The sequence below is a fragment of the Podarcis melisellensis genome (genome assembly GCF_964234715.1).
Source record: "Podarcis melisellensis genome assembly, chromosome: 13".
Taxonomy (NCBI): domain Eukaryota; kingdom Metazoa; phylum Chordata; class Lepidosauria; order Squamata; family Lacertidae; genus Podarcis; species Podarcis melisellensis.
The window spans coordinates 27,555,433-27,688,230 of NC_138545.1; the positions used below are offsets into that span (position 1 = coordinate 27,555,433).

The 132,798-nt window shown below is 44.6% G+C and overlaps 12 protein-coding genes and 1 long non-coding RNA gene across 17 annotated transcripts; 4 read left to right on the forward strand and 9 right to left on the reverse strand.

Moving 5' to 3' along the window:
- Positions 1 to 6,527: 6,527 nt before the first annotated feature.
- Positions 6,528 to 13,121, reverse strand: ZBTB45 (zinc finger and BTB domain containing 45). Of its 2 annotated transcripts, none has more exons than XM_081886273.1 (3): positions 13,029 to 13,121; positions 9,320 to 10,980; positions 6,528 to 7,615 (listed from the first exon to the last, which is right to left on the reverse strand). In XM_081886273.1, the coding sequence occupies exons 2-3, from the start codon at positions 10,884 to 10,886 to the stop codon at positions 7,053 to 7,055; spliced, it is 2,130 nt and encodes a 709-aa protein (XP_081742399.1). In that variant the 5' UTR covers positions 10,887 to 10,980; positions 13,029 to 13,121; the 3' UTR covers positions 6,528 to 7,052. The 2 variants fall into 2 exon arrangements, with proteins under 2 accessions (XP_081742399.1, XP_081742400.1); XM_081886274.1 differs by lacking the exon at positions 13,029 to 13,121 and adding an exon at positions 12,685 to 12,913.
- Positions 13,122 to 20,112: 6,991 nt separating this feature from the next.
- LOC309355440 (long-chain fatty acid transport protein 2-like) lies at positions 20,113 to 50,366 on the forward strand. 2 transcript variants are annotated; one of them, XM_081886295.1, is made up of 10 exons: positions 20,116 to 20,708; positions 28,022 to 28,231; positions 29,894 to 30,052; positions 33,121 to 33,245; positions 34,738 to 34,932; positions 39,586 to 39,676; positions 41,027 to 41,225; positions 42,257 to 42,354; positions 48,186 to 48,316; positions 49,220 to 50,366. In XM_081886295.1, exons 1-10 carry the CDS (start codon positions 20,231 to 20,233, stop codon positions 49,394 to 49,396), a joined length of 1,863 nt encoding a protein of 620 aa, XP_081742421.1. In that variant the 5' UTR covers positions 20,116 to 20,230; the 3' UTR covers positions 49,397 to 50,366. The 2 variants fall into 2 exon arrangements, with proteins under 2 accessions (XP_081742422.1, XP_081742421.1); XM_081886296.1 differs by lacking the exon at positions 28,022 to 28,231 and having other exon boundaries at positions 20,113 to 20,708.
- On the reverse strand, positions 33,100 to 33,694 carry LOC309355624. Its single transcript, XR_014162573.1, has 2 exons — positions 33,567 to 33,694; positions 33,100 to 33,311 (listed from the first exon to the last, which is right to left on the reverse strand). It is a non-coding gene; the product is annotated as an uncharacterized lncRNA (long non-coding RNA).
- Positions 50,367 to 52,648: 2,282 nt separating the features above from the next.
- LOC309355439 (long-chain fatty acid transport protein 2-like) lies at positions 52,649 to 83,303 on the forward strand. Its single transcript, XM_081886294.1, has 11 exons — positions 52,649 to 53,230; positions 55,033 to 55,242; positions 55,893 to 56,051; positions 56,793 to 56,917; positions 58,430 to 58,624; positions 63,223 to 63,313; positions 64,784 to 64,982; positions 65,315 to 65,412; positions 66,489 to 66,619; positions 67,749 to 70,070; positions 83,009 to 83,303. Exons 1-10 carry the CDS (start codon positions 52,753 to 52,755, stop codon positions 67,923 to 67,925), a joined length of 1,863 nt encoding a protein of 620 aa, XP_081742420.1. The 5' UTR covers positions 52,649 to 52,752; the 3' UTR covers positions 67,926 to 70,070; positions 83,009 to 83,303.
- LOC309355491 (olfactory receptor 6N2-like) lies at positions 74,328 to 81,725 on the reverse strand. 2 transcript variants are annotated; one of them, XM_081886425.1, is made up of 2 exons: positions 81,168 to 81,725; positions 74,328 to 75,392 (listed from the first exon to the last, which is right to left on the reverse strand). In XM_081886425.1, the coding sequence occupies exon 2, from the start codon at positions 75,378 to 75,380 to the stop codon at positions 74,430 to 74,432; it is 951 nt and encodes a 316-aa protein (XP_081742551.1). In that variant the 5' UTR covers positions 75,381 to 75,392; positions 81,168 to 81,725; the 3' UTR covers positions 74,328 to 74,429. The 2 variants fall into 2 exon arrangements, with proteins under 2 accessions (XP_081742551.1, XP_081742550.1); XM_081886424.1 differs by having other exon boundaries at positions 80,968 to 81,725.
- A 321-nt stretch (positions 83,304 to 83,624) lies between the features above and the next one.
- LOC309355509 (olfactory receptor 6N1-like) lies at positions 83,625 to 85,033 on the reverse strand. The gene has a single exon (XM_081886446.1). The coding sequence runs from the start codon at positions 85,003 to 85,005 to the stop codon at positions 84,046 to 84,048; it is 960 nt and encodes a 319-aa protein (XP_081742572.1). The 5' UTR covers positions 85,006 to 85,033; the 3' UTR covers positions 83,625 to 84,045.
- Positions 85,034 to 88,798: 3,765 nt separating this feature from the next.
- Positions 88,799 to 94,908, forward strand: LOC309355474 (uncharacterized protein). Of its 2 annotated transcripts, XM_081886389.1 has the most exons (3): positions 88,799 to 88,863; positions 91,777 to 92,522; positions 94,136 to 94,908. In XM_081886389.1, the coding sequence occupies exons 2-3, from the start codon at positions 91,920 to 91,922 to the stop codon at positions 94,844 to 94,846; spliced, it is 1,314 nt and encodes a 437-aa protein (XP_081742515.1). In that variant the 5' UTR covers positions 88,799 to 88,863; positions 91,777 to 91,919; the 3' UTR covers positions 94,847 to 94,908. The 2 variants fall into 2 exon arrangements, with proteins under 2 accessions (XP_081742515.1, XP_081742514.1); XM_081886388.1 differs by lacking the exon at positions 88,799 to 88,863 and having other exon boundaries at positions 91,620 to 92,522.
- A 1,925-nt stretch (positions 94,909 to 96,833) lies between these two features.
- Positions 96,834 to 97,769, reverse strand: LOC309354866 (olfactory receptor 5V1-like; the record flags this gene model as incomplete). The annotated part of the gene is made up of 1 exon (XM_081885130.1): positions 96,834 to 97,769. One exon carries the CDS (start codon positions 97,767 to 97,769, stop codon positions 96,834 to 96,836), a length of 936 nt encoding a protein of 311 aa, XP_081741256.1.
- A 5,725-nt stretch (positions 97,770 to 103,494) lies between these two features.
- On the reverse strand, positions 103,495 to 104,430 carry LOC309355540 (olfactory receptor 13H1-like; the record flags this gene model as incomplete). The annotated part of the gene is made up of 1 exon (XM_081886482.1): positions 103,495 to 104,430. One exon carries the CDS (start codon positions 104,428 to 104,430, stop codon positions 103,495 to 103,497), a length of 936 nt encoding a protein of 311 aa, XP_081742608.1.
- A 2,872-nt stretch (positions 104,431 to 107,302) lies between these two features.
- Positions 107,303 to 108,743, reverse strand: LOC309355536 (olfactory receptor 13H1-like; the record flags this gene model as incomplete). Its single annotated transcript, XM_081886478.1, has 1 exon — positions 107,303 to 108,743. One exon carries the CDS (start codon positions 108,741 to 108,743, stop codon positions 107,808 to 107,810), a length of 936 nt encoding a protein of 311 aa, XP_081742604.1. The 3' UTR covers positions 107,303 to 107,807.
- Positions 108,744 to 113,958: 5,215 nt separating this feature from the next.
- On the reverse strand, positions 113,959 to 114,902 carry LOC309355538 (olfactory receptor 13H1-like; the record flags this gene model as incomplete). Its single annotated transcript, XM_081886480.1, has 1 exon — positions 113,959 to 114,902. The coding sequence occupies one exon, from the start codon at positions 114,900 to 114,902 to the stop codon at positions 113,967 to 113,969; it is 936 nt and encodes a 311-aa protein (XP_081742606.1). The 3' UTR covers positions 113,959 to 113,966.
- Positions 114,903 to 118,526: 3,624 nt separating this feature from the next.
- Positions 118,527 to 121,030, reverse strand: LOC309355535 (olfactory receptor 13H1-like). The gene is made up of 2 exons (XM_081886477.1): positions 120,940 to 121,030; positions 118,527 to 119,523 (listed from the first exon to the last, which is right to left on the reverse strand). Exon 2 carries the CDS (start codon positions 119,492 to 119,494, stop codon positions 118,559 to 118,561), a length of 936 nt encoding a protein of 311 aa, XP_081742603.1. The 5' UTR covers positions 119,495 to 119,523; positions 120,940 to 121,030; the 3' UTR covers positions 118,527 to 118,558.
- Positions 121,031 to 131,040: 10,010 nt separating this feature from the next.
- Positions 131,041 to 132,581, forward strand: LOC309355526 (olfactory receptor-like protein OLF3). Its single transcript, XM_081886464.1, has one exon. It carries the CDS (start codon positions 131,340 to 131,342, stop codon positions 132,282 to 132,284), a length of 945 nt encoding a protein of 314 aa, XP_081742590.1. The 5' UTR covers positions 131,041 to 131,339; the 3' UTR covers positions 132,285 to 132,581.
- The last annotated feature ends 217 nt before the right edge of the window (positions 132,582 to 132,798 follow it).

The window sequence follows — 132,798 nt, forward strand, 5'->3', positions numbered from 1 at the left end:
ACTGATTGCATTACCTGGTCGGTCTGGGCTAGTCTTTGGAGATGGTAAATTCCTTAGTTCTCGAATCCATGCCCCAGGCCTACCCTATTCATACACAAAATAAGCCTTTAAGGCAGGTTTTTGTAGGATTTATGATTGGCGCTGCAGACCTCCTGGGGTCCGTAGACCACCAATTGGGAAGAGAGCGTCAGTGCCATGATGGCAGTTGTGAGCAGGTGTCTCATAGTTTCTGAGTTATGAATCGGGATGTTCCTGGGTCCTCTCAAGCCACCCACAGATTCACTCAGTGGCTTTATGACAAAGCACTATCTGCCCCACCTCTGATGCTTGGGTAATAATAAGACTGGCTTATCTAAAGCATTTTAAGGATTTCAAGAATGCATGTGAGTGCCTTTCTCACCCGTTCATAGAGCAATATAAAATATGCTATCTATAGTATAAGAAGATCAAATACCAGTGGGAAACTTCCTGGAACACAAGTGGAAGCCTTTTGTTTATCCTCCAATTTGTTGCCCATTCCTTCTTCCACAATACTTTTGCAGATCTCTTTGCTTTTCATCATGTATCCGTGTCCAGGCATATCCTGTGTCTTGCCACCAACCATCCCTTGGGGCAGACTGGATGACATAATTTCGCTGGCTAACAGACCCCAGAGGCCTTTTCTTCTCCGCTATCTCAGTTTGTGGACCACATCTCTCCAAAGGGGAACAGGCCTGGGGGCAGAACTGTAGTTAATGAGCTTTAATTGTAGTAGCTTGCATGGGGATTGATTAAAGAGGTGTCTCCAGCCATTTCTCAGCCTAAGCATGTAAATAAACCCCAAGGGAGAGCTTTCTACATCACTCCCTCCTACCTGGGAGGCAGCTGGTTAATTAGCCCAAGTTGGGAGCTATTAAAAGTTTGTACTTTTTTGAGAAGTTATACTCCGACAGGCGCATCCCCAGAGTGTGGAGGCAGCTGGCACATCAAGGCTTTGGGCTCACTGCCAAAATATCTCCTCCGACTTGCGCTCTGTTCTGCTTTCAAATCAAAAGGCATTGTTCATTGTCGAGAACTAAGCAGATGCTGGAGGCCTGGTAGTTTGCTCCCGTGGACACAGGGCTTGTGTAACCGATTTCCTTGATGCAAGAAATGAAGGCTGGAAACAGCAAAGCTAGAACAGCAAGTGGGCAATCTATGCTCTTGGGACAAAGCAAGCAATTTATGACTGGCTTAATATGTACAACTTTCTATTTCAAATTACTGGGTGGGTGAATATTAAGACTCCCCAAGACAAAACAGGTTGCAACCATTATTCCTGGGTGTTATGTATTGGGTTTAACACATTTTATGTTACAAGGCTTGTTCTAACCAGTCGTATAAGCATTGGTAGACAAACATTCTAATGGCAAGTAAGCACATGCACTTTCAACTGTCAACTGTCAACAGTCAGTTCTTGCTTGGTATATTATTGTGTTGTCCAGTCAGTTCGCTTCTTGTTTTCCTATGAGTGAGCTGTTGTCACTGACAAATGTTAAATAAACATAGTTGAGGAACTTATACTGCCTTGGGCTTCTGACTTCTTCTCAACATTTAACATTGGCGACGAGGATGGGATACATGAGCTCCTGCCGGCTGCCAGAGGCCCAAGACCACAACGCAGCACCACCACCTGCCGCCACGCTGGACTTGGCAAATAGTCCCGGAAACGAGACTGCACCTGCTGCATCTTCACAACTACCCACAATCACACAAGCAACTGCTCCAGGTCCGAGGAAGGCCACCAGTCATAGTTGGCCCCCACCGGACTTCAATATGAGCCATCCTGCAGAATGGCTGCAGTGGCTCCACCGAATAAGGAGCTACGTCTGACTACAAGGCTTCATTAGGGAGGCAGACAAGGTGGATGTGCTAGTGACGGTGCTGGGAAGTTCTGCCATCACTCTACTGGAAGGTCTGATGGCTTCCAGGGACAAAGAGGCATGCACTTTCAATGAGCTGATACAGGCTATGACAAGACACCTCGCACCTCAGCCAACTAAGAACCACCACCGCTTTGACTTTGCGCACAGAGAGCAACAAGCGCAAGAGTCAGCGAGTGAATACATCACAGCGCTCCGGGCGATTGCGATGTATTGCCAATTCACTGACACTGAGGAACGACTTCTTGAAAGGTTCATCAGTGGCATGTGAGACAGCTGTCTCTGCCGCAAGCTGCTGGCAAAAGACAACATCACGATGATGGAAGCTATGAATATGGCCACGGCCTTTGAGAAGGATAACGCCGATGAAGCGGTCCACAGCCCACATACCGAAAGGAGAACTCACTGCATCCAGTGAGACCAGTTGTCTTCCGTAGAGTCCCACAATGAGGATGTCCACCAAGCTTCGGACCGATCTGACCGATACCACTACTCCCAAGCTATGAGCGCATCATCGAACCAGCGATCATCTGACGCACCTCAAGGGACCTGGGCCAGCTGCGGAGAAAACCATGAGTGTCGGACATGCAGGTTTCGGGATACCACATGTAGCCGATGTGGGAAGACTGGGCACATTGGTCGAGTCTGCCGCTCCAAGACCTCCGGAGCATGACCCAAGCAACATGTCCATGAGGCCTACATAGAGGAGGAGTCCATCTCTCCAGCCAGGGTACTTCAACTTCTGTCCCCAGGGCCCAATAAGCTTAGGGTACAACTCAAGATAGAGGGAACCCCGTGCACTATGGAGTTGGATACCAGCTCATCCTACTTCATAATATCTGCTAAGACTCTGAAAGAGCTTTGCCCTAATGGTGGTCCTCCTCTCCACCAAGCCCCCGTCCAATGGGACTTCCAGAGAAAAAGAATCCAGCTAAAGGGGATGGGCACCTTTCAAGGTCCAGTTTAAGAAGTACACCAAGAATTTGAACCTCATCATAACTGAAGGCCCATTCACTAGCCTTCTAAGCCTAGTATGGTTCGCACCCTTAGGCTTAGGTATTTCAGGGCTTACTCAGATTTCCCTAGGGGCAGGTTTCGAATTGATCTGCTAGGAGTTTCCATCAGTCTTCGATGCAACCCTGGGCCTGTACAACAGACCCCCAATTTCCCTACGGCTCAACCCCACAGTGCAACCCAGTTGGGTCAAGGCCTGTAGAGTCCCGTTTGTGCTTAAACCCAAGATGGATGAGGAGCTTGATCACTTAGTTGCCCAAGGGGTCTTAGAGCCAGTAGCTTCGGGAACCTGGGAAACTCCAATTGTCACACTGGTTAAGCCGGATGGCTCAGTCCGTATCTGTGGCAATTACAAATGCGCCCTGAACAGGGCCTTACAGAACCATGCATACCTGGTTCCGGTGGTGAACCACGTGTTAGCAAGCCTGGCTGGAGCCAAGATCTCTGGAAAGCTGGATTTAGCACAAGCTTATCAGCAGCTAACTGTTGACAAGGCCAACGCAGCCGCCCAGACAATCGTGACTCATAGGGGGTCTTTCAGGGTCAAACGCCTACAGTTTGGAGTTAGTGTGGCCCAGGGTTATTTCAGAGCCTAATGGACCGTTTCCTTAAGGGCATCCCCCGAGTCACGCCATTTTTCGACAATGTGCTGATCGCTGCCAGATTACGGATAGTGCTCAAACGCTTCCAGGCGGCAGGACTTAAAAAGTGCCTGTTGTGAGTGAGCAGTGTGGATTTCCTGGGGTTCTGGGTTGATGCGGACGGCCTCCATCCAGTAGAGGACAAAGTGTGTGCCATTTGCGATGCCCCAGACCCAAAGAGCAAGGCAGAGTTACAAGCCTTCTCGGCACTTCAGCAGTGTGACTTCAGGCCGGAATCCTCAGTAGCTCCATTGGCAGTGACCCCTTCAGAGCCTGCCTCCCTGACCGCCCCACTCAGACTGTGGGTACTGGAGGAACCTCCTGGGTCACCCACCTGGGCACAGGAACCACGACGGTCCCAGCAGGAGCAGAAAAGGTCAGCACACCTTGATGACTGTTTGTTCCTTTTGTTATGATGTTCAGGGGAGGAGTGTTATGTAATGAGTTTAACACATTTTATGTTACAAGGCACGTTCTAACCAATCGTATAAGCATTGGTAGACGAACGTTCTAATGGCAAGTAAGTGCATGCACTTTCAACTGTCAACGGTCAGTTCTTGCTTGGTATTTATTGTGTTGTCCAGGCAGTTCAGTTCTTGTTTTCCTATGAGTGAGCTGTTGTCACTGACAAGTGTTAAATAAACGTAGCTGAGGAACTTATACAGTGGTACCTCGGGTTACATACGCTTCAGGTTACAGACTCCACTAAGCCATAAATAGTACCTTGGGTTAAGAACCTTGCTTCAGGATAAAAACAGAAATTGTGCAGCTGCAGCAGGAGGCCCCATTAGCTAAAGTGGTGCTTCAGGTTAAGAACAGACCTCCAGAATGAATTAAGTTCTTAACCCGAGGTACCACTGTACTGCCTTGGGCTTCTGACTTCTTCCGAACATTTAACACTGGGCAACCATACTTGCAATAGACAGAGGAAACATGGTGCTGAGATAGGCAGATCTCATTCCCACCAAGGGAGATATGGCCCATTTTTTGTGCTTTTATAAAGCAGGTATGAATCATATAATAATAATAATAATAATACCCTGCCCATCTGGCTTATACCAAGAGCATCTACTAAATTTCTATGGACATTTTCAAGGAACCGGTGCTAGCTCTGTTACCTTCAGCTGTTGAATAGCCTGATCTTTTAGATACAAGGCCCTGCAATGTATGGCAAGCACTGGTACCAATCATGGTTCTGCCCTGAGCTCACTAGGCAATGTTAAGCAAGCTACTATTCTCAGTGGTGGCAAATTTTGCAAAGGCAAGGAAGGAGAAACCCACCTCATACAAACAGACCCATCCTGGTGTCCAAAGGAATAGCAGACAGCAGCTTCCCTCCAGTAGATACTGTATGTCCTCCAGGGAAATAAAAGTAGTAGTATACATTCACTCTGGAACAGCTTTTAGATAACTGGGGTTTAATTTGCATAGGCTAAGCAAATAACTGGAGGACCAGACTAAGGATCGGGCAAGAACTACTCCAACCTTGTAAATAAGCCCACAAAAGTTACCAGTCCGGAAAAGAGAAATAACTACATTGCAGAGAGTTGTCCAGAGGAGTGGCAGAGCTCTCTTCTAGCATCCGACTACATTTCGATGCAGGGCAGGGCGGTGGCAGTCCTTTTTCTGGAATCCTGCTTGATTTCTATACTAAGTGCAGAGGAGGGAGGTCTTCTCTATCTTCCAGCCCACCCACTCGCCTGCAATGCAATCCCTTGTCACCTGTGGCTACCAGGAAAACACTTAAATCCAGAGGTGTGACACCTGTGGCCTTCCAAATATATATTTTTTTCCTTGGACTGTAGCTGCTATCATCCTTGATCATGGACTACGAAGGCTGTAGTTGACGCAATAGCCTGTACCACTAGGCTATAGCCTGTACCACTAGCTGTAAGTAAGAAGGCAGGCACATGGGAGCTGGCGGAGGCTGGTGGGGCAGTGCCCTGTTTGCCCGAATGAACCAGCCTCCACTGAGAATGAGGCTGTGATTCTATGGACACAGAAAACTGCCTGACCCCAGCTCAGACTCTTTGTCCACCATGCCCAATGTGGTCTACTCTGGCTATCCAGGGTCTCAGACAGAGATAGGACTTTCCCATCACTTATTATCTGATTCCCGCCTCCTGCCTCCACAGAGATGCCAGGGGCTGAACCAGGAATCATCTGCAGCCACTGAGCTAGGCTCCCTCTTCAACCATCTCATCCGAAGTTCTACCGCCTTGAGAAATATACACACACACACACACACACTGCTTTATTTCCTATAAAGGAGAGAAACAGCTTGGATAAGTTGATCCATTACAAATAAAACAGCCCCAGAACCCAACTGCTTTGGAAATGCAAGACAGTAAGAGTATAAGCTGTAAGCATGGCATAACCAAACAAAAATAAAAATAAAAAATGTGTTTCTCATTTATTGTGGCTGATCTTTTTATAAGAACAGCCAAGTTGGATCAGGCCAGTGATCCATCTAGCATCTACCTTTCTGCTGTCACCAGCCAAATGCCTCTGGGATGCTCACAAGCAAGGCTTCTTTTGCTGGTATTCCCTGGCATCCTGCCTTTGACCACAGGCATTTAGTTATTGGGGCTAAATATCGAGCTGTTAAGCCAGTGTGGTGTAGTGTTTAAGAGCAGTGGACTCATAATCTGGTGAACTAGGTTCGCTTCCCTGCTCCTCCACATGCAGCTGCTGGGTGACCTTGGGCTAGTCACACTTCTCTGAAGTCTCTCAGCCTCACTCACCTCACAGAGTGTTTCTTGTGGGGGAGGAAGGGAAAGGAGAATGTTAGCTGCTTTGAGACTCCTTAGGGTAGTGATAAAGCAGGATATCAAATCCAAACTCCTCCTCCTCCTCCTCTTCTTAAGCGGCCTTGCAGTAAATCACATCACCGGCCCAATGAGCCCAGTACAATATACCCCAGGGACAGGGAACCTGTGGCACTCCAAATGTGTTGCGGGACTCCCAACACATCTGCCCATAATAGCAAAATTTATTCTCCCACCTCTCATCATCCCTGACCAAAGGACATCCTGGCTGGGACTGTCAGTCACTGCGAGTTCCAACACCTGGAGGACCACAGGTTTTCCCATCCCTGGTCTACTCATTGGCAAAGGTCTTTCCCAGTTCTGCTCTTTGTGGCTGGAGTTGCCAGCAATTGGAGCTCTGCCCTTCCTTTCATGCTAAGGATGGGCTCTGCCACTGAGCTACGGGCCAGGAATGGCATGGACAGCATCAGTGCAAATTCAGCCATGTTCCTGCCACCAGCAACCTTTACAGGCGGTCGACGCTGCGGCCTAATGACGCGACGACAACGCTGAGACTCTCCCCTTGAAAATTCACAGCCTGGCTCATGCACATGGCTGCCCCTGTCAGTAGGAGAAAGCTACATCTTATGTTGGACAGCCTTTTTAGTTCTCAAGATGCTGGAGCCACAGTCAACAGCAACTGCTGGACAAAAGAAAAATTCATAAATGGAGCCTGGGGAGAAAAAGCCTTAGGCTGTGTGAGGCTGCATGGCTGCCTCTGAAGCCGGGTCCCCTTTCCAGGCCGCAGCCGGTCCTTCGCCAGACACTTCCCCTTTCCAGGCCCCCATACTGCCTTCCCCAGGGACCGGATCCCCCGCTTTCCACACAGCAATGGCCGTCTCAGCGGACGGTTCCCCCGCTTTCCACGCCGCGGCGGTGACGGCAATAGTCCCCTCGGCGGCAGAGGAGGCGGCGGTGGCGATGCTCGGCTTCTCTTTCCAGTCAGTGGCAGCCGCGGCCACCCCAATGACTCCAGGGGCGTCGGTCTGCCCGCCCTTCCAGGCGGTGTGGGTGGTCATGTGGCGCTCCAGCAGCGTGCGGTGGGAGAAGTACTTGTTGCAGATGCAGCACTGGAAGCGCTCTGGGCGGTGTGTGCGCATGTGGACGTTGAGCGAGCTCTTCTGGGTGAAGCGCTTGCAGCAGATGGAGCACTGGAAGGCCCGGACCCCCGTGTGCGTCACCATGTGCTTAAGCAGGTAGTCCCGCAGGGAGAAGGAGCGCCAGCAGATGCTGCACTGGTGGGGCTTCTCGCCTGTCGCAGGGAGGGAAAAGCACAGCGGGTCAGCCGAGAGGACACAGAACCCCCAATGCTGGAACCCAGAAACTGCCCCGTGGCGCTGGACCGAGGGGGACATCCCTCCTTAAGGGATGATGCCCTAAACGGCTTTGGTCCTGATATACCTGAAGGAGTGTCTCCACCCCCATCGCTCAGCCAGGACCCTGAGGTCCAGCATCGAGAGCCTTTGGCAGTTCCCTCATTGCAAGAAGTGAAGTTACAGGGAACCAGGAGGGCCTTCTCGACGGTGGCATGCCCTGTGGAATGCCCTCCGGTTAAATGTCAAGGAAATGAACAACTATCTGACTTAGAAGACATCTGAAGGCAGCCCAGTGCTGGATTTACATATAAGCTAAACAAGCTATAGCTTAGGGCCCCACTCTCTTGGGGCCCCCAAAAAAATTTAAAGGAAAAAACACCTGGATGTACATTTCAAAAATATGATAAAATAACGAATAATACCTACATACAGCAACAGTGGCAAATGGCTTTAGATAACTACTAGGTCCATAAATTAAAGGTAAAGGTAAAGGTACCCCTGCCCGTACGGGCCAGTCTTGACAGACTCTAGGGTTGTGCGCTCATCTCACTGTATAGGCCGGGAGCCAGCGCTGTCCGCAGACACTTCCGGGTCACGTGGCCAGCGTGACAAGCTGCATCTGGCGAGCCAGCGCAGCACACGGAACGCCGTTTACCTTCCCGCTGGTAAGCGGTCCCTATTTATCTACTTGCACCCGGAGGTGCTTTCGAACTGCTAGGTTGGCAGGCGCTGGGACCGAACGACGGGAGTGCACCCCGCCACAGGGATTCGAACCGCTGACCATCCGATCGGCAAGTCCTAGGCGCTGAGGTTTTACTCACAGCGCCACCCGCGTCCCACGGTCCATAAATTACCATATAGCAAATATTCAACACAAAAAACAGTGACAATTTGTTGTTGATCCTAAATCCAGCCGTGCCTGTATCTGGAAGATTTTAATATGTGATGTTCTATTGTGTATCTTATGTATTATGTTGGAATCCTCCCAGAGTGGCTGGGACAATCCATTCAGATGGGCAGGATACAATAAATAAATTATTATTATTATTATTATTAATGAATCAAATTGCCCAAACATTGTAAGATGGCCTCACTTTGAATTTATACCTGGCATCTAAGTGTAGGTCTGTATTTATCTCTCTTGGGTACATAGATATTGCAAGCCAGGCCTGCAACGAAATGTTGCAGCATGGATGGTTGCTGTTCAGGATTCCAGTGACACACCTTCCCATTTTCTACTTATCCCAGACTCCCAACAGTTAGTGTTCCGTGGCCACTGAGCCTACTCAGTCCTCTCTGAGCTTTTGGGCAGGAAGAGGCTGCCTCCCTCCTTAAGGCTGTTCCCCTGAATATTGTATTTCTGCAACCTTGGGTTTGGCATGTGTCTTTGAATCCTATTGCCTCTGGCTTGCCCTGGGTGGAGAACAGAGAGGGCCAGGTGTGTGTACAAGCTAGCCTACTGTACAAAGTGCAATTTGGATTCATGGCTCCACTCACAGTGGCCTCTGGCCCAACCAACCAACCCCTGGAAGGTTTCTCCTGGAAGGGAATACTCCCCTCTAGATGAAAAAGGGTTCCTCGCCCCCACCGTACCCCCAGCAACACCCTCCCAGGAAGCCCCACCTCATGGTGCCCATTACCAGAATGGATGAACATGTGCTTGGTGTAGTTTTTGCGGGAACTGAAGGTTTTCTGGCAGTGGCTACACTGGTAGGAGGGCTCTGAGCAGCGCGAGGGGCCAGGCTGTTGGCTCTGCTGCTCTCCAGCGCCGTGCAGGGGACCTGTGACCATGGCCCCGGGGCTGAGCTGCACCATGTTGCTGGCACCGGCGTCTTGCTGCTGCTGCTGCGGCGGCGGCTGTGCCTGGATACTGTAAAAGCCCTGAGCCACCGCAGCCGGCTGGGGCATGTGGAACTGGAAGATGCTGGTGGTGCTGGTGGCCGTGCTGGCACTGCTGACCTCCGCCTTGAGCTCCCGTTGGATGCCCAGAGAGGAGACGAAAGTCAAGCCCCCGCTGCTGCTATTGCTGCGGGGCGGGAAGGCTGCGGCGGCACCAGAGGGCCCGCCCAAGTCCTGTTTGAACTCTCCCGCCAAGCTCCTCAGGTTGGAAGCCTCCAAGCTGCAGTCCGAGTGGAACTTCTCCCTGTCCCGCGCGGCGGAAGCTGCCACCTCTTCGCCGCTTTCCTCCCCCTGCCAGGATGGGATGAAGGACTCCGAAAATACATCCTGGTTCCCAAAGAAGTCCTGGCCCTCGGCAGTGGCGTAATCCAAGTGGAGGCTCTCCTTCCTGCTGGCCCCGCCGGCACTCCCAGAATCCTTTGCTTCCGCCTCGTCACTGAAGCCGGCAGGGAAACTTCCGCTCCCGCCACACTCAGGGAAGCAGCTAAGCTTGGCCTCCCTTTCTTCCACCACCACCCCCTCCCGGCCTTCCCCACCAACACCCTCCTCCTCGTCCTTGATGATGACAGGCATCGTCTCGGACAGCTGAAGCCTCACCGGCTGGCGCTGCTTGCGGCTGTGGCAGCTGGGCGTGGCCTCGGCGGGGTGGAGGTACGGGCCCCCCGCTTCCCCATCGCTTATGCCCCCCTCGCAGGCTGCCGCCCTCGCCTCCCTGTGCTGGGAGGAGGAGAGGAGGTCGCGCAGCTTGTAGCGCACCTCTGAAGCGCAGAGCAGTTTGGGGGGCTCCAGGTGGGAAGCGTCGAGGTCCCCGGTACGCGAGACGCTGCCAAGGGCCTCCTTGGGCGGCTGTTCTTGGGGCTTTGCCGGGAGGACCCTGGGAAGGGAGAGGGGCACCGTTGGCGGGGCAGTGGGAGGCTTGGGGCTGCGGCTTTGAGAGATGATCTGAGTGCATTCGTCAATGACCGTCTTGATCTGCAGGATGGAGGCAGCCGTGAGGATCTGCAGCGCTTCTGACTGGGCCACCACCAGGGAGCCACTGTACATGAACTCCACCAGCTGGCGGACCACCTGGCTGGGGACCACAGGCGGGACCTCAATCTCCGAGTAGCCCAGCAGCAGCTTGTCGTGGAAGAAGGGGCTGCCGGCGGCCAAGACACAGCGGTGAGCACGCAGCGTGGCCTCCTGGATGTGCACTGTCACGTCGCAGAAATGCCCGCCCAGGCGCTGCCCGTTCAGCGTCTCCAGGAGGGACTTGCTGAAGTTCTGGAGGTGGATGTAATGGACGGCTTCAGCCATGCTGTCCCGCATCCCTCACCGGGGTAGCCGGAGATCGAGATCCTTCCGGGGAGCAGCGTGCATCCCACGCGGGACAGTCAAACAGCAGACTCTTCTCGTACAAAGCCTGAAACACAACATTATTATGAATTGTTGTTATTTCCTGCCCTCCCCCAGAATTAAAAAACCCCCAGTGTACACGCTTGCTGGTATTTAACCCAAAATAAATTAGCAAAAATGTATAGTTCAAATGTTTGTTGGAAGTGTAAGGAAAAGGAAGGCACTTTTTATCCTATATGGTGGAACTGCAAAGTGATAAAGGAATTCTGGGAAATGATATACAATGAATTGAAAAAAAATGTTTAAAATAACCTTTGTTAAAAAACCAGAAGCCTTTCTATTAGGAATTGTAGGTGCAGAGATACTGAAAAAACTGAAAAGACCGTTTATGTACGCTACGACAGCTGCAAGGATGGTGCTTGCCCAGAGATGGAAAGACGATAAGATACCTACTAGGGCGGACTGACAAAAGAAATTATTGGATCATGCTGAGATGGCAAGATTAACCGGGAAAATCAGAAAGACCACAGTAAACACTTGAACTTTAGCAGGCTTTAAATAACTCCTGCAATGATACATAGACTTTGGATATAATGGAGGATGGCAAATTAGATGGAATTGTTATATGCAGTTAAAAAGTTATTTAAGAACCTGTGGAGGGGAGGAGGGAAGTTTTGGGATTCAGAAGAATCTTGTGCAAAATTCTAATATTTGTAATAACGTTATTTGTGTGAATAAACTTGTAAAACCAAATTTAAAAATTATTAAAAAACAAACAGTGTAAACGTATTTAATTCAGAAGGGTGGGCCCTGAAAACACCCATCTGAGGCGTCGAAGGCCTTTGGTATTTGGTGACAGCTGTACATCGAAGAAGCCAGGCGCACCTCTGTGGGAAGGGAATTCCACAACTTGAGGGCTGCCACAGAGAATGGGGAAAGCCTGGGGCAAAATAGCAACAGCACACACTAGGACACGGAGTGCAGTGCGTATAACCCAGACTGCCCTCTAAGGAGCTCAGGGAAATGCACCCCAACCAGCAACACACCTGGGACAAGTGGAGCAAGCCATCCAAACAAGTGGTGGATTTGATAGTTTGATCAAGTAAGTCAGTGTCAATACGCAATGCAGTTTGTTTTGAAATAGCAGGTAACAAGAATGTTACAGATTCACGCACAGAGCTATTTTACAAAAGCAATGCAGTTTGTTTTGAAATAGCAGGTAACAAGAATGTTACAGATTCACGCACAGAGCTATTTTACAAAAGTGAGATGTGCCGGGGTTTTAAAGCAGCGTTTCACCAAAAAGGCAGAGCAGAAATCGTAATAGAAGGTACAGCTGGTTTCAGGTGCTGCAGAGTGGGAGAGTGGCTGACAATGCAAGACAGCCAGATTGCCTTCCAAATTTCTCTAATGGAGGAGAATCCATGGAAAAAAAATTAAAATTAAAATGACTGCACCTCTACTATTTTTTTCTCTTTTGAGAAACAGGGAGATAAACCACTTGATCCTACACAGAAAGAGAGATACAACTTGTGCATCCGACCACCAGGAGCTCCCAATGATAGGCAGGGGAATGGATCCAGGGGGTCTGGGACCCAGTTGAAAGGTCCTGACTCGACAGGAAGAAAATGCTTTTCTCTGGAAGTTGCAGCTGGGCGCTTCCACTCTCCTTTCACCGGGAATCATTTCCCAGGGCAACAAAACACCTCTGAGCCCAGGAGCTTTGACACCCGGATAGCTCCACCAGCAGCAATGAATTCTCCCCACCCACCCGAGGAAAGAAATCGGGAGCTGCTGGGCTTCAAATCCGGCCAGAACGCAGCACATGCAGAAGCCCCGCCTCCCTCCAGGTGTGCAAAGGTTAATAGGTGGCGAAATGCGCTCTGTCCATGCTCAGAGGCGCCTTCGCCTTCCTCGTGTGCCCTGAGTCCTGCCTCTCCACCTGCCCCAAAATCTGGGCTCTCCTATTCGGATCAGACCCAGGAGTCCGGGCTCCTGTCCGCTACCTGGGAGCCGAACGATGCACAGGATACTTGGGAGCGGAGGGAGGGAGGGGCGGGGCAAAGGCCAAGTGGGCGTGGCTTGCGCCCGGGTTGGAGGCGGGGCCCCTCTCACCTGCCGTCTCGGTCTCCCGCCAGGACTGGCCGTGCCGCCTCCGCTGCTTCCTGGCTTCCCTCCCCGCGGCCTCCTTCCGCGCACGTCCCTTTCCTCCCACCGCTTCTGCGCCGCCCATAGAGAGAGAAAATCTAGAGGCACACGAGCCCTGTGGCTGCGGGGAAAAGCACAGCGCTTCTGCAAGAAAGCCGATTGAACTCAATGGCTGATAACGGCGGGGTTCAATCCACCTGCATGTTCTTGCATTGCAGGGGGTTGGGCTAGAGGGCCGTAGGATTCCAACTCTGCAATCCTACGATTTGATTTTAAATATATTTTCATTAAAGATTTATTGGTTTACAAAAGCATGTGCAACGTCTCATTTTTCAGGTTGCGTTTTCTACAGACCCAAGTTTCATTTGTTGCGAGACATTAGTGTTACGTTCTGCAGTCCTACGGTTTAGAGTACCTAGGCTTGGCTGCGCTCATTCGGGGGTGCGCAAAGGGAGCGGCGGTGCTCCGCCTGGCGGAAGCCCAGCGTAGACGCAGAAAGGAAGAGAACGGAAAGCGGCGTGGCGATCTCTCTGCCCGTACTTTCCGCACTTCCATGCCCTACCCGTTGGCAATCCCCTGAAACTCGGGATAGCGCGCAGTGGGCCTGCGGTCCAGCGAAAGCGGCGCGGGGATCCCTGTCCAGGTTGGAGGGCCGGCAGCTCAGGCCACCGCTGACCACTAAGAACAGAAGGAGAGCCCGGCTGGGTCAAGCCGGCGGCCCCTTCTCACCATGGCCGACCTGGGGGGGAACTAGTGAGTAGGATCCGCGCCCAGGGGCACTCTCTCTCCCCTCCCGTGGGTCCCAGCAGCTGGCAAGCCCTGGCCGCCTTACTTGGGGCTGATGGGGCTTAGTCCTGGTGGTGCATCATTTGGCTTGCACCGCCTTACTTTATCTCTAAATAAGGCGGCATTTCCTCTCGGCTGAAGCCCCATCTCCGCTATTAGCGCTGGATTAGTTACAGGGCCGTCGTAAAACGCCCCCCAATTTCCCCCCTCCTCCCGCGCAACCTGCCAAATTCTGCAGTGCAGGGTGATGTTGCTATAGGCGCACATAGCATACACACAATCTCGTGATAACGAGACTACACTGCAGGGTTGTTGTAAAGTCACTGTCTGCCACATTCCCTCCCCACGCAGTGAGCTGGAAACAGTGTGGGGTCTCGGATTCTGACTTATTTTACTTGCGGGCAGATCGATGCCGTTTCCGCCCCGCTAGCAAAGAGTAAAAAGGGAGTCAAAAAGTATTCCGGAAGTCCTGGTGTCAAGCAGGGGAAGTATCACTCTTCTCCTTTTTAAAAGTCTATGTGTTCGCCGGTCAAATCCGTAGCAAATAAGGGGGAGAAATATAGAGGGGCATCATTGTCTTTTAGACAATTTCCGGGTTCTCCTCGAAGACTATGTCTTCCGGAGCAGCGTTAGTGTATCCCTTCCAAGCAGGATTTTTACATTCATTAGCTCCGATTGGGCACTAGCAAGGTAGTAGTCAAGAGAAACGCTTCTGCTCTTTTTAACTCTGGACACTTAAATGTGTGGAATGCATGCATTTGGTGGCGTTTTCTAACAGTTTTAGAAATTAACCCACCAGATGCAAATTCCAAGCATCCCCATGCTATATGTTGGGGAAACTGAAGTTAGGAGAGAGGAGCTCGTGCCTGATGGCAACCTAGCCCAATGTCAGTATTGCAAGTTCCTAATCAGGTTGAGGCTAAGACACATTTACAACAACCTTGTAATGTAGTCGAGTGGTTTGGATTATTTTCCAGCCAAATACACTACGTACAAAACACTCCCCAAGTTGCAGCAAAGCCAGGATACTTAAATGGACGACTTAGACCTCCCAGCCTTCAGCTTATTTAACTTGCATGCAGTTACGTCTAAAAAACTACCCACCACCTTTAAACAATTTTACACTATGTAAAATTTACATTACAAAGAGCAGGGCATCCTGGTTTGTTTGTTTGTTTGTTTGTTTGTTTGTTTTGTTTGTAGCTGTGCTGGTCCAATCATTGTTGCCCTAAAATTCAGCTCATTTTTCAGGGCATTTATAATTATAATGGGAAAGAGGAAGAAAAAGAACAGTGGGCTGGCTTCAACTAAGTTCTACTTAGAGTAGGTTCCTTAACATTGATGGACCTAATTAGTCATCTCCATTAATTTCAATGAGCATAAACTATACAGTATAAATCACGTATTACAAATAAGATATGAGTTAGATTAATATTAATGCTACTTGCTTTCATCATACAGGGGACAGAAGTGAGAGACCTTGCTTGCTTTCTGGAATTTTAAAGTCATTTGGTACAGAGATAGGTGGTTATTGAACTGAATAAGACCTCTTCCTTTTTACAGGAAACAAGAGAAGTGGGTGCAACATGTGACACAATTTTAAGTGGCCTTTTGACTTCGCCTTTGACATCTCCTGGTTGCATTTTGTCCTATTTTACCCAGTACTAAATCTCTCCACCCTTTGATGTGTGACGTAATAAGGGCAGCCACAGTGGTGTGATAATTGCAGGCTATGTCCTGCTTTGAACCTGTTTTTCTGCTATGACCCTTGCCCATTCCTACCCCCCGCTGCTCTCCTGCAATAGCTGCTTCCATGCCCTGTTCATTCTCAGGCCTCCAGCAAACAAAAGCTGTCTGAGGCACTAATTGGGCATTGGCACTAGTTCCTTTTCTAGCCTACTTCCGCCCTCATTGCTGCCAAACTCATAGAAAGAAGACGCCTGGTTTACACACTCTGCAGATGCTGGTGTGAGAAAGAAGAAAACCCAAACGGTGCTGGCTCCAGCATTTTTTGGTGGGGAGTGGGGACTCCGGCACTATACCCTCAGGCGGCCTCCCAATCTGGAAGAGGAAAGAATCCTGTCCTCTGGTACTCTGATGGCACTCTTATCAATTAAATAACCATCACCTTTCTTGGATTCTTTATATAAAATGAGTTGGGGTGGTGGACCCTCTGCTGGTTGTGGAATCCTGACAAATACCCTGCCTTGCTATTGTTTGGAATAAGCGCTGCAAAAAAATCCAAGCATGTTTTGGGGTAAGATGGAGGCTCCTATAATAAGGGATGCCTTTGGAAAACGAGCGAGGTCCCAACTAAAGAAGAATGGCAGCTTAAACTGATGGAATATGCGCAGCTTGCAGACCTAACATATAGAATAGGAGAACAAGAAGAACATACCTCAAAAGAATATTGGAAGATGTTAATTAAATATATGGGGGGTCTAAACAAGTTTTGATGGGTGTAATAATGGAATACTGAATGGTTTAGCTTATGTAAAATATGTAGGGGTTTATAATATGCAAAATGAACCATGGAAAGAGAAGAAGGGAAGTCATTTTAAGGTTGTTTAAATGAATATTCTAAAGTGTAAAACAGAAAGTGTGTGTGTGTGTATGATGCTTTCATACTCTCTGCCACGATGCAGACAGCAGCATGCACCATGAGTGGGAGGGAAGGCAAATAAATCAGCTAGCTTAATCCCTCCTGGAGCCTTCACTTCTGCCACCAAGTGAATGCCTTTATTTTTACTGGCTGCTTCTACTGAAACAATAACTTAATCCTTGTAACTTGTAATCTTGGCTTGCCTCTGGCCTCAAAACTGAATCTGAGCACCCTTCCCCTGATATGACTGGGCTCTGTTCCCAAGCTGCCCAGAGCCAGCGCGCAAATCATTCTTGTCTTCCCAAGGTAAATGATAGAACTGCCTTTGTGCCCGGCCCCATCCCATTCAGTATGGACCGCCAGGGGAATCAAACACACAGGACTCTTTGTCTTGTATAGCACGCCTGACCTACATTCCTGAGTGAAGGCTCTTCGTTTCTACCGCGCAACAGGCTAAGAATCCAAAGGCATGAAGAAAACCTCAAGCAAAATCTCAGAGTGAAATGGAACATTAAGATCTTAATGGGGTTGTGTTTGTGGGTGATAAAGATCAGCGTTGCAGGCTTGGCTAGTTCTCCCAAACATGCTGTATCTTTTCCTTGGGCTTCTGTTATCCTCCTGGCTTTTGGCCAGTGTTCCCCCTGCCTGCCCCAAAACGCTCAAAAGTGGTTAAACCCTAAAGCATGTTCTTTGCTCTATAGCATTAGGATAAACATCCCCATGCAATTAATAAAAACGTACAAGAGAAGACAAGTTTTATATATTTACTACTGAATCAAGCCAATCAGCCTTGAAGCAACGTTCCTTCAGTCTCCTGGCTGATCATCCCAATTCTAAGGGTGGTTTGGGGCCACAATAACCGTTTTTGCTTGGGGAAAATCATTCTGGCAAGTGTTTTCATTGTGGGGATCCTTGCCAGGTTTGGGTTGTGTACACACTATGTAAAGCACACACACCTAAATACAGCTGTTTCCTGCCATTCTCATGGGTAAGTCATGGGGGGATAGAAGCCCGCATGCATGGAAAAGGTAGGGGAGTAGCAACATTTGTCCAATTATATTCATTGTTGTGTCATGTGTGTGAATGAAACAATATGCTGGCATATTCGTCAGAAAGCCACAGTTCCATAATGCAGCAGGTACTGCAATGTGAAAAGAATGTTACAGAACAGGACAGAAGCACTAGTGTTATAAACAAGGAAACTAGTGAAATATTCCCCATGCACCCTTAGTGTTATGTGTGAGCCTCACCCACAGGCCAACAATTAATGTCAATAAACCATTATCTGAAGCCCTAGTTTGTTACTGGATTGCAAACTCTGGTTTGTTTTAACTATGGCTTGGTGTTATGTGTGAGCCCAGCAGCACCCATCTTTAATCATGGCTTGTTTGGCCACCCCATCCCAGATTTTCCTACTCATATTGAAATACTGCTCCTCAATGAGGCCAAACTTAGATTCACAAAATTTTTAGGGGTATGCGTCCCCCTGTGTCGCCTCCAGAAAAAAACACCACTTCATATCAGGAAATTCAGGTTGCACAACTGCAGTTCATTGGAAGTGCTTGGTCAACAAACCAAACTTCCCTCAGAGATAGGACTTTTATGATAAGGAAAGTGGTTGAAGATACACCGGTCAATAAGTAATCACACTTATTTGGAAGCAACTTCAGCTAACCTCCCCACAAACAAATCGGGATGAATGCAGGTAAGCAGTAAGCGGGTCACCTGGAAGCTCCGCTAGCAGCAAGCATCTGTCATGCCTTTGAAACAGGGATGTCTTTCAGATGGAGACCTCTGTAAGGTCACTCACACAGTTTATGAGAGAGCAGCAAAGATTGGACTGCAGGTCCAGGTGACCAACAATTTGGTATCAAGGGTGCCATTTTAGTACAGTGGTACCTCGGGTTACAGACGCTTCAGGTTATAGACTCCGCTAATGCAGAAATAGTACCTCGGGTTAAGAACTTTGCTTCAGGATGAGAACAGAAATCGTGTGCCAGCGGCGTGGTGGCAGTGGGAGGCCCCATTAGCAAAAGCGGTACCTCAGGTTAAGAACAGTTTCAGGTTAAGAACAGACCTCCAGAACGAATTAAGATCTTAACCTGAGGTACCACTGTATTCACTTTGTGTGTGTGTGTAAATATTTTGAAGAGGGGGACAAGGTTCACACTGAGATTTAGGGACCCACTTTTGAATATGTTGAAGGTTAATTTGCAAACAAACAAAAAACGCCACCCCTTCCAGAAAACAAGCCTGCAGCAAATCTCAATTCTTTTTTGTTGCAGCTCCCTTTATAACAGTAGTCAGAGTGTAGAATCAGTGGACCAGTCAGATATACAGCATCTCCTGAGGATAAAAATCTGTGTAAGTGGGACATGCATCAGTGTGTTGTAATGCAGACTGCTGCTTCTTCAGGAAATCACTCACGTGCTTCCCATTCCTCCCTTCCACCTATTTCTCTCCCCCTACCTCTGATGACCACGTTGATTTACTTCGGGGTGAAAGTTCAGCCCCTTTATAGGTTTTTCCCCTCTTAAAAGTTTTGTGGTTGTTTTTTGCCCAAGGCAGTGGTGTAGCGTGGGTTGTTGGCTTCCAGGGCGGGGCAAGTGTTGTTCCCCCTCCCGGAGGACTGGGCAGCTGTGGGGGGGGGGCGCACTGAGCCCACACGGAGGGTGGACAGAGCCCAGGAGGCACATGGCTGCTGGCGCTGCCACTGCTGGTGGCGGTAGGAGTGCGCCTTCTTGGTTTGGCGGTTGCACTGCCCCTGGTCTCTCCCTGCCTCAGCCAGGGGTGCCAACTTGAATAAATATTTTGGGGGGGAGGCAAACCCCGCCCACATAATCACTCACATGGTGCACACATGGTGCACACATGGTGCACACATACCATTTGAATGGCAATGTCCATCAACTTGGGAGGGGCTCAAATATTTTATTGGGGTGGGGGTCCAAAGACCCCTCGGTCCCTAGGAGTTGCCGCTGCAGGGACTGCTTCTGGTGGCAGAGGTTGGAGAGGACTGCGACGATGAATTCTCAAAAACAGGAGCATGGGGAAGGACCCAAAGCTCTGTTTAGCCCTGTGAAGATTTTTGAACATCTCAGCAAAACGGCAGAAATAAGAAGTGCAATGGCTCTGTTGCACCTCAAGTTGTAACATCAGGTTTGTTCATCTGCACAGAAATGCAGAGAGATGGACACACAACTTGCTCATGCCCTGGTGGATCTGAACTCCTCTAGGCATGGAGCTGCCAAGCTTCCAAAGAACTTCCTTCTGTTCCTGTTCCTTTTCTCCTCAGCAAGGCTGCTTTTGGGGACAGCGGAAATAATCTATTCTGCAAGGCCTTTTCATTAAAAAGAAAAAGAAAAAAAAAAGCAAGCAGCTCAGGCAATTGCCAATTTCCTCCAGCGCTTTGGAAATGTGAACTTTGCCTCTCTTAGAGTGGACTGGGGTCAACTCGCGAGGAAGACTCAGAACTGTGCTTGGGACCTGCCTCCAGCTGCAAGCGAATGCCAGTGTTGCAGATAGGGGAGGGAGGCGGCAAAGGGTGGGGGCTCTCAAGAGCTATCTTGTGCAAGTCAAAGTTTTCTGTCTGAGAGCCAAGAGTTTTCTCGAATCAGCCTGCAGGGACAGATGGGAGGGGAGGGTTGGAAACCTCGTCTCATTCACTTGTTGCTCAATACGCTTTTGCCTTCCATTCAGCACGGCTCAGACGGAGGCTGTAGGAGCTAGTGTGTGCCTGCGGCTTGCAGGGCTCTGGGTCTTTTGAGGTGAGATCCCAGCCATGCTGGACTTCTACACAATTGCGATAGGGCTCCTGATCCTTCTGCTCCTCCTGGGGAATGTTTTCTTCCCCTACCTTTGGCTGGACTTGGTTTTCTTCTTCACCGCCCTTCATACAGGATACAAATGCCACAGGTGTCTCAGCCGCAAACCTCCCATCACCTTACTGGACTTCTTCTTGGCCAAAGTCCAGAAGCACCCAGAGAAGCCCCTGGTCCTCTTTGGAGACGAAACCTATTCCTACCGAGATATCGACAGGCGCAGCAGTCAGCTGGCCAGAGTGCTCCGGGACCACGTGGGGCTGGAAGAAGGGGAAACGGTGGCTGTTTTCCTCAAGAACGTCCCTGCCTATCTCTGGGTCTGGATGGGACTGGAGAAGATTGGCAGTGTCATGGCGTGTATCAACTATAACATCCGAGCCAAGTCTCTCTTGCATGCCCTCAGCTCCTGCAAGGCCAAAGTGCTACTGACAACTCCAGGTGAGTTAAAAAGGTGAAGGTAAAGGTAAAGGTACCCCTTGTGTATTTACACCCCGGGGGCAACTGAAAGCCTGTTTGTGCTGCACTTGTCAGGCCATATAGTCACAATGGAAAGAATTTTGGGGAATTCTCTTGAACTGTCTCTCCCCCCCCCCCCCGTTTTAAAAGAGGTTTGATATGTCTTTTTCCACCCCTGACAAAATAGCACAATCTCTGTGTTGTCTGAGCTCCTCTGCACCTGAGCAGTTTCAGACTTTCCAAGGGAAGAAAACAACAACTACATTTAAAGGAGGGGAGATCTGAGACAGTGATGTCAATCAGATGCCCTGACTTTAATGAGGAGACAGGCTGGCGCAAATCCACATTGTGGACAAGCGCTTGAACTTTGACTACTGATCTCCACTCAGGTGCTTTAGCAAGTCTGATCAGCAGAGTTAATGCCCAGCAGAGTTCTCAATGCAGGCACCCCTCAGAGTTTGGCTTCTCCAAGGGAAAAGAGAAGGGGGATTCTGGGTTGTACCTGACACAAATGCAAAGCTTGATTGGGAAAATGGCATATTTGTTTAAGTGGCCATTCGTTTAAGGGGATCTACTCTGAGTATGGCTTACTTTGAGATCACACCCTTTGTTGATGAATCCACTGTCTTATTAGCCAGTGGCCAGCTCTGGACACCTTCCCCTCCCCAGATCAAGGTTTTGGGGTTTAGTTACTTCCCTTTAGTTTGGAGAATGCAGGATCTTTGCCTGTTCAAGTGAGGCATTGCTCTTGATGCAAACTTTCAGTTGCTATTGGCTAATAGTTTTACCTTTCCCTGACTGTGGCATGGTTTCCATTACCTTTTTTTTATTAAAGGAAAAGCTTTACTTTAAAAGCCATTTTCTTCCTCCTTGAAGCGCTGTTGTTTGGCATTTTGGCACATGGATAACAGAACGTCCAAGTGTCCCTATTTTCCAGGGACAGTCCTGGATTTACAGAAGCCATCCTGGTTTCTGATTTGATCCTGGAATATCCCGCTTTCTCTTATGACGTTCCTATTTTCATCGGAGGAATGTTGGAGGATATGGAATAGGATGTCCCTATTTTCATCGGAAAAATGTTGGAGGGTATGGGATAATAAATCTCTTAAGTTGAAAAGAAATCAATTTTTCTCAGCTAGTACAAGTAACAATCTTTCTTTGAGCATGGGTGTATGAGAGAAATTAGGCAGAGTGCAAAGGGAAAAGAGCTGGAGAAAGCATTCCTTGAGTAAGTAGTCATTATTTCAGTTGCTTTAGCCCTAAAAGAAAGCAAAGCATCTCTGAGTCTTCACCACGCAGGGTGTGTGTTTTCCTTGTTGGACTGCCTTCAGTGTGACCTCCCAAAAACGGGTTAGTTTAGTGAAGCAGTGTTCCAAGAAGAAAATAACAGCAATAGCTGCTGATGTTTGAGGGAAAGGAAAGGAGGGAAGAGAGAACAAATATCCAGCGGGAGTAATATTACATTGTCGACTCCAATGGTTTCTGTGATGACATCAGTGTAAATGGCCAGGCAAAACTGAGGGTGCTTTGCCATTCCCACCTGAATTGCTCCTTTGCAACAACAACTAGGCAAGCTGTGTCAGTGTTATTATGGATTGATTTGATTTCTCACCTGCCTTTCCCCACTGTTACGGAAAAATCTGGGTGCGAGGCTGCTCTGCCACCCAGCTCGTCAGACTAAGTCCGTGGGTCCCTGCGGAGGAAAATGAGCTCAGCCGGAGACAGGAGCAAGTTGCAGAAGATCCAAGTTTATTGCGCAACAGGTTCAAGGCGAGATTGAACAGCGGGAAAGGGGTGACATGAGCTTTTGAAACTTCCCTCCATGTCCCATAATACAGTGCAAAATACATCATAGTTACATCATGAATACATTAAAGAGAGGTTGGGTTACACCGGATTAACATACGGAGGAGGGAGGGGGGAATATGCAGAGCTGGAGATATGCGCAGATAAGCACTTCCTGAGTACCGGTGATGAGAAGACAATAGTCCAAGTATGTAAAGTCTGCCACCTGGCATTGCCCGGAGGAAAGGCTGGACAGAGCGATTCGACCGGATTAGGGTCTTCCTGAGTACATGACACCTTGCTCAAGGGATTATGGAGGCAGGGGATGTCATGAAGTCCTGAAGAGGCTGAGTCAATCAGCACCAAAAGCGAGAAAATCGGAGTTGTGGTTGATTTTATACAAATTTTAAGGATTTTTAGTCCGTTTCAGTTCATTTTATATTGATGATTGAAGTCGGAAACAAAATAGATAAGGTACATTGATGCAAGATTTGACACTTTTATGAGTTCACGAGTTTGGGTTCCATTGTTCTCCCAGCGGGAGCCGTCAGCAGCTTGTCAAGAGGTTGAATGAGGCGTGCAGGAGCTCGCTGAGCTAGCCCTGCAAGGCGAATGCATGGTTCTGATTGGGTAGAATGCAGCCATTGTAACGAATGGAGGATACAGTTTGATATGGTCTACCCACAGTAAAGATGGAGCGAGAAAGAGGCTTAAGAGTTTGGGCTTATTTCGCCCATGTAGGAAAGGGAAAGGCACTTTATTTATGGAGCTTGGGGTAGAGTGTAGTGCTTGTGTAACGGTGTGGGGGCTGAGGGGTCAATGTAGGGCTGGGTGCCCTTGAGGTCATCGCCTCGGACCCTCTGGTGACCGGCGAAAGGGTGAAGGAAGGCACCCCCCCTTTCCGTATCACCCACAAAGGGCCAAAGCGGGTTATAATAAAATATGCCATTATGCAACAAATAAAAAAATGAAGGTTAAAAAATAAAGAAATTATGAAACATTCCATATCTAAAAAACAGTACAAACATTAAAGAACCATTTCAGGGGGGAGAGGGAACCCACAATTTAAATCGATCCAATACGGATGCAGGCTGGGATAATTTGGAAGGCTTCTAGAAAGAGGAAGGTCTTCATTTGGCACCAATAAGACAACAAAGACCTGCCTGTCTAATATGTAACAAGAAGAAAGTCCAAATGACAGGGTATCACACTTTTCCCCGGAATAAAATGGTATCTTACAAATGATGCCTGGATGTCAAGAGTGTCTGACTCTCCCCAGGTCAATGAATCTGGACCAGGTGAGATTTTAATCCATGGCACCAGAGCCAAAGTAAACACTCTTGTGTACAAACAATTGTTTCTCTGAAGCAGAGAGGAAGAGACTCTTCCCCTTTAGACCAGCACACTAATCCTGACTCAACATCAATAGCTTGATAACAAGGTCAGGGGAGGCAGGGAGAGTGCATGGGGGCGGGAAGGGGTAGCTGGTTTCCTCTGTTTTCAGGGACTCCTAGTCATGATGCCTATGTTCTCCTTCTTACTGTCGGAGGCAGTCGGCCTCTGCTAGGAATCACAAGTGAGGAGACTGCCGTTGTGTTCAGGTCCTGCTTCTTGAGCTTCAGCTGGCCACCGAGACAGCAGGACACTGGGCCAAATTGGCTATTGGCCTGACCCAATAGGACAGCCAGCATGGTGTAGTGGTTAGAGTGCTGGACTAGGGCCTGGGAAACCAGAGTTCAAGTCCCCACTCCACCATGAAGCTCACTGAGCGACCTTGAGCCAGTCACTGCCTCTCAGCCTGACCTACCTTACAGGGTTGCTTGGGGGATTAAATGAGGAAAGGGGAAGAAACCCGTACACCACCTGGAACTCTTTGGAGTAAAGGTGGGATATGAAAGCAGCAAATAAAATAAAAATAAAATGCCATGAGTTCTGAGGCATTAACAGGCTCAGAATATAATGATTGTTAGCAGCCAACAGTCCAGCAAGCACGGGGATTTGGTTATCAGTTCAATTAAACTTTATTTGCAAGCATATTCACAGAGCTGCTCTCGCACACATCCTGATCTAATCAGAATCCTCCTCCCTATTTCGCTTCCAGCAAGATCTGTACCAGAAACGCTTACGCATGCTTTACATTTATGACCTTTCTGGAGGTGTGCCCAACAGAGAGACCTCGGATTGGGAACGTCAATTGGCTCTCCATTACTGTCACTAGACAGGAAGGCTGAGAAAGTCCAGGAAGGGGAATAGGAGGGAGACATGGAGTGGGGTTATGGCTGCCATACGTCTGGATTTTCCCCCCAAAGCCCCCAAAGTTAATTTTTGGGAGGAGACATCAAACAAACAAAAAAGCTCAACAGCTTTGTCCGGATTTTCACTTTTGGGAATATGGCAACCCTAGGTGAGGCTGAGACCTGGGAACAGAGGATGGTACAGTGGTACCTTGGTTTACGAACTTAATCCATTCCGGAAGTCCATTCTTAAACCAAAACATTCTTAAACCAAGGCGTGCTTTCCCATAGCAGTGGGGGACTCAATTTACAAGCGGAACACACTCAACAGGAAGCGGAACATGTTCTTAATCCAAGACAAAGTTCACAAACCAAAACACCTGCTTCCAGGTTTGCAGCGTTCTTAGTCCAAGTTGTTCATAAACCAAGCTGTTCTTAAACCAAGATACCACTGTACTTCTGTCTCTTGGAGGTGGCTGCCCTAGCTGCAGATGCAGGACCCCATCTTTTCTCTTCCCTCCCAGGGAGCAGAACACAGCAATGGAATCCATGGAAGGTGCCAGCCCACTGCTGGGGTGGAGGAACCAGGATCCGAATGGGAGGGTTCAGCCTGTTTGCTCAGGCCCTGGAAGTGCTTCCACCACTGGGAGCTGATGCATCCTCCCTGAATCAGTCTCGCCAGGCATGAGACTCTCACAGCTATGTTTGCTTGGCCTTGTCTTTAAAGGTTTGGCAGGTAGCATCCCAATCTGTTGGGACAGCTTTTCTGAACTCCAAGCCCTGATCTTGGACTCTTGGATCTTGCTACCAGCCTGGCTAGCCTCGCTTTTGTTTTCATCTAGCCTGAGCATAGCAACCGCTCTGACTCATTCCCTGTTGCTGAGCTTGTTAGTCTTCTTGGCGTCAATAAAGAGCCCTTCCTTCCTCTCAGGAAGGAGTCTCTGTCATTGTGCTCTCAGCAGGAGCTAGAACAAGGATTCTTCTTATATTCTTATGAACTCACATCTTTGGATTTGTGCAAAAGAGCCCTAGTTCCTAAATGCAGCTGCTCCCCTGAGATGGAAATTAACTATACCATAATACAGTATAAGCTGGTCTAGGCTATTTCATTCATCGGTCTTTTTCTTTTTACGGGCAAAATTCACAGTTGTGCAGAGATATACGAATAAGCACCCCTTCCTCCCATCTTTTCATGCACTTAATCTTTCTGTTTTGAAAACAGCTGGGAGGGGGAGCGATGGTGGAGAATCTGTTTTGAGTATCCTAGGCATTATCCAATAAAAGGCAGACATTTATATTAGCAGTTGCACCCACAGTTCTGTGGGGTAGTTCCCCATTTTCCTAGGAACATCTGCAAAACCAGTTTGACCGGTGACCATGCGGTAACCTCAAATATTCTGAATTTGTACGTGCCAAAAACTACACCAAAGGTTACACAATCATAGGCGGACCTGAAAACAGGCACAACCTTGCCCATCTGTTTGATGGAAAGGCAGGATGCAAATTTAAGAAATAAATAATACATATTTTCAACAGGAGTGGGTGCAGGTTTTTCTGCTGTGCCCTAAGCACTGTTTTCCTCTTGCTTTCACTTCTCAAATGACACATGTACAGCCTTTTGAAGGTGAAAGTTGAATTACTCTTCCACTTTGCCTCACTCCTCCCTATCTGATATTACGTTTGCCTTGCCGCTCCCTCAGGTGTTAGCAAATTATATATTTGTACAGCATCCTTTTAAAAAAACACACAAACAAACATGATTTTTTAAGGGTGCCTCCAGACTGTCAATATTTTGTCAGGGGGATTCTAGCAGATACCTGGAAATTTAGGTGGATTCAGGCTGCATAAACACTATACCTTTAAAGCACATTTGACACACATCTCCCCCTTCAAAGAATTCAGGGCACTGTAGTTGGTTAAGGGTTGATGGAAATTGTAACTCTGTGAAAGGTGAACTACAGTTAGGAGAATTCTTTGGGGGCGGGTGCTTTGAATGTGCTTTAAAGATATAACGTGTACACAACCGAAAATACTCTGCCTCTCATCCCAATTAATTTCACTTTTTAAAAAGAAACACACTTTTAGTGCCTAGGAACAGGGAAATCCATTTGTTAGCTGTGCATTGGTTTCATTATTGCATTTGTGTTCATTGAATCCTTCCCTGACTAAGCAGATTTTTGTTGCTGCGGTTCCGCTGGCAGAGGTATTTCGGTGGCTGCTCCTGACAGCTGCTGCTCTGTCTCTCTCGAAATGGTTGCATTGTTCCAGGGCATCCCTGTAATAAAAGAATTAAAAGCTGACCCCCACAAGACAATTCCAGCTGGGACCACCAGTTTAAAAAATTGAGTTCCCTCTGGCAACAGAGTGTCCAAGACAGACTTTCCCCAACCTGGTGCCCTCTAGAATCCTTGGCCTATGTACACATTAGTGGTTTGAAATGCAGGAAAATCATTCCACCGCCACTACTGGTACATTTTCATGTAGCTTTTGTATGTTGCTGTTCACACACCAGAGAAGGGGGTGAGGGTGTTATCACCTGAGGCTCATTACCTGAATTGTTTCCCTGTGCTGAACTCCAGTGCATCTGCACATGCTCAATAGCTGCCTGGATGTACACACCTCAGCTTAGCCACACCTTCTAATTTCAAATCGGATGGAAGTTAGTTTGAGGGAAACTGCCTCAAACAGGGGTATTTCTCAAGAAGCTACAGGAAACCAATGGATTGTAGCCAATGTCATGTGCTCTGGGCTTCAAACACCAGTGGTGGGATTGTGTGTTGGAGCTGGAGTAAGCAGTAATGTGTACCCAGCCTTGGACTTCCATTAAACCCAGCCAGAACGGCCAAGAACGATGGGAGTCGTAGTCCAAAACATCGTGAAAGGTGGTCCAGTTCATTCTGCAAATAATAATTAACAGCAGCATCACCATCATCTGCTCTAAGGCTGCCACTGGAGAATAAAAATCGGCCCATCCCATGAAAGCATTTAAATCTGAGCAAGAACAAATGGGTACTTTTTGTTGCTGAAAAATACTGAAGTATCCTTTCATCACTCATAGCAACAAATGAAAATTAAACCAAACGGGTTCCAAAACTAATGCACACTCCTGTCCCAAATGCTACTGTCTGGTATACAACTGCAATTCTGCTTATTCATAAGCAAACAAAACCATTCTTTATTGCAGAATCTGGGCAGGCTGCCTTACTGTCTAGCAGGATTTCCAGAATCAAGGGCCAATCAAGGGCCAATCTCACCTCTTTTCATGCTCTCTTGAAGATTTCAAGGCTGCCATTGAGGATGTCCTTCCTGCTCTAAAGAAAGAAGGAGTCTGGGTTTTCTTCCTGAGCGAAGACTCCCCAACCGAGGGCGTGGAAGCTTTGCTGGGGCAGATCCAATCCAGCTCAGCCGAGCCTGTGCCCATTTCCTTCAGAGCCAAAGTGACCCCTCAGTCATCATCCCTGTATATTTACACCTCTGGGACCACAGGTGAGGAGGAGAGCGTCAAAGAGGTGGGTGAGGGAGCAAGGGGAGGGGAAACTTGGCTTGCGTGCCTGGAAATATCTTGTTTCCCATCTGCCCTCCTCCTGGGCACTTTTGAGGACGGATGGGGTTTGCCCATTCAGGAGGGGCCATAGCTCAACCATCAAGGGGATGCACATCACTTTGATCCAGCCCAAAGTGGATCTCAGTGTAGATCCCTGCCTGAGACCTCAGAGAGCCACTGCCGGGCATGTGTAAAACAACTTTAGATATACCGTATTGACCCGAATATAAGCTGCACTTATTTTTCCAAATTCTGACCGTGAAAAGTTCAAGCGCAGCTTAAATTTGCGACCTTACAAAAATGGGCTTTTACGGTATCACTGCTTAAACAGACATACAGTAAAACAGAACGGGTGTGACTGCCTGCAGAATTTTAAGGGAGTGGCTTGTATTCGGGTATTGTCTTTTCCCCCTCCCCCCCTTGAATTTTAAAGGTGTGGCTTATATTCGGGTGTGGCTTATATTTAGGCCAATATGGTATCTCTGATTCAGTCCACACAGCCTCCATTGCCATGCAAGTGTCAGGCCGTTTTGGCTGTGAGACCGTCACCAGTAGGCTGGCCAATGGCACAACATCTATAAAGAGGACAAAAGAGCACACAGAGCTGCATAAAATCCCCATAGCTCATTTATCTGTGTCAATGGAAATTTAGAAAGACTTAGCATATGCAATCCATTTCACAACAGCGGGGAAGACTGTGACTAGGGGCATTTGCAGAAGAAGGGTTCCTGGCACTCCCCCAGTCACGACACTTCTGCTATAACTTAAAGGCGGAATTGCAATAGACAGTGTACACAATCAGGGATGTTGTGCTTTATTCCTGTGGAACCACTCCGACCAGTCTCAGGTCCCGGACCAAATTTATGTTGACTCAGGATTGAGACAGCACAAGATCTCATCAGGTCACATCAGCAGTGGCGGAGCTTCATGCTCCAGCACCGGGGAGCAGAGAGCAGGCGGGGGCATGGCTGCCACACGTCTCAGGGGCATGGTGCGCATCCTGGGGGTGTGGTGTGCCGCCTGTGGGGGCGTGGCGCCCAGCGTGGGGGGGGATCCAGCCACGATGGCACACCACCGGGATCGCACTGCTGGGCGTGGTGCGCTCCCCCCACCCTCCTCTTCCGCCAGTGCACATCAGGTCCAAAGTCCGGCAGCAGTGGACTTTGATCATCTTTCATAATATGGTGCCCTGTGTGAGCCCAGAATTGACACCCCCAAATGGATCTTCTCAATTATGGATCCTCTCAATTTTGTGTGCCCCCTCTCCCCCCGCTTGGCGCCCTCTGTGTGGGAAGCGCCTGCACCACCCTAAATCCGGCACTGTACATGGAATAAAATAGACTCTGTCAAAGGGTGGGGCTGTCCAAGTCCTATTGATAGTCAAGACGAGACAACAAAATAGGCTATAGGCGGATCTAAAAGCTGGTAGAAAAAGAATTCCTTTTCTGTGTCTGCCCTTTGCTATTTTGTGGTTGAGAATGTGGATAGCGTTATATTGGGGGGACAGGGACAGATAGAAATATGACCCCTGCAAATTGTTGTTTCTCGCTTGATGGAGTCATTTCGGATAATCTTCCTTCTTTTTAATTTCTGCCTGCCTCAAGGGATGCCGAAAGCGGCTATCATCACCCAGTCGAAGCTGCTCAAAGTGTCCCATATGTTTCGCATGTGCGGGGTCACTCCTAAGGATATCATCTACCTCCCGCTGCCGATGTACCACTCAGCTGCCCTTCTTCTTGGGACAGGAGGGTGCCTGGAGGTTGGTATGTACAGAATGTTTTTCAGTGAGCTGGGATGAATGGGTGCATAAGGTTTTTTTGTGGGGCGGGGGGGGGAGGTCAGAATCTGCACTCAGATCCTCAGTCTATGAATATGGATCATATGATCCTCCGGATCCCTTCCAACTCTAGAGTCCTACGGTTCTGCAAAATCCATCATTGCACATATAGGCTCTTGCCTGATACTAATTGGTGAGAATTTCTATGCAGGCAAGTAACAGATGGGCACCCCCCTTTCCCATTCAGCATAGAAATGTAGTGGGCTGCTGCAGGAGAGATGGGCCCTTCTGCTTGGCATGCAGAAAGGAGATAGAGAAATTTTCTTATCCCTCTCTCATAATGCTAGAACTCATAGACAAGCAACGAAGCTGAATGTTGGAAGATTCAGGGCAGATAAAAGAAAGCACTTAATCGCTCAGTGCATAGTTAAGCTTTGGAATTCGCTCTCACAAGAGCCAACTTGGGTGGCTACTGTTATAAGAAAAACTTCTCCTTTTTTCCTTATGGGGTATTGAAGAGCCCATACAGAGTCTTTATTTTTATTTTTTTTAATGATATTTTATTGAGTTTTACAAAATTAACAACAATAAAATTAACTAAAATCACAAAAAACCACACATCAGAAATACAAACAAAAACACAGAATAGAAAAAATAAAAACATAAAAAGAAAATTCAACATTTAAAAACTCTGTTTCAGATTAATACCCTTCCAAATCTTATTTTCTTTGCTTCCACCCGCCTTCCTTTCATGTATTCCACTTTTTCATGTATTCCACATACAGAGTCTTTAAGTAGGTTCTCTATCGGTAGGAGAAAATAACAGAAGCCAACCAGAGAATATTGAGAAGCAAAGCAGCTAGGAAGCCTGATCTTTAATAAACTGTTGCAACAGGGTCCCCCACTCCCCCACGCAGGGAGGGAGGAGAGGAACCTAGAACATTGGTGTGCAAGCTCTTATACAGACATTTGAAATTGCCTACCCTCTAGCTCAAGACCACCCCCCAAAACATCATACATTCATCACAGAAAGAGGTGGTCCCCAGCAGAAATTAGAATGTGTTGCTTCTCTCCTGTCTGTCAGGATACCTGATAATGCCTTATCTGATTGCATTTCCTGGGTAGCCTGGCCATTCCTTTGAGATGGTAAATACATAGTTCCTGAATCTCTTACTCCTATTGACAGTGTGCTCAGCTTAACAGATACTTGCCAGACTGTATTTACAGAGAGGTGTAAGCTCCTACAGTCCAAAGACAGAAAGCTTTTCCCATTTCCTTCCTACTTGCAGATAAATATTTGAGGTCAATTTGGGAGAGTCAAAATGGCTTCAGGATTGTTCTCCTATATGAAGGGAGAGTCCTATTGTGCGCAGCTCCTTTTGTAGGTTCCCCCTTGAGACATTTGGTTGGCCACTGTGAGACCAGGATGCTGGACTAGATGGGTCACAGGCCTGATCCAGTTGCGTGTCAAAACCCCTCCCCCAGAAAGAAAGACACAGGACACGATGTTTAAGTTTAATGGGCATGAAATGGCCACAACTTTATTGATTAGAGAATTGAAGGTATTGGCTCTAGGCATTGGCTCCTATCAGCTACCCGGCATGATGACCGGGAAGGGTTAACACGAACCGTGGGAGGGCCTGTTGAAGTACGCCAACTAGGATCCCACGTGTGTCACCGCTTGGGGCGTGCCGGGGGCCCTTACCAAGCTAGGTTTCGGACAAGACAACGCCCCTCGGAGTCCTCTACCGGACTACCCCATTTCCTGGGGGAAGGTGATGGCGTTCCTTCCCCCCCCCATCCATTTGCATAACAATAGAACCCCAGCCAATGCCTAACCGCCAATACAGAGAAAGTTGTGACGTTTGCTATGAGGTAGGCGAAAAAACCAAACGGCTGAAAGATTGCCAACTTGGAAAAATTCCTACCAGGCCCCTTGCGGCGACCAACCGAAGTCCATAGCAAGGTCATGACGCCCTACGGCTGCCTAAGTATCTAAGGGTGGGTGGGATGGGAAAAAACCTCTCAGCTGGTCGGGAGTGAAGAGGGCGGACCCTGGGCGTGCCCGGCTTAAAATACGTTAAGCCACGCCTCCCCCCGGCCTGCCGATAGGCGGCCAGGGTCGCGGGCACGCCCAGGGATTCCCCCAATTCTCGCGGGGGCCAAGGACAGCCCCCGCGCCTGGGGGGGAGGGGCTAGACCGCAACCCCCTCTCCTCCCCAGGGTCGGAAATGGCTTTCTTGTGCTTGTAGAAATAGACAACGCAGCACAAATACAGGTTGCTAGGGTTGCCATGTTTCAAAAATTGAAGTTCTGGACACAAAAGTTGTTCAACTTTTTAGGAGGAAAAAAAATGAAATGAATTTTTAGGAAAATCATCCAAAACGACACTGCAGGCATGGGTTGCCATACGTATGGATTTTCCTGGACATTTTTGAGATTTTTGCCCAGACTACAGTATTCCGGCTATGTCTGGGAAATTCCGGACGAATGGAAATCTGAAATGTGAGAATCTAATTTAGCCATGACGTGTGTGCTGGGTGCAGAGATACACTATTGGCTGCAAAGCCTGCGCTCCTCTCCCACCACTCTTATTTTCTTGAAACAAATATATTGCGAAACGAAACAAAGTTTTGGCATCAGCACTGAATCTTGTACTGTTAGCTTCTGAACCACATTGTCAGAAATGTCCGAGTGGAGTGCTGAAATAGAGGAATGTGAATGCAGGGCACTGTTTTATTGCAGGTGCATTCCGCATCGTGTTCTCTACGCGATATTAGTGCACTAGCGGATTTATTCTGCTTTTTTGGTTGCTTTGGGACATTTCCCCAATGCTGCCATATTATTGCTGTCTAGGGCAGCAAACTGGGACAACCTCTCCTCTGCCCCAAATATTTGTGGTATGAAAAGTTGAAGGACTTCAGCAGGAAGTTACAATAGAAGTGCATATACTGGAACCAAAGCAGCACAACTGTCTTATAAAACTTTTGCAGGTCCAAACAGTAATGAAGGCGGAATCACTTTCTTTCTTTCTCCCCCCCCCTCCCCAAACAGGATGCACAATTGCCTTGAGGTCTAAGTTTTCTGTTACCCATTTCTGGGACGACTGCAGGCGATACGGTGTCACTGTGATCCAATATGTTGGAGAAATGATGCGCTACCTCTGTAATGCACCAAAGGTAAATGAGAGACAGGTTGGGGGCGGGGAGGGTGAATGTTGCCAAGAAGCAAAATGGGTTCTGCTGCTCAGTACAGTGGTACCTCGCAAGACGAATGCCTCGGAACACGAAAAACTCGCAAGACGAAAGAGTTTTTCGTTTTTTGAGTTGCTTCGCAAGACGATTTTCCCTATGGGCTTGCTTCGCAAGACGAAACGTCTTGCGAGTTTGTTTCCTTTTTCTTAAAACCATTAATACCAGGGTGTATCCGTGCTTCGCAAGACGAAAAATCCGCAAGACGAAGAAACTCGCAGAACAAATTAATTTCGTCTTGCGAGGCACCACTGTACTGAATCCCTTACAGCAGGTGGGTGCATGCCCACCTGCCCTACACCTGATGCTGCAGAAAGCAGGGAGTTCAATGCTTCTCGGTTTGGATGTGTCAGTCAGTTGCCATGCTTAGTTTTTGGTGAGCCAAAACCCTGCAGAAAGTGTCAGTTGATGTGATATTTGTACATTGAATTACAAGGCTATTGAGACCAAAAGGTTTCATGGACCTCCAGGTATAGGGCGGTATATAAATCTAGTAATAATAATAATAATGGAGGATGATTGTAATTTAAAGTATGTTTATTTTGGACTCTGCTATACAGCTCCAAATCTAACTTTTAAGTGCATTTTGAGTGCACTATACAAATATGACACTAGATGGCAATGGTGAGCTTATGGCAAATTCAATATATTTTTGAAAAATTTTAAAAAAGCATTTTTGCAGTTTTTTTAAATATTTGTCTAGTTTCCACCTTTGTTTTACTGTGTCTTGTGTTTCAAATTGTTGTGAATTGCCCCGAAATCATATGTGATGAGGGTGTGTGATGTAAATCAAATAATCTGAATAAGATAGGATAGACTGGAGTGGAATAGAGAAGCTCTTTAAGTACCTGCAAGATACAGCTTGGACTCATCCACTTTTGCTTGACCCATATTTTGATCATATTGTGCACCAATTTCTCCAGGTTGGATGGAGAGATTTTTTTGTTGTTCTGCAGCCGTGCTTTGCAAAAAATAATAATAATTGAATCTTATCTGGTGAATTGAAGCTCGGATAAGCAAAACCTCTCTTCAGATTTTCTGCACATCTAATGAAATTCAGTGGGTAGGATCAGATTTTCACAAGGCACCACCACGGATCAGTCCAAAAAGCTCTCTGACCCGGTACACAATATGATCAAACTACGGCTCAGTCAAAAGTGTGGTTGAGCCCTTTGTCCTATTCTCTGCAAGTTGCAGCCTCTCCGTTGTATCTTCTGAACCGGCTGAAGTTTCTGAACGGTCTTCCTAGGCAGCCCCACATTGCAGCAATCTAGTCAGAAACTTACAGGGCACAACAAGGCGTTCTTTTTGTGAAAGTTCGTTAGTGTAACCACTTGGAGCAATTCCTACTCATCGCCAGTGAAATGGCTATCCATACAGCTTATAACCACAGTGATCACCTCAGTGTGTTTCTTTGTAGACGGACCGTGACCGAGACCACTGCGTGCGACTGGCAATAGGTAATGGCATGCGTGTGGAAGTCTGGAAGGAGTTCCTGCATCGATTCAAACCTATCCAAATCCACGAATTCTATGGCGCCACAGAGGGGAATGTTGGATTTATTAACTACATCGGGAAGGTTGGAGCCATGGGAAAGACAAACTTCCTCCACAAGGTAATGAGGGCTAAGCAGGAATTTCCAGGGTGTGTTGATCACAAATGTCTAAATAAATAATGTCTTATCTTCTTCTTTGGCGATCGCTTGTAGCAGAGTAGGATTGTCTTCCATAAACACAGTTTTAACAGTGAGTCCATAAGTGACTGTGGAGGCCAATTCTGGACCCACATGTCCTTCCACAGTGTTGGGTTGGGTTTTTGGAAGACGCCTGTGCGTGAATTTGTTTTATGTGTGTAGATCTGTGCACGCTGATCAATGCACAGTCTTCGCATTAGGGCTCTGTTCCGATGGCATGAGTAGTCATGCCAGATAGGTAGATCCTATCTGCTGCAGCTTTCATCCACCTTCACAGCCGTTGTAACATACCACCTGCCTGTTCTGCTGTTGAGGACTTCTTGGGTAATTCTTTGTCTCACTCGCTGGATCATCACCTTGTGGTGGTGAGTGGGTTTGCACATTCCTATGACCCTTGTGAGCGAAGCCGTCGGGAATCTCATACTCGCAACAGGGTCACCCAAGGCGGTAAGATCAAAGGGAAGGAGCTAGACAAAGAATGTCTTATAGAATTCCAAGGTCCCAGTTAAACATCCCCAAACACTCCACTCTAATTGCACACCTCATCTTCTGGTCTCTTAAAGCTGCCTTCAGTTCTCTCTTCAATAGCCACCTTTTCTGTGTAGACTTTGGCACTATAGTCTAGGAATAACCAAAGTGGTATTCTCCAGATATTGGACTGGATTCCTGACTAGGGCAGAGTGATAGCTGGTTTTCAACATTGTTATATATCAACAGCTAAACAAATAGCGATATACCGATATATCACAATGTCCGAAATAAGGATGGAACTATGTAGAGGCATTTGCTTCATAGTTTTGCCTTCATCGTGATTTTTGCTGGCACCTGGTCTTGTGATTTGCTGCCTCCTGCATGAGGTGAGGGAGAGTTGAGTTAACAGAGTTTAATAGGGGCTGTAGGAATCAGGAGAGGCATTGGCTGGCTTCACTGTTTTGCCCACCTTGTGATTTTTGCATAGCACACACACACACAATTTGTGGTTTTTTTGGGGGGGGTGTTATTGGGTTGCTGATTTTTATTTTTATTAGGTATTTTGTTGTTTTATAACTTGATTTTATTCTGTGAACCGCCCTGACACCCCCGGGTGTAGGGTGGTATATAAATTCAATAAATAATAATAATATGTTGTCAGGTCAAAAATTACAAAGCCAATATCACAATATGGACTTCAAACCAGCTTTGGACAATATATTGATATATCACCTGGCCCTATTCCCGACCATTGGTAATGACAGCTGTGGAGGCCCCCCAATTTGTCCATACCTGCCTTATTCCCCCTTTCCTTTGACTGGTCTTAACTGTCCAGGGGTCCTTCACCATTTTCTTACCTTTATTGTTTGCAGGGATCCTGGCACCATTGGTGCCTTCTTAGTCTTAATCACCTTTTGGCTAGGGATGAGAGACTTTCTTCTGTTCCTTTCCTTTATTGTTATTCTGGTTCAAGGGCTTCAGCCCCCTCATGTGGTTTTACCCGACTGGAGTGTCCTGTATTGTACTATGATAATGCCTGCTCTTTTCATGGATGGAGGATGGAGAGATATGGGTATTTTTTAAATCGGGGGTGGGGGCTGCTTCTAGAAACCTTTGATCTTTGCCTAGCTGGAATGCAGCCTCGTGTGCAAAGGTCCCACGAGATATTCCGAGATTAGGGCCTTTGTCCTTTGAAGAGTTGTGTAGTAAACCCTGGATGTGAAGCTGTACCTGGCACGTCTGATACAGGGATGGGAAAAATTTCACCCTTGCCATGTCTGTTTGAGATGCAGGGCTTAAGTAACAGGAGTCCTATGAGAGAGAGAGAGAGAGAGAGAGAGAGAGAGAGAGAGAGAGAGAGAGAGAGAGAGAGAGGAAAATAACCATTAGGCCAAACTTGGCCCTGCATCATGATGTTGCTAAATCATGTTTTGGCACCTGAGACTTCTAAGTGCATTTTTTTTTTTTTTGATCAAGCACATTTCACAATAAAGCGTTTCAAAGTGTGCCAGAAAATATTTCCAATTAATACAGTCATACTTCATGTTATGTTTGCTTCATGACATGTTTTTTCAGGTTGCATCTTGCAGCAACTCGGGAGTACCAGAAAGGGTTACTTCCAGGTTTCGCCACTCGTGCATGTGCAGACACGCAAAACGATGTCACGTGCATGCACAGAAGTGGTGAATTGCAACCTACATGTGTGCAGACACGCCGCTGCGGATTGCGTTCTATTAATGTTGCGAATGGGCCTCCGGAACGGAACCTGTTTGCAACCAGAGGTACCACTGTATATGAATTTAGCAACAGGAAAATGCCAGCCAATTCAATATGGATGGATTGAGGGTGGGGGGAGATCATGCAAGATAGCTGCAAAGTTAGCGAACTCTTTTCTCTATTACATTATATCATGTATTGTAAATGCTGCCATCATAATTCCCTCTATTGCTGATGTTCAGGCTGCCAGTGCCATTGGTTATGTTGCTAAAATGTCACCCCCCACATAGAAGAGGGGGTCACTATCTTGAGGAAATGGAGCGCAGCAACTGGAATCCTGAACAGGGAGCAACCCGTGCTGCAACATTTTGTTGTGGATCCTACTTGTCTACACAGTCATACCTTGGTTTTCAAACAGCTTAGTTCTCGAACATTTTGGCTCCCAAACGACGCAAACCCAGAAGTGACTGTTCTGGTTTGCGAACTATTTCTGGAAGGCGAATATCCAATGGGGCTTCCACAGCTTCTGATTGGAGCTTCCTGCAGCCAATCAGAAGTCGCGCCTTGGTTTCCATTCCGGAACGGATTCTGTTCAACTTCCAAGGTACGGCTGTAGTAATAGTAAACTCAATTTTCTAAGTGTGGTTCCTTCTGAAGCCTTGTTTGTACTCACACAAACAAGGAAGATGTATCAGCAGGTACCCAGGAACTCCAAGGTTTGTAGAAGTACAAAAAAAATAGAAACATTTTTTGGGGGGAAAGAGTCCAATGAGGGCTCTGCATACACTTCAGGCAGAGAATTATGACAGGTTGTTTTTGAGAGTGGAGTGGGGAGAATCGTAAACCAACAGGGAGAGGGAATGGAATGGAATGCCCTGAAAAAGGGCATGGCTGGCTGGAGTCCTAAACTTCATGTTGCAACATTTTGCTGGAGCACCTGCTTAGATAAACTAAAATCAAAGAGCAGGTTCCAAAGTCCAGGTCAACAAAATGATAAATCTGCTGACACCCACAAGCTTTACACAACTGTGTAAAGTTAATCCATTCAGTCCTGAACTTTGAACTATTTTCAATTGAAAACCTTACAGTGATTTATTACCTCGATTGAAAAGCAAATAAATGTGCATACATAAGGTGACTTAGTTTAATAATCACCCCTCCCAAGAGGTACTCTGGGAACTGTAGTCCTGTGAGTGGTGGCATGCGACTAGGTTCCTCTTAACGAATAATCCCCAGCACTCTCACCAAACTACAATTCCTAGAATTCCTAGGGGAGGGGAGCCATGATAGCTAAAGTGACGTAGGCTTGTAGAAAGATCCAAGAGCTTTCCCAGGTGACATCTTGAGGGATGTTTTTGAGAGAAGGGCAGAAAACGCAGCTTTACCCAACACCGACCAGAGATGTTGAGCACACCTTTGCCCAGTTTAGCAGAAGCAGTTACTCTCCCTCTGGCCTCTTGGTTTCAGAAAATAATGCCAACAAACCATATTTGTGTATGACATGCCCCTGTGTATAAGACACTATTTTGGGGGACTCAAAATTAAGAAAATGGGGGAGGATTGACCAGAGTTGTGGAGATTTTTAGGGGGTGGGGATTGCAGTAAATCACTAACTCAGAAAATCGCTCGCATCACAGAAGCCTGCAAGCGTCTGCCCGCTTGCAAACAGCAGCCGGCATTCAAACGCCCAATTGCCGCAGTGGCAGCCAATCCACAGCAGCCCTTGCCACAGCAACCAATCTCCTGCCCAATTAAGGCAGCACCAGCCTATCCTAAGCAGCCCTTGCTGCAGCCACCAATCACCCACCAAATTGCCACTGACAAGCTGCAGCACGCGGCTGCAACCAATCACTCATCCCCCCTATGCACTATCGGTGTATAAGACGCACCCCGTTTTTACACCTTATTTTACAGAACGAAAAGTCTTATACATGGGAAAGTATGGTGTTTCACATCTGGCAACCAATATGCCCTTTTGGTTTCAGAAAGTTCATGGGTAGACGAGTCTAAAAAGCGCAGGACACAAACTAAGCTCTCCTACCACACCATCTGGGGGAAGTTGGTGTTGCTGGTCGAAGGAGCTTGAGGTGGCTCTGTCCGGATCTGTGCAACCCTCGCTTTCCAGGGGCAGTGCTGAGGAGAGCAGTGGTGCCAAGGAGGAGAAGCCACAGTCCAGGTGCCAAGGACCTGGCTCTGGCCTGGGGGCCACTGGTTATCTTTGCTTGAGGTCAATGATCCTAGCTGTGGTTCCAGGGCGTTGGACTCAATGACCCTTTGGGTCCCTTCCTGTAGTTCTATGGTTCTATAAAATGCTTTATGATCCTGGTGTTATAACATGCTTGCCTTGAATTTACGCCTTATCATCTCATGCTTTCCTTTCCCCTTCAGAAACTGGCAAAATTCGAACTGGTTCAATATAACGTTGACCAGGATGAGCCGGTGAGGGATGAGAAAGGATATTGCATCCCAGTGGCCACAGGTAATAAAACAAGCATACATTTACATCCACACCATAAAGCACTCTTATGCCACTTTAAAAGCCATGGCTTGCCCCCAAAGAATCGCGGGAACTGTGGTTTTGCAAGGGTGCTGAGAACTGTAGCTCTGTATGGGGTCTCCTAACATCTCTCAGCACTCTTGACTTCAGAATTTTGGTTTCTCACTTCAGTGTGTGTGTGTGTGTGTGCATGTGTGTGTGTGTGTTTGGGTCCAGCATCACATACAAGCACTAATTTTACATATGAATTGCCCAGTCCACAAAACTCTTAGGTGCATTACAGGAAGATTTTATTTTTTAAGATTGTCTATAGAATGTCTGGAATGTCTTTTTCCCAAGAGAACTCAAGGTGAATTATAAATGATTAAATATAAAATACGTGGGGATACTTTTGAAAGTGATCCGGAAACTACAATTAATCCAGAATGCAGCAGCTAGACTGGTGACAGGGAGTGGCTGCTGAGGCCATATAACACCGGTCCTGAAAGACCTACATTGGCTCCCAGTATGTTTCCGAACACAATTCAAAGTGTTGGTGCTGACTTTTAATGCCCTAAACGGCTTCAGCCCAGTATACCTGAAGGAGTGTCTCCACCCTTAGCGCTCAACCTGGACACTGAGGTCCTTCTTCAAGGGTCTTCTGGTGGTTCCCTCGCTGCGAGAAGTAAGGTTACAGGGAACCAGGCAGAGAGCCTTCTTGGTAGTGGCACCTGCCCTGTGGAATGCCCTCCCATCAGATGTCAAGGAAATAGACAACTATCTGACTTTTAAAAGAAATCTGAAGGCAGCCCTGTTTAGGGAAGTTTTCACTGTTTGATGTTTTATCGTGTTTTTAATATTCTGCTGGGAGCCGCCCAGGGTGGCTGGGGAAAACCAGCTAGATGGGTGGGGTATAAATAAATTATATATAAATTAATAATAATATTCTGAACCAACTCAGAAACAAATGAAGATTTAAAGAGTTTTGTTCTTTTTAAGGAACTATCCAGTTTATTTTAAGACCAGTAATGTTCCAAAGGGGTAAAAGCACTTTTGTGTACGCACTATACTTTTAAAGAACATTCGAAATGCATTCTTTCCCTAAAATAATTTGGGGTATTGTAGTTACTTGGGGGATGCTGGGAATGGTAGCTCCGTGAGGGGTAAACTTCAAGGGGAAGGCATGCAAAGCTACCTTTTCCATTCAGCTCCTGTACTCTAAAAACATTGTCCTTTATGAGCGAAATTGTTTAGAGTAGTCTGGTCCAGTCAATTTCACCACTCTATTGATTTGTTATGGGGCATGGGGAAATAGGACAGAATTACCAAGGTTCTCCTTCCTTCCCTTCCAAGGCGAGACAGGATTACTGGTGGCCAAGATCACTAGCCATACCCCGTTCTCTGGCTACGCAGGAGACCGACAGAAGTCGGAGAAGAAGATTCTCCGGGATGTTTTTACCAAAGGAGACTGCTACTTCAACAGTGGTGACCTCCTGATGCAAGACCATGATGGCTTTCTATATTTTCAGGACCGGGTAGGAGACACTTTCCGGTGAGTCCCACCTCTCCTGGTGGGGTGGGATCTGCTGCCTTGGTCTTGTGGAGTGAGAGGTTGCAGTTTCAGATGATATATACCGTATTTTTCCATGTATAAGATGCCCCCTTTTGGGGGGGACTCCAAATTAAGAAAACACCCCTCAGCACTACCCGTGTATGAGACGAGCCCCAATTTTAAACCTAATTTTTTGGTTAAAAAAACCTAGTCTTATACATGGTAAAAATACAGTATATCTGTTGTTGGCATTGTGGCAGGTATAGCATATAACAGTGCAAATCTATGCAAGGTATATTTAGAAGCAGGGAGAGTACTGAAATGTCTCGGGGACAGGCCCCTGACACAAGCCTGCATGAGATTTGCATTTGCTCATTTATATTCATATTATACAAATTTTCACAGCCCTCTAGCAACTATGGTGGCTTGGTTACCAGAAGTAATGTATTTAGCATTAGCAAAATACACACCAGGAGATTTAGTTTGGTCCAAATCAAATATAAACTTCCAGAGTGAACATTAAATACATCAGTTCTGGTAAATGAGCCTCCGCACCTACGAGAGGGCTGTGGAAATTTGGGTCCTGGATTTTTGACTCATCTGCCCATGTTGTATCTGAAACCAAAGGGGCACATTGGTTGCTGGATGTGAATTCCCCACCCCCATCCCAGCTCTCCTACCCCACTACCTGGTCCTATTCTTCCTCCTTCTTGCTGTTGCTGCTTGCTCTCTTGCTGACTCTGAGGTAGCAGAAGGTGTAGGAAGAAGCAGGGATGTGTGCCTGCTTTGGTTTATTCCACTGTTTTATTATGGGGCTTAAATGGACAGACATTGAGGGGCGAGCACACAGGAGTGTGCCAACTCTGCCCCCACCTGCCTGCCACCCTCCACAGATTTAAAGATTATGGCACAATATTGTACACAAAGCACTTTGAACACTCAAGAGCGGGAAAGAAATGCTGTGGTAGTTGCTCTTAACATAATAGGCATGCTCTTCTCCCCAAATGGTAACTGTTCCCCTCTCTCTGCAGCTGGAAAGGGGAGAATGTGGCCACCACGGAGGTTGAGACGACCTTGGCAACACTGGAGTCGGTTCAGGAAGCCAGTGTTTACGGAGTGCCGGTGCCAGGTGAGTCCTGAAGTGCCATTCTTAAATGCAACTTTGGGCAGCCAGAGTTAGCATCTGTGGCATCAGGAGATCGGCTCCACAGCAGCAGGCTAGGGGAAGAGGTATTGAGGATAGTCCATTGTACCCGCCATCTTTGGACACTGGCACCATTTCCAGTCATGGTTTGAAGTGCCTGTGAGTCCCACGGTCTATAGAGCACAAGGTCTCTAAACCAGAGGTGGGGAACCTGTGCCGTTCCAAATGTTGCTGGACTCCCATCTGCCCTGGATGGTATGGCCAGCAGCTCTCTCCTGCTCCTCCTCCACTGAAAAAATGTCCTTCACCCACAATGCTTCCATACTGGGCATTCATTGTGCAATAGCTGCACTTTGTTCTCTCTCCTTATGGTGGATCTGCAGAATGCGCTGAACGGAGATATAGAATCGCAGTGTTGGAGAGGACCCCAGCGGTCATCTAGTCCAGTGTTTCCCAACCTTTTTTGGGCAAAGGCACACTTGTTTCATGAAAAAAATCTCGAGGCACACCACCATTAGAAAATGTTTAAAAAATTAACTCTGTGCCTATATTGACTATATATAAAGTAACTCTCTTTAATAGGCATCAAATAAACACAAAGAAAGTACCGTATTTTTCGCCCCATAGGACGCACTTTTCCCCCTCCAAAAATAAAGGGGAAATGTGTGTGCGTCCTATGGGGCGAATGCAGGCTTTCTCTGAAGCCTGGAGAGCAAGAGGCATCGGTGCGTACCGACCCCTCTCGCTCTCCAGGCTTCAGGAAGCTGTCCGCAAGCCTTGCGCGCCCGGCAGGAGCTCCCGGCAGGCGCGCAAGGCTTGGGGCGGCAGCCTGTTGCCCGAAGCACAGGGAGCCCTCCGGAGGGTGCCCCGTGCTTCGGGCGAGTGTCTGCAAGCCTTGCACGACCGGCAGGAGCTCCCGCCAGGCGCGCAAGGCTTGGGGCGGCAGCCTGTTGCCCAAAGCACAGGGAGCCCTCCGGAGGGTGCCCCGTGCTTCGGGCGAGTGTCTGCAAGCCTTGCGCGCCCGGCAGGAGCTCCCGCCAGGCGCGCGAGGCTTGGGGCAGCAGCCTGTTGCCCGAAGCACGTGGAGCCCTCCGGAGGGTGCCCCGTGCTTCGGCGAGTGTCTGCAAGCCTTGCGCGCCCGGCAGGAGCTCCCGCCAGGCGCGCGAGGCTTGGGGTGGCATCTGTTGCCCGAAGCACAGGGAGCCCTCCGGAGGGTGCCCCGTGCTTCGGGCGAGTGTCTGCAACCCTGCGCACCCGGCAGGAGCTCCTGCCAGGCGCGCAAGGCTTGGGGCGGCAGCCTGTTGCCCGAAGCACGCGGAGCCCTCCGAAGGGCGCCCCATGCTCCGTGCTGCCAGCTGCCGCCCGCAAGCCTTGTGCTCCCGGGGGGAGATCCCCCGGTGCGCAAGACTTGCCAACACCAGCGCCGAGAGGCGATGGGATTTGGGAGGGAGCTCGCTCGCCGCCCCGCGTGTGCTCGCCGCCCCGCCTCTCGCCGCCGGACTCGCCCGCCTCCCTCCCACGGCACACCAGGCAACGGCTCGCGGCACACTAGTGTGCCGCGGAACACCGGTTGGGAAACACTGATCTAGTCCAAACCTCTGCAATGCAGGAATCACAGTTAGATCCATTAGGTCAACAGTGTTTATTTTGAAATGCTGCTTTATTTTTATATGCTGCTTCTCCCCTGAAGAGATACAAGGCAGTGAATGTAATATGCAACACTTTCACATCGATAGATTGCATCAGCTTGTAACATGAACAGAAAACCTGCCCTGGCCATAAACTATAGCACTTCTTCTTCCTTTTCCTAATGGCCCTTCTCCCTTTCTATTAGTCCCACATTAATACCGTCAGTGGCACAAAGAGTGCAAGAGAAGCTGGGAGGCATGTCTCTGGTGACATGTGTGAAATGTGTTTTGCTAGCTACAGTGGGAAGGAAAGCTGGAAAAAACACACAACTGGCAACCACTGGGCCCCTTGGGTTTCAGATAGCACATGGTAGAGAAATCTACAAAGCCTGCGACACAAATTTTCACGGCCCTCTAGCGGCTATGGTGGCTCATTTGCCAGAAGTAGTGTATTTTGCATTAACTCTGGAAGCGCAGACTCAATTCTGACCAAACTAAGCCCCCTAGAACATAATATAGATCAGAAGGCTTAGTCTGGTCAGAATTGAGTCTACTCTTCCAGAGTTAACACGAAATACCTCACTTCTGGTAAATGAGCCACCATAGCCACTAGAGGGCTGTGAAAATTTGTGTCCCGGGCTTTTTAGATTCATCTACCCCTGTAATATCTGAAACCAAAGGGGCGCATTGGTTGCCAGATATGAAATACGTTGGCACTATTTCCAGCTTTCCTAGTCCACTACTAAGAAGGGCTCCCACAACGATCAGAGCAAAGTCACAAACCAAGACATTGCGCCACTGGCAGATATGCTAGCACAAATATTTGAGATCAAGATGCCAGTTAGGTTAATCTTTCTCTCTAGTCCACACACTGCCTTGTGCTACAGGCAGACATATTCAGATGTAACCCTTTTATCTATTCTGAGTTGTACTGTGGACAATGAAAATGTTTGCGGCAGCAAAAATCCATTCACTTCTCAGGGTGCAAGATGGACTGGTCATTTCCTCTCTAATGTAGAGAATGTGGTTATTTGTGACATAGCTAAAAGCCAGAAAGACCAGAACCAACTTCTTTGCTATTTACAACATGATCTCTACTTGGTTGCCAACAAGCAATTTTTACTGTCCCACCGGCAAGCCCAGGCCAGTGGCTAATTACAAGCCTATTTAATTAATTATTTCATGGCATGTATATTGTGCTTTAAAAAAAAACATTTCTCAGGGGTGTATGTAAAGATCAGCCATACAAAGTACAATGAAAAATTCATCATAAAACCGAACATGAATCCCAAGCCTACGATGCAAACCATAACTTCCAGCCTCTCTATAAATGCAATAAAAGAAAAGCAGCCCAGAAAGCAGGCGTCTAAGCTAGCTTCTGAAATAGCAGATGGAGATGATAATAATAATTTCACAACTACAAAATCTATATGCCTAAGGGAGGGTGGAAACATGTGAAGAAGGAGAAAAGCAATCTGAAAGAGAAAACTCATTTGGCAAGAAAAAGAATGAGCCACACTGGGTTCTCCGTATAGTCTAGGAGTAGGTCAAGAAACAACTTTCACAGAATACAAGTCCAAGCACAGAAGCACAGTCCAAACAAACCAAGGTCAAGCATGAAGAGTCAGCCAGGGTCCAAGGTATAAACCAGAAGCAACATCAGGCAACAATCCAAGGCTAATAGCGCAGGGAGTTCAGGCAAGTTGCAGGAACTAGAATCAGGAGCCGGAGACCTGTGCTGTTGGGTGGCGAGTTCCCACCCCCCAAGTGGAAATAATGACACACGACACAATTATTAAGGTTAATGGGCTAAAAAAGGCCACAGATTTATTGGTTACACGTGATGAGTGGCTTAGGCATTGGTCCTAACCGACTATATCCAACTTCAGCCCATCCACTTGAAGTCCGGGAAGGGTTAACCACCAGTAGAAGGAGTCCTGCTGATGCACATAAACTGGGAACTCCCCTGGGGTCACTGATAGGGGGCGTGCCTTGGGCCCTCACCTCCCCAGGCTTCGGACAGGGCCACACACCCCGGAATCCTTTACCGGACTACCCTTCAATATGCAGGGCAGGTGATGGCATTACCTCCCCTCTTCCATCTACAGAAATATACCAATGCCTTACCGTCAATACCTGGAAAGTTATGACAATTGCTTTGAGGTAGGCGAAAACCAAGTGGCTGATGCCAATTTGCCAAGTGGAAAAATTCCTACCAGGCCCCTCAATGGCGACCAACCAAGGTCCATAGCAAGGTCAAAGAACAAAACCTTATAGGGTGGGAGGGTGGGAAAACCAAACAGCGGATGAGCGGCAAAGAGGGAGATCCCCGGCCGCGTACTGCCTTTATAGGGCAGGCCACGCCCCCTGAACCAGCCGATTGGCCTACCAGGGGGTGACGCGGCTGGCAACCCTCCCAATCGCGCGGGGGCGGGCCTCCACCCACTGCGCGCGCGGTGGGGCTGTGAAGCCCGCAACCTCACCTCCTCTGACGGGTGGAAGTGGCTTTTCCAGCAACTGAAAGGCTCAGGAGACTCTTTACTTATGAGCTGTGGTTGACTCTGAGTCTGTAGCAGAGGTGCATTTAGGGGAGCAAGACTGGTCCGCCCACACTGGGCGCTGAATCAAGAGGGTGCCTGTAGCGGCACCACAACAACGACAAACAACAGAAGTGGAGAGGTGAAGGGGTGCCGAATTTTTATGTCACACACATGCTACATCATTGCTCTTCAGCCACAGACCTGGATCTTACACACACACACACACACACACACACACACACACACACACACACAAATTTTCTGTTTTACGATTTAAAATACTCATTTATACATCCTTGACATACCAATGACTTCCCTTCTTCTCTTTCCATGGTTCGTTTTACATATCATAAATTCCTGCATATTTTACAGAAACTATACCATTCAGTATTCCATTATTACATGCATCATAACTTATTTACACTGCTGAATTTATCTTAATGCTGCCAATGTTTTCAGCTGTACACAGTTATTTCCCATATATTCAGTAAAAGTTTTCCAGTCTTCTCTATGTTCTTCTTGTTCACTTCTTCTGTATATTAAATCTGCAAGCTGCGCATATTCTGTCAACTTAAGTTGCCACTCTTCTTTAGTCGGGACTTTGCTTGTTTTCCATTTTTGGGCTAACAAAGCATGGGCCGCAGTAGTGGCCTACATAAATAACCTTTTTTGACACCTGGGAATTTCAGTCTGAATTATCCCCAACAGAAAGGACACTGGAGTTGTTGTGTTTTTTTGGGGGGGGGGGAGTTTTATTTTTCAGCTTGTTACGGATCATTTCCCAATACACTTTTACTCTTTTACAAGTCCACCAAAAATGTTCCCTAAGACCCAGATCTTTCAATGCTGGTGTTCTTGAGGACTGGGGTGGTGGTGGCTCCCACTCTTCCTTTGATACCACCAAGGTTTTTCAGCAGGCCTTCCCTGAGAAGACCCCTCAAGGGGATCCTCAGTGCTAGTTCTAAGAGACCCTGTGTGCTCCTCAAAGTCCTTGGAGTTCCCCCTCCGAGGACTCTACATTTACCAGGTCAGGGCTAGTCATGGCAGTAGAACCATTTCCTTCTCTATTGTCTATTTCCTCTCTAGGAATTAATTCTACTGCTTTAATCCTGAGATGGTGAACCTGCTACCCTCCAGATTCTATTGGACTCCAATCCACCAGCCCCAGTCAGCATGGCCAGTGATCAGGGATGACAGGAGCAGCAGCCCAACAACATATGGAGATCCACAGGGCCCCCTGCCCCTTCTTTAGCCCTCTTCTTTAACGCTGCCTTTGGATCCTTTCTTTTTCTCCCTCCGCACACAAAAATAATTGTGTGTGTGTGTGAAGGTGTGTGAAGTGCAGTGGGGGCAGGGAGAAGTAGTATTTCACCCTTTCTCACACAAAGAATGGTCCCAGTGAAAACTGTCCCCCTCCAACATTTGGGGCAGAGGAAATGAAGGCTGCACACTTGGCCACAGAGTGTTAGTTTTCTGGAAGCAGAGCTCTGCTTCCGCTTCCAGTTTAAGACAAAACAGCTGTGATGGGGATGCTACCACATTTGGAAGCCCCCCTAGAAGAAGCCCCCATTGGGGTTGTCTTTTATCCCCGTTTGTGTGCAACGTGTGGCTCTACCCTTAAAACATTCCTCTTTTTGGTTTGTTCCAGGACACGAAGGAAAGATTGGGATGGCATCCATATGCCTGAAGGATGGGCTGCCCTTTGATGGGAAGGAGGTGTATGCCCATGCCAAGGACTGCTTGCCAAACTATGCTATACCTCGCTTCATTCGCATCCGGGTAAGGTGCTGCTCTGTTGCATCACTCTTTAGTCTGTATTATTAATGTTGTTAGCTGTCAGGAGTGAGCCTTCAGTAAATCACATGGAGTATGTGAAGTTAACTCTTTGGTACAAAAAACAGGATCTGCGCAGGAGTGCCAGGCCTAATAAGTACACCAACTCTTCTTCAGTAGGTCTTGCCTCCATGAGGCAGTGGCGGAGAATGAAGGTCCCTGCCTTCCCACAGCTGTCTATGTCACCTCCTCTTCCAGCAAGCAATATGAGACTGCGCCTGCATGCCTGTCTCTGCTCCTCCCACTTCATGCCTCTCCTGGTTCTGAGATACTAGTGAGGAAAGGAACAGGTCACAGTAGGAGGGGGAGACACCTGTGCTTCTTCACCAGCCTGTCCCATCTCTGCTTCTTGGTCTCCCTCCTCTCCTGCTTCTGCTTCTGCCTCTGATTCCGGACTTCTCTCTGTCACTGCCTTTTCCTGCTCACTAAACCCTGTTACCTGTTAACTCTCAAGAAGCGGGAGAGTTAGGAGGCAGCCAGAGTGTTGCTAGGCAATCAGCGGATAAGCAGAGGACTGAGAGTGTGTCGAGTGGAAGGGGGAAGGCCAGCCTCTCAGTCCCCGTTCTGGGAGAATGTATAAGGTCAGAGGACAACGGATGGGTAAGAGGGGAAGGGCTGGAATTTAACGTCCTTCCTGCTGTGAAAGGGGCGGAGATTCAGACTGACCAACTATTGTCAATGCGAGCAGGCGAGAAGCCGTGCTCTGGATGTGTTTTTTATAAATAAACGTAACATAAAACTGCCGGAGAGTCATTACTTCTTATCAGGGCTTGCTTGTCTGCCCGAGATTATTACAGGTGGGACGTCATTCATACTTCTGTACTCACCCCAGTGCCCTTTTTCACACAGGACATGCTGGAGACCACAGGCACTTTTAAGCAGCTCAAAAGTCAACTGGTGAAGGAAGGATTTGACCCTGTCATCATCAGGGACCCTCTCTTCTTCCTAGATGACTTGGAAAAAAGTTACGTGCCAATGACTCAGCAGATCTTCAGTGCCATTGCAGAGAAGAAACTGAAGCTGTGAACGCCTCTTTAGCTGTCCTTAGTAGCACAGGAAACCCAAGAGCAACTAGAGCACTGAACACTTTGGCTTTTGTCTGGGAAGGGCATGCATGCATCTCCATGAATTCTTGAGAATCCTGCACAAGTTAGTTTGGTGGACCTTTTGGTTTTTTTTTAAAGGAGTGCCTGGTTTTTCTTTTCCCCTGTAGACTTTGTCCTTCTGTGTTCACACAACACACTTGCTCTGCAATGTATATATTGCAAACTACATACATGAGGCTGTCACCGGGGTCCTCTGCTCCCTACCCACTGGAATTTTTTTGCATGTTGTCACACATTTGCATGTAGCTGTGCACACATGTAGAAATGTGGTCCAGGGATTAATGTTAACCTGTGCAGGAAGCAATCTTCGCCAGTTGCCACTTTTGTGTTTATTGCAGGGAGATATCTGTGTCATTTGCAGAGATCTTCCAGGCAATATGTTTGCGGAGCATTCATCCCACCCTATTCGTTTTCGCAAAGTTTGTGCAGACATCACAACAAACAATTGCTATTCTGCAGTTTCCAGTGCATTTCCCTATCACTTCCCTTACCAAAAGTTCGGGATTTGCGTTTGTTTGTTTGAAGCACACTTGCTGCACAAGATAATCAAATCTGCTTTAATTGCACAACCTCAATTTGCTGGTATAGGATGGAATCCCACCCACAAAATAGCTACAGTCTGGAATTGGCCGCAATTGATGGCAACACATTTAAATGCTGCCACTTAAATTCAGGTGAACCAGCCTCAGAAAGCACAGTGTGGTCTTCATGCTTCTAGGCTGGAACCTCATGAGCCCCTCACATGGAGGAAACATCACGTTGTCTTCTCATTAGTTTGTGTTCTCCTTTTGTATTTTTATGTTGTGAACCACCTTGTGAACTTTGAATGGATTTAATAAATAATATTAATGATACGACCAGATCATTGCGCATCTGGAACAACAAAAGAACTAGGATCGGTGCTTCATTTCAGTCGGGTTCCAGACATGGCATGGTCTTGGAATGTTGTCCAAAAGTGATGGTTTTCCAGAGATGCTGGAAAAGGCCACTGTCATCTCAGAGCATTCTTCTGAGTCAGTGCACAGAGGATTTCAGCCACACCCAGTCATCGGTAGATAGAGCAAGATAGATATAGGATGGGTGTAAAAACGTAGGCTGGAGGGATTTGGGAAGATAGGGCAGGGGGATGAAGGAATATACTGAAAGGGGGACTGGATGGTTTTTTTCTGGGGGTGTACATATGACAGGAGCTGTAGCTGGGGTTGCTGCACTGAGCTGGAGCTTGCAAGGAGCAGATCAGAAGCTGCTTTATACCAAATCAGACAACTGGTCCATCTAGCTCAGTATTGCCTACCATACACTGACTGCAGGAGCTGTCCTGGGTTTCGGGCAGGTGTCTCTCACAGCCGTATATCTGGAGATTCTGGGGATTAAACCTAAGGCCTTCTGTATGTAAGGCTCTGCCACTGCACTACAGCCCTTGACCTAGCCATAACCAGATGTAAAGGTAAAGGGACCCCTGATCATTGGGTCCAGTTGTGGCCGACTCTAGGGTTGCGGCACTCATCTCACTTTATTGGCCAAGGGAGCCGGCGTACAGCTTCCAGGTCATGTGGCCAGCATGACTAAGCCGCTTCTGGAGAACCAGAGCAGTGCACAGAAACGCCGTTTACCTTTCCACTGGAGCGGTACCTATTTATCTACTTGCACTTTGACGTGCTTTCGAACTGCTAGGTTGGCAGGAGCAGGGACCGAGCAACGGGATTCGAACCGCCACCCTTCTGATCAGCAAGCCCTAGGCTCTGTGGTTTAACCCACAGCGCCACCCGCATCCCTATAACCAGATGTACCAGATGTACATATATGCAATGTTTACAGAGGGCAGCATTTGGCCTGCACATATGTCAGGATGCTGTCAGCGGCTCCTGGCTGGTTGCCCAGGAAAGTACAAAGACAAGGGAAAGTTTATTACCATTCTTTTTTTATTTCAATCTTTACAGCGGAGAGAGACTATAGAGCCCAGCCTCCTGGATAATGGCATTGTCCTGAGTGAATCTCTGCTCCCCCATCTCTCCCACTTCCTCACTCGTCATTCTCATTGTCTTCTCTATGGGTGCTGCTACGTGCCCTCTGTCTTTGAGCTCTTTGCTCTCCTACTTTTAAAGCTCACTGGATTCTGAGAGATGGAGGGTCTGGAATGCCTTCTGAGGACAACGTTTCAGCTGGGTGTTGTTCTGGCTGCCCCATGATTTCCCAGCTTTCCCCCTCATCTGCCTCTGAGCTGCTGCCTCCCTCAACCCCCTGTTTTAATTCTGAACTTCTTCTCTGGAAGAGTCAGGCTGGGGAGGCGGTCTCCACTATTCCTCCTCTGCCCAGTTCCTGACAACACCAGAGGTTCCCAGCCCCTCAGCTGCTCCTTGTGAGTGTCACCTGCTTCCCAAGCTTATTTGGAGTATAAAACGAGAGGCAGCCATCTTTGCTAACTTACTGACCTTCACGGGTACCAAGGGTGTGACAAAAAATGAAATAAATGCATAAATGTCTGTGGAGAGTCCATTTGATTTTCTCTCTATACTCTGGTTTCTCTTCAGATTTTCTCTCTATCAACCCACATTTTGGAACTCTGAGCTCTTGTAAGGATACCATACACGAGGTGCTGCAACTCCTAGGGGACAAAGCAGTTTTGCCCCCCCCATATTTTTGGGAGGGGGCCAGGTCCCTCAATCTTCAGAGGGTGCTTGGCTTCACTCCCTGGCTCCTTGAACATCATGAGGACATCACGTGACGTGCGCTTGACATTGGGACATTGTGTTGGGCCTGCTCAATTGTCTTGAGAAGATGGCGCCTCTGCCGTATCCAAACGGAAGAGTGTTTTACCATAACTGCACATGTGGGCAGCACCAATGTCCTCATCTAGTGCTATTTTAATAGAAAAAGAGGTGTCGGAACTCTCCCTCGTCCTCTTAGGATGGCAATGGAGCCCACCTGAGAGGTGCTGGAACTGAGATCCGGTGAGTTCCGGCTGAAATAAAGCCCTGCCTTCATTCGAGAGGAAATATAATCACTAACCGTAAGTCCGAGGAGCTGTGTGTGCCCTGTGCTGTGAGCCAAAGACAACTCAGTCCATGCAAATTAACTGTCTGCAGACTGACAGTCAAGTGTTCCCTCCTATCGGCTTGTGGGAACTGGTGGGAGGGGAGAGTCTAAATTCCATCTCATTTAATGTTCCTCGTTGCTTTTCTGCCTTCCATTCAGCAGCTCTCGGACAGAGCCTGCAAGAGGCAGTGGGTGCCTGCACATTCCAGGAGCTTGGGATTCTGAAGCCAGACCCCAGCCATGCTCGACGTGAACACGGTTGTGTCAGGGATCTTGATCCTTCTCTACCACCTGGGGAAATTTTACAGCCCCTATTTTTGGCAGGATGTGGTCTCTTTCTTTCGCTTCCTTCATACAGGATACAAATGCCACAGGTGTCTCAGCCGCAAACCTCCCATCACCTTACTGGACTTCTTCTTGGCCAAAGTCCAGAAGCACCCAGAGAAGCCCCTGGTCCTCTTTGGAGACGAAACCTATTCCTACCGAGATGTCGACAGGCGCAGCAGTCAGCTGGCCAGAGTGCTCCGGGACCACGTGGGGCTGGAAGAAGGGGAAACGGTGGCTGTTTTCCTCAAGAACGTCCCTGCCTATCTCTGGGTCTGGATAGGACTGGAGAAGATTGGCAGTGTCATGGCGTGTATCAACTATAACATCCGAGCCAAGTCTCTCTTGCATTCCCTCAGCTCCTGCAAGGCCAAAGTGCTACTGACAACTCCAGGTGATGGTGACTGTTGGCTAGTGGGAAATAGCTGCGCCTCAGGGGGGAAATGAAAGCATCTCTGGACTGCACAGTTAGGCCAGTTTGACCACTGCTCTCCTCTGGGCAAGGAATCCTGGTAGCAGCCCCAGACAGCTGCTTTTGAGTGTCATGAAAGGGAGTGAATAGTTAAATTTATTTAAATCGTATTTCTGCTTCCAGGGAAAGGGGTTTGTGGCCAGTTTTCGGTGGGGAGCACCATTTGCAGCTCTTCTTCTTGCAGGAACATTTCTTGGGCTGGATACGGAAGAGATTGCGACTAAGGGCTTCTCCACACTTACCTTTCCTCGGCTCTTTCCAGGCATGGTTCGTGATTTAAAGCTTCATGTCTGGGTGCCCTTCTTTTGGCTCCAGGGTTTTCTCTGTGAAAACTTGCTCTTCAGTGCTCAGTCTGAGCCAACGTCAATCCAGGGAAAATCTGAATTCAGCTTTAAAGAGGAGCAGGTTTTTGCAGGAAAATCTTGGGGTGTGTGTGTGTGTGGCTCAAACACAGAGCCTGTAAAGAGTGGGGCAAAAGGTATCTAAAGTGTATACGGCCCTTTTATCCTCTCTTTCTTCCCGCTCTCACTTTTGATGTTGCAGTCCCAGACAAAATGCATGGTCAAATTGTTCGATTTTGCAAACTCTGCAAAAAAAAAAAAAAAAGACTTGCTAACTTGGGGCTGATCCACACACTCCCATCTCCACCAAGTTCTTTAAAGCTGAATCAGAACAAGCATCAATCAGGGTTTTCTGTGGGTTGACGTTTGCTCCCATTGAGCACTAAAGAGCAGGTTTTCACAGGAAAAGCTCTAGAGCAAAATAAATAAATAAATGTGGTGGGGAGAGCTTCAAAGCACAGGCCATGGCTGGAAAGAGTGGAGGAAAGGTGAGAGTGGATAAATCTTCAGCTGATGTTTGCAGAGCTCCCTGTTTTGTGCCAGTTCACTGACTGCCCAGGTGACTAGGGATCCACAGTGGCTTCTCAGCTCCAATTAGGTACCGGTACATGGCTATACTGATGGCATGGCCACTGATAAGAGATTATGGAAGCTGTCAAGGATGTGAGGAAGGGGTAAGAGGCAAGGAGAAGCAGTTATCCTGTGGATGAACCTTAGTCCCAAGAGTCCATGCTTTCATTTTACAGTAAAAAGTAAGTTTTGAGCATTTGTAGAACCTGAGATATGAGGCCAGGCACTATACAGGCACTATTCTCATTTCTTTTGTGAGAAACTAGCGTGCCCCTGCCTTTCAATACAATTTTCCGCTGAACGGTTACAGAAGTCATTGACATTTAGGAAAGGAGACCTAGCCAAGAAGACAAAGGGCACCTCCAGTCCATCAATATCTGGGGGGAGGGATTCAAGAACATACTGGAACTTTTAAGTTTGCACAGTTAAAGTGGGTTAAAGGGCGCTGCTCGCAAAGTGCAACAAATCAACTTTTAAAAAGATTCATGCTTTTTGCAGCTTGGAAAGCGATGGAGAAAAACATTGGAAAGTGTGGAATGAATTAGGGAATGGTTAATGGGAACAAGAAAATCAGGATAAATGCAGAAGAACACCATTGAAAACACAACTGGGAAAGCCTGCAAACACCCCATTCCGCCTCTTTTGCTGACCTTTTGGGTCACGTCCGGATTTGACGCAATGTGTGTATATACGGTTGCATGCATATTGAACATGCGTAAATGGAGAGTTGCTTGTATTTGAAGATATCCGTGCCTAAGGTTAGGAAGTAAGCGTCAATAAAAAAATCTCACCTCTTTTCATGCTCTCTTGAAGATTTCAAGGATGCCATTGAGGATGTCCTTCCTGCTCTAAAGAATGAAGGAGTCCAAGTTTTCTTCCTGAGCGAAAACTCCCCAACCGAGGGCGTGGAAGCTTTGCTGGGGCAGATCCAATCCAGCTCAGCCGAGCCTGTGCCCATTTCCTTCAGAGCCAACGTAACTGCTGAATCTACATCCCTGTATATTTTCACCTCTGGGACTACAGGTGAGGAGGGAAAAGGTCACAGTGGTGGGTGAGGGGGGCAATTATGTCTGGAAATCCCATCTTCCTTCTACCTGCCCTACTTGTGTAGGGGGTCATTAAGGGAGGAGTAGTGCCTTTGATAAGGGACGTGGGTGGTGCTGTGGGTTAAACCACACAGCCTAGGACTTGCTGATCAGAAGGTCGGCAGCTCGAATCCCCGCGATGGGGTGAGCTCCCCTTGCTCGGTCTCAGCTCCTGCCAACCTAGCAGTTTGAAAACACGTCAAAGTGCAAGTAGATAAATAGGTACTGCTCCGGCGGGAAGGTAAACGGTGTTTCCGTGCGCTGCTCTGGTTCTCCAGAAGCGGCTTAGTCATGCTGGCCACATGACTCGGAAGCTGTACACCGGCTCCCTCGGCCAATAAAGTGAAATGAGCGCCGCAACCCCAGGGGTCCCTTTACCTTTTCCTTAGTGCCTTTGATGGGGAATATGTTGTGCTCCTTTGGGGTAGTTTGTCCACCTTTGGTCCCCATCTTGCACTCAGCTCTCACCTGTGGCTCCTAGAATCTGCCAACATGGGTAGGAATGTATTGGGATCCCAGCATGTTACGCTTTCCCACTGGACGGATTCATTTGTGGTTGTTAAATGAGCCCTTCTCTTTTTCCTCAAGGGCTACCAAAAGCTGCTATCCTTACCCAGAGGAAGATGCTGATAGCATCCAACCTATCAGGCCACTTTGGGGCCGGCCCCAAGGACATCGTCTACATCCCGCTGCCGCTGTACCACTCAGTTGCACTCTTAGTTGGGGTTGGAGGATGCCTGGAAGCTGGTATGTATGGAATGTCCACTCACACGCCTCCTCTGCAAGAGGGTGATAGGCAGAGATGGGTTGATAAGTGCACAGACATACACACATCCATGAGTGCAGATGTACTCTCAAGTTAGACTGAGAGACTGGCCCAAGATCACCCAGTGATATTCAGGGCGAGAAGGGACCAGAGCCCTGGTCTCCCGGGTCCTAGTCTGATGCTCTAACCACTACACAACACAACCTCTCTCTACATAGGTTCCTTCCTCACCACATATTTGCACCATATACATTGAAAACACCTGCCGCCATTTAATTCTGAACATTCTTTCATCTACCCATGGGAAGAAGCAGACCAGGAAACCTACATGTGAAAGTCAAACATATTCAGGCTGTGTACATAACATGATTTTAAAGCGCACTGCTCCCCTGCGCCAAAGAATCATGGGAACTGTAGTTCACCCTGACAGAGCTACAGTTCCCAACCTCCTTAACGAAATCCTCCAGCCCTGTTTCAGCTGCTGTCTGGCTCAAGAAGCAAGGAGGCTTTTGTCTCTGTGAGGGTTTTCTGCACGTTTAGAGCAAATCCCTTAGCTGCTGCATTTTGCCCCAGCTGAAAGTTTCCAAACACTTTCCAGACGCAGCCCAACATATGCCTTACATTGCAATAATATAATGCATGGCACTTAGAACTGCATCTGCCTATACCAGTGCTCACAACAAGGCCACACCTAAGCCACTCTCTCTCTTTATTCCCACAAGGGTCTACATGTGTCTTGAGACCTAAGTTCTCCGTTTCTGAGTTCTGGAATGACTGCAGACGATATCGCGTTTCCCTGATCCTGTATGTGGGAGAAATGATGCGCTACCTGTGTAATGTGAAAAAGGTAATCGTTGGCAAGAGAGGCCAGTTTTGTTGTTGCGGCAAAAATGTTGCCAAGAATTCAGATGGATTGTCCATTTGGATTCACAGCTGAATCCAAAAATATAGATGGGGGCTGCACCTAGAGGTCAAAGTCAAGAGTCCCACACGGCCCAGGGAGCTTGCAAATGACCACCTGGAGAACAGCCATCTTCTTTTCTCATTGTTTTTTTAAAATCCATTTTATTGCCGAGGAACAGCTGGTGAAGCAGGTACACAGTTGCAGGCACTCATTTTATTATTATTTAACTTAAAAATATATTCCTCCTTTACTAGGCAGCAGTGCCCCTAGTGAATGCCACCCATCTCAAAAAAACCCCCCAAAAAACAACAACAAAAAACCCCTCAAATGTTCCAGAAGCTGGATCAATTTCCAGGGTAGTTTATGGCCCTGTCAGTTTCTTTTGCTTGGTTTTTAAAAGAAGGCCCATGGGCCCTGGCAGCTACCTGAGAACCAGAATTGGAAACCATGGTTTGGAAACCTCTGGTGACATTGGTTGCCTTCTATCTGTGGCACAGCACGTAAATTGTGAGATTTGTTCCTGCAAGAGCCAGTGAAGGCCGCCAATTTGGGTAGGCAAATTCTGCTGTTGTGCTCTGTTGCTGCTTGTTGGCTTCCCACAGGTATCTAACAGATCAATATAATAATCATATTAATCATAATAATAATTTATTATTTATACCCCACCCATCTGGCTGGGCCTCCCCAGACACTCTGGGTTGCTTCCAACAAAATATTAAAATACAGTAATGCAGCAAACATTAAAAGCTTCCCTAAACAGGGCTGCCTTCAGATGTCTTCTAAAAGTCTGGTAGTTGTTGTTCTCTTTGACATCCGGTGGGAGGGCGTTCCACAGGGCAGGTGCCACTACCGAGAAGGCCCTCTGCCTGGTTCCCTGTAACTTGGCTTCTCACAGTGAGGGAACCGCCAGAAGGCCCTCGGCGCTGGACCACAGTGTCCGGGTAGAACGATGGGGGTGGAGACGCTCCTTCAGATATACTGGACTGAGGCCGTTTAGGTGTTGTACCAGGTGGGCCACTGCCCTGATTCAAGGCTATTCTTATGGCATACAGTTTAAATAACAGCCCCTCAGCTGCAGTCTGAACCAGGTGAAGTTTCCAAAGAGCCTTCCTAGGAAGCCATTCACAAACCTGACATGTTTGTTATCAGGAGGACAGGAAGCCGGCACTGGTCAGTGTGGCGTCATTGTTAGAGTGTTGGACTATGACCTGGGAGACGGGGGTTCGAATCCTCACTCAGCCATGAATCTAACTGGGTGACCTTGAGCCAGTCATGATCTCTTAGCCTAACTTACCTCACAGGGTTGTTGTGAAGATTAAATGGGGAGGAAGAGAACCATGTCCATCACCTTGAGATCCTTGGAAGATAAAGGTGTCATAGAAATGTATAATAATAATAAATATTAGCAAAGTTTATTTAGTTCAGCAGCGACCCCTCTGACATGCTGCTTTGCAGACAGACAGCGACCGAGACCACTGTGTGCGAATGGCAATAGGCAACGGTATGCGTGTGGAGGTCTGGAAGGAGTTCCTGCACCGATTTGGACCCATCCAAATCTGTGAGATCTATGGAGCGACAGAGGGGAACGTCGGGTTTTTTAACACCACAGGAAAAGTCGGAGCTGTGGGAAGGTCCCACTTCCTCTACAAGGTAATGAGAACTAAACTAGACTATCTCAGCAAACCCATAGCTACCTGAAACCCTGTTTAGATATATATTCTTATCTAGATATACATTCTTATCTAGATCTTATCTAACCCCTGGATGGTTAAGTCCAATCAAAGGTGACTATGAGGTGCAGCACTCACCTCGCTTTCCAGACTGAGGGAGACGCTGTTTCGGCTGTAGACAGCTTTCCGGGTCATGTGGTCAGCACGACTAAACCACTACTGGCACACAGATGAGTGCCAGTGCACAGGGAAATGCAGTTTACCCTCCCACCACAGTGGTACCTATTTATCTACTCGTACTGCTATGCTTTCAAACTGCTAGGTTGGCAGAAGCTGCGACAGAGCAATGGGAGCTCACCCTGTCGTGTAGATTCAAACTGCCAACTTTCCGATCGCAAGCCCAAGAGGCTCAGTGGCTTAGGCCACAGTGCCACCCACGTCCCTCTCTTGAAATATATGGAGTGGATGTGGCCCAAGTCTTGCTGCACACAATCCAGAACTTGTTATTCCTGCTGCACTCTATTCACAGGGCATGTCAGGACTGACCACCTCTCCTCTCAGACAGCTAGAAAGCAGTAGAGAGAATGCAACAGGAAGGTGAAGCAAGATAAAAGCCCACAGCAGGGGAAAGTACAGGGAAAGGTACTAAGAATTTTGTCGACACCCCCCAAGTAAAAATGTAAGACTTGGAAAGATAGTTTGTTGGCATAGTGCAGCCTCCGCAGGTTGCCCACTGCCCAGCTGTTCCTGCTGAGGTTCAAGCCTGATCTCGTCCATTATGCCACTCAACAAATCAGTGGCAAAGAGGGGCATGGCTGCCAAGCCACACTGCCAACAGACAAAGAGAGCCAGTGTGGTGTAATGGTTAAGAGCAGTAGTCTCGTAATCTGGTGAACAGGGTTCGCTTCCCTGCTCCTCCACATGCAGCTGCTGGGTGACCTTGGGCTAGTCACACTTCTCTGAAGTCTGTCAGCCCCACTCACCTCACAGAGTGTTTGTTGTGAGGGAGGGAGGGAAAGGAGAATGTTAGCCGCTTTGAGACTCCTTAAAGGGAGTGAAAGGCAGGATATCTCTGGGACCCGATGGGCTGACTTCCAGATACTATAAAGCTTTGAAGGAGTGGCTACTACAACCTTTGAAGGAAGTCTGCAATGAAATTTTGGAGGGGAAAAGGGCACCAGAATCATGGAAAGAGGCTTATATTACACTTATACCGAAGACACAGACAGAAAAGACTCAACTTAAGAACTACCGCCCTATTTCATTACTGAGTGTGGATTACAAAATTTTTGCTGATATTTTGGCTAAGAGATTGAAAAAAGTTTTGATGGAGGAGATTCATAGAGACCAAGCGGGCTTTCTCCCGGGAAGACATTTGTCAGATAACGTGAGGAACATAATTGACATTTTGGAAAAGCTAGAAGTGAATATAAATACTAAAGCAGTTTTGATATTTGTAGACGCTGAGAAAGCCTTCGACAATATTTCTTGGAGCTTTATGAGGAAGAATCTCCAGGGGATGGGGGTAGGCCAAGGGTTTGAAAATGGTATAGGTGCAATATATTCTGAGCAAAAAGCTAAACTAATTGTAAACAATGTGGTTACGGAAGAATTTAAGATAGAAAAAGGGACAAGTCAGGGGTGCCAAATCTCCCCACTACTTTTTATATCAGTCCTGGAGGTTTTGCTAACATGATCAGAAGAGACCGGTTGGTTAAAGGTATACAGGTCAGAGCTAAACAGTACAAATTGAGAGCATTTGCAGATGATCTAGTACTTACATTACAAGAGCCGGAATCTAGTACTAAAAGGGTTTTAGAATTAATTCAAGAGTTTGGTCAAGTAGCAGGATTTAAACTGAATAAGTCAAAAACTAAGGTATTAGAGAAAAATTTAACAGCTATCGAAAAAGAGAGGTTTCAGAATGAGACAGGTCTAACTGTGGTTAAGAAAGTGAAATATTTGGGGATTAACATGACAGCTAAAAATGTGAATTTATTTAAAGATAATTATGAGAAATGTTGGACAGAAGTGAAAAAAGACTTAGAAATCTGTCAAATTTGAAGCTTTCCTTGTCTGGTCGAATTGCAGCTATAAAGATGAATGTATTGCCTAGAATGTTGTTTTTGTTTCAAACATTGCAAATTGTGGACAAGACGGACTGTTTCAAGAAGTGGCAGAAAGATATTTCTAAATTTGTCTGGCAGGGCAAGAAACCCAGAATAAAATTTAAGATTTTAACTGATGCAAAGGAAAGGGGGGGATTTGCCCTGCCAGACTTTAAACTTTACTATGAATCAGCAGCTTTCTGCTGGTTGAAAGACTGGCTGCTTCTTGAGAACACAGACACTTTGGATTTAGAAGGTTTTAACAATATTTTTGGGTGGCATGCATATCTGTGGTATGACAAGGTTAAAGCTCATAAAGCTTTTAAAAATCATATTGTCAGGAAAGCATTGTATAATGTTTGGATTAAATATAAAGACTTGTTGGAAAATAAAACCCCGAGGTGGTTGTCGCCAATGGAGGCAAAGGCTGTGAAAAGACTCAATATGGAGTCCAAATGGCCGAAATATTGGGAAATTCTGGAACAAGAAGGGAACAAACTGAAATTGCAGAGTTTTGAGAAATTAAAAGATAAAGTGCGAGACTGGCTTCATTATTACCAAATAATGGAGGCTTACAAGTTGGACAGGAAAATTGGCTTCCAGGTGGAAAAATCAAAATTGGAAACAGAATTGTTAGAACCCAAAATTAAGAATTTGTCAAAAATGTATAACTTGCTGTTGAAATGGAATACGCAGGATGAAACTGTTAAATCGGCCATGATCAAGTGGGCACAAGATATTGGTCATAGCATTATGTTTGCTGATTGGGAACAGTTGTGGACCACCGGTATGAAATTTACGGCATGTAATGCCCTAAGAGAGAATATTATGAAAATGATTTATAGGTGGTACATGACCCCAGTCAAGCTTGCAAAAATTTACCACTTGCCTGATAATAAATGTTGGAAATGTAAAGAAAATGAAGGAACATTCTTTCACCTTTGGTGGACGTGCCCAAGGATTAAGGCTTTCTGGGAAATGATATATAATGAAATGAAAAAGGTATTTAAATATACCTTCCTGAAGAAACCAGAGGCCTTTCTCCTGGGCATGGTCGGCCAATTGGCGCCAAAGAAGGATAGAACATTCTTTATGTATGCTACAACAGCAGCAAGAATACTCATCACAAAGTATTGGAAGACACAAGATCTACCCACCTTGGAAGAATGGCAGATGAAGGTGATAGACTATACGGGACTGGCAGAAATGACTGGCAGAATCCGAGACCAGGGAAGAGAGACGGCGGAAGAAGATTGGAAAAAGTTTAAGGACTATCTTAGGAAACATTGCAAAATTAATGAATGTTAGAATGATGTTGGTTTAGAAATTAAGTGGTTTTCAGCTGTAATGATTAAGTAAAAAGGGAAAAAAAGGTTAGAAATTAAATGAAAATTAAGGGAGAGGATTTGTTGAATTAATAATTAGAAATTGGAATACAGAAAGGGGAGGTATGAGGAGGTCGGGGAAGTAAGTTATAAGAAAATAAGGGAATGAAACTTTACTTGTTTTTAAATGGTTTTTAATTTTGTATTTTGTTTTTTATATTTGTTATTTTTTGTGTTTGTGTTTTGTTTTTATTACTTTTTTTTGTATAACTTTTGAAAATTCAATAAATATCTTTTTTAAAAAAATGAAAGGTGGGATATCAAATCCAAACTCTTCTTCTTCTTCTTCCAGTGGCACCTTGCTGCATTTCCTTACTGTGTGCTGAGAAAGGGAAACCCTTTTCTCAGAACTCCGCAAGGAAGCATGTCTGGTGAGGTATTTGGGAATGTGTATCTCTGCATTTGCGCCCGTCCACTTTGGGCTTTGCCCCCCAACAGCAGCACATCATTAAACTCGAATGAGGCAATGCGGGCAAAAAAGAGGTTCTCTGCCCCTGAGCTTCAGCTGCTACCAGGAGTACACTAACCAGTGAGGTAGAGCAGCAATGTGCTGGATTTAGACCAGGGTTGAGGAACCTTTGGCTCTCCAGATGTTGATGAAGTATAACTCCCATCAGCCCTGGCAAGCATGGTCAATGGCCAGGGGTGATGGCTGCAGTTCATTCAGTGACACCTGGAGGACCAAAGGTTCTCAATACCTGGTTTAGATCAAGGAGGCCAGACTCAAATCTCTGCTCAGCTGCAAAGATGAGCTTGGCTCAGCTGCAAAGATGAGCTTGGCTCAGCTGCTGTTTCTCAGTCCAACCTACCTCGCAGAGACCTTTAGGGCTTCAGGTATTGTTGTGCTTCCTAGATAAGTTCTATGGTTTGTCTTCTATGGTTTTATGTACAATTGTTGTAAACTGATTTTATTATTATTTTTTAAATGAATTAACAGTATATTATTATTATTATTAATAATAATAATAATAATAATAAGCTCCCTGTTCCCTTGGGTCATTCATAAAATATATTCCAGTCCATGTGCAGACTTGAATTTCAGACTTGTGGGATCATGTTTCCATTTCCTGCTTGTTCCACCTCAGAAACTGGCAAAGTACGAAATCATCAAATATGACGTTGACAAGGATGAGCCTGTGAGAGACAAGAACGCACATTGCATCCCAGTGACCCCAGGTAAGCCAATAAAGTTGGCATTCAGAGAGGAACTGGGCTTTGTATTGTCAGAGTCCTAACTCATAAGAAGGTACTGTCCATGGCCTCTAGACTCACATCTCTCCCAGCAAGAAAGATGGCAGAGTCCCTTCTTCACACATAGAACAGAAGAAGAATCATCGAAAGAGGAAGTGTGAGCCACTCCTGCTTTGTGTTAAATGTGAAGAGTCTTCATCCATCCCTTCAGGGGCACCAGAAGGGATGGATGCATCTGTCAGTTTCAACTTCAGTTTCTCATTTCTCCAGTCTTAGGTTGCTTCATGTTTAATGAACGTTCATCCAGTTTTGTTTGCAGGGAAATTAGATGTCATTGGTTATTTAATTCATCCTGATTTATTTGCAGGGGCATTAGATGACATTGCATCAAAGCAAGCTTAAATCTTCACTTTTTAGTCCATTTCCCCCATTCCATTCCTTTGTGCAAAAAGTTCAATATTTGGGGGAAGAAGGTTTGTTGCACAAGACCTCCTATAATTCCACAGACTGAATTTGTTGGTATGTGATTGAATCCTACCTGAAAATAGGATTCTATATCAGCTAATTTTTATTTTATTTTATTTTTTAATTTAATTTAATTTAATTTTTTAATTTAATTTAATTTTTTTTAATTTAATTTAATTTTTTAATTTAATTTAATTTTTTAAAAGCCACACAAAAAATTGTTTCTTCTATTGTACACATGATCGTGTGGGATTTCCCCTAATATTCGCATTTTGGAAAGTAATTTTTTGTAACATAATGAGTTTCTGGCCTGTCTTGAATCTACTGCTCAGGGATTTCACAGGGTGGCCCAACTGAGGCCAGCATCCTGCCAAATCAGTATATTCTGCATAACCCCTTTAAACCATGACCTATGTTTTAGGTGATATCACCATTGTTTTAAACCATGATCTATGTTTTAGGCGATATCACCATTGATATCCTTGATTAATTTATGAGCAGAGGGCGATGTATAGGTTACAAATTTATTGTATTGTAATGTATGATGGTGGTTTTTGCTTTTGTTTTGCTTCGGTTACTGTTTGTCTTTTGTAAGTTTTGGCGATTTTAAATTTGGAGGTTTAAGTATAATATGTTGGTATGGGAAACTGTCGTGTAACGGGCCAATGGCCGTAATAAAGATCAATCCAATCAGTATATTCTGCAGCAATCAGGTGTGGCGATGTGCTTCACCCGATTTAGGGACGAATGCCTGAGGAAACAGTGTCCTAAAGCAGAGTCACTTCCATGTGCTCCCTTGCTGTGCATTCTGACAGCTGCTAGAGATGCCAGCAGTGGCAGATGTCAGTGGCAGCACGGAGAACGGTAGGAAAGCTGGTCCCCAGTAGCATTGGCTGACTCCCACCGGAAGCACCCAGTCGTCTTGCCCGTGGTTCTTTGTTGGAGGATGAATATTAGTTGATTCAGCTTCATTCCCTTTTCTTTTCCCAGGTGAGACAGGCTTGTATGTGGCCAAAATCACTGGGATTGCCCCATTCTATGGTTACGCAGGAGACCGACAGAAGTCGGAGAAGAAGATTCTCCGGGATGTTTTCACCAAAGGAGACTGCTACTTCAATAGCGGCGACCTTCTGATGGAAGACCAAGAAGGCTTTCTATATTTCAAGGACCGGGTAGGAGATACTTTCCGGTGAGTCCCGCCACACAGGTTCTGCGGCTGAAACTTTTGAAGGCACAAACAGTATTGAAAGAGGGACCATGTATAACTGCCCTGATACCGTCATGAGCACAAAGTATGTATACAATTAAAAGGGTGTTCGGAGAGCCCCCGAAACAACCGCTATATCAAACCAACACAGCACAACTTATATAAGCAGGTGAGGGCACAGCGTTCGAAAACACCCAGGAACCACAAACTGGCCTCCTCGCTTGCGCCAATGACAAAATTCCCGATTATGAATGAAATGAGGGATGTTCACTTTTACCAAACCCATCTGGGAATAATCTGTTTTGTCCATGCAGCTGGAAAGGGGAAAACGTGGCCACTACAGAAGTGGAGAACATCCTGGACCCACTGAGATTCATCCAGGAAGTCAATGTCTATGGGGTACCAGTGCCAGGTGGGTCTGAAATTCCATTGGATCAAAACCCGTCTTTCTGCTGCCATGTTTAGCATCCAAATATATGGCAAGATTATCCGCTCACCAGCAACAAGGTTCAGTCTCTCACGAACGGCTGTAGCTCTTGGGTCATTTGGGTTCTGTGAACCGATTTGTGAAAGGCTGGTAGGCGGATATCCCCAGACTGCAACTGAATCACTCTTGCAAGATAGTGGTCATGCCCACAACATACATTTAAAGAAGCCTATGCGTAAAGAGACCGTGTGGTGTAGTGGCTAGAATGCTGGACTAGGAGGTGGGAGACCAGGGTTCAAATCCCCACTCAGTCATGAAACTCACTGAAGTGACCTTGGGCTAGTCTCTCACTCTCAGCCTCACTTACCTCAAAGGGTTGTTGTGAGGATAAAATGGTGAAGCTAGTTCACTGCCTTGAGCTTCTTAGAGGAAAGGTAGGATAGAAATTAAACAAACAAACAAAAACATTTAACACACACTTAAAGCCCATGGCTTCCTCAAGGAATCCTGGGAAATGCAATCTGTTAGGTGTTCCAGGAATTGTAGTTCCCGGGATTCTTGGGAGGGGCAGGAATCATAGAATCAACAAATTGTAGAGTTGGAAGGGAACACGAGGGTCATCTAGTCCGACCCTCTGCAACGCAGGATGCTTTTGCCCAACGTGGGGCTCAAACCCATGATCCTGAGATGAAGAGTCTCATGCTCTACCAAAGTGTGTTTTCAGCGTACCGTGTGGGGATGTGACAATCTGGAGGCAGTGCTGCATTTCTGTGCTGGTTGTGAAGGAAAGGTCCTTGCTTTCCTCCACGGCTAGCTCAAAAACCAAAGTGGTCAATGCAGAAAATCCAAAAAAAATTTGGAAAAAGGAAAAGATCAGAAGAACAAGAAACTGGATCATTCATATGGCAGGGTAAGCCTGTGTGAATTGGAGTGTTTTTAGCTAGCCAGTCCACAGCTGTTCTAGGTGCATTCATTTACATGTGACATGGCTTTCCACACACCCAACCAACCAACCAACCAACCAATCAACCAACCAACCGGTCCCTTCTGGTTTGTTCCAGGCCATGAAGGAAAGACTGGGATGGCTGCAATCTGCCTTAAGAAGGGGCACTCCTTTGATGGGCAGAAGCTGTATGCACACGCCAAGGATTTGCTGCCAGCCTATGCCATACCTCGCTTCGTTCGCATCCAGGTACAATATCTTCTTGTCACTTTTCTCCCTGTGCTTGCCTTGAGATACCCCATAGGTCAGCCTCCTACCCTGGGAATTCTTCCCTTCCCTGCCTCTCACACTTCATCAGCCATCCATCACCTTCTTGCTCAGCTGTTTCTCAATCAATGAAGCACCAGGGGGCAAGACTGTGCAGAGAGGAGGCTGGCTGGGTACAATATGCCTTTGTGAGCCTGTGCATGAATGGGCATGTGTGTTTGAGAGAGTGTGGGGCACAGATTCCTCTATAGTGTCCTTTCCTGACTTTTTGGCTGTTTCCTAATCAGAGGAGCAGCAAGGGGATGGGAAAGGGTGTGTGGGTGTGTGGGTGTTGCATGAATGTGTGAGTGTGAAAGGGTGTAGAATGACCTCACCCATGGCCAGCTCTGCACACATACATATATACACACACACACAGCCAAGAGAATGACACCCTCAAGCTGAAAATGCGTTCCCTGCCTATAGACATGCACTGACCCAGGGCAGGCCAAGTCAGAAGTCATAGTCTCATCCGGACTTTCTTTTGTGCCACACTTTCCAAGTACAGGTCTGTGCTTTAAAACTCTGTGTCCAATAAGTTTTTTTGTGTATTTGTTTATTTTCTCTGGGGGCTCCACCCCCCCCCGGAAAATCTGTATTTTACCGCTGAATCAGAGCAAACATTAATCCATGGGAACAGGGGTGCTAATTTGAATAAAATAGGGGGGCAGGTATTGTATGAGAGGGAAGGACGTTGGCCCCTAGGAGTTGGCTCCTATGCATGGAAGCCCCAATTGTCATTTCCTCCGAGCTTTCCCAGGGAAAGTGCCAGGATAAGAACAACAACAACACTCAAATACAGCCCAAAAGGAAGTCTGGATGAGCCCTGAGTCATAGATCCATGTTGTTTGGCCTTTAGCAACCGGGTGTAAATGAACAGAATGAAATCCACTCTCGTTATCTCTAATGAGATGCTTAGGATGCCAGCTCCCCTAGCAGAGCTCAGAGCCTGTTTTGGTACATCTGTCTGCCACTGCTCAAAACACTGACTCCCTTGGCCTGCTCTAGGAATGTCTTGGAGAGGGGTCTCGTTGGTTGTTCTCTACTCACTGCACTGCTCTTTCCCATGTAGGACACCCTGGAGATCACAGGCACTTTCAAGCAGATCAAAAGCCAGTTGGTAAAAGAAGGATTTGACCCTGCTGTCATCAGTGACCCCCTCTTCTTCCTTGATGACTCTGAAGAATGTTACATGCCCTTGACTCCACAGATCTTCAGCACCATTGTAGAGAGGAAGCTGAAGCTGTGAAAAGGAGCAATTGTCTCTTTAACTGCCCTAGTGGCAACCTAGGAACAACTATAGTGTTGAGCTATTTGGCTTCTGCCTGGGAAAGGGGGGGGGGGTAATCAATTGCCACGGCAGAGCTTTCCAAACTTTTCATGTTGGTGACACACTTTTTAGACATGCATCATTTCATGACACAGTAATTTAGTTCTACTAGCAAACCAGAGGTTAGCGAGGGGAGCATTCACGTGACATACCTACACACTGCAGCCGACACACAAATGTGTCACGACACATGGTTTGGAAAGCTCTGTGCCATGGTTCTCAAAGTGGGCAGTGAGCCACCCCGGGTTGTGGTGAAGGGATTACACAGTGGGTGCTAAGAGACAAGTGGGGGTGGCACTGAAGGTGTAAATGACTATTGGATTTTGAAGAAATGTGGGGGGGGAATCCCCCCAAAATTTATTAGTTTTCCACATTTATGACAAATATAACATATGAAACACACAAAACACATTACAATACTAAAAAAAGGGGGGGACACATATTCTTTCTTATTTTAATTTTAATTTCCATTGTTAAGTGGCTTCCTCAAATCCCCTCAACTGAATTTCATTATATCACCTTGTAACAGTTCTCCCAAACATCTTTCTAGATAATTAGTTCCTTCAATTGACTATATTCAACTCTTTTCTTATTATCTTAAATCCATATTACTATACGGATTCTTATTATCCTAGGCCTGTTTAGTACTTTCAAGAACCTTCTCAATTATCTTATATTACAATATTATAGTCTTTAACTTTCATCCAGTCTTCTTGTTATTCCTCCTCTTTCTGTTCACGTATTCTTCCAGTCAGGTCAGCCAGCTCCAGAAACTCCAACATCTTCACCTGCCGTTCTTCTACCGTTGGTTTTTCTTGAGATTTCCAATTTTTTGCTAAGAGCAGTCTTGCCGCTGTAGTGGCATACAAAAATAACCTAACATCTTTTTTGGGCAATTCCAATCCTATTATTCCAAGTAAAAAGGCTTCTGGTTTCTTTACAAATATATATTTCAACATTTTTAAAAACTCATTATAAATCTTTTCCCAGAAGTGCTTAGGACACATCCACCACATATGGTGACAGGTGCCTTCCTTTTCTTTACGCTTCCAGCATGAGTTATCATACGTATGATAAATCTTTGTTAGTTTTACCGGGGTTGAGTACCACCTATACATCATTTTCATAATATTTTCTTTTAGTACCGTACATGCCGTGAACTTAACCCCTTTCTTCCACAACCTTTCCCAATCTTCCAACATTATATTGTGTCCCACGTCTCTTGCCCAATCCATCATAACAGATTTGACTTGTTCATCCTTTGTATGCCACTCCAACAGCAAATTATACATTTTAGATAGATTTTTAACATCCGTATCTAACAACTCTGTTTCCAATTTGTTTTTTTCCGTTGCAAAACCATTTTTCTTATCAAGCTTATACAACTCATTGATCTGGTAATATTGTAACCAACCATCCAGTTTATCTTTAATTTGATCAAAAATTCTAAATTTAAATCCTTCATTATCTTCCAACAATAAATCAGCATATTTCAACCATTTAGTCTCTATATTTAGTTTTTTCTGGGCCTTAGCTTCCATTGGTGAAAGCCACATTTCCTTTCTAAGAGATCTTTATATCTTATCCAAACATTATACAGAGATTTTCTAATTACATGATTTTTAAAACCTTTGTGGGCCTTTATCTTGTTGTACCATGGACATGCATGCCAACCAAATACATTGTCAAATCCCTCCAGATCCAGCATATTAACATTGTCTAATTGAATCCATTCCTTAATCCAGCAGAAAGCTTCAGCTTCAAAATATATCTTCAGGTCTGGCAGGGAGAATCCCCCTCTTTCTTTAGTATCTGTTAGTAACATATTTAATTCTGGGTTTTTCCCCCTGCAAGATAAATTGAGACAATGCTTTCTGCCATTCTTTAAAACACTTAACATTATCAATAATTGGTATGGCTTGAAATAAGAACAACATCTTTGGCAATACATTCATCTTTACCACTGAAATTAATTGTTACCGTTTTGAATTTTATTGTGTTATTATCTTTCTTAGTGGGTGGTGCAGACTGCTATTCTGAATAATGCTTCTTATAGATTAGAAGGCACTGGGCCAACCTAAGGTCCATAGCAAGCACCAAAAGAAAACTGAGACCCTGAGCTCTAAGGGAGTGGAGGGTGGGTGACTCATGACGGGACAATGAAAAGTGAGGCCGGAAGGCTGGTGCCGCAGCAATTTAGGCTGCTAAACAAGCCCCCTCGCAGGCACCTGGTTGGGTGCCTGCCCGTGGGCGTAGGCGCCAGCCAGGTGAGTGGGAGGCAGGGGGCTAACGCCCCTGCTTGAGGCGGAGTCCGGCTCCCAACCACAACCACTCCCCTCTCTTGCAGGAAGAGAGTCTTTTCCTACCCCACCCCTTCTGATAGATCAGCATCAACTTATGTCAGGGTGTTAAAAGTGATCCTCTTTTAACACACACACACACACACCCCATAATTTTCATAACTTTCAGAACTTCAATCTTCCCCCTTACTAAGCACTGTGGATGGATATTCCATAACTAGACTGTTTCTCTTGAATACTCACAGCAAAGACTCCACACTTGCCTGGCCTTTTCGCCTAGGATTGCTGTAATCCAAAAATATATGCTGATATTGATAATCAGGGACCCTGGTTTGGAGCTTCCAAGAGAGGGAAGAGGAAACTGTTGCCCCCCATAGGGCCAACTAGTCCTTATCATACAGCTAATCCAGCTGCCTTGAACTCATCCCACATTGCCATGCCTTCAACCAGTCCTGTTTCCTGCTAGAACTTGATGCTTAATTGAGTACCATAAGGGAGAACAGAAACGCCTTGTTTCAAAAACCCCACTGGCTCCCAACCAGGCACCATTCAAAGCTTTGGTTATGACCTACTAAGCCCTATACAGATTGAGTTCAGGCTCTCTGAATGACCATCTCTCCCTATATGATTCTGCTCAGCTTTGAGATATTCCAAGGAAGTCTTTCTCTCAGTCCCATCTCACTCACAGGCAGGTTGGTGAAGATAGGAGAGGGCCTTCTTGGTGGCTGCTCCCAGATTGTGGAACTACCTTCCATGGGAGACTAGACTGACCCTAGTCAGCTTTCCTGTCACCAGCAAGCAAACTTTATTTTTCTTCCAACAAGCCTTTTTCTTTGGCCACTAACTGGCTGTTGTGGCAGCATAGTTGTTTTCTTTCTTTCTTTCTCTCTCTCTCTCTCTCTCTCTCTCTCTCTCTCTCTCTCTGTGTGTGTGTGTATGTGTGTTTTCAAATGATGTTCAGAGATTCTCTGTGCTGTATCTATAATACCAACTAACAAAACAGACATTAAATTTTTATTTTTAATAATAAATAAATAAATAAATAAATAATAAATAGAAGAAGAGTATGGATTTGATATCCTGCCTTTCACTCCCTTTAAGGAGTCTCAATGTGGCTAACATTCTCCTTTCCCTTCCTCCCCCACAACAAACACTCTGTGAGGTGAGTGGGGCTGAGAGACTTCAAAGAAGTGTGACTAGCCCAAGGTCACCCAGCAGCTGCATGTGGAGGAGCGGAGACGTGAACCCGGTTTCCCAGATTATGAGACTACCGCTCTTAACCACTACACCACACAATAAATAAAAATAAATATAAGCCAAACATTAAAAACATTTATATTTATAATTTAATATCTCTCCTTCGTTAGTCAATGTAATAAATACAGGGGTTTAGTGATTTCCCATTTTATTACCCAACCTTGATATATGCTTATGAAACATGGACCACTTATAAACGCCATATCCAACTCCTCAAAAGATTCCATCAATGGTGTTTTCGAAAGTTTTTACACATCACTTGGGAAGACAGGCAAACTAATATCAGTCTACTGGAAGAAGCAAAGTGTTGAAGCAATGATTCTCCAACATCAACTTCCTTGGATTGGTCATGTTGTGTGGATGCCTGATGATCGTCTTCCAAAGCAACTACTCTATACCAAACTTAAAAATGGAAAGCGTAATGCTGGTGGTCAACAAAAGAGGTTTAAAGACTGTCTCAAGGCAAATCTAAACAATGTAGTATAAACACTGACAACTGGGAAACACTGGCCTGCGAGCGCTCCAGTTGGAGAACAGCCTTTACTAAAGGTGTCATGGGCTTTGAAGACACACAAACTCAGGACGCAAGGGAGAAATGTGCTAAGGGGAAGGCACACGGTGGTCAACTCCCACCCGGAAACCAATGTCCCCACTGTGGAAGGACATGTTGATCCAGAATTGGCCTCCACAGTCACCTACGGACTCACTGTTAAAACCGTGTCTATGGAAGACAATCTTACTCGGCTACGAGTGATTGCCAAAGAAGAAGAATAAGGGATTTAAAAACAAAACAGCACTTTTTCCTTTAAATTTCTCAATCGGGTAATACCTTTATTAGGACCAAGCAATGTGTCATTAAAGAGTTGCAGGCTTTTGAGTGCTGCAGAACTCTTCGTCAAGCAAGATATCATACAAAGCAAGTCATGGGGTGAGGAGTGAGGACAAACAAATAAGTAAAATTGTCAGGGAACTGGAGACAGAGAGGGAGGAGGGAAGGAGAAGTTACCGGGAGATAGCCCCTGTAATTGTCACCCTAGGGCCTTCCCTGGAAGGGGGGAGGAGACGTGGAGTGTGCCAGCCGCAGAACAGTTTGCGGAGGAAACAGCTTCAGTTGAACCTGGAAAGGGCCAAGGAAGTATACAAGAGGGAGGCAGACAAGCATCAAAGAGCAGGGGAGACCATTCGGGTTGGGGACAAGGTGTGGTTATCAACGCAAGGTTTGCCCTAGAAGGGGGGGTGCAAGAAGCTCAAACCCAGGAGGGAGGACCCCTTTGAGGTCATTTAGCAAATCAATCCGGTGGCCTTTAAGTTAAGGCTGCCCGAGAGCATGAAGATTCATCCCGTTTTCCACAGGTCAGTGTTGTTGTCCTACAGGCCAAGTAGAGGGGAAGGAGAGGTTCCACCGCCCGAAGTTGAGGAAAGGGAGCAAGGCCACAAAGTAGCTGAAATTCTGGATTCACGTTGGAACGGGGGGCAGCTGGAGTATCTTGTGGCTTGGGAAGGAGCTCCCAGTTCAGAAAACACGTGGGTGCCGTCATGTTGGGTCACTGAGGAGGGTCTAGTAAAGGAGTTCCATGAGTTATTTCTCCACAAACCCCAACCCCCTGGCAGGTTTTTTGAGCAGGTGTTCAGGCTGACGGACAATGAAGAGGACTTTGAGGGCTTCCCAGCGTCGGCCACTGAAGAAAGACACCGAAGAGAGGGACTGTTCAAAGATCGTTCGGGGTCGGCGGGTGTTGGGGAAGGTTGGGGTAACAGTTTTGATGATACAGAAGAGGAAGAAGATTTTTTCTAGGTTTCACCCCGAGAGGCATGAGGAGTATGCAGCGGGCATGGCAGCCTCTCTGGAGGAGGAGGAGAGGGGGGCCTCTGGGGAGGGGGTGGATGTCAGGAGAAGACGAAGGGGGGTCAGAGGGGAGTGAATCTGAGAGGGAGGAAGCACTTCCGAGGGCAAGTACCTCTCGTCACAGGCTTAGAAGGTGGCTATGCTGGCCCCGAAAGCGGAAGGGAACTAGTCGGGACAACTTCCCACCATGATCGGATCGTTATTTCTGAACTGCTTGTAAATACTGCCAAGAAGCAATAAAGAGCTGTAAATATGGCTGGATTCCTGGACTTTTATCTCCACTGAGCACTCACAACTCACAGCTGCTGATAGTGCTGACAAAAATATAGGCTCAATGTTGCAGTCATGAGGTCAGTTTCTAGATTTAGGGTGTGCACAAATTACCACTTTAGAGCACAGTGAAATCCCATTTCACAACTCCCTCCCCTCCAGGTGTTCACATCAGCACAAATTCATTAGTGTCAGATTTGTTTCTGCTTGTATACACACTATGTGTTGTGTACTAAGAGCACACTGTTCTTCTGACTAATAGCGTATTGATGCTTCCCTTAAGAAATGATGCATTTTGAAACACAACACCTGCAACCAGTTTGGATCCAGACTTAATTTTAAACTGCAAATGCATACACTATCATAGAATGCCATGTTTCTTTATAGGAACGGTGCTACATTTAAATTGGTACAATGGAGTATTAAGAGCTTCACAATCGTGCAGCATCCATGCTGAGGTGCAACATTACATGCTGATGATTGCAAATGTATGCCTATGTTAATCTAGATATTACAAACATGTTACATGCAAAATTCCAAAGGGAAGTAAGAAAGTTTGAATTCTGTTTCTTCTTATTTGAATTTATCGCCCTTTTCCTTACAAGTGAAACTGTGGAAATATATTTTGTTAGACATTCATCTCTCCCCCCCCAAAAAAAAATCATAATAATTGCAGCAGCAATCACTGGGTGAGCAGGACTTTTGATTGTGGCATGACTTCCCGATGTTGCGAGAAGTTCAGAAACCACCTCATATATTGCTGGCACATGGGAACCTAACAGTCTTTCTGATCACATCTCTGATTTCTTTGTTTCTCAGAGAATAGATGATGGGGTTGAAGAGAGGGGTAAGAAAGGCGTAGATGACTGCAACAATCTTGTCATAACGTCCCGATCCCATCCATGTCAAACGCATGTACATGAAGCTAACAGTTCCAAAAAAAGTAAGGACCACAATGAGGTGGGAGGCACAGGTGGAAAAAGCCTTCTGGCGCCCCTCCGAGCTATTGATCTTAACAATGACTTTCAATATATTAATGTATGAAAGAAGGATGAGGGAGACGAGGGTCAGGACGATGATGGTGTGGAGGGCGAAATCCAACATGATGCTGGTCGATATGTCTGTGCAAGCAAGACTGATCACCTGGGGGAAGTCACAGAATATATGATCTATATGACTAGGCCCACAGAAGGGCAACCTGGAAGTCAGAACAATCTCCGGCAAAGGACACACAAAACCACACACACAGCATCCAAACACTAGCTGGATGCAAAGTTTGGGCGTCATCTTGGTCATATAGTTTAAAGGGGTGCAGATGGCTAAGTACCGGTCGTAAGCCATCACCGCGAGCAAGCAGCCCTCCGAGGTCCCAAAGCTGTGGAAGAAATAGATTTGCAGAAGACAGCTGCTCAAGGAAATGGACTTCTTGCTTCTCAGAAGGTCCACCAGCACCCTGGGCATGGTAACGGTGGTGTAGAACACCTCCAAGGTGGCCAGCACAGCAATGAAGAAATACATGGGGACGTGAAGGCGAGGAGTGGCAGAGATGAGGCTGAAGATGAGAGCATTGGCACTGAGGATGAGCAGGTAGGTCACCAAGAAGATGGCAAAGAGGAGTATGCTGTAGTTACCCAAGTTGAGGAACCCATCAAGCTCAAACTCAGACACTGAAGTGCCATTGATAGCTTCGACCTGCATCATAGGTAGGCTAATCTAGAATAGGAAATAAAATCTACGTATGCATCAGACTTTCACTGCATTTCCCTGTAACTTGAAAGATACCACTCCCCAAAGTTTGTAAGAGTCATTATGACCACACAAATAATATAGTACAGGTGAATCTTTTTAACAAAAACTCCATAATTTGGGGGGGGGATCTGTGTGCCAATTACATAAAACCACATACTTCCGGGGGGCCACTAGGGGGCGCATCATAAGATGGCTGACAATAACATCTCTCCGACCCACACGAGGTAATTTGGAGGCTATGATGGGGATAATTAGCCTCCTTAACCCCCCCAGGATGGTGGGGGGGACGGCCCTTGCCTGCTGTGCCCTATACCACCCCCGAATATGTGGGGATGGGGGCACTAGGCACAAAGCCCTCCTGTGGGATTTCGGCACTCCTGGACGCCGTCCCTGATTCGCGCCACTAGCTGCAAGAACTTCAAAAGAAACAATTTGGATGAGGCGAATTGCACATGCTTCAAGGAAGGAGGGGGAGTAAAGACTGCTAACAGAAGAGATCTCTGATAAAACAAGATAAGAATAAAACATGAGAAGATACGCCAAGACATGGTACGGCAAATGACTGATGGGGGAGGGGAAAAAAACTTTCCTTTCTTTTATTATGTGATTAAACAAGAATCCCCTCCCCTGTCAGAAATGTCGTTTTAAGGACTTAAGCTGTGGATTTAAGGCTGTGTGGAGATAAACTTTCGAACCAAAGCATGTTTCAAGAAGAGCCTGGAAGGTATAAGAGCTTTGAAATGACGCAGTTTGAGCTTTGAAATGGCGACAGTTTCGCAAGATTATGATGGAAAGAGCGATGTTATCTATGAATGAGATGATATATGGAAACCATCTTGATTTGAGGATTGGAAGAATGGAAAATTCACACAGGATTATTATTACTATTGGTGTTCATCGGCTTAAGGAGACTATCAGAAGAGATCATAAAGAAAAAAGAGAAAATATATGAACAAGATGTGATGTGGAAACAGCAAGATAAGATGGGATAGAATTACAAACTCTGAATCGTGGAAAGAGGCTTTCATCACATTGATACCCAAAACGGAAGCGGAAAAGACACAACTCAAGAATTACCGTTCCATTTCCCTTCTAAATGTGGATTACAAAATATTTGCAGATATTTTAGCAAGTAGATTTAAAAAAGTTTTAAATGAAGTAATTCATAGGGACCAGGCAGGCTTTCTCCCAGGCAGACATCTGTATGCTAACATAAGGAACATTATTGATGTTTTGGAATTTTTACAAACAAATATTAATACTAAAGCTGTGTTAATCTTCATAGACACGGAGAAGGCCTTTGATAATATTTCTTGGAAATTTTTGAAGAAAAATTTGGAAGGGATGGGAGTGGGACGGGGATTTGAGAATGGGATAGAAGCGATTTATTCAGAACAAAAGGCCAAACTGATAGTAAACAATGTGGTGACAGAAGAGTTCAAAATTGAAAAAGGAACACAACAAGGCTGCCCTATCTCCCCTTTGTTATTTATTTCTGTCCTGGAGGTGCTCTTGAACATGATTAGAGGAGACCGGTTGGTGGAAGGAATCTTGGTCGGAGAGAAACAATATAAACTTAAAGCATTTGCAGATGACCTAGTTTTGACCCTACAGGAGCCAGAGTCTAGCACGAAAAGGGCACTACAATTGATTCAGGAGTTTGGTCGGGTGGCGGGATTCAAACTAAACAAGCATAAAACTAAGGTGTTGGGGAAAATCTTGACAGTTACAGAGTCAGAAAGGTTTCAGAAAGAGACAGAGCTAAATGTGGTTAAAAAAGTAAAATACCTAGGGGTAAACATAACAGCAAAAAACCTGAGTCTGTTTAAGGATAATTATGAGAAATGCTGGTTAGAAATTAAGAGAGACCTAGAAAGCTGGACAAGACTGAAACTTTCCTTGTTAGGCCGAATTGCCGCTATAAAGATGAATGTACTGCCAAAAATGTTGTTTTTGTTTCAAACTTTACAGATTGTGGACAAAGTGGAGTGTTTTCGGAAGTGGCAGAAAGATATTTCCAAATTTGTCTGGCAGGGCAAAAAGCCCAGAATTAAGTTTAAAATACTAACAGATGCGAAAGAAAGAGGGGGCTTTGCCCTGCCAGACTTAAGGCTGTACTATGAAGCAGCAGCTTTCTGCTGGATTAAAGACTGGCTGCTTCTTGAGGACACTGATGTATTAGATTTGGAAGGTTTTGACAATGCTTTTGGTTGGCATGCATATTTATGGTATGACAAGGTTAAAATCAACAAGATCTTTAAGAACCATATTGTCAGAAAAGCATTGTTTAATGTCTGGACAAAATACAAAGACTTATTGGAAAATAAAACTCCAAGGTGGCTTTCACCATTGGAAGCCAAGGCCCGGAAAAGACTTAATATGGAGGCCAAGTGGCCGAAATACTGGGAAATATTAGAAAAAGATGGAGATAATTGGAAACTGCAGAGTCAGGAGAAAATGAAAGATAAAGTGCGGGATTGGTTACACTATGCTCAGATTAGAGAAGTTTTTAAACATGACAAAAAGTTAGGATTCCAGGTGGAAAAATCGAAGCTAGAAACGGAACTACTAGAACCAAAGACTAAGGTACTATCAAGAATGTATAACTTGCTGTTAAAATGGAATACACAAGATGAAACGGTTAAATCGGCTATGATAAAGTGGGCACAGGATATTGGATATAACATTATGTTTGAGGACTGGGAGAGGTTGTGGACAACTGGGTTGAATTTTACTGCATGTAATGCTTTGAAAGAAAATGTTATGAAAATGATATATAGATGGTATATGACCCCAGTCAAACTTGCAAAAATGTACCACCTGCCTGACAATAAATGTTGGAAATGTAAGGAGGGAGAAGGAACATTCTTTCATCTCTGGTGGACCTGCCCTAGAGTGAAGGCTTTCTGGGAAATGATATATAATGAGCTGAAAAAGGTATTTAAGTATACCTTCCCTAAGAAACCAGAGGCCTTCCTGCTGGGCATTGTCGATCAGAAGGTGTTAAGGAAGGATCGAACCCTCTTTATGTATGCAACAGCAGCAGCAAGGATACTTGTAGAGAAGCACTGGAAAACTCAAGATCTACCCACACTGGAAGAATGGCAGACGCAACTGATAGACTACATGGAACTGGCGGAGATGACTGGCAGAATCCGAGACCTGGGAGAGGAGACGATAGAAGAAGACTGGAAGAAATTCAAGATCTATTTACAAAAATATTGTAAACTGTATGAATGTTAAGAAGGATGCTAGAGTATAAACAACTGGGCACCATTAAGCTAGAGGAAGTGAATTATGAAGATAAGCTAAATTTTAAGAAAATATTAATATTTGGAAGTTTTAAGTTATATTCAATGTGCTAAGATTTGAGCCAAAAGATATTTAAAATTAGAGATATAACATTGGAAAATTAGACAATAAGAATAGAAACAAGGGGATAAATTTGCTGGACAAAGTTTTATGACAAGAACGCAGGAGCGGGAGGTGTGAGGGAGTCCAAAGAAGTTAAGAAAATTAAGTTAAGAGATGTGGTATTGTGATATTGTTTTGTCTTTTTGGCATTGTAATTAAAGAAAACTGTTAATAAATATATTTTTAAAAAAATAGAATTACAAACTCTGTCTGGACTGATTTGGACATTAAGGCAGCAGCAAGAAGATGATGAGAATTCCCCTTCGGATCTTGAAGTATGGGCCCCCCCAACAAAATTCAAAATTTGGCTTTGTAATTCGGAATTTATGTGATGTGATTTAATTTGATGTGATTGGCCAGTTAATAAAAAATATTATATAAAAAAACCCACATACTTCCATTCTCAGATATGATTCAGGAAAAACAGTGGGTTGGTGGTGAAAGGGGAGGAGGAACATTTATTTTACTTGGCGCAGATTAGAATATAAGTATTTTGAATTTAAACCTACGTAGTTTAAGCCACTTCTATATCAACCCAACTTGACCATGCAACACTGATAAGAGGCATTTTCAAAGGGGAAAAACTCCACCCCTTCACTGACACCAAAGATAAAAGAGAAACCAGGTCTGGATGAAATTTCATGTGCTAATTTACAGGTATTGATGCAAATCCTGATATTATTACTATGCTTTAATATAAATACCATATATCTCACCAGGCAGTGTATGCACATTGCACCTTTATAGCACATTCAAAGCACATTTCCTCCCTCAAAGGACCCTTTACTCAGGGTGCCGGGAGGTGTAGCTCTGTGAAGAGTAAACTGCTGTGGTATCGCTGTGTGGTTTATCAATAAAAAAGCCACTGTATTGGGTGCAGTGTACAGTAAAGGGGACATTAGAAACCACAAGGGAAGCACTAGTATTAGAAGGTAAAAGGTAAAGGAAACCGGGACGGTTAAGTCCAGTCAAAGGCCACTATGGGGTTGTGGCACTCATCTTGCTTTCAGGCCGAGGGAGCCGGCGTTTGTCAACAGACAGCTTTCTGGGTCATGTGGCCAGCATGACTAAACCGCTTCTGGCGCAACGGAACTCAGTGGTTTAGACCACAGCGCAACCCATGTCCTAGTATTAGAAGCGATGGTTAATAAAGGCTGTGCACTGCTGTGCTTCCTCCCATCTGAAAGTGATGGGCACAGTCACTGAAGGCAAACGTAGTGCACAAGAATAGGATGGGGTGCAGCTGGCCAGCTCCCACCAACCACAAGAGACAGGAAAGTAGAAATTGCTCATGGTACCTGGGACTGAAATGGGTTCATCTCTGTTCTTCAAAGGGAGCTGTGTGTTTACTCTGCTTTCCATGCCAGGACTCTATAGCATCTGGGGCGTGATGACAGTGCCTCTGAGGGTATACAGCTTGTCTTTCTTTCCACCTCTAACCACAGCCAGTTTTCAAAAATTCAAGATTAAGAAGGAGAGACTAGAGGCCTGATGAATTATTTCCTCAACGCTTTTAGAAGATATAATAATAATAATGGTAATAATAATAATATCTCACCCATGAATAGCATCCTACGAGGCACCCCAAAGTGATTTACAATGTAATAAAAACATACATAAAATAATGTAAATATAAAATATTATATGTCTGGATATATATATATAGATAATTAGGTGAGTTGAAAATTTAAAACAGTAACAGGACTTTCGTAACATACCAATTACATCCAATACAGATACCAACATTGACAAACACCTTAATTTAGAAGTTGAAAGAACATCTTTGGCTGGTGCCGAGAAACCAACAGTGATGCTGCCTCTCTGATGTTTAATGGGAGTTCCAAGGAGTAGATGCTCCAATGGCAAAGGCTCAATTCTGATATTGTGCAGAAAGATCAGAGAATGCAGTGATTTTGGTTCGGCGTGTAGAGAAGTGAGACAATCCTTTAGGTGTACCAATCCCCTCGTCTACAATGGGAAAATATTATACCTTTCCAAGATCCCTGTGGGAATCCCTTGTTTACTGTTACTCAGACTATAGTTCTTCAGAACAAAACTGTTTCCCCAGGAAATCAACATACCCTATTGAGTATAAATATAAATATCTCCTAAAGTCCAACTATACCTGGAGGATTTTTGACTGCAAGAAATTGGATCCAAAAACTCTGGAGGCACCAAACATTAGGCTGACTCTTTTTCACACACCACAGGAGCCTCTGGGCTGCAATTCACACAACACACTCATCAGGGAGAAGTAATTCCCACTGAGTTTATTTGTGAGTAAATGTGATGAAGATTTCAGAGAAAAGAAATTCCATAGTGCACCTGTAGTCTGTCCCATATTGGTCTCTACAGCCACAGCTGGCGCTGTAACTCCCCAATGGTTTGACTTTATCCCGGAAGGCATACTATTCACTTGTCTCCCAAGATGCCAACACAAAAATCCAGTTAGGAGTGGGCTGCAAATCACCTGAAAGGGAAGGAATGCCTCTCATCCGAAAAGGTTTGCTCTTATAATTAATGAGGGAGCTTTAAATATAGTTAATTTGGGTAGTTGTCATGCACCTTACTTGAAGGATGTTTTTTAAAAAGCAAAGAAAGGAGGAAACAAATGAATAATCAAAACAAATCTCCCAAAAGAGCAATGTAAGCTAATGTTTCCTATCCTACCCCTTCCAATAGATCAGCATCAACTTATGTCTGGGTGTTAAAAGTGATCCTCCTTTAACACACACACACACTACATAATTTTCATAATTTTCAGAACTTCAATCTTCCTCCTTACTAAGCATTGTGGATGGATAGTCCATAACTAGACTGCTTCTCTTGAATACGCACAGCAAAGATTCCACACTTCCCTGGCCTTTTCGCCTAGCATTGCTGTAATCCAAAAATATATCCTGATGTATCAATCAGAGACCCTTTTTTGGAGCTTCCTAGAGGGAAGAGGAAACTGCCCCCCCATAGGGCCAACTCCTCCTCCTTATCATACAGCCAATCCAGCTTGAACTCATCCCACATTGCCATGCCTTCAGCCAGTCCTGTTTCCTGCTAGGACTTGATGCTCAATTGAGTACCATAATGGAGAACAGAAAGCTCTTGTTTCAAAAATCCCCACTGGCTACCGGTCCATTTCCAGGCACCATTCAAAGCTTTGGTTATAACCTACAAAGCCCTATACAGATATATAATTTTGCTCGACTTTGAGAGAGTTACATTGGGGAGTTACAGCGCCAGCATCGGAGAGTTACAGCACCAGCTGTGGCTGTAGAGACCAATATGGGAGAGACTTTCTGCTCGGCTTTGAGATATTCCAAGGAAGTCTTTCTCTCAGTCCCATCTCACTCACAGGCACGTTTGGTGAAGATAAGAGGGGGCCTTCTTGGTGGCTGCTCCCAGATTGTGGAACTACCTTCCAAGGGAGACTAGACTGGCCCTAATCAGCTTTCCTGTCACCAGCAAGCAAACTTTTTTGTTCTGACAGGCCTTTTTCTTTGGCCACTAAATTGCTGTCGTGGCAGCATTGGTGTTGTTCTTGTCTCTCTCTCTCTCTCTCTCTCTCTCTCTCTCTCTCTCTCTCTCTCTCTGTGTGTGTGTGTGTGTGTCAAACGATTTTCAGAGATTCTCTGTGCTGTATCTATAATACCAACTAACGAAACACACATTAAATTCTTATTTTTAATAATAAATAAATCTAAGCCAATCAATAAAAACATTTTACATTTATAATTTAATATTTCTCCTTTGTTAGTCACTGTAATAAATACAGGGTTTTAGTGATTTCGCATCTTATTACATTCCACATGTACATTCTTACATGTCTTTGTGAGCCTGTGCATGAATGCGCAGATGGGTTTGAGATGGGTTTGTGTGTCATGACACACGGTTTGGAAAGCTCTGTGCCATGGTTCTCAAAGTGGGCAGTTAACCACCCCGGGTTGTGGTGATGGGAGTACACAGTGGGTGCTAAGAGACAAGTGGGGTGACATTGGAGGTGTAAATGACTCTCAGACTTTGAAAAGCTGGTATACTGGATTGAGTCCATCAAATTGGTTTAATCAGTTGAACGAAATATTTTAATTGGATTTTGAACAAATGTGAATTTAATTGTTACCGTGGTGCAAAACGCTATTCTGAATACTGTAATGCTTTTTATAGATTAGAAGGCACTGGGGATGAGTTTATGGAACCAAGGGGGCTGTGGCCCAAAAAGGTTTGTGAGCCACCGATCTAATGTTTATTTCTTATCTGCTAACTCCAGGGTGTGAATATGAATATGTATACGCTCTTGAGTGCATTGGGATTTAAAAACAAAACAGCACCTTTTCCTTTAACGTCCTCAATCCGGCAATACCTTTATTAGGACCAAGCAACATGCCACTAAAGAGTTGCAGGCTTTTCAGTGCTGCAGAACTCTTCGTCAAGCAAGATATCATACAAAGCAAGTCACGGAGTGGAGAGTGAGGACAAACAAAGAAGTAAAATATAGGCTCAATGTTGCAGTCATGAGGTCAGTTTCTAGATTTAAGGTGTGCTCAAATTTCCACTTTAGAGCGCAGTGAAGTCCTATACCCCCTTGCAGTTCATAACTCCGTCCCCTCCAGCTGTTCACAGCAGCACAACTTTGTTAGTGTTCAGATTTGTTTCTGCTTGTATACACACTATGTGTAGTGTACTAACTAACAGCACACCGTCTTCTAATAGCGTATTGATGCTTCCCTTGAGAAATGATACATTTTGAGGCATCCCACACACCCACACCCCACAGCAAGCTTGCATCCAGACTGCATTTTAAGCTGGTAATGCATACAATGTCATAAAATGCCATGTTTCTTTGTAGGAACGATGCTACATTTAAATTGATATAATGGAGTATTAAGAGCTTCACAATTGTGGATTACGCATTCTGAGGTGCAACATTACATGCTGACATTCGCAAATGTATGCATATGTAAATCTAGATACTACATACATGTTACATGCAAAATTTCAAAGGGAGATAAGAAAGTTTGAATTCTGTTTCTTCTTATTTGAATTTATCTCCCTTTTTCCTTACAAGTGAAACTGTGGAAATATATTTTGTTAGACGTTCATCTTTTTTCTTTTCTTTTCAAAAATAGTAATTACAGCAACAATCACTGGGTGAGCAGGACTTTTGATCGTGGAATGACTTCCTGATGTCCCAAGAAGTTCATAAACCAACTCACATGTTGCTGGGGCATGCCAAAGCAGGGAAACTTACAATCTTTCTGATCACATCCCTGATTTCTTTGTTTCTCAGAGAATAAATGATGGGGTTGAAGAGAGGGATAATAAAGGCATAGATGACTGCAACAATCTTGTCATAATGTCCCGATCCCATCCATGTCAAGTGCATGTACATGAAGCTAACAGTTCCAAAAAAAGTAAGGACCACAATGAGGTGGGAGGCACAGGTGGAAAAAGCCTTCTGGCGCCCCTCCGAGCTATTGATCTTAACAATGACTTTCAGTATCTTCATGTATGAGAGGAGGATGAGGAAGATGGGGCCCAGGATGACAAGGGCATGGAGGGAGAAATCCAACACAATGCTGGTCGATATGTCTGTGCAAGCAAGACTGATCACCTGAGGGAAGTCACAGAATATATGATCTATATGACTAGGCCCACAGAAGGGCAACCTGGAAGTCAGAACAATCTCCGGCAAAGGACATGCAAAACCACACACACAGCATCCCAGCACGAGCTGAACACAAAGTTTGGGTGTCATCTTGGTCATATAAGTTAACGGGGCGCAGATGGCTAAGAACCGGTCATAAGCCATCACTGCGAGCAAGCAGGCCTCTGAGATACCCAAGCTGTGGAAGAAATAGATTTGCAGAAGACAGCTGCTCAAGGAAATGGACTTCTTGCTTCTCAGAAGGTCCACCAGCACCCTGGGCATGGTAACGGTGGTGTAGAACACCTCCAAGGTGGCCAGCACAGCAATGAAGAAATACATGGGGACGTGAAGGCGAGGAGTGGCAGAGATGAGGCTGAAGATGAGAGCATTGGCACTGAGGATGAGCAGGTAGGTCACCAAGAAGATGGCAAAGAGGAGTATGCCGTAGTCGCCCAAGTTGAGGAACCCATCAAGCTCAAACTCAGACACTGAAGTGCCATTGATAGCTTCGACCTGCATCATAGGTAGGCTAATCTAGAATAGGAAATAAAATCTACGTATGCATCAGACTTTCACTGCATTTCCCTGTAACTTGAAAGATACCACTCCCCAAAGTTTGTAAGGGTCATTATGACCACACAAATAGTATAGTACAGGTGAATCTTTTTAACAAAAACTCCATAATTTTGGGGGGATCTGTGTGACAATTACATAAAACCACATACTTCCATTCTCAGATATGATTCGGAAAAAACAGTGGGTTGGGGGTGGGAAGGGAAGAGGAATATTTATTTTACTTGGCACAGATTAGAATATAAATATTTTGAATTTAAACCTACGTCATTTAAGCCACTTCTATATCAAGCCAACTTGACCATGCAACACTGATAAGAGGCATTTTCAAAGGGAAAAACCCCCACCCCTTCACTGACACCAAAGATAAAAGAGAAACCAGGTCTCGATGAAATGTGCTAATTTACAGGTATTGATGCAAATCCTGATATTATTACTATGATTTAATATAAATACCATATATCTCACCAGGCAGTGTATGCACATTGCACCTTTATAGCACATTCAAAGCACATTTCCTCCCTCAAAGGAGCCTTTGCTCAGGGTGCCGGGAGGTGTAGCTCTGTGAAGAGTAAACTGCTGTGGTATCGCCATGTGGTTTATCTATAAAAAGCCACTGTATTGGGTGCAGTGTACAGTAAAGGGGACATTAGAAACCACAAGGGAAGCACTAGTATTAGAAGGTAAAAGGTAAAGGAAACCGGGACGGTTAAGTCCAATCAAAGGCCACTATGGGGTTGTGGCACTCATCTCACTTTCAGGCCGAGGGATCCAGCATTTGTCAACAGACAGCTTTCCGGTTCATGTGGCCAGCATGACTAAACCGCTTCTGGCGCAACGGAACTCAGTGGTTTAGCTTAGACCACAGCGCAACCCATGTCCTAGTATTAGAAGCGATGGTTAATAAAGGCTGTGCACTGCTGTGCTCCCTCCCTCCTGAAAGTAATGGGTACAGTCACTGAAGGCAAACGTAGTGCACAAGAATAGGATGGGTCACAGGTGGCCAGCTCCCACCAATCACAAGAAATTGCTCATGGTACCTGGGACTGAAATAGGTTCATCTCTTTTCTTCAAAGGGAGCTGTGTGTTTACTCTGCTTTCAATGCCAGGACTCTATAGCATCTGGGGAGTGATGACAGTGCCTCTGAGGGTATACAGCTTGTCTTTCTTTCCACCTCTAACAAACCACAGCCAGTTCTCAAACATTCAAGATTAAGAAGCAGAGACTGGAGGCCTGATGAATTATTTCATCAATGCTTTTAGAAGATATAATAATAATAATGGTAATAATAATAATAATAATAATAATAATAATAATAATAATAATAATAATGTCTCACCCATGAATTGCATCCCATGAGGCACCCCAAAGTGATCTACAATGTTATAATAACATACACAAAATAATGTAAATATAAAAGATTGTTTGTGTGGATAGATAATTAGGTAAGTTGAAAATTTAAAACAGCAACAGGACATACGTAACATACCAATTACATCCAATACAGATACCAACATCGACAAACACCTTAATTTAGAAGACTTGTTGAAAGAAGAACATCTTTGGCAGGTGCCAAGAAAACAACAGTGATGCTGCCTCTCTGATGTTTAATGGGAGTTCCAAGGAGTAGATGCTCCAATGGCAAAGGCTCAATTCTGATATTGTGCAGAAAGATCAGACAGTATCTGCAGGATAACCTCTCCTGCAGAATGCAGTGATTTTGGTTCGGCGTGTAGAGAAGTGAGACAATCCTTTAGGTGCACCAATCCCATCATCCACAATGAGAAAATATAATTCATTTCCAAGACCTCTGTGAACATCCCTTGTTTATTATTACTAAGACTATAGTTCTTCAGAACATAATTGTGTCCCCAGGAAATCAACCTACCCTACTGAGTATAAATATAAATATCTCCTAAAATCCAGGATTTTTGATTGCAAGAAATTGGATCCAAAAACTCTGGAGGCACCAAACGTTAGGCTGACTCTTTTTCACACACCCCAGGAGCCTCTGGGCTGCAATTCACACAACACACTCATCAGGGAGAAGTAATTCCCACAGAGTTTATTTGTGAGTAAATGCGCTGAAGAGTTCAGAGAAAAGAAATGCAATGGTACAACTGTATGGTGCACACTACGTAATTTTCATTATTTTCAGATCTTAGGATTTCTCCTTACTAAGCACTGTGGATGAGTATTCCGTAAATAGACTGGTTCTCTTGAATACCCATAGAAAAGACTCCACACTTCCCTAGCCTTTTCACCTAGCATTGCTGTAATCCAAAAATATATCCTGATGTTGATAATCAGGGACCCTTGTTTGGAGCTTCTGAGGGAAGAGGAAACTGTGTCCCCCCCCCCCCCAATAGGGCCAACTAGTCCTTATCATACAGCTAATCCAGCTGCCTTGAACTCATCCCACATTGCCATGCCTTCAACCAGTCCTGTTTCCTGCTAGGACTTGATGCTCAATTGAGTACCATAAGGGAGAACAGAAACGCCTAGTTTCAAAAACCCCACTGGCACCATTCAAAGCTTTGGTTATGACCTACAAAGCTATACAGCTTGAGTTCAGGCTCTCTGAATGACCATCTCTCTCTATATGATTCTGCTCCGCTTTGAGATATTCCAAGGAAGTCTTTCTCTCAGTCCCATCTCACTCACAGCTACTTTTGGTGAAGATAGGAGAGGGCCTTCTTGGTGGCTGTTCCTAGATTGTGGAACTACCTTCCAAGGGAGACTAGACTGGCCCTAGTCAGCTTTCCTGTCACCAGTAGGCACACTTTTTTTTTCTTCCAACAGGCCTTTTTCTCCGCCAGGCTTCCTCAAACCCGGCCCTCCAGATGTTTTTGGCATACAACTCCCATGATCCCTAGCTAGCAGGACCAGTGGTCAGGGATGATGGGAATTGTAGTCTCAAAACATCTGGAGGGCCGAGTTTGAGGAAGCTTGTTTTTTGGCCACTAACTGGCTGTCATGGCAGGGTAGGTGTTGTTCTTTGTGTCTGCGTGTGTGTGCTTTTAAAATGATTTTCAGAGATTCTCAGTGCTGTATTTATCATAGCAACTAACAAAACAAATACGGTACATTATTTGTAATAATAAATAAAATATAAGCCAATCATTAAAAACATTTTATATTTATAATTTAATATCTCTTCTTTGTTAGTCACTGTAATAAAAACAGGGTTTTAGTGATTTGGTATCTTATTACATTCCACAGAAAACTTGTCTGAAATGCTGTTTGATGCTCCAGAACCTGTCTATTTGTACATACTTGTGTGGAATCTCGATTAAAATAAAAATGGGGGGAAATAAACTGAAAGTTAACTTTCCTAAATATTTCTGTTGTTTTCTGCTCACCTGCAGCAACCTAACAGACAAGTAAATAGCGAAGCAAGGTGAAGAAAACACCAGTAGGCTACCCGCCTAGGTGTACCAGGGTGCCCTATTCCTGCTAAAGACCTTCTGTGGGTTTTCACTTTACTTCCCCATTTGAAGAAAGCTTGGTTCAGAAGAGCCAGGAATCTGCATTGCAAAAGTAAAAAATAACAAATCGCTGGCCTAGATCATGTTTACATCTCTTGATGAGATTAGCTCGGCAAGCGGTTCAGAAGATCACAATCCAATTAGGGTACGAGAGTGACCGAAAAAGAAAAAGGAACCCCGGCAGCGACCCGAAGCAAGGGAGCACGGGGAGGAATCCACCACCCCACGCCCTCATTGAGCAAAGCACGCAGATCGCAAAGCGGCGCCTTTCGGGAGAAGGAGGAGGGATCGCGCTTGCGCACTTCCCTCGGAACGCAGGTAAGGAAAGAGGGGATCTCCTGGAACCCGCGAATCCTTCGGCGGGATTAGGCGAAGGCGAGCCTTGGTTAGAGAAGAGCCCAAATTTCAAAGGTCCTCCGGAAGACCCGCCCTTCGCCGCGGCACACTGGGGCGTTGAGCGGGATCCGCTGTGATGCGTCTGTCTGGGGTTGTTTTTTGGGTTGTCGCCATCCCGTTTTTCGAGCTGGGGCGGGGTAAAGGGGCGCCTGTTCTCCAAAAGAGAAATGCATCCCGATATTGGGGGATGAGAGAAGCGGGGAGAGGGGGGCGTGTCGGATCCTTGAAGCGATCCTTACCCAATGCATTAAAAAAGAAATAACTTTTGCAAGCATTTGTGTGTGCAGACAAATGCTCCCTCGTTGGATCAGCAACAGCGATGGCAGACGCAGGCGGAAGAGCAGTGCAGATTTGGAGGGGGGAGTGTGGGGGGTCAGGCAGCTGCCTCCCTCCCTTCAAGCCTAACAGTGAGTGTGGGGAGGGGGGGTCTGATCTCGATCTCTCTTTCTCCCGCCTCCCTTCCAAATTATTAGGATGGGAGAGAGTGGGAAGGTCAAGCCGCGGCTGCCACTGAACTGGGAAGAAAGTTGCCGCGCAGCAGCAGAAGAGGGCGCCTGGTCCGCCGGGGTAGCGCTGGTCCAAAGAGCCAAAATCCTGTGTTTTTGTATTTTCCTTATTTCCCCATACAAACACACATACACAAATTTAAAAAATGGGCGTAGCCAGGATTTATTTAGGGGTGGGTGGGCAGGGTTTATGTTGGGCGGGGGGCGGAACCAAGCTATTTGCGATGCAATTGGTCAGTTAAGGACTTTTATTTATTTACTTGATTTAGGGGGGAGCAGCTGACCCCCACCCACCCCCGACTACGCCCATGCACTGGAACTTCTTGATCACAAGACAACAGGGGCTGAGGAGTCCCCCTCTGGGGACAGGATCAATTCCTCACCTTCCCCCTGGCAGCTCTTTAAACAGCGCTGAGGGAGATTGTAGCCTACCCACCGCCTTCCTTGACACACTCCTGGAGAAATAGGAAGGGGAAGCTTCCTGTTCCTTTTGGAATCATCGCTCTATCCCCTATTCCCTATACAGTGGTACCTCGGGTTACATACGCTTCAGGTTACATACGCTTCAGGTTACAGACTCCGCTAACCCAGAAATAGTGTCTCGGGTTAAGAACTTTGCTTCAGGGTGAGAACCGAAATCGTGCTCCGCCGGCAGCTGGAGGCCCCATTAGCTAAAGTGGTGCTTTAGGTTAAGAACAGTTTCAGGTTAAGAATGGACCTCCGGAACGAATTAAGTACGTACCTAACCTGAGGTACCACTGTATGTTGTGACTGAGCCAAAAAGTAGGCATAGCAGAAATAATCACATGACCTTCCTCTTCCTGCTTCTTATAAACCAACTCGCTTACTCCCATTTCCTGTTGTTTGCCCGTGCCTGTATTTAGGTACCTCCAGACTCTCTGTGTGTCGCGGGACGGATTCCTGCATAAATTTAGGTACGCTGTCATCCTGGTGCAAGAAACCCCGCTTAAAAATGAATAAAAATGGATCTTCTGCGGTTAGGGAACTGACAGTGTAATGCACTGAGAAGTGTGGGATGAGCAAATGATGAATGGGAAGGCGTGTAAACACACCAGGAGTAAATCAGGATGAATACTTTTTGTTGTGTAAGTGCCCCACAAGTAAATCCAAAGGAAAGCACAGTAAATAGTTAGTTGCAGGGTAAAGCAAATCAGGAAGGATGCTGAATTGTCCACAGGAACCGTTAGACTGTAAGCCCCTTCCGCAAATGCAGCTAACTTGATGTTGCTAGGCTACGGTTCTCATCACTCCCAGCCAGCATGCCCAGTGGTCAGGGGTGATGGGAATCCAACAACATCTGGAGGAGACAGTGCTATACAAGGCCTCATTCTCCTTGTCATCAGTGTGTAGAAGGCATCAGTCTGGTTCACACACAACACTAAACCTTGATTTGTGGAACTGTGGTTTATTACATGATGGTGTGGCATTAAATGTGAACCATGTCCTATGGCTTAACTATGGTTTCTTTATTGCCATCAAACCACCATCTGAAGCTACAGCTTGTTGACCCATAAATATTGGCTTGTTTTAATTATGTCTTGATGCTTGTTTTGTTTTTGCTTTTGTTGTAATTCAAAAACATAAACAAGGAATAACATTTTTTTTTAAGGAAGCAAGAGTAGCTGGAAAATAAACTAAACTGTGGAGAAGCAAACTGGTATGTTTGATCATCTATGAGACAACTTGTGGTTTGTGAAACAAACCATGGCTTAGCATTAAGACAGACCAATATGCTCCTTTGTAATGTGTTTTTGCTAACATTTTACCATATGCTGTCCACACCAGTGGGCACAGTAGGACGAGAAGTTTCACCTTGATATAGCATTGCCCACATAATTTGTTTGTTTTCTGCTGTAAAATTTTTAGACTCACAGAATTGTAGAGTTGTGTCATCTAGGACTCAGCTATATTAGTAAAAAAAAACTGTGCTATGAATGCGTTATAAACATGCAACACTATAGATGGTGCTGGAGAGCAAAAAAAAAATCTTCATGATTTTCCATCACAGGTTTTTTTTTTTGTTTTTTTTTTGTTATACAGTGGTACCTCGGGTTACATACGCTTCAGGTTACAGATTCCACTAACCCAGAAATAGTACCTCGGGTTAAGAACTTTGCTTCAGGATGAGAACAGAAATCACGCTGCGGCGGCAGTGGGAGGCCCCATTAGCTAAAGTGGTACCTCAGGTTAAGAACAGTTTCAGGTTTAGAACAGACCTCTAGAACGTATTAAGTTCTTAACCAGAGGTACCACTGTAATGATTTAATTTCTGACTTATTTATAGCTGGGGTTTTTTCCCTTTGTGTAGATCCAGCCCTATTCTAACCCGCTGCAATGCAGGAATCTCAACTGAAGCATCCATGACAGGAGGTCACCCAACCTCTGCTCAAAAACCTCCTGCGTTCAACGTTGCTCCTGTGACTTCCAATACCGTTCCACTCCTTGCGCAGCATGGAACCTCATGTGTTGCTCCAGCTGCTGAAGTTACACCTTGAGGTGTTGGTTGCTGTGCTCCACTCAGCCATCAGCCGATGCAACGCCTATCTTATGAGTATCAGAAGGCGGCAGAGGAGGAGAGTGCTGATAGGGCGGGCGATTCAGAACCACATCTTGAGGACTCGGCGTATCATTCAGAGGAGGAGGAGCTGCAGACATATGGTTCCTATCGTCACCTTGTTGGAAAGCGGGCCGAAATTGCGGCGCTGGTGGGTCTGCCCCACCAAGCAGCATTGGTGGGAGCGTTCCATGCTGGGGACCCGGGACGACGAAACGTGGATCGAGAGCTTCCAGATGAGCAGAGGGACCCTCTTCGAAATTGCGGACGTGCTCCGACCCCAGCTCCAGAGGCAGAGAACTATCATGCGGGAAGCCATCCCCGTTGAGAAGCGGGTCGCTATCGCCGTGTGGTGGCTCTCTAATCTGAAGTGCTACCGCGAAGTTGCCGCGCAGTTTGGAGTTGGGAGGTCGACGGTGGGAGAGATCGTTCTGGAGGTGTGCTTTGCCATCAAGCACCTGCTCGTCCAGAAGACAATCTATTTGGGCGACTACTGGAAGGTGAAGTTTTTTTAAAACGTGTTCTTAAAAAAGTTGCTACAGTTGCACAGCTTCAAACTAACACCGCTGTGCCACCTCTGCATTGTCTGGAGGGTGTGTGAGTGTGTTGAGTTGCACATTGCAAAGGAAAAATAGCTATAGATAGATAGATAGATAGATAGATAGATAGATAGATAGATAGATAGATAGATGAGAGAGAGAGATAGATGATAGATATAGATAGATAGATGATAGATAGATAGATAGATAGATAGATAGATAGATAGATAGATAGATAGATGATAGATAGATAGATAGATAGATAGATAGATAGATAGATAGATGATAGATAGATGATAGATAGATATAGATAGATAGATAGATAGATAGATAGATAGATAGATAGATAGATAGATATAGATAGATGATAGATATAGATAGATAATTTTTCTGTTTTACAATTTCAGATCCTCATTTTACATCCTTAAGATATCAACGACTTCCCTTTTTCTCTTTCCATGCTTCATTTTACATATCTTAAATCCCTGCATACTTTAACAAAAACTATACCAATCGGTATTCCATTACTGCATCTATCAAAACTTATTTACTGCATCCATCAAAACCTACTGTTGAATTTATCTTAATGCTGCCAGCATTTTCAGCTATACTGTACACTATTATTTTCCATATATTCAATAAACGATTTCCAATCTTCTTTAAACGTATGTTTATAGTTATAGCTAAAAAGTTGGACAGATGGCAAGAATAATATTGATAGCCTAAGAACATATGCTAATTGATATTATTCTTGCCATCTGTCCAACGTTTTACCTATAACTACATGCGGCAGTTGCCATTGTATCTGTGGGTACTTATGGAGTAGTCAGTGTAGCAAAATGTTGCTTTCTTTGACATTTTCATCCCACCTTCCCAGATATAAAATCTTCCCTAGGCAGCTTACTATCATCATCATCATCATCCCACCTTTTCCTCAGACTCGGACTCAATTCAGCTTACAGATAATAGTGTTGTTGTCGTTTAGTCGGGTCCGACTCTTCGTGACCCCATGGACCAGAGCACGCCAGGCACTCCTGTCTTGCCTCCCGCAGTTTGGTCAAACTCATGCTGGTAGCTTCGAGAACAGATAATATAGTTATACAGATAAAACTTCAATGTAGATTAATAAAACTAATATAAGCATGAAAACATAACAGTTGCGCAGTGTCAGAATACCACTTGCTGAAATCCTATTGGTGACCTGCCATGTTTTATATTATGTGGAAGAGATTTCCGATACAAAATGACTGAATTGTTCGAAACTGCATGGATTGCTGCAGTGGGACGGAATAATTTGGGAACATGGGGCAGAAACTCACATATGTTTGCATTGTAGTTTATATGGAATGTACCTGTTTCCTGAACAGTGTTTTTCTGTTTTGCACTTGCAATGCAAAATTAGTAAAAAATACTTACACAGCACAAAAAAGAACACAGCTTGCTACTATGCCATATCACTGTGACTCTTTTTGGATGTGGTGGGTGTGCTGTGTGGACATTTTTGGGGTGAAATTGTTGGCACAACCACAAAACAACTGTTTTTAAGTTTACTACTTCTTTGTTGCCGCTTACAGATCATGGATGGTTTCAGGAAGATGGGATTCCCTCACTGCGTTGGCGCAATGGACTTGACACATCTGTCTATAATAGCCGCTACGGGTCCGGGAGACGAGTGCAACAAGCCAAAGAACTTCTGTTCCATTCTTCTTCAAGGGACAACCGACCACACCGGCCGTTTTACTAACATTGAAGTGGGATGGAGTGGGAAGAAACACGACGACGTGCAGATCTTCCGCAAATCTGCGCTGTGCCAGGCTATGGACGAGGGCACCTTTGTCCCGGGGAACCCGACTATCAACATTCAGGGTGTGGAGATCCCACCTCTAATACTCGCCCATAGCACCTACCCTATGCGGAAGTGGCTCATGAAGCCCTACGGAGGCCCCTTGGACCAGAGGAAGACCATCTACAATAGGACTTTCAACCACTGCCACAGCGTGGTCCAGCAGGCCTTTGGCAGGCTCAAGGCAAGGTGGCGTTGCCTCACTGCGAGGCTGCCAGTGGCAGAGGAGAACGTTTTGGCGGTGGTCACCGCATGTGTCGTGCTGCACAATATTTGTGAGACCAAGGGGCACGCCGTTCCCGAAGGTGTGGACATCTCCGAGCACGTACTGTTGGCAGCATATAACGAGGACTGCCATTCCTACGAAACCAGCAGTGAGTCGGGAGGCGAGGAGGTGCGCAATGCGATCTCACGTTACCTGGCAGGAAATACTGAATGCTGAGATCTGGACTTTGCATTTCGGTGTGTTTGGCATTTGTTTTGTAAATATAATTGCCTTGGTTACGCTGACGTGTTTCATTTGTGTGTACGCCATCTACACTCGTTGAGTAAAGCTCAGGTTAATGAAGCCAGATCCCCTTCCCTTCATTCCTAAAATTCCACATTTTCCCTGTATTTTGCATTATTTTTCTGTTTTAAAAAAATCATTACAGTTCATACCATTTGCACAGGTTGAACTAACATGTTGCTGCCATAAAGACGAATGTTAAGTGCACATACAGCCTGCTTCGCCCCCACCCTAAAACTCGTAATACTACCTCCCCACAAGAGCAAGACATCTGCCCCCAGATGTACAAACAAACAACAGCTTCCCTGTGAAAAAATAACAGACAAGGTAAGGAAGGCAATGAAACACACTGCCCCTTCCTCCTGCTCTAGGGAAGGGCTCTGAGTAAGCCATCTCCTCTGACACCTTACCACCATGGTGACTGAATCACAGCTAGCTGGAGGAAGGAGAGGAGTTGCTTTAATTCCCCACTCCAAATCACAGTTTTTAAAGGCGAATGATTCCTCAGAATGTAGCCTTCTTTAGGTGTTAATGGTCCATGGAATGACTCACTCAGGATAGCTCTGTGAGCGTAATGGTAGTGGGGGGATTGGAACTCGGGTTTCTCTGGTCCAAGTACAACACACTGGCTAGCCATGTGTTTGTTTTCCGTTTAATCCAGCAATCTAAAGACTTGAGGGGGGAAAGGCAGGTTCTTGACTTCCAAGGTTGGGTATGTGACAACCCAAAACCTAATTACAGTGGTACCTTGGTTTAAGACCAGCTTAGTTTATGAACAACTTGGATTAAGAACGCTGCAAACCCGGAAGTAGGTGTTTTGGTTTGTGAACTTTGCCTTGGAAGCAGAACATGTTGAGTGTGTTCCATTTGTAAATTGAGTCCCCCACTGCTATGGGAAAGCACACCTTGGTTTAAGAACGGACTTCCGGAACAGATTAAGTTCGTAAACCAAGGTACTACTGTATGTGGAAACCGCTGCCTCCTTGGAGGAAGTTCCATTACTAGGGAGCTATAACCAAGAAGGTTCTGCAAAAAAGGTGCCTGGTCATTGAGGCCACCCAGGGATGCTGCTAGGGTTCAGTAACTACAGGTAACATGTAAGCCCCATCTTGCATGCAGCCAGTTATCAAGGCCAATTAATATTCCACCAATGTCCTCCAACCACACACTACTGAAGTCTTTTTGTTGGGCTCTATTCACAACTGACTTGTCACTAAGGACAGTGTTCAATGTAAAAGAACAAAAGGGTGGTTTGGGAGGAAGTGGGATGACTTTGGTGTGTGTGTGTGTGTGTGTGTGGCAAGGTTAGGTCTGAAGTGTTACATCCACCTGAAAAGAAACCTCTTCCTGAAGAGAATTAGGATGGCATTCCACCCTTATCCTAAACCAAGCACTGATTCCCAGCCCTATATAAGGAAGCCTTTTAATGTGTAATGTTTTATTATGTTTTTATATGTGTTGGAAGGCACCCAAATTGGCTCGGGCAACACAGTCAGATGGGCGGGGTACAGATAATAAAATTATTATTATAATACACACATTGGCATATGGCATCATGGAGTCCTGGAGTCCAGCAGTGACAAAGACAGCAAGTCGGAGACTACAGAGTCCTCAGCTAGGAAGGAAGGCTGAGTTCCCAGTGGACCCTGATAAGACGTTCCTATTTTCATCAACGTTCTCCTATTTTTCTTGGCGAAATGTTGGAGGGTAGGTAATGTTGGTGATGGAAGAGACGACTGAACCTGAAGGCTGGTAGACAGGAGTCCCCTGAACCATAACCACACAAGAATATGCTTGCTGGATCATGCCAGAAGCCCACCTAGTTGCTTGTTCTGAAGTTGGAGCCCCTGTGTGTGTGTTGACAGCAAGCGTATACTGTATAGTTGTCGCCAAAATCAGGAATTTTGGCTAATAGCTGGTGCTAAAAAGAGGACGGCGTCTTGGGGTGCAGCAAACGCCTCATGGCGTCCTTCACTTCTTTGTTCCTCAGGCAATATATGATAGGGTTCAGCATTGGCGTCACAACATTGTAGAGCACAGTTGCCAAGGTGTCAAAATATACAGAACGACTGGCACTGGGCCTATTATAATTGAACATGCAGGTGACATAGAATAAGGTGACCACCGTGAGGTGTGAAGTGCAGGTGGAGAACGCCTTGCGGCGGCCTCGGTTAGTACGGATTCTCAAGATGGCCGCCACGATGTGGACGTAGGAAACCACGATGCAAAGGAAAGGACTGACGCCGAGAAGCAGGGTGACTGCCAGCAAGGTGATTTGGTTGGGGAATGTGTCCGCGCAAGACAGCTTGAGTAGCTGGGGGACGTCACAGAACAAATGGTCCAGGTTGTGAGAGGCACAGAAGGGCAGGAGAGCGGTCATGGCTGTGTGCAGGACTGAATTGAGGAAGCCGCAGGCCCAGGAGGCTGCCACCAGCCGGGTACACAGCTTCCTGTTCATGAAGATGGTGTACGTAAGTGGGTGGCAGATGGCGGCGTATCGGTCATACGCCATCACGGCCAGGAGGAGGCACTCAACCCCTACAAAAGTCACCAAGAAGTAAAGCTGAGCCAGGCAGCCCAGGATGGAGATGGTCTTTGTCTCCATCAACAGATTCTTGAGCATGTGGGGCAGAGTGACGGAGGAATAGCAAATGTCCAGGAACGACAGGTGCTGGATGAAATAGTACATGGGTGTACGGAGGCCAGAATCTAGCCCTGCGGTCACCAGGATAAGAGCATTGCCCAGCAAGGTGGTGATATACATGGTCAGAAACAGGAGGAAGAACAGAGCTTGGGGCTCTGGGAAGCTGGAGAAGCCCAGGAACACAAATGACGTTGTCGCAGTTTGGTTTCCCATCTGCCTCACCTCCTGTACCTGAAATGTGGGAGAGATTTAGGAGACCAAATGGAGGGACCACACCCATAACTGAAAATCATGCTTATTCCCAGCACACACAAAGCCCCATTCACATGGTTGTATTTATTTCATCTGTGATCTCCCAAGCACACCACGAGTTACAGTAAGAGCTGGGATAGCTCAAGGGGTAGAGCATGAGACTCTTAATCTCTGGGTCTTAGGTTTGAGCCCCACCTTGGGCAAAAAAAAAATCCTGTATTGCAGTTGGACTAGATGACCCACATGGTCCCTTCTAACTCTACAATTCTGAATCTATGTAATCTGTCCTTTCTTCCCTATTTGTTTCCTGATTTATAAGATACCCGATTATTCATTTCTGTCTCCCTGTCTCTCCCTTGCACCTTCAGCATCAGTTTCTTTCTTTCTTTCTTTCCTTCCTTCTTTCTTTCTTTTTCTTCTTTCCAACTTGTGATTCAAGCCCAGCCTTTGTCCACTAGATGCCCTGAAGATGCTGCTGGACTACAGCTCCCATCTTCCATGACCATCGGCCATGCTTGCTGGGTCTGATGGGAGTTGGAGTCCCATGACATCTGTAGATGTGGGGCAAGCCTAGTTGAGGCAAGCTACTCTGCCATCTCTATCGGTTTGTTAGTGACTTCCTCTTCTCCTTCCCAAACCTCACTTCAACTCCTGTTGCCTCACCAATGTACATCACAGCAGAGATTTCTCATCCTTTGCTTCCTCTGTTAGCTTTGCAGTCTCTGCTTCACTTCATACTTCTGCTCTATTGACAACGCTGCATGAATCCCACACTGCTGGGCTCGGAAAGCCAACATGGAGCCTTCCTGATGTTTCTAGACTACAACGCCCATCTACCTCAGCCAACATGGGCAGCGGTCAGGAATGGTGGGAGTTCTAGTCCAGAAACATCTGGATAGCCATGTTGACTGTTTTGGGTGTAGAATGCTATGAGAAAGTAGATTCTGCCCCTGTAAATACAGATCTTTCTGTAATAATGTAACTGAGAGCAGACAACTCTCTTAGATGCCGGATGTGTCATAGTGGACACCTGGGACCTTGGCTCAAATATTTGTCTGACCATGAAGTTCAGTAACAGTGACCGTAGGCAGTCTTTCTCAGCCTAAGCTGCCTCAAAGGGTTCTGAGAGGAACTGGGATAGCCCAGTCTTATCAACAGCCATTTAAAAAATAAAAGCATTTCCTGTAGTGAGTAAGCACTGCTTCAGGTGGGGAAATGCTTGCAAACTGGATGGGAATGAGCTCCATTCCCCACCCAATCGCAGGCACTTGAATTTTGAGTACTAGCAACATTCATGGGTTTTCTTTTCTTTTTTCCAAGATAGAGATGGGAGGAAAGCTGAGGAACAAGCTGTGAAGTCAATACATTCCACAGTGCCCTGTTTAGTCAATGGACTCATGTCAGAGTTTTGGAAGTGGACTATTGTTCTTGGTGGGCAACAGTAAAGTTGCCTAAAGGATCAAAGAGGAATATAAAAAAATTCCCAGCCTTTCCCCCATCCATTTCCTCTGCTTGGTGTTTATGGATGCTACAATCACAGCAAAATCTGAGAAGACAATGCTAAACTAAATTTGTTGGAAGACCAGTTAAGCAAGGCAATTGACAGCAAGAGAGATGCTGGCAATCACTGTTCCAGATGAATCTTCCTGTGTGATTTTCAGCTACTCTGAATTCAAGGTTGCAATGGTTTTTGAGTCCGCAAACCAATTTAGTTAAAACAGTTCTGTGTGATCTTTGCCCCATTGACTTGCCTGGCTTCAATTGCCTTCACATTTATAGACTCAGGCTTGCCTGAAGCTGCTTTAAGTTGATTAAGGTCAATGGCACATGTCAGTAAAGTATTTACTCTGACAGGTACATAGGAACATATGAATCTGCCTTCTACTGAGACTGGCCAGTGAGCCAGAGAGCTCACTATTGTCACACAGACAGCAGCACTCAAGGATTCCTGGGCAGAGTTTCTTCCAGCCCTAGATCATCCTAACAACCCACAGAACATTCTAGAGTCTCACCTCAAAACACAAAAGTATGTTGCATTACAGAGGTAGCCAACATGGTGCTCTTGGGATGTGGTTAGACTGAGCTCCATCCTAAGCAGTGACAACAAAATGAAGATGCAAAGCCAGAGAGTGAGAACAAGAGATGAATAGCTAGGTGGACCAACAGATGGACAGGGAGCCAGGAAATAAGTTGCATTAAGGACCATAAATATATTTACCAGTGCAGAAGGGTCTCTTTTGTATTATCTCCAGTAAACGCCCATTTCTTGTAATCACACCCCATGAATAAGCCTATGTATATCTTAGTTCTTTGAATACACAAAGCATTTTAAAAAAATCCCAGTGTATTTGCTGCAGATCTGAGGTGCAAACATATCTCAATGCCTTTGGGATTGATTAACTCAAATGAATTGGTACTCTTAGAGAATTGTTTACTTGCTATAAGAAGTTCTGTCCCCCTTGAGCATTATGTTCCTTGATTAGACCCAGAAGACTTCAAGATCAGCCCAGTCCAGCCTACTCTTGCAGTGAATAATAATAATAATAATAATAATAATAATAATAATAATAATAATAATATTTATATGCTGGCCATCTGACCAGGTTGCCCCAGCCACTCTGGGCAGCTCCCCGCAAAATATTAAAAACACAATAAAACAGACTGTACAGGATACAGACTGTACTGTTACATTTCTCCATGTGCAATAGCACTTACTTGAGTTTGGTTTCCTTTGAAAGGAGGCTTATTGCCATTTTGTAATATTTGCATTTATTTACAGATAGACAGGATGAGCATAGGTGGAGGCACAACTTCAGTACTCTAAAAGTCCATCACAGTTCACTGCTCCTGCATCAGATCCATTTTGAAAATCATTGCCACTGGTGTTACCCAATGAATGGCTTGAAAGCATCAAACTATTATGCAACATTGTGGAAGATACAGGTGAAACTCAAAAAATTAGAATATTGTGGAAAAGTTCAATTATTTCAGTAATTCAACTTAAAAGGTCAGCACAGTGGACCAACACCAGCTGATGACATGGCTTCCCAAATCTCTTTCCTGATGAGAGCAGCTTTTGCATCTCATTTGGAAACCAAGGACCCAGAGTCTGGAGGAAGAATAGGGAGGCACACAATGTCAGGTGCTTGAAGTCCAATGTGAAGTTTCCACAGTCGGTGTTGATTTGGGGAGCCATGTCATCAGCTGGTGTTGGTCCACTGTGCTTCATTAAGTCCAGGGTTAACGCAGCCATCTACCAAGAGATTTTGGAGCACTTCATGCTTCCTTCCGCAGACAAGCTTTATGGGGATGCTGATTTCATTTTCCAGTAGGACTTTGTCACCTGCCCACACTGCTAAAAGTATCAAAACCTGGTTCAATGCCCATGGGATTACTGTGCTTGATTGGCCAGCAAACTCGCCTGATCTGAACCCCATAGAGAATCTACGGGGCATTGCCAAAAGACAGATGAGAGACATGAGATCAAGCAATGCAGAAGAGCTGAAGGCTGCTATTGAAGCTTCCTGGTCTTCCATAACACCTCAGCAGTGCCACAGGCTGATAGCATCCATGCCATGCCGCATTGAGGCAGTAATTGTTGCAAAAGGGGCCCAAACCAAGTACTGAGTACATGTGCATGCTTCTACTTCTCAGAGGTCCAATATTGCTCTATTTGCAGTCCTTGTTTTGCTGATTTCATTTAATATTCTAATTTTCTGAGATTGTTAATTTGGGGTTTTCATCAGCTGTATGCCATAAACATCACAATTATAACAAATAAAGGCTTGACATATCTCGCTTTGCATGTCATGAGTCTATCTCATATATTAGTTTCACCTTTTAAGTTGAATTACTGAAATAAATGAACTTTTCCACAATATTCTATTTTTTTTTAGTTTCACCTGTAAACAGATGTGAATCTGATCAGCATCTGGGCATAAGTTGCTTTGAGCAGGCCATATCAGACAATCTGACTCCCGTTTTGTGGGAAGAAAAATAGATATAAACCTTCCATGTGGGAGAATTGGCTGGATCCCTAGATCTAAAGTGCGGGGCTAAACACACACTCCAGCAAGAGAGAGCCTGCAGCAGAGTTTAAAAACACAGAATTGTGCAGTAAGTGAGTGAAGCATTAGAATAATAGTCTGTTGCGCCTTTGAAATATTCTTAACACAGAGAACTCCCTTGTTCAACCCAAAAGTCTTTCTCCCTTTATCTGTGTCTGTGTGCTCAAGAGAGAGAAATGGTAATATTTCCCTTTCCACTTCCCAAGGAAAAGGTTATTGGGAGGGTAGACTTTTCTCCTAGGAAGAGTTTACACCAGGCATAGGCAAACTCGGCCCTCCAGATGTTTTGGGGACTACAGTTCCCATCATCCCAGACAGCTGGTGCTGCTAGCTAGGGATCATGGGAGTTGTAGGTCAAAAACATCTGGAGGGCCGAGTTTGCCTATGCCTGGTTTACACTTTGGCTCTCTCTGCTCACATGGCAAAAAGAGCTCAGAGGGAAAAGGAGAGACTGACACATTTGCAGAGACATGCAACATTTTTATTTAAGATATTGAAAACCAAATAAACATGACTGTGCACAAATGGTTCCACACATTTCAAAGCATGTTTTGATTTCATGCCAGGATTTCAAAATCTTGCTTCCCAGTTACAGATCTTTAGGTTACACAGGGCAGCACATAAGTCAGGTAATGGCATTGCATGCCAAGTTGGGTGGGACATGTCCTCCGGCTCACCCATAGCTCTATTCTGGACCTTCTGCTTGAGGAAGTTGCACAGCTCAGTTGGTTAGATAGTGGTGCTGATGATGCCAAGGTTGCCGGTTTGATCCCCCTACGGGACCGCTGCCTATTCGTGCATTGTAGGGGGTTGGACTAGATGGTCCTCAGAGTCCCTTCGACTTCTACAATTCTGTGATTCTGAGGGAGCTGCTGAATTGAGACAATTGTCTTTCCATAACACTTGCCTCTGTGCTGCATTTCCAGGCACAGATTTGGGCTTTCCAGTCCATGTCCAAGCATGTATTTATTTTTGCCTCACCACTTTTCCCATGAAAACCCACTCTTTGACACTGAATTGGAGCAAATGGCAATTTGTGGAAAACCCGAATTGCTGTTTGTTCCAATTCAGCAGTAGAGACTGGGTTTTCCTGGGGAATGTGGAGGGACAAAAAATGGAAAGTGAGTGGACACGGGCCAGGGAAGTGCAGACCTGTGGCATAATCTTTAATGGACTTTAGCCCATATCATCAGACATCTGAAAATGAAGGAATATATGGAAACCTAAGAAGAAATCATCTAATTTGCCACAGGAGTCTTTGATGTTTTTGTTGTGGCAGACTAAAATAGGTTCCCTTCTGGAATTTGTTTGCTCAGGTCCTTCATGCTGTTACAACATTTTCCAGGTCAAACATTCAAAATTCCACAACAGCTGAATTCCCAAGCTCAAAAGTCAGTGCTCGACATCAGAAATGTTTGTGTTTCATTATTTCACTGTCCATAAACCTCACTTTCCTATTTTGCAAGACTTTAGGTGACAAATTATAGGTTTTTCTAGACACAAAAGTATTAGTTGAACAGAAACGTGCGGGGACCAGTACAAATGTGCACCTATACAAAAATATACATCAAAAGAAAAGGCCAGCATTTCTGATATTAAAGGGAGGGGGCTGGTTGGTATCAGAGGTCTCTCTTCCTCCCTGTCACTTTCCGGAAAGCTTGTTTCACATCCTTATTCCTTAAGCTATAGATCAGTGGATTCAACATGGGTGTGACGGTGCCATAGAATAAGGAAACGTATTTGTCTAGATCTGAGGAAGTCTTGGTTTGAGGCTGTAAGTACATTGACATGGCTGTTCCATAGAATATGGTGACCACCATGAGATGTGAACTACAGGTTGAGAAGGCCTTGGCCCTGTTCTCTGTGGATTGCATTTTCAACACGGTGGTGATAATACGGGCATAGGTGACCAAGATGAAGCCGAAGGGAAGAAGCAGAGTAAGGATACTGGTGGCAAACATTGACACCTGGTTTCCACTAGTATCTGAGCAGGCCAACTTGAGCATAGCCTGGACCTCACAGGTGATGTGGTTGATAACATTATGCCCACATAGAGAGGCCTGTGAGGTGAGAGAAGGTACCAGGATCAGGAGGAAGGAGCTGCCCCATGAAATGGTTGCCATAGCAATGCAAACGTTATTGCTCATGATGATATTATAGCGCAAGGGGTTGCAAACAGCCACCCAGCGGTCGTAGGACATCATCGCCAGCAGGAAGCATTCTGTCATCCCCAAGAAGAGGGAGATGTACATTTGGGCGTAACAACCAGAATGGGAAATGGTGGTCTTGGCTGACAGGCAATGAGCCAACATCTGTGGGATAGTGCTGGTAGTATAGCAGATGTCAAGGAAAGACAGGTTGCCAAGGAAGAAGTACATGGGGGTGTGCAGGCGGGGGTCCACCACAGCAAGCAGGAGGAGGAGGCCGTTGCCCACCACAGTGATGAGGTAGATGAGGAGAAAGAGGCCAAAGAGGGCGATCTTCGTCTGAGGGTTACTAGAGAGGCCCAGCAGGATGAATTCGGTCATGGTAGTCTCATTCTCTCTTCTGCCCATGTTATTTCCTCTAAGGGCTTACCTGGAACTGAAACAGGAAAACAGATTGGAAGTAAATAGCCTCACCTGACCCAAGAGTGTTGAATTAATTTATATTGAGGCTTACATCTTGTATTATTGCTGAAGCCTCAATGCTGCTAAGCAATAATGAGGAAAATAAGAATCAGGGAAAACCCCACAATATTAGAAGCAAACTAAAAACTGCAAGGAGGGGGAGTTGAAGATGTCAGGGAGTGGGAAGAGGGGAATGGGTCTTGGAAGCCATTAAATTTCAAACTTGAGAAGGGCAATGAGTAATTGTATATGAGACACAAAAGTGAGAGGCAGCATCAAAAACCCCACCACAACCCAAGCAAAAAAACAATCCAGATTTAGTCATGCTTATAGTAGACCCAATACACACACACAAACACACACACAGTACATATACTTATTGTGTTTTTTTATGTAGCCCACTGTGGGTAGCTCATTGTATCATCAGCCCATACATACATACCTCTGAAGCTAGCACTGAAATCCATGGAACTTATATTAATCATAATGTGAGCAGAAGTCTGGAAAATGCAACTTAGTCAGAATGCACTTCTCCAGCGATTTACTTCTACCAGATCAGATAGAATTAGGATTGCAACTTGAATTCAGACTGAACTCAATATATTTTCATCAAAGGTTAGGTAGTCCTCTAACACCCCACCACCATGAAAAACATAATTAACGTGTATAATTTTATTGTCACAAGGTGACACAGTGGCCATTAGACATTTAGACATTTAAAAGGGAGTTAGAAAATAAGAGAACAAGAAGAATATTCCTTGAAAGAAGACTGAAACTGTTTCCTGATTATATCGGTGAAAATTGTGAACATTTAAAAACACTGGTAGCATTAATATAACTTCAACAGTGTAAATAAGTTTTGATGGTGTAACAATGGATTACTGAATGGTTTAGTTCATTTAAAATATGCGGGGATGTATGCTATGCAAAATGAACCACAGAAAGAGAAGAAGGGAAGTCATTGATTTAAGGTTGTTTAAATGAATATTTTGAAGTGTAAATTAGAAAAATCTAATAAAAACTATATATATATAAAATAAAATAGGGAATTACATTAGAAACCCCCCCCTCCCACTGTGGATCAAAATATCCCCAATTATAACCCAGGATAGATAAAAATGAAACATCAACATGCAGAGAAGGTATGACTCTGTATACCAGATGCCTAGGACAAATTACAAGGCAAGGGAAATGCCATAATTTTCATGGTGGCATCAGGGAGCATGATGGGCGACCATTGTTTGAAACAAAGAGTATCGGACGAGATGGACCGTTGGTCTGATCTATCAAGACATTTATTATATTATTACAGGAGACAAAGTCATAACTGGTTCTGTCCTAAATTCTCATTTAACACCCTTAGAAGGAAAAGGAAAGACAGTAACTCACCATAGCAATGCCTTAATCTTCCAGAGTTTTTGGCACCCGTTCACAAACTTTCCCTCACTTGTGAAAAATGAAAGACATGCAAAATACCTACAAATATTAGAGAATAGGATACTGTGTGCCATAGTTTGGGCATTTTAAATAAATCCACAACTATCCCACAGATCAATGAAATTTAAAAAATGCATTGCCCCCATCTAGGGTGAGGGTAGAGAGAAACTGCAGCCAGGAACAGGACATGTTTGTGGTAGTTTTCACAACTGATGAAAAACCCCTGATTCATTGAAGGTTTAGATAACAACATTCTCTAACTTGGTCATTTTCCAGGATTGCCATCTCATCCACAGGGAAATAATCCACCCTGTACTGTAGTTCATTAGGGAGCACTTGCACATTAGCAATTAAATAGTTTTTTTCCCCTTCTCAGTGACAAATGTACCCAAAGATCAGGAAAAAACTGTTTATGTATGCAACAACCGCTGCTCAGATAATTTATGCCAGGCGCAGTGAAACTTGGCCCTCCAGTTCTTTTGGGACTACAATTCCCATCATGCCTGACCACTGGTCCTGCTAGCTACAGATCATGGGAGTTGTAGGTCAAAAACATCTGGTGGGCCAAGTTTGCCTATGCCTGGTTTACACCATTGTACTCCCTGCTAACATGGCAAAAAGAGCTCAGAAGAAAAAGGAGAGACAGACACATTTGCAGAGACGTGCAACATTTTTATTTAAGATATTGAAAACCAAATAGATATGACTGTGCACAACTGGTTCCACACATTTCAAAGCATGTTTTGATTTCATGCTAGGATTTCAAAATCTTGCTTCCCAGTTCCAGATCTTTAGGTTGCACAGGGCAGCACATAAGCCAGGGATGCCATCTTCATTTCAACATCAGGAATTGGCATTGCATGCAAAGTTGGGTGGGACATGTCCTCCAGCTCACCCATAGCTCTATTCTGGACCTTCTGCTTGTGGATGTTGCACAGCTCAGTTGGTTAGATCGTGGTGCTGATGACGCCAAGGTTGCCGGTTTGATCCCCCTATGGGAGTGCTGCCTATTCCTGCATTGTAGGGGGTTGGACTAGATGATCCTCAGAGTCCCTTCCAACTCTACAATTCTGTGATTCTGAGGGAGCCGCTGAATTGAGACAATTGTGTTTCCATAACACTTGCCTTTGTGCTGCATTTCCAGGCACAGATTTGGGCTTTCCAGTCCATGTCCAAGCATGTATTTATTTTTGCCTCACCACTTTTCCCATGAAAACCCACTCTTTGACACTGAATTGGAGCAAATGGCAATTTGTGGAAAACCCAAATTGCTGTTTGTTCCAATTCAGCAGTAGAGACTGGGTTTTCCTGGGGAATGTGGAGGGACAAAAAATGGAAAGTGAGTGGACACGGGCCAGGGAAGTGCAGATCTGTAGCATAATCTTTAATGGACTTTAGCCCATATCATCAGACATCTGAAAATGAAGGAATATATGGAAACCTAAGAAGAAATCATCTAAAGTGCCACAGGAGTCTTTGATGTTTTTGTTGTGGCAGACTAAAACAGGTTCCCTTCTAGGATTTTGTTTGCTCAGGTCCTTCAAGCTGTTACTACATTTCTCCAGGGCAAACATTCAAAATTCCACAACAGCTGAATTCCCAAGCTCAAAAGTCAGCGCTCAACATCAGAAATATTTGTGTTTTGTTATTTCACTATCCTTAAACCTCGCTTTCCTATTTTTCAAGACTTTAGGTGACAAATTATAGGTTTTTCTAGACACAAAAGTATTAGTTGAACAGAAACTTGCGGGGACCAGTACAAATGTGCCCCTATACAAAATTATACATCAAACGAAAAGGCCACCTAAGCAAATTTAATAAAACAGAAAAAAAGAAAAAAGAAAAGGCCAGCATTTCTGATATTAAAGGGAGGGGGCTGGTAGGTATCAGAGGTCTCTCTTCCTCCCTGTCACTTTCCGGAAAGCTTGTTTCACATCCTTATTCCTTAAGCTATAGATCAGTGGATTCAACATGGGTGTGACGGTGACATAGAATATGGCAACGTATTTGTCTAGATCTGAGGAAGTCTTGGTTTGAGGCTGTAAGTACATTGACATTGCTGTTCCATAGAATATGGTGACCACCATGAGATGTGAACTACAGGTTGAGAAGGCCTTGGTCCTGTTCTCTGTGGATTGCATTTTCAATACGGTGGTGATAATACGGGCATAGGTGACCAAGATGAAGCCGAAGGGAAGAAGCAGAGTAAGGATGCTGCTGGCAAACATGATCAACTGGTTTCCACTAGTATCTGAGCAGGCCAACTTGAGCATAACCTGGACCTCACACAGAAAGTGGTTGATAACATTATGCCCACATAGAGAGGCCTGTGAGGTGACAGAAGGTACCAGGATCAGGAGGAAGGAGCTGCCCCATGAAATGGTTGCCATAGCAATGCAAACCTTATTGCTCATGATGATATTATAGCGCAGGGGGTTGCAAACAGCCACCCAGCGGTCGTAGGACATCATTGCCAGCAGGAGGCATTCTGTGGTCCCCAAGAAGAGGGTGATGTACATTTGGGCGTAACAGCCAGAATGGGAGATGGTGGTCTTGGCTGACAGGCAATGAGCCAACATCTGGGGGATGGTGCTGGTAGTATAGCAGATGTCAAGGAAAGACAGGTTGCCAAGGAAGAAGTACATGGGGGTGTGCAGGCGGGGGTCCACCACAGCAAGCAGCAGGAGGAGACTGTTGCCCACCACAGTGATGAGGTAGATGAGGAGAAAGAGGCCAAAGAGGGCGATCTTCGTCTGAGGGTTACTAGAGAGGCCCAGCAGGATGAATTCGGTCATGGTAGTCTCATTCTCTCTTCTGCCCATGTTATTTCCTCTAAGGGCTTACCTGGGACGGAAACAGGAAAATAAATTGGAAGTAAATAGCCTCACCTGACCCAAGAGTGTTGCATTAATTTATATTGAGGCTTACATCTTGTATTATTGCTGAAGTCTCAAGGCTGCTAAGCAATAATGAGGAAAATAAGAATCAGGAAAACCCCCACAATATTAGAAGCAAACTAAAAACTGCAAGGAGGGGGAGTTGAAGAAGTCAGGGAGTGGGGAATGGGTCTTGGAAGCCATCAAATTTCATTAAAAGCTTGAGAAGGGCAGAAGGGATGCGATGAATAATTGCGTAGGAGACACAAAAGTGAGAGGCAGCATCAAAAAAGCCCACACCACCCACTCGAGAGCCAGTGTGGTGTAGTGGTTAAGAGGGGTAGATTCGTAATCTGGGGACCCGGTTCGCGTCTCCGCTCCTCCACATGCAGCTGCTGGGTGACCTTGGGCTACTCACACTTCTCTGAAGTCTCTCAGCCCCACTCACCTCACAGAGTGTTTGTTGTGGGGGAGGAAGGGAAAGGAGAATGTTAGTCGCATTGAGACTCCTTTGGGTAGTGATAAAGCGGGATATCAAATCCAAACTCCTCCTCCTCCACCACCACTCAACAAAACAATCCAGATTTAGTCATGCTTATAGTAGACCCGCCTGCCAACCTAGCAGTTCGAAAGCACCTCCGGGTGCAAGTAGATAAATAGGGACCGCTTACTAGCGGGAAGGTAAACGGCGTTTCCGTGTGCAGCTCTGGCTCGCCAGAGCAGCGATGTCACACTGGCCATGTGACCCGGAAGTGTCTCCGGACAGCGCTGGCCCCTGGCCTCTTGAGTGAGATGGGCGCACAACCCCAGAGTCTGTCAAGACTGGCCCGTACGGGCAGGGGTACCTTTACCTTTTATAGTAGACCCAATATACACACAGAGAGAGACAGTCCATACAATTATTGTGTTTTTTAATGTAGCCCACTCTGGGTAGCTCTCAGCGATTTACTTCTACCAGATCAGATAGAATTAGGATTACAACTTGAATTCAGACTGAACTCAATATATTTACAACAAAGGAAAGGAAGTCCTCTAACATCCCACCACCACAAAAAACATAATTAATGAGTTTAATTTTATTGTCACAAGGTGACACAATGGCCATTAGACAACTTTAAAAGGGAGTTAGAAAATAAGAGAATAGGAAGAATATTCCTTGAAAGAAGACTGGAAACTGTTTCTTGATTATATGCGTGAATATTGTGTACATTTAAAAACGCTGGTAGCATTAAGATAACTTCAACAGTGTAAACAAGTTTTGATGGTGTAACAATGGATTACTGAATGGTTTAGTTCATTTAAAATATGCAGGGGTGTATGCTATGCAAAATGAACCACAGAAAGAGAAGAAGGGAAGTCATTGATTTAAGGTTGTTTAAATGAATATTTTGAAATGTAAATTAGAAAAATCTAATAAAAACTATACATAAAAAATAAAATAAAAGGGAATTAGAAAAAAAAATCCCACAGTGGATCTAAGTATCCCCAACTGTAAGCCAGGATAGATAAAAATGAAACATCAACATGCAGAGGAGGTATGACTCTGTATACCAGATGCCTAGGACAAATTACGAGGCAAGGGAAATGCCATAAGTTTCATGGCAGCATCAGGGAGCAGGTCCATGATGGGCGACCATTGTTTGAAACAAAGAGTATGGGACGAGATGGACTGTTGGCCTGATCGATCAAGACATTTATTATATTATTACAGGAGACAAAGTTATAACTGGTTCTGTCCTAAATTCTCATTTAACACCCTTAAAAGGAAAAGGAAAGACAGTAACTCACCATAGCAATGCCTTAATCTTCCAGAGTTTTTGGCACCCGTTCACAAACTTTCCCTCACTTGTGAAAAATGAAAGACATGCAAAATACCTACAAATATTAGAGAATAGGATACTGTGTGCCATAGTTTGGACATTTTAAATAAGTCCACAACTATCCCATAGATCAATGAAATTTAAAAAATGCATTGCCCCCATCTAGGGTGAGGGTAGAGAGAAACTGCAGCCAGGAACAGGACATGTTTGTGGTAGTTTTCACAACTGATGAAAAACTCCTGATTCATTGAAGGTTTAGATAACAACATTCTCTAACTTGGTCATTTTCCAGGATTGCCATCTCATCCACAGGGAGATAATCCACTCTGTACTGTAGTTCATTAGGGAGCACTTGCACATTAGCAATTAAATAGGTTTTTTTTGCCTCCTCAGTGACAAATGTACCCAAAGATCAGGAAAAAAATGTTTATGTATGCTACAACAGCTGCCCTGATTATTTATGCCAAGCACAGGCAAACTTGGCCCTCCACATGTTTTGGAACTACAGTTCCCATCATGCCTGACCACTGGTCCTGCTAGTTAGGGATCATGGAAGTTGTAGGTCAAAAACATCTGGAGGGCCGAGTTTGCCTATGCCTGGTTTACACTTTGGTTCTTTCTGCTCACATGGGAAAAAGAGCTCAGAGGGAAAAGGAGAGACTGACACATTTGCAGAGACATGCAACATTTTTATTTAAGATATTGAAAGCCAAATAAACTTCACTGTGCACAAATGTTCCACACATTTCAAAGCATGTTTTGATTTCATGCCAGGATTTCAAAATCTTGCTTCCCAGTTCCAGATCTTTAGGTTGCACAGGGCAGCACATAAGCCAGGGATGCCATCTTCATTTCAACATCAGGAATTGGCATTGCATGCAAAGTTGGGTGGGACATGAACTCTGGCTCACCCATAACTCTATTATGTACCTTCTGCTTGTGGAAGTTGCACAGCTCAGTTGGTTAGATGGTGGTGCTGATGACGCCAAAGTTGCCGGTTTGATCCCCCTATGGGAGCGCTTAAAATTCTACAAGGAAGGCTCAAGCAGTATGTGGACCGAGAACTCCCAGAAGTGCAAGCTGGATTTAGAAGAGGCAGAGGAACCAGAGACCAAATTGCAAACATGCGCTGGATTATGGAGAAAGCTAGAGAGTTCCAGAAAGACATCTACTTCTGCTTCATTGACTATGCAAAAGCCTTTGACTGTGTCGACCACGGCAAACTATGGCAAGTTCTTAAAGAAATGGGAGTGCCAGATCACCTCATCTGTCTCCTGAGAAATCTCTATGTGGGACAAGAAGCTACAGTTAGAACTGGATATGGAACAACTGATTGGTTCAAAATTGGGAAAGGAGTACGACAAGGCTGTATTTTGTCTCCCTGCTTATTTAACTTATATGCAGAATTCATCATGCGAAAGGCTGGGCTGGATGAATCCCTAGCCGGAATTAAGATTGCCGGAAGAAATATCAACAACCTCAGATATGCAGATGACACAACCTTGATGGCAGAAAGTGAGGAGGAATTAAAGAACCTTTTAATGAGGGTGAAAGAGGAGAGCGCAAAATATGGTCTGAAGCTCAACATCAAAAAAACGAAGATCATGGCCACTGGTCCCATCACCTCCTGGCAAATAGAAGGGGAAGAAATGGAGGTAGTGAGAGATTTTACTTTCTTGGGCTCAATGATCACTGCAGATGGTGACAGCAGCCACGAAATTAAAAGACGCCTGCTTCTTGGGAGAAGGGCAATGACAGGCCTAGACAGCATCTTGAGAAGTAGAGAAATCACCTTGCCAACAAAGGTTCGTATAGTTAAAGCTATGGTTTTCCCAGTAGTGATGTATGGAAGTGAGAGCTGGACCATAAAGAAGGCTGATCACCGAAGAATTGATGCTTTTGAATTATGGTGCTGGAGGAGACTCTTGAGAGTCCCATGGACTGCAAGAAGATCAAACCTCTCCATGCTGAAGGAAATCAACCCTGAGTGCTCACTGGAAGGACAGATTGTGAAGCTGAGGCTCCAGTACTTTGGCCACCTCATGAGAAGAGAAGACTCCCTGGAGAAGACCCTGATGTTGGGAAAGATGGAGGGCACAAGGAGAAGGGGACGGCAGAGGACGAGATGGTTGGATAGTGTTTTCGAGGTTACCAGCATGAGTTTGACCAAACTGCGGGAGGCAGTGGAGGACAGAGGTGCCTGGCGTTCTCTGGTCCATGGGGTCACGAAGAGTCGGACACGACTAAACGACTAAACAACAACAACAACAACAATGTGAGCGCTGCTTATTCGTTCATTGTAAGGGGTTGGACTAGATGATCCTCAGAGTCCCTTCCAACTCTACAATTCTGTGATTCTGAGGGAGCTGCTGAATTGAGACAATTGTGATTTCATAACACTTGCCATTGTGCTGCATTTTTGGCACAGATTTGGGCTTTCCAGTCCATGTCCAATCATTTATTTATATTTGCCCCACCACTTTCCCCATGAAAACCCGCTCTTTGACACTGAATTGGAGCAAGTGGCAATTTGTGGAAAACCCGAATTGCTGTTTATTCCAATTCAGCAGTAGAGACTGGGATTTCCTGGGGAATGTGGAGGGACAAAAAATGGAAAGTGTGTGGACACGGGCCAGGGAAGTGCAGACCTGTGGCATAATCTTTAATGGACTTTAGCCCATATCATCAAACATCTGAAAATGAAGGAATATATGGAAACCTAAGAAGAAATAAGCTAGTCTTTAAAGCGCCACAGGAGTCTTTGATGCTTTTGTTGTAGCAGACTAAAACAGGTTCCCTTCTGGAATTTGTTTGCTCAGGTTCTTCATGCTGTTACTACATTTCTCCAGGTCAAAAATTCAGAATTTCACAATAGCTGAATTCCCAAGCTCAAAAGTCAGTGCTCAACATCAAAAATGTTTGTGTTTCATTATTTCACTATCCATAAACCTCGCTTTCCTATTTTTCAAGACTTTAGTGACAAATTATAGGTTTTTCTAGACACACAAGTAATAGTTGAAAAGACACTTGCGGGGTCCAGTACCAATGTGTGCCTATACAAAAGTATACAGTGGTACCTCGGGTTACATACCCTTCAGGTTACAGACTCCACTAACCCAGAAATAGTACCTCGGGTTAAGAACTTTGCTTCAGGATGAGAACAGAAATTGTGCTCCAGCACCACGGCAGCGGCGGGAGGCCCCATTAGCTAAAGTGGTGCTTCGCGTTAAGAACAGTTTCAGGTTAAGAACGGACCTCCGGAACGAATTAAGTACTTAACCCAAGGTACCACTGTACATCAAAAGAAAGGCCAGCATTTCTGATATTAAAGGGAGGGGGCTGGTTGGTATCAGAGGTCTCTCTTCCTCCCTGTCACTTTCCATAAAGCTTGTTTCACATCCTTGTTCCTTAAGCTATAGATCAGTGGATTCAACATGGGTGTGATGGTGCCATAGAATATGGCAATGTATTTGTCTAGATCTGAGGATGTTTTGGTCTGAGGCTGTAAGTACATTGACATTGCTGTTCCATAGAATATGGTGACCACCATGAGATGTGAACTACAGGTTGAGAAGGCCTTGGCCCTGTTCTCTGTGGATCGCATTTTCAATACGGTGGTGATAATACGGGCATAGGTGACCAAGATGAAGCCAAACGGAAGAAGCAGAGTAAGGAAGCTGGTAGCAAACATTGACATCTGGTTTCCACTAGTATCTGAGCAGGCCAACTTGAGCATAGCCTGGACTTCACACAGAAAGTGGTTAATAACATTATGCCCACATAGAGAGGCCTGTGAGGTGAGAGAAGGTACCAGGATCAGGAGGAAGGAGCTGCCCCATGAAATGGTTGCCATAGCAATGCAAACCTTATTGCTCATGACGATATTATAGCGCAGGGGGTTGCAAACAGCCACCCAGCGGTCGTAGGACATCATTGCCAGCAGGAGGCATTCTGTCATCCCCAAGAAGAGGGAGATGTACATTTGGGCATAACAGCCAGAATGGGAAATGGTGGTCTTGGCTGACAGGCAATGAGCCAACATCTGGGGGATGGTGCTGGTAGTATAGCAGATGTCAAGGAAAGACAGGTTGCCAAGGAAGAAGTACATGGGGGTGTGCAGGCGGGGGTCCACCACAGCAAGCAGGAGGAGGAGACCGTTGCCCACCACAGTGATGAGGTAGATGAGGAGAAAGAGGCCAAAGAGGGCAATCTTCGTCTGAGGGTTACTAGAGAGGCCCAGCAGGATGAATTCTGTCGTGGTAGTCTCATTCTCTCTTCTGCCCATGTTATCTCCCTCTAAGAGCTTAGCTGGAACTGAAACAGGAAAACAGATTGGAAGTAAATAGCCTCACCTGACCCAAGAGTGTTGCATTAATTTATATTGAGGCTTACATCTTGTATTATTGCTGAAACCTCAATGCTCCTAAGCAATAATGAGGAAAATAAGAATCAGGAAAACCCCCACAATATTAGAAGGAAACTAAAAAATGCAAGGAGTGGGAGTTGAAGAAGTCAAGGAGTGGGGAATGAGTCTTGGAATCCATCAAATTTCATTAAAAGCTTGAGAAGGGCAGAAGGGGTGCGATGAGTAATTGCGTAGGAGACACAAAAGTGAGAGGCAGCATCAAAAAAGCCCACCACCACCCACTCAGCAAAACAATCCAGATTTAGTCATGCTTATAGTAGACCCATTAAATACACAACCACACCCACACCCACATCCCATACAATTACTGTTTGTTTTTTTAATGTAGTCCGCTGAGGGCAGCTCACAGTATCATCAGCCCATGCATACATACCTCTGAAACTAGCACTGAAATCCATGGAACTTATAATAATGTGAGCAGAAGTCATAATTATATGAGCAGAAGTCATAATGTGAGAAGAAGTCTGGAAAATGCAACTTAGTCAGACTGGACCTCTCTAGCGATTTACTTCTGTCTGATCAGATAGAATTAGGATTATACCTTGAATTCAGATTGAACTCAATATATTTACAACAAAGGAAAGGAAGTCCTCTAACACCCCACCACCATGAAAAACATAAGTAATGTGTATAATTTTATTGTCACAAGGCGACACAGTGGCCATTAGACAACTTTAAAGGGAGTTAGAAAATAAGAGAAGAAGAAGAATATTCATTAAATATTCCAGTCAATATTCATTGATTGGAAACTGTTTACTAATTATATGGTTGAAAATTGTGTACATTTAAATATGCTGGTAGCATTAAGATAAATTCAACAGTGTAAACCAATTTTGATGGTGTAACAATGGATTACTGAATGGTTTAGTTCATTTAAAATATGCAGGGATGTATGCTATGCAAAATGAACCACAGAAAGAGAAGAAGGGAAGTCAATGATTTAAGGTTGTCTAAATGAATATTTTGAAATGAAAAATCTAATAAAAACTATACATAAAATAAATAAGATAAAAGGGAATTAGGAAAAAAAATCCCCCCCCCCCAGTGGATCAAAGTATCCTCAATTATAAGCCAGGATAGATAAAAATGAAACATCAACATGCAGAGAAGGTATGACTCTGTATACCAGATGCTCTTGACAAATTACAAGGCAAGGGAAATGCCATCAGTTTCATGGCGGCATCAGGGAGCAGGTCCTTGACGGGTGACCATTGTTTGAAACAAAGAGTATGGGACGAGATGGACCATTGGCCTGATCTATCAAGACATGTGTTATATTATTACAGGAGACAAAGTCATAACTGGTTCTGTCCTAAATTCTCATTTAACACCCTTAGAAGGAAAAGGAAAGACAGTAACTCACCATAGTAATGCCTTAATCTTCCAGAGTTTTTAGCAGCCATTCACAAATTTTCCCTCACTTGTGAAAAATGAAAGACATGCAAAGTACCTACAAATATTAGAGAATAGGATAGTGTGTGCCATAGTTTGGACATTTTAAATAAATCCACAACTATCCCATAAATCAATGAAATTAAAAAGATGCATTGTCTCCATCTAGGGTGGGGGGAGACAGAAACTGCAGCTAGGAACAGGACATGTTTGCAGTAGTTTTCACAGCTCACGAAAAACCCCTGATTCGTTGAAGGTTTAGATAACAACATTCTCTAAATTGGTCATTTTCCAGGACTGTCATCTTAACCACAGGGAGATAATCCACTCTGTACTGTAGTTCATTAGGGAGCACTTGCACATTAGCAATTAAATAGTTTTTTCTTTCTCCTCAGTGACACATGTACCCAAAGATCAGGAAAAAACTGTTTATGTATGCTACAACAGCTGCCCTGATTATTTATGCCAAGCACAGGCAAACACGGCCCTCCAGATGTTTTGGGACTACAGTTCCCATCATGCCTGACCACTGGTCCTGCTAGTTAGGGATCATGGAAGTTGTAGGTCAAAAACATCTGGAGGGCTGAGTTTGCCTATGCCTGGTTTACACTTTGGTTCTTTCTGCTCACATGGCAAAAAGAGCTCAGAGGGAAAAGGAGAGACTGACACATTTGCAGAGACATGCAACATTTTTATTTAAGATATTGAAAATGAAATAAACTTCACTGTGTACAAATGTTCCACACATTTCAAAGCATGTTTTGATTTCATGCCAGGATTTCAAAATCTTGCTTCCCAGTTCCAGATCTTTAGGTTACGCAGGGCAGCACATAAGCCAGGGATGCCATCTTCATTTCAACATCAGGAAATGGCATTGCATACAAAGTTGGGTGGGACATGAACTCCGGCTCACCCTTAGCTCTATTCTGGACCTTCTGCTTGTGGAAGTTGCACAGCTCAGTTGGTTAGATCGTGGTGCTGATGATGCCAAGGTTGCAAGCTTGATCCCCCTATGGGAGCGCTGCCTATTCGCGCATTGTAGGGGGTTGGACTAGATGATCCTCAGAGTCCCTTCGACTTCTACAATTCTGTGATTTTGAGGGAGCTGCAGAATTGAGACAATTGTGTTTCCATAACACTTGCCTTTGTGCTGCATTTCTAGGCACAGATTTGGGCTTTCCAGTCCATGTCCAAGCATTTACTGTATTTTTTGCTCTATAAGACGCACCAGATCATAAGACGCACCTAGTTTTTGGAGAAGGAAAACAAGAAAAAAAAAACTGTATCTCAGAAGCCAGAACAACAAGAGGGATCGCTGCACAGTGAAAGCAGCGATACCTCTTGCTGTTCTAGCTTCTGGGATAGCATGCACAGCCTGCATTCGCTTCATAAGACGAACACACATTTCCCCTTAATTTTTAGGAGGGAAAAAGTGAGTCTTATAGAGCAAAAAATACGGTATTTATTTTTGCCCCACTACTTTCCCCATGAAAATGCGCTCTTTGACACTGAATTGGAGAAAGTGGCAATTTGTGGGAAACCCGAATTGTTGTTTATTCCAATTCAGCAGTAGAGACTGGGTTTTCCTGCGGAATGTGGAGGGACAAAAAATGGAAAGTGCGTGGACACGGGCCAGGGAAGTGCAGACCTGTGGCATAATCTTTAATGGACTTTAGCCCATATCATCAGACATCTGAAAATGTAGGAATATATGGAAACCTAAGAAGAAATAAGCTATTCTTTAAAGTGCCACAATAGTCTTTGACGTTTTTGTTGTGGCAGACTAAAACAGGTTCCCTTCTAGAATTTGTTTGCTCAGGTTCTTCATGCTGTTACTACATTTCTCCAGGTCAAAAATTCAGAATTCCACAAAAGCTGAATTCCCAAGCTCAAAAGTCAGTGCTCAACATCAGAAATGTTTGTGTTTCATTATTTCACTATCCATAAACCTCGCTCCCCTATTTTTCAAGACTTTAAGTCACAAATTATAGGTTTTTCTAGACACAAAAGTATTAGTTGAAAAGACACTTGCAGGGACCAGTACAAATGTACACCTATACAAAAATATACATCAAAAGAAAAGGCCAGCATTTCTGATATTAAAGGGAGGGAGCTGGTAGGTATCAGAGGTCTCTCTTCCTCCCTGTCACTTTCCATAAAGCTTGTTTCACATCCTTGTTCCTTAAGCTATAGATCAGTGGATTCAACATGGGTGTGATGGTGCCATAGAATATGGCAATGTATTTGTCTAGATCTGAGGATGTTTTGGTCTGAGGCTGTAAGTACATTGACATGGCCGTTCCATAGAATATGGTGACCACCATGAGATGTGAACTACAGGTTGAGAAGGCCTTGGCCCTGTTCTCTGTGGATTGCATTTTCAACACGGTGGTGATAATACGGGCATAGGTGACCAAGATGAAGCCGAAGGGAAGAAGCAGAGTAAGGATGCTGGTAGCAAACATTGTCACCTGGTTTCCACTAGTGTCTGAGCAGGCCAACTTGAGCATAGCCTGGACCTCACACGAAAAGTGGTTGATAACATTATGCCCACATAGAGAGGCCTGTGAGGTGACAGAAGGTACCAGGATCAGGAGGAAAGAGCTGCCCCATGAAATGGTTGCCATAGCAATGCAAACCTTATTGCTCATGATGATATTATACCGCAGGGGGTTGCAAACAGCCACCCAGCGGTCGTAGGACATCATCGCCAGCAGGAGGCATTCTGTCATCCCCAAGAAGAGGGAGATGTACATTTGGGCATAACAGCCAGAATGGGAAATGGTGGTCTTGGCTGACAGGCAATGAGCCAGCATCTGGGGGATGCTGCTGGTAGTATAGCAGATGTCAAGGAAAGACAGGTTGCCAAGGAAGAAGTACATGGGGGTGTGCAGGCGGGGGTCCACCACAGCAAGCAGCAGGAGGAGGCCGTTGCCCACCACAGTGATGAGGTAGATGAGGAGAAAGAGGCCAAAGAGGGCGATCTTCGTCTGAGGGTTACTAGAGAGGCCCAGCAGGATGAATTCGGTCATGGTAGTCTCATTCTCTCTTCTGCCCATGTTATCTCCCTCTAAGGGCTTAGCTGGAACTGAAACAGGAAAACAGATTGGAAGTAAATAGCCTCACCCGACCCAATAGTTTTGCGTTAATTTATATTGAGGCTTACATATTGTATTATTGCTGAACCCTCAAGGCTGCTAAGCAATAATGAGGAAAATAAGAATCAGGAAAACCCCCACAATATTAGAAGGAAACTAAAAAATGCAAGGAGTGGGAGTTGAAGAAGTCAGGGAGTGGGGATGGGTCTTGGAAGCCATCAAATTTCATTAAAAGCTTGAGAAGGGCAGAAGGGATACGATGAATAATTGTGTAGGAGACACAAAATGAGAGGCAGCATCAAAAAAAACCACCACCTCGCACTCAACAAAACAACCAGATTTAGTCATGCTTATAGTAGACCCATTATATATATATACACACACACACAGTACTTTTACTTATTGTGTTTTTTTATGTAGTCCGCTAAGGGCAGCTCACAGTATAATCAGCCCATACATACATACCTCTGAAACTAGCACTGAAATCCATGGAACTTATATTAATCATAATGCGAACAGAAGTCTGGAAATGCAACTTAGTCAGACTGCACTTCTCCAGCAATTTACTTCTGTCTGATCAGATAGAATTAGAATTGCAACTTGAATTCAGATTGAACTCAGTATATTTACAACAAAAGAAAGGAAGTCCTCTAACATCCCACCACCATGAAAAACATAAGTAATGTGTATAATTTTATTCTCACAAGGTGACACAATGGCCATTAGACAACTTTAAAAGGGAGTTAGAAAATAAGAGAACAAGAAGAATATTCATTGAAAGAAGACTGAAACTGTTTCCTGATTATATCGGTGAAAATTGTGTACATTTAAAAACGCTGGTACCATTAAGATAACTTCAACAGTGTAAACAAGTTTTGATGGTGTAACAATGGATTACTGAATGGTTTAGTTCATTTAAAATATGCAGGGATGTATGCTATGCAAAATGAACCACAGAAAGAGAAGAAGGGAAGTCATTGATTTAAGGTTGTTTAAATGAATATTTTGAAATGTAAATTAGAAAAAATTAATAAAAACTGTATATAAAAATAAAATGAAACGGAATTACATTAGGAAACCCCCCCCCCAGTGGATTAAAGTATCCCCAACTGTAAGCCAGGATAGATAAAAATGAAACATCAACATGCAGAGGAGGTACGACTGTATACCAGATGCTGAGGACAAATTACAAGGCAAGGGAAATGCCATCAGTTTCATGGCGGCATCAGGGAGCCGGTCCATGACGGGCGACCATTGTTTGAAACAAAGAGTATCGGACGAGATGGACTGTTGGCCTGATCGATCAAGACATTTATTATATTATTACAGGAGACAAAGTCATAACTGGTTCTGTCCTAAATTCTCATTTAACATCCTTAGAAGGAAAAGGAAAGACAGTAACTCACCATAGCAATGCCTTAATCTTCCAGAGTTTTTGGCACCCGTTCACAAATTTTCCCTCACTTGTGAAAAATGAAAGACATGCAAATTACCTACAAATATTAGAGAATAGGATAGTGTGTGCCATAGTTTGGGCATTTTAAATAAATCCACAACTATCCCATAGATCAATGAAATTAAAAAGATGCATTGTCTCCATCTAGGGTGGGGGGAGACAGAAACTGCAGCCAGGAACAGGACATGTTTGCAGTAGTTTTCATAGCTCACGAAAAACCCCTGATTTGTTTAATGTTTAGATAACAACATTCTCTAACTTGGTCATTTCCCAGGATTCTCATCTTATCCACAGGGAGATAATGCACTCTGTACTGTAGCTCATATGGGAGCACTTGCACATTAGCAATTAAAAAAAAAATTCGCTCCTCAGGTTAAATACAGTGACAAATGTACCCAAAATTGGGGGGGGGGGGACTGTTTATGTATGCAACAACAGCTGCCCATATGATTTATGCCAGGCACGGGTAAACTCGGCCCTCCAGATGTTTTGGGACTACAATTCCCAACATCCTTGACGACTGGTCCTGCTAGCTACAGATCATGGAAGTTGTAGGCCAAAAACATCTGGAGGGCCGAGTTTGTCAATGCCTGATTTATGCACAAATATGGAAATAAGAAACAGTCCCAACCAAGGAGGATTGGCAGATGAAATTGATGGACTATGCAGGAATGGCTAAACTCACATAAGGAACCAGGAAGAAGAAGAAAATTCAGTAAAGAATGGGAAAATTTGTGGACTATTTGAAAAATTATTGTGAACAACTTAAATCATTAGCAGGCTTAGCATAAATTGAGCAGTTAAGATATAAATGAAATAGAATTTTAGGAGAAAAACAAATAAATAAGGAATTAATTTGGATATGTAGCAGTAAAGTTAAAATGTAAGGAGCCAAAGAGAGGAAATAGAATCAAATTGTAGGTTTGCTTTCTTTCTTTCTTCTTTAATTAAACTTGTATGTTTGTTGTAAAACTGAAAAACTATTTAAAGAAAATACACTGACAAATGAAGAGGAGGACACAGAGCAGCAGAGAAGGGGTATATTTTCAGCTATATTGGAAACCTAATATTGGAGTTATCCTCTTAAAAAGTGTAACAGTAGGGATTTTCATCCATTTTTATTCATTCTGAATCAAATCAAATTCTGCTTTATCTTGGCGTAAGTTATGTGGCTTCCCACCACTGTCTCCAGTGTCCCAGAATGACACAAGTTCTATTGGCATTCTGGGAAAGACCTTCTCGGCCATTATGTCTTTTTTGTTAAGGTTCTGATCATGCCCATTGGGTATCATAGGTTGTGACCAATATTAATCATTTTCAGAATAGACCTATTGAAATGAATGCCGATCATTAATCTAGGTACATTATTTTCAATCAGTCTACTCTGAGGAGAACTTAGTTTAAGACAACCCCAAGTTATAGAAAACTATAATTATTGTCTTCCTCAATCACTGTGCATTTTTTATTTTATTATTATTTTTTAATTCATTTTGTTTCTCAAGCAGTTGCTTGAGGTTGCTATTATGTTTCCAGTGGTACATAAACTCACAATCACAACTGCTTTTCATACTTAACACATTTCAACATGGTATAAATACAACTATTATTTCACTAAAGGAATAAGTTGGTTTATTATTTTAACCAACAGAAGTTAGAATCCAGACTCAAGTATCAAAATGAGTACATGCCATCACCAATAAATAGAGGATTAAAATGCTAAAGCCATAAATGAACACAAAGTATTATCATATTTTGGCATACTTTGAAAACTAATTTGATGTACAACTGTGCTAACCAATTGGATGTTGCTTTAGTAATGCAGTAGGTACCAGAAGGCACAATTTCAGCAAGTGCTTGTTCAAGTTAATTTTTCCGTAAGAGATCTAACTACGGCAGATTTGAAAGATGTGCTCTAGAGGCCATTTTATGCCAAGTCTTAAAAGCATCTTCAATCTTTCAGTGCACATCTTTTGATGAAGAAAGTATTGATCTGACGTGTAAAGATCTTTCCTATTCTAATTGATTCAAAGGGGTTCTGGAAGCTTCCCTGTGTGATACAAACTGGTGCAAGCTGGAAGTTTCTAGCTGACACATAAGTTTCTATTCTGCCTAGAAACAAGCAGAAGGTTCCTGATGAGAAGATTCTTCCTTCAGAGAAGCTGAACAGCTGGTTTAAACTGATTCTATTATCTCTTCCACTCATGGTCATGCTGACTAGGCCAGAAAGAGCCTGAGTTTCATTTTCTATCTTTCTCTTTGCTTCTGGTGTGGTGTTCTGTACATAGTATGCTTAGTGTTAAGGTTTTAGTCTTATTATAAGTTGTTGTAAGTTTAGGTTAAGTCTGCTGCAGCTAGATATCTTATGGACAGTGCCAATCCTGAATGTATGGATTTGTGACCATTAGGCGCATTTACCTTCAGTAGCAGTAGTAAAACTCTGCTGGATGGAATATTAATTGCCTGTGGTCTATTTTGGGGGAATCTTGCAAAGTGCTAAGTCCTTTTTACTCTGCTAACTATACGTTGGAGTTCTGCTCTGGATCAATATGAGCAGAATTCATGACACAATCTTGACATTAAAGCTATGGAGGTGGCCTAAGAGCAAGTTATTTTTTTTTGGAAGAGAGGACTTAGCTAATGTTGCAGTGGACAAGCAACATTGTGAATGACCTTAACTTGTAACAATACAAACAAAACTAAATTTTAAACAATACCTTGCAATCATTTTGTGAATAATAATAATAATAATTTATTATTTGTATCCCGCCCATCTGGCTGGGTTTCCCCAGCCACTCTGGGCAGCTTCCAACAAAGATTAAAAATACATTAAAATGTTACACATTAAAAACTTCCCTGAAGTTTGTCTTCTAAATGTCAGGTAGTTGTTTATTTCTTTGACATCTGATGGGAGGGCATTCCATAGGGTGGGTGCCACTACTGATAAGGCCCTCTGCCTGGTTCCCTGTAGCTTAACGATAATATAGCATTTGGGAAGAAAAATGAAGCCCGGTAATGCAATATTTGAGACTAAGGTGGAGAAGATCTCCACAGTCACCATATATTTTCCTTTGGCGCTCAAGTAGCAGTGCAGAAATCACACACGGACACACTGGTGGAGGAAGAGGTGTGTGGTGAGTGTGGTCCACCCCTGGTGTCATCACTGAGGGGGGATGACATCGCCGCCCCGCCCCCCTCCTGGGAGTTTTACCGCGCCCTGGGTGCGCAGCTAGCTCCACCTCTGCATGGACATAGGAAAAAACAACCCCAACCGCTCCCCCCCAAAAGACCCACATGCTGAAGGAGATAAACTTGAATCCCGATTGAGTCATACTTTGAACCAGTGCTTAGAAAGTTAATTTTTAAAATGATTTTTTCCCCCGTTCCCATTCTTCCCTCCAAAAAGGAATTCATTCCAGTTCAAGTTCACCCCCTCCAAAAAGGAACTAATCCTGCTCCAGTTCAATTCACATTTCAATTCACAATTCATCCATGTGGTCCTTGGCAGGTTTTTTCTCAGGCTTCAGAATTTTGCTAGCTGCTCTGCTAAAGTACAAAATATACTTAAGAATATCAAGAAAGCATCAACACACACACACACACACACACACACACACACACAGTGTGTAATGTGAACAATGGTTTTCCCCAACAATTGATCTTTAAGCTTAAAAATAATCACTTTTCAGAGAGAGGATAATAATAATAATAATAATAATAATAATAATAATAATAATAATAATAATACCACCCCACCCATCTGGCTGGGTTTCTCCAGCCACTCTAGGCAGCTGACAGCATATATAAAGAATTGTAAAGCATCAGACATTAAACATTTCCTGATACAGGGCTGCCTTCAGATGGCTTATAAAAGTCAGATAGTTGTTTATTTGGGAGTGTGTTCCACAGGGCAGGCACCACAACCGAAAAGGCCCTCCCTTGTTCCTTGTAACCTCATTTTTCACAGTGAAGGAACCGCCAGAATGCCATTGGAGCTGGACATCAGTGAACTGAACGATGGGGCTGGAGACGCTCCTTCAGGTGTACAGGGCCGAGACCGTATTAAATGATAAATACAATGGTCACAATCAAACACAGAGCTAAGTCTGATGAAATTTTCTTAAGTTTTAACAAATTAAGACTTAAATTGCATTGAATTAAAAATTGCCCAAAGTTCCACTGCTAAAGGAATTTAATTCTTGTTCAGTTCACCAGGAAATTATAAGGTACTTTCAGGTGTAATTAATTTTGAATCATTCAGTTATTAGTTAATCTGGATTAGTTAACTCGTAGGACTAACTTGAATTCAGTGGGGCTAACTACTGCGTAGACATGTATGGGAATGTTCCATAACACAGGAGTAACATAATCTGCATCCAACCCAATGAAATGTTTACATATGCATCATAAACTGTATATGTAAAAGGATATTTAACAGTTAATGTAAAAGTTTAAAAGAGAAACCAAATAAAGGAATGAATAAGTAAGATCCCACAAGGTAGCACAATGTCTCCAGAGGCTAAGGCTGCTGTGGTTTCTAACTTTTAAAACCCAAGATGCTTCATAGATAATTGCTCAGTGGGGAATAGGAAGGGCCCAATATAGCTCGAACATGACAACCTGGACTTAAGTAACTTTTATCCAAAGTTCTTAAACGTTTCCCATGACTAAACATTTTCTTACTTTTTGCAGGAAGATTACACAGCAGTGGAGGTAAGATGTATGGAACAGATGGGATCCAATTTAGAAAACATCAGTCTTGTTGGTTTTTGTTTTTTTTCTTTCTCTTTACGTTTTTAGCTTGAAAGGACAAATAGAAGAGTCTCTCATGGTGCAAATGCTCCTAATTTTGAGAGCTAATTCCAAGAGCAATAAGCTTTGTTGGGCACCTGCCAAGGCCCACAGTCAATTTATTTTAATATGGTTGTTTTTTTATAACTGCTGGTTTTACTTGCATTTTGAAAAATGTTTAGGTTGCCTTGTTTTTAACATCTGAGTTATAAATCATCATTTTCTTTAAACTGCTTAGGGTTTTTTATAATTAAGCAGTATATAATTCCTGTTTAATAAAGAAAAATAACAGTCTTAGTTTTTAAAACTGCCCTGGTAATTCTGATGAAGGCATGTATATAAATCTTTTAAAATAAAGCAAACAACTTGATTTCAATGGGAGTTAAATATGCCTAAATCTATATCCAGCCAATTGCATTTTTGTGAAACACTGTGAATTGCCATTGCATAGTTATAACTCCCAAGTCAGTTTTTTGCAATGCTTGTGAAGAATTTCACAGCTTTGCCTATACTACTTGAGGATATTGGTTTATTTTAATTTACTTCTAGAAATTTCAAGGTCAGTAGTTAACAATCAACTTTAGGTGCTAACAAATGGCCTGTTTATAATTATTTGCTCTTGTCAGGAATATTTATGGTTGCTCCCAAAGTACAGTGGTACCTCAGGTTAAGTATTTAATTCGTTCCGGAGGTCCGTACTTAACCTGAAACTGTGCTTAACCTGAAGCACCACTTTAGCTAATGGGGCCTCCTGCTGCCGCCACACCGCAGGAGCCCAATTTCTGTTCTCATCCTGAAGCAAAGTTCTTAACCTGAAGCACTATTTCTGGGTTAGTGGAGTCTGTAACCTGAAGCATATGTAACCTGAAGCGTATGTAACCTGAGGTACCACTGTAAACAGCCAGGACTCTTACCTGCCTTTTACAGGTTTTATTGGGTGCAAAAACTATGTACAGTGCAGAAGTCCAAAATCCATGTCTGCCTCAATCACTAGCAGATTCCGAGAGTGGTTACTTCTGGTTTCCCTTCCAGCACCAAAGCCGAGGCAAACCCACCTCCCCTCCTCTTTTCCCTACATTTAATTCCGTTGCGGAAACTATGCAACGGAAGCTGCACGTCAGTCTCCCTTTCTGTTTGCTGGGGAGCGGTGCTGTGGCTCACCTGAGCCTGTGTGAACCTTTGCTTCACCCCCCCTTCATCCGTTTCTCCTGAGGCTTCGCCTTCACCAGTCTCTGATGAGGTGCTGCTGCTCAGCAAAGGGGGAGGCTGCTTGTACGTTCCTACCTCCCTACCCTGTCTTGATGGCAGTCCCCTGACAGCTTTCTCTCTTTTTAAAGTATTTTTATTAGTTTTTTAACATATCATTTTCAACAATTATTAAACATACTTTTATATCTTATGCAATTTTTTTGACTTCCATCAATCACATCTGAAAATTTTCCAGACTTTTCTCGTAATATACATTTCTTACATTCACTATTATGTTTAAAACTCATAAATAATGCCTCTCTTCTTTCTCTTCTTTGCAATATTTCATATATTTCTCCTTACAAAACTTCTTCTAATCCTACTAGCGTAATTTGTTGATTACAGTTGCTCTTCAAATAGTTTGTATATTTCTTCTAATCTTCTGTAAATCTCCGGTCCCGCAGGTTTCGAATCCTTCCTGTCATTTTATCCAATTTTGTCTGCCATTCTTCTTTCGTCGGTATTTCTTCTTGCTTCCATTTCTGAGCCAACAATACTCTTGCCACTGTTGTTTCATATAAGAACAATTTTACATCCTGCCTATTAATATCCTCACCTATAGTGCCAAGTAAAAATGCTTCTGGTTTTTTAAAAAATGTATATTTCAACATCTTTTTCATCTCATTATATATAATTTCCCAGAGGTTTTTTACTTTCTTACATTCCCCCTCCATATGATAAAATGTTCCTTCTTTTTCTTTATCATATGTAGTGGGAATGTAAGAATATGATAAAGAAAAAGAAGGAACATTTTATCATATGTAGTGGGAATGTAAGAAAGTAAAAAGTAAAAAACCTCTGGGAAATTATTTTCTTTGCATTTCCAATATTTATTATTTATCTAATACATCTTGGCTAATTTCACAGGTGTAATATACCATCTATACATCATTTTCATCATATTTTCTTTCAAGGCATAACAAGCTGTAAATTTTATTCTTTCTTTCCACAACCTCTCCCATTCTTTAAGCTGTATGTTGTATCCAAAATCTTTTGCTCAGTGTATCATCACCGATTTCACTTCCTCGTCTTTCAGGTGCCATTCCAGCAGTATTGTATACATTTTAGACATTATTTTACATTCATTGTTTAATATTCTATTTCAAATTTTGATTTCTTATCATCAAATCCATTTTCTTTTATTATTTTTTTATAATAATTTTTAATGATTTTCAAAACAGACAACAAACAAAACAAGAAAAAAACAAACACACCTCAAAAGACAAATACATACAAATAAAATTTGACTTCCCCATACCTCCCTTTCACTGCATCCTTATTTTACCATTTTTTAGCAACCCTTCCATCAATTCTAATTAACTCTCTTTAGATTTTCTTAACATTATCATTTACAGCTGTAATCCATTTTCTTTTAAATCCTGTTTATACATTTCATTGATTTGGCGATAGTGCAACCAATCATTTACATACTCTTTAACCTCCTCATAAGGTTTCATCTTCCATTACTTCCTTTCTCCCCCCCCCCAACAATTTCTCATAGGTAACCCAATATTTACTCATATTTATCTTTTTCACACTCATTGCTTCCAATGGAGATAACCACCACGGTGTTTTACATTCTAATAAATTTATATACTTGTCCTATACTTCATATAAGGATCTTTGAAATATATGATTACCAAATCCTTTATGGGTTTTTGTTTTGTTATACCATAAATATGCGTGTCAGCCAAATCTATTGTCATAATCTTCCAAATCCAACAAGTCTGTATTTTTTAGCAACATCCATTCCTTTAACCAACAGAGGCAAGCTGCTTCATAATACAACTTCAGGTCTGGCAGGGCGAAGCCCCCTCTTTCTTTAGCATCTGTTAACAATTTATATTGTATTCTCGGTTTCTTCCCCTGCCAGACATATCTTGAAATTGCTTTTTGTCATTCTTTAAAGATTGCTGCCCCTTTAATTATTGGAATTGATTGAAATAAAAATAACACCTTTGGTAGCACATTCATTTTATAGCCGAAATCCTTCCCCAAAATGACAATTTCATCCTTCCCCATACTTCCAGGTCTCTCTTAATTCCATTCCACACCAGTGTATAATTATTTTGAAATAAATCTATATTCTTTGTGGTTAACCAAATTCCTAAATATTTACCTTTTTTAACTGCTTCTATACTAATCTGCTGCTGCAACATATCCACCAAGTCTTGTTTCATATTTTTAACTAACATTTTAGTCTTTCTTTTGTTTAATTTAAAACCTGCTACTTGTCCAAATTGTTCTATTTTCTCAGTAACCTCTTTGGCTTTGTTTAATGGTTCTTCTATAGTTAGTACCAAGTTGTCTGCAAAGGCTTTCACTTTATGTTCTTTCCAGCCAACTGAAATTCCTTTTATTTTCTCATTTTCTCTGATTGTCCTTAGGAAGACTTCCGGTATCGATATGAATAGTAGTGGTGAAAGTGGACACCCTTGTCTTGTACCCTTCGTAATTTCAATATTTTCAGTTATTATATAATTTACTATCAGTTTTGCTTTTTGATCAGAGTATATTACTTTTATACCTTTTATAAACGATTGTTCAATATCCATTAATTCCAAGTTCTTTATCATAAATTCCCAAGATATATTATCAAAGGCCTTTTCCGCATCTGCAAACATTAACATCGCCTGTTTATCATTCCTGGCCATCAGATATTCAATTATGTTCACAATATTCCTTATATCATCTTTCATCTGACAGCCAAAAGAAAACCTGCTTGATCTTTATGTATTATCTCATTCATTATTTTTTCAACCTATTTGTTAATATACTTGCAAATAATTTGTAATCATTATTTAACAGCGAAATTGGCCTATAATTCTTCACTCGTAATAAATCAGAGTCTAGTTTTGGTATTAATGTAATATATGCTTCTTTCCATGTTTCTGGTATTTCTCCTTTATCTAATTCATCACTTCTTTCATTGGTACAAGTAGGGTGTGCTTTAATTCTTTATAATATTTTGCTGTAAATCCATCCAGTCCTGGTGCTTTCCCACTTTTTAGTTGCTTTATTGCATCTTTAATTTCTTCTTCCTCTATTATTCCATTTAACCGTTCTTTCTTTTCTGTCGGAATTTGTTGCACTCAGGTTTCAAGAAATCCTCCATCTTCTTTGCATCTTCTTTTCCAGCTTTTTTTAATACAATTGTTTATAAAAATTAACAAATCCTTTTCTGATTTCTTTCGGATTTTCTACTTCTTTTCCGTCCAATATTATTTTATTTGTTATGCTTTGAGCTTTTCTTTTTTTAATTTGCCATGCCAACCATTTACCTGATTTATTGGCATATTCAAAATTATTCGGTCTCATTCTTTTTATATTCCATTCCACTTCTTGATTAATTATAATTGCAAATTGGCTTTGTAGTATCTTAATGTTCTGATTAATTTTTCCATCTTTCGGATTTTTTATTAGCTTTTTTTCATTTTCCATAATCTGATTTAAAATCTCTTTTTTCCCTTTCTCTCTAAACTTTTTTTCTGATGCTGTTTTGTTGTATAAAGAAACCTTGCATAACAGTTTTACTAGCGCCCCAAACAACATTCATTTGGGTTTCTTTATTACAATTATTTACAAAATACTCTGTTAGCATCCTCTGAGCCTTCTCATTTATTTTTTCATCTTCTAACAAATTTTCATTTAATGTCCATCGAAAAGTCTTTTCCTCTAATTCTTTTATTTCACACTTAATTGCATTGTGATCCAAAATTATCTTTGGTTGGATTTCTATTTTTGTAACTCTAGGTGTTAGTTCACTGGATATCCCACCCCCCAAACTGTCCCTACTGTACTTAATAAATCATCCCTGTATTCATTGTGAGTTGCAAGGTATTAAGCAGGGGTGGGGAACCCAAAACTTCTAGATCGGGGTAGGCAACCTAAGGCCCATGGGCCAGGTATGGCCCAATCGCCTTCTCAATCCGGCCCGCAGATGGTCCGGGATCTGTGTGTTTTTACAGTAGAATGTGTGCTTTTATTTAAAATGCATCTCTGGGTTATTTGTGGGGCATAGGAATTCGTTCTTCTTCTTTTTTTCAAAATATAGTCCATCCCCCCACATGGTCTGAGGGATGGTGGACCAGCCCATGGCTGGAAAAGGTTGCTGACCCCTGTTCTAGATGTTATTGGATTACAACTCCCACTATCCCTGACCACTGACCTTGCTGGCTGTGGCTGATGGGAACAGGAGTCCCACAACATCTGGAGGGTGACAAGTTCCGTATCTTAGGTATAAAACCATCCCTGTTCCAAAACTTCCCATTTCAATCCTGATTTCATTCTCTTAGCTCAAGCATTGTGTGTGTGATGGACCAATACAATCAAACAATTGCCCTGGAGTTTGTGTTTCTGGGATTTTCCAAAGATCAAGACACCAACCTTTACCTCTTTGCAGCAGTCCTCTTCATGTACCTCATCACCCTGACAGGTAACACACTCATCATTGTGGCCATCCACATAGACCCACGGCTCAGCACACCCATGTACTTCTTCCTGAGCTATCTGTCCTTCCTGGACATCTGCTACACAACAAGTGTGGTGCCTCAGTTGTTGATCCATTTCCTGACCAGCTACAAGACCATCTCCTACAACAGGTGCATGGCTCAGCTCTATCTCTCATTCGCCTTCGGAAGCATTGAATTTATCCTCTTGGCAGCCATGGCTTATGACCGATATGTGGCTGTCTGTCATCCATTGCATTACAAGGTCATCATGAGCAGGACAGTGTGTACGCAGTTGGTGCTAGCATCTTGGACAGCTGGATTTCTCAATGCTCTCCTGCATACGGTGTTCACTGTACGCCTTCACTTCTGCAACTCCAACATCATCAATCACTTTGCCTGTGAAGTCCTGGCTGTTATCAAGATTGCTTGTTCAGACACTTCCATCAATGAGATTCTGTTTCTGGTGACAGGGTCCATTGTGCTGGTGATCCCCTGTATCGTGGTCACACTTTCCTACGTCTATATAATCCGTGCTATCCTACGTATCCAGTCTTCAGGAGGTCGTCAGAGAGCCTTCTCCACATGTACCTCGCACCTCACCGTAGTCGCCCTCTGCTATGGCACAGCAATGTTTGCTTACATGAGCCCCAGATCCAACACTTCACCCAACCAGGACAAGATGCTGGCTTTCTTCTATGCAGTCGTTACTCCGATGCTCAACCCTATAATCTACAGCCTAAGGAACAAGGAAGTCAAAGGAGCCCTGGCTAAAGCAATAGGGAAAAATATCATTTCGGAAAGGCATTGATCCATTTGTGAATTTTAAACATCCAGTAAGGTGGCAGAGCAGATGGAGACATGCAATTTGCTTAATCACTTAATTAGTCCACACAATGGACTTGTATAGAAACTGATTCTAGGAGGAAACATTGTTTTGATACAAGATGAACATTTAAAACTGCCCAAAAAGAAACAAAAGCATTGAGGAAGTAATGGGCATGAAAACGAGTCGCTAAAAGTGATGAATGATCCTCCCACCTCAAAACAATTCACTTGCAACCCCAAGAGGAGTGGTTTGGAGTTTGATTTTGCCCCATTTAGAGGATTATCAGGTTAATCCAAATTTGCAGGGGAAACACATTGAGGTTGGTGCTGTTTGTGTGTAACATTTTATGGACTAAACCAAAATATTCCTTCCAGTAGCACCTTAAAGACCAACTAAGTTAGTTCTTGGTATGAGTTTTCGTGTGCATGCACACTTCTTCAGATACACTGGGTTGATGGACTTCCATTTCATGCGGCTCAATGTGGTGCCTTCCATA

What these genes read in the sequence shown, in the direction of transcription:
- ZBTB45 (XM_081886273.1), bottom strand. Translation starts at nt 10,886, where the DNA reads ATGCGGGACAGCATGGCTGAAGCCGTCCATTACATCCACCTCCAGAAC. An exon ending in GCACATGTTCATCCATTCTG is followed by an intron (nt 7,616 to 9,319) that starts GTAATGGGCACC and finishes TCCCTGCGACAG; the next exon opens with GCGAGAAGCCCCACCAGTGC.
- LOC309355440 (XM_081886295.1), top strand. Translation starts at nt 20,231, where the DNA reads ATGCTGGACTTCTACACAATTGCGATAGGGCTCCTGATCCTTCTGCTC. An exon ending in ACCTCTGTAATGCACCAAAG is followed by an intron (nt 33,246 to 34,737) that starts GTAAATGAGAGA and finishes GTTTCTTTGTAG; the next exon opens with ACGGACCGTGACCGAGACCA. An exon ending in TTACGGAGTGCCGGTGCCAG is followed by an intron (nt 42,355 to 48,185) that starts GTGAGTCCTGAA and finishes GGTTTGTTCCAG; the next exon opens with GACACGAAGGAAAGATTGGG.
- LOC309355439 (XM_081886294.1), top strand. Translation starts at nt 52,753, where the DNA reads ATGCTCGACGTGAACACGGTTGTGTCAGGGATCTTGATCCTTCTCTAC. An exon ending in AGTGCTACTGACAACTCCAG is followed by an intron (nt 53,231 to 55,032) that starts GTGATGGTGACT and finishes GCTCTCTTGAAG; the next exon opens with ATTTCAAGGATGCCATTGAG. An exon ending in CTCGCTTCGTTCGCATCCAG is followed by an intron (nt 66,620 to 67,748) that starts GTACAATATCTT and finishes TTTCCCATGTAG; the next exon opens with GACACCCTGGAGATCACAGG.
- LOC309355491 (XM_081886424.1), bottom strand. Translation starts at nt 81,024, where the DNA reads ATGTTTGGTGCCTCCAGAGTTTTTGGATCCAATTTCTTGCAGTCAAAA. An exon ending in TGCAGTCAAAAATCCTCCAG is followed by an intron (nt 75,393 to 80,967) that starts GTATAGTTGGAC and finishes TTCCTATTCTAG; the next exon opens with ATTAGCCTACCTATGATGCA.
- LOC309355509 (XM_081886446.1), bottom strand. Translation starts at nt 85,005, where the DNA reads ATGATGCAGGTCGAAGCTATCAATGGCACTTCAGTGTCTGAGTTTGAG.
- LOC309355474 (XM_081886389.1), top strand. Translation starts at nt 91,920, where the DNA reads ATGGAACCTCATGTGTTGCTCCAGCTGCTGAAGTTACACCTTGAGGTG. An exon ending in ATTTGGGCGACTACTGGAAG is followed by an intron (nt 92,523 to 94,135) that starts GTGAAGTTTTTT and finishes TGCCGCTTACAG; the next exon opens with ATCATGGATGGTTTCAGGAA.
- LOC309355535 (XM_081886477.1), bottom strand. Translation starts at nt 119,494, where the DNA reads ATGGGCAGAAGAGAGAATGAGACTACCATGACCGAATTCATCCTGCTG.
- LOC309355526 (XM_081886464.1), top strand. Translation starts at nt 131,340, where the DNA reads ATGGACCAATACAATCAAACAATTGCCCTGGAGTTTGTGTTTCTGGGA.